The 142940-nt window shown below is 41.0% G+C and overlaps 4 protein-coding genes and 1 long non-coding RNA gene across 12 annotated transcripts; 4 read left to right on the plus strand and 1 right to left on the minus strand.

Moving 5' to 3' along the window:
- Window positions 1-11987: 11987 nt before the first annotated feature.
- On the minus strand, window positions 11988-35395 carry ALG14 (ALG14 UDP-N-acetylglucosaminyltransferase subunit). Of its 2 annotated transcripts, none has more exons than XM_063345270.1 (4): window positions 35266-35395; window positions 32845-32996; window positions 27862-27984; window positions 11988-12371 (listed from the first exon to the last, which is right to left on the minus strand). In XM_063345270.1, the coding sequence occupies exons 1-4, from the start codon at window positions 35384-35386 to the stop codon at window positions 12141-12143; spliced, it is 627 nt and encodes a 208-aa protein (XP_063201340.1). In that variant the 5' UTR covers window positions 35387-35395; the 3' UTR covers window positions 11988-12140. The 2 variants fall into 2 exon arrangements, with proteins under 2 accessions (XP_063201340.1, XP_063201341.1); XM_063345271.1 differs by lacking the exon at window positions 35266-35395 and adding an exon at window positions 33168-33296.
- Window positions 12395-32838, plus strand: LOC134520201 (uncharacterized). Of its 3 annotated transcripts, none has more exons than XR_010072374.1 (4): window positions 12395-16285; window positions 16792-16999; window positions 17319-17493; window positions 31403-32838. It is a non-coding gene; the product is annotated as an uncharacterized LOC134520201 (long non-coding RNA). The 3 variants fall into 3 exon arrangements; XR_010072373.1 differs by lacking the exon at window positions 31403-32838 and adding an exon at window positions 19390-19649; XR_010072372.1 differs by lacking the exon at window positions 31403-32838 and having other exon boundaries at window positions 17223-17361.
- A 23-nt stretch (window positions 35396-35418) lies between the features above and the next one.
- TLCD4 (TLC domain containing 4) lies at window positions 35419-79861 on the plus strand. Of its 4 annotated transcripts, XM_063345267.1 has the most exons (8): window positions 35419-36048; window positions 42472-42550; window positions 55881-56046; window positions 60706-60795; window positions 65602-65660; window positions 67514-67608; window positions 69747-69820; window positions 73187-79861. In XM_063345267.1, exons 3-8 carry the CDS (start codon window positions 55892-55894, stop codon window positions 73500-73502), a joined length of 789 nt encoding a protein of 262 aa, XP_063201337.1. In that variant the 5' UTR covers window positions 35419-36048; window positions 42472-42550; window positions 55881-55891; the 3' UTR covers window positions 73503-79861. The 4 variants fall into 4 exon arrangements, with proteins under 4 accessions (XP_063201337.1, XP_063201338.1, XP_063201339.1 ...); XM_063345268.1 differs by lacking the exon at window positions 42472-42550; XM_063345269.1 differs by lacking the exons at window positions 35419-36048; window positions 42472-42550 and adding an exon at window positions 50530-50768.
- Window positions 79862-82854: 2993 nt separating this feature from the next.
- Window positions 82855-89816, plus strand: LOC134519885 (holocytochrome c-type synthase). 2 transcript variants are annotated; one of them, XM_063344635.1, is made up of 7 exons: window positions 82855-83003; window positions 83508-83650; window positions 84278-84426; window positions 85022-85170; window positions 86108-86227; window positions 87031-87117; window positions 87375-89816. In XM_063344635.1, the coding sequence occupies exons 2-7, from the start codon at window positions 83536-83538 to the stop codon at window positions 87571-87573; spliced, it is 819 nt and encodes a 272-aa protein (XP_063200705.1). In that variant the 5' UTR covers window positions 82855-83003; window positions 83508-83535; the 3' UTR covers window positions 87574-89816. The 2 variants fall into 2 exon arrangements, with proteins under 2 accessions (XP_063200705.1, XP_063200706.1); XM_063344636.1 differs by lacking the exon at window positions 82855-83003 and adding an exon at window positions 83141-83349.
- Window positions 89817-95139: 5323 nt separating this feature from the next.
- Window positions 95140-105891, plus strand: RWDD3 (RWD domain containing 3). Its single transcript, XM_063344079.1, has 4 exons — window positions 95140-95269; window positions 101028-101512; window positions 102252-102367; window positions 102466-105891. The coding sequence occupies exons 1-4, from the start codon at window positions 95185-95187 to the stop codon at window positions 102578-102580; spliced, it is 801 nt and encodes a 266-aa protein (XP_063200149.1). The 5' UTR covers window positions 95140-95184; the 3' UTR covers window positions 102581-105891.
- The last annotated feature ends 37049 nt before the right edge of the window (window positions 105892-142940 follow it).

Raw genomic sequence — 142940 nt, forward strand, 5'->3', positions numbered from 1 at the left:
TTGCTTGCCCTTTGAAGCACTTTAGCAAAGAGGCAAGGAGATAACTAAGCCCTTTTGCGATTCCCTTAAACTTGAAAGTCTTTCCCAGGCTGTCCTGTCCCACCTCGGTGTGTTAACTAGTCCTGCTGTTGTGAAACGTCCTGTCCCAGGGTGCTGGTGACACTAAAGCTCAGCAATGTTTTAGCCTAATTAATGTATGTGACTCAAGTCATTAAAACAACTGTAGGATAACTACAACTTGTGACTCTGGTACAACTTGCATCTTCCCCCTGGTTGATGCCTATTAAGGCCGAACGCGAGCACAGCATGCAGCAGCACTGAAGAAACTGCGAAAGAAGAACTCTACAGAAGAGCCAATGGTGAGCCTTAGCAGTGCCGAAAACTGTCCTTGCTCTTTCATTTACTAGGATTCCTTTTGAAAATAATCAGTGTCGTAGGTAAGTTTGTATAACATCTGTTCATGTGTTACCTCAAATGCCTACTAAAAACATTGCTGTGCTCATACTGCTAATTATGTTGGAAGATTTTGCAGGTATGCAGTACTGCCCTCGGTACTTTAATTAAACGTGCCATGCTGTATGTGTGCTGTATTGCTTCCCGACTACTTTAACAGACTCCTCTCATCCCATGAGAGATCCTCTTGCCTTGTAGAACAATTACGGGCGCTATGAGGTGTTTGTAGCCCACTCCTCTGTACCAGACTACAGAAGACAACGTTTTCTTGGCAGTCATTAATTCTACCTAAAAGGCAGGCTTACAAGTGTCTTAAAAATCAACATCTGGAAAAACTAAGTTCACGGACTTCTTACAAATACCACAAACTGAATCATGGGGCCAAATTCAGCCTTGATGGAATTATTATCTGCTATCTGTGTTTTCCCAATATTGCTTGAGTAAATTCCCTTATATGGAGATGTCTTCAGAGATGCACATGATGCCAAAATGCTCAGAGAATTGCATAGGACTAAACCTAAAATACTGCAGTAGAGGGGAAAAAAAAAAAAGAAATATAAACCCAGACTTTTCTTGAAAGGGGGTGGCGGTGGAAATCCCTGATTTGAGAAGGGATTTTAAGTATCAGTTCTGGCAGTTGTGAGACTGCGAGCCCAGGTCTTATTTTTGGGAAAAACTCCCCTTTGTGTCTAATTTTTAAGGACATAAATGTTACTCACATTCAAGATAAAACAACTTGCTGAAGTGAAACGCTTATCTAAACGTTTGTGTTTGTAGAGATTAAGCTTTATTTAAAACAAAAGAATATATTCAGATTCCTAAAATACCTAAATGCTTGCTTCTTAATCCATCACTTTTTCATTGATTCTAACATTGATGTCGTCTTCTGTCCTGCATCCTCTTATGAAAATAGAGGGGTTTTTTGTTATCTGGTGGTGCTAGCTGTTGATAAATAAGCTTAAGGCGGACTCTTGTGCTTTTTTATTTGGGATTCATGACCTTCCCTTAAAATGTGATAGTTGCATTCTTATCAGTGGGGGTATAGCTAGAGAATAGTTGAATGCCAAAGTATGTTCTTAGATAAAGCTAATATTAAAAAAAAAAAAACAACCAAACAAAAAAACCAAAAAAAAAAACCAAAAAAACCCACCTTACCTGGAACCTGATTAGTGGTGGGGATCCTGCGTTGTCATGTGCCACCCCCCTCGTCTGCCCCGACTGAGTGAAAGGCTTGCTGCTGCTATTGGTTTTTAACTTGCTAAAACCAGTACACAGGCCGAAGTCAACAAAGGACTTCGGATTGCTTGCTGTGCAATCAAAATGCCTGACATATTTCACAATTTTCTTCCTCAAGAATCATAACAGCAAGTAAGTTTGTTGGCTTGCAGCAGGTAGGTGAGAGAGTCATTTCTCCCTCTGATTTGGTAGGCTTCACTTCTCCATCAGCAGCACCTAAAACGTTAGCAGACACCCTGTGCCACCAGCATACATGTACTGAAGTGCTCGATTCTGTCCGTCAACAAGCCAAATATTAACAGCCATCGGTTTTATTTCACAGTGACGTTTACCTACCAGAACAACACAGCAAAAGACACAAAGGAAATGCCTGCAGGGACAGTGTGTGTTAGCAGAACTGTTCCTTGTGAGGGAGATGAGACTTGGGTGGCTTCCTCCTTCTTCTTTGTTTTCTTTCATGCTTGCAAAGGGGAAAAAAAAATAACTCAGGTTTCATGTCTCTACTGAAGGCAGACTTTGGAAGGCAAATAACTTGGCACTGCATCTTTGTGCTCCTGTTAAAGAGAACACTAGACCCCTTAATAAAGGTGCCTTTTTCCTTCTTAATTATTTTGCTTCTGATGGCTTTTCTTAAAACTTCCCATCAGTCGCACTGCTGCTCCTGAAGTTCACCGTGCTGCTTCCTCGGCAGCCCTGGGCGCCGGAGAGCTGAGGCCTGGACCCACCCACCAGCATTCACCAGAATTTTTCCTCCCAGTGGCAGGGAGCAGAGGACGGGCATTTATTTTGAAGAGGCAATTTCTGGCTCTCCGGGATGTGGACAGAGGGTGTTACATTCACCATTTGGCTGATGCCCACTCAGCATGATCTGAGATTGATTTGAACACTTCATCTCCCTCCCTGAGTCCCAAAACTTGATTTTTGTGCCGCTTGAGCACGTTCTCGTTGCTTCTGTTTGAGTGCGACTCTTAACAGGGTCTGGACAAATTCACATCTTTCAAGGAACGGTGTGTTCCACCAATTTTTCTCTTCATCTGCCATTGTGTTCCCCGATAATAACTTCAGAATGAAACTGATTTAAAATAGTTTGTGGTAACTTTTTATGCAACTTCATGTTGCATTATTCAAACTTATTTATTTGGATACCAAACAGAAAATAATTAAAACATATTGACTTGTGAATAGGTCTGTCTTCTGATGGTTAAAATCTTCATGTTCACTTATTGAAATAAGACTGTGCTTGAGCAGTGCTGATATTGTAAAACTCTGGTTAATTGTCCAGTAATAGACAATAGTCGAAATCTGAATATAGAAAAAAGGAACAGAAACCTTCTCCTTGCTGCCTAATTCTGTGACTTCTTCCGATTTTAATTATCTAGGCAGTATTTTCTAAGTGAGACCTCATCAGAAATATTCCCTGCCTCTGACGTGGTATTCTTACAAGCTAGAGAAAATGTGGTGGGTTTTTCGCCTCTTTGTTAATTCTAGTTCATTATCATTCTTGGTAAAGCTTTAGTTAGAAGTTAAGGTCATTTCAAGAGCAAAACAATGCAGTGATATTCAGAGTCCCTCACAGGGTGATTTGGGACCGAAATGGTGCAAAGGCTGCCGAGCGTTGCGCGCGGTGAGCGACTAGCTGAGATACAGGGGCGTTTAGCCAGAGGCTGGCTACCACCTGTGGGGACTCGGCTGTTACAATAGTGAGGATCCCAAATCTGTTTGGATAAGAGAAGTTTCGAATAACCCCTGTCACTGCTGATGTACTTCAGTAGATGTCAGAGGATGTGATTCAGACTCAGGGGGGAAGAGAAGGGAATTAGGAATAGCTGATAACTGAGACTGTACCAGAATATGGAATCCTGAGGTTTTTAGCCGCTTTATCCCAGATCATTAATCTTGTCCATTTTATGCTTGTATTGTATCCCACAAAACTTCAGAATTTCGAAAAGATGTTGAGTGTGGGGTATTTTTGTGTTTTTTTTGTTTTGGGGTTTGGGTTTGGTTTTTTTTTTTTTGGTGGAGAAGTCTCTTTTTTTTTTTTTCTCCCAAACTGAAACAAAGATTTAATATTTAAAGCAGTTATTTGCTTAAGTTTTAATGGAAGTATTACCTATTGTTTAAAACTGAGTGATGTGACTGTGGTGCACTTTGCGTGTGCTCACTCGGCAGCAGACGCCGTCTTGGGGACGGTGCTGTTCCGTCCCTGCCGTTCTCATGTGTTTTATCTGTTGCCTGATCTCCAAAAGGGGGGTGCGTGGGGCAGAGGGAGAGCTGCACGCAAGTAGAAAGTACTGGTAATGTTTACCTTTAAACACAAAGGAAGATTCTTGTTATGGGGGCTTAAAAACTGTAAGTAAACAAAGACAACTTTATTTTGTATCTGCACGATATAATATACTTTCTTCAGAGGAAAAGCTTGGCAAATGAGCATGGTATTCCACAAATATTCATTGCATCACAGCCAGCACAGTTCAGTGTTACAGACCAGCAGTAAATTCAGCCTACACAGTATAAAACCTTGATTGCTGTGTGTTACATATTCTGAATCTTCAGTAAACCTGAAAGAACTGGGTGGAATAAGGTGGCGGGAGAGGGGCAAGGCAGCAGTAATACTTTCTTTGCTCTCAGAATTATCTGTTCAGTCTTTCCTAAAGTGATAGTTTACATGGAAGCAGAGCTCTTTGTATTTCCTCAGCCTTCCTATTCTACCCCTGTTCTTGTTATTCAAGGAAAAAGTTAAATGAAGATTCTTCAGGAATTATCTAGAGTTGTGACTGTGCTGTGAGATAACCACCTTTGCTTGTCGGTGGCCAACTTCTGCTGTCCGCAAGTGACAGAAGAGAGGAGGTCCCTAAACCAACGATTTTTGAAGGTATCGATTTTTGTATCTTACTACACTGCAAAATCTGACTTAGCATACCCTTTTGCAGCCAGGTTACCTTTCAAAGGAATTATTACAGATATTAATGTAGAGCTGTTAAGATACCACTTAAGTGCTTCTTTAAAAATACTGCAGCATTACTTCTAATATTTTGCTTTTCAGCGTGCGTATAAAAAGAACATTAACTGTGATTCCCAGCTGTCATGCTTGCTTTTTTACGAATGGTTCCCTGCAAAAACAGGCCCTGTTTACTGCTGCTGAATAATAATTTCTGGACTTCATCTTGGCAGTGAACGTTGGGGAGATATCCTTTGAGCCACTGCATTGGAGGTTAGGACATTCATTCTGGTGTCAGCTGACATCCCAAGCTGGATCATAAATGAAAAGCAGCGGAGTTCAATTGCACTGTGTAACAATAAAGCAGGAAACACTAATTGCCAAACTACTGGCAGCTGAAAGTAGAATTTACAGTAATGCTAACTGAGCAGATCTGAGTGTTGATATAACATTACAAATATCCACTCTTTCTTAAACCGAGCAGAGGGGTTTTATTGATTTTTAAGAACTTACGCGCACCAATGCGTAGAAGGGGCAGGATTATGCACAACAACTTCACTGGTTTAAGATACTTCTTCAATATAAAAAACGTTGTCTTATGGGCTCCTTTTAAAATTATCTGCTGCATAGTGCAAGGAGAACTTAATCTATCTATGAATATTCTCTTTCTTTCTCTCTTTCTGAAGTTTATACAGAATCTCTTTGAGCACCTGTCTAAATCCAGTACTGTCCAGAAGGTCACCTCATTGCCTAGTCAGGAATACCCGATTTCTATAGAAAAAAGAACAAAAACACCGCACACCTCTTCCTATGTCCCCCACCCCCCCAAAAAAAACCAAACCAAAAAAGCCCTCCAAACCCGAAATGAGACATTCTGGGTGGAACAGTCACAAAGATCTGGTAATACAGGACTGTCTGTGCTACCATCCATGAAGCATCAATTTACAATAGACTTGTTTAATATGCATAATATCTTAATTGACGAAGTGCTATAACTTGTTTGAAACATGAAACATTGCTTGCAGTGAGCCCTCACTTCCCCCATTTTTGTTTGTTAAATATTATTGTTACCCCCAGTCTCTCTCTGGTTCGAGAATAGCAAACACAAACATTTTGTTTAGCTTTGTTCCTCAGGCATGAGCAAAGATAACAAAAGGTATGTGTAAAACTGATGTCATCAATCAACAAATCCATCTTTTTATAGATACGTGCATGGTTAAAGCCTGGCATGGGCACAGCTAAATGGGAAGCTGCTTATTTCTGTTGCATGCGTATTTCTGTCTGACCCATTAACTGGATTATAAAACACGTTAAAAATTTTTTGAGTGAGGCATCAAAAAAGATATAGGAAATACTAAATGTGAAATTTCACACTGTGCAGAACAGTCACCTGAGTTTAAATAAGCATGTCAACAAAGGTCGATCTTCTTGTACCCCCTATCACTCTCTCCTCCTTTTCCATTACCATTGCAGCGTGAAACAGCCACGCAGATGAAAAATGTTGTCCAAAGCTATTGCAGTGGAAGCTACTGATTTTGTTAAACTCTCGTGCAAAATCCTGTCCCTTATGAAGCTGCCTTCTGCGAGATGACCTCTGCCTCAAAGTACTTCCTATTGATTTCAACAGTGTGGGTCAGGAGACTATCATTACGCTATAAGGAAGAACGGTGATTAAAAAGAGTTGCATCCAAGTTTCAGAAAGTTCTAGGTTCAAATTGTGCCGCAAACAACCGGAAGGGCTGGATGCTTGCTCTCCTAGAGCCTCACCCACCTCCCAGAACAGCCAGGTGTTTATTGGTGCAGTTTATTTACACCAGCAAAAGGGGGGGAAGTCCAAGGGGTGGCTGAGAGCCAGGGAGCTGCTCCAAACACCTTACACAGCGCGGGCTTGTGCTCTGCCTCGCGGTCACCAGTACTAGCAGTTTTCCAACTTCTGTGGCTGTCAGATCTAGTACAAGAATACAACTTGGTTTTCTTTAAGTGTACTTTTTTTTTTTTTTTTTGAAAGCTCTCATTTTCTGCTGTAAGATTTCTGAACTGTGTTTTTCTGTCCCATAATACACACACCACGCTCCCAGTGCGCTACTTTACTGACAATTAAATAAGCTTCAGTTAAATGACTTTTGGGTGTTCATCACACGTAAGCTGTCCTTCAATCACATAGCATTACTAATGAATGGAAGACTATTTTTGCTGAAAGGATAATTAGCAACTAATGTCCCAGGGAATGGTTGTCTTAAACACCGCATCCAACAACCAGTTCATAATCGCTTCCATGAACTAGTTTGCTGGAGTCAGTCTCAAAATGCAGATTAAGGGTTGTATGATTTATTTCTGGCGCTGGTAAGTCTCTGACACGTACCTCGGTGACCAAAGCTCTTACATACAGCATGGCTGTCGGTGTCCCTTGCTTGACTGGAGGGGAAAACTCTGCCCTTGTCCACACTAACAGTGGAGGCATTACAGGGGCAATATTAACGTCATCAGCTCTGATCTGGACAAGGTTGAGAGGGGTATTGCAGTCCGTTGTTGAAAATGTTTATGAAGATAACTTTTTTGCTTATCCCTGCTATAATTCTTAAAACAGCCAATGTTAGATAAAAATGTATGTTCCTGATTTGCACAGTAAATTTCAAATCAAAGGAAAAAAGTGACTTTTAAAGCTTCAACATTTATGATAAGCATGACCTAGTAGTAGTCAGGCTTTTACTAAGCGCACCACTGCGAACTACCAGAAGTGAAGTGTGATGGCCATGGCTACAGTCCTTGTACGCTGGTGTTCATTCCCACTGCCTCCGCCTGGGAGATAAAAAGATCCTTTAAAGAAGAAATAAAAGCAGTGTGAGACCAGCAGCTTGTATCTGCTGCGGTACCATTAAGTCCACAGCCCACCACGCTGGCTTGGTTTCAAGTGTGATCAGTAGAGGGGAAAGGCAAGGCAAACGTGATTTGAAGGGAAATGCAAGTACTGTGCATGCAATGTTTGAGCAACCCTGAAGACACCTAGCGAGGATCTGTTAAAACCCTTCACTTCCATCACGAAGACGCAGGAGACACAGTCCTCAGAGAGAAATGGGGACAGCAAGCCTTTTGCGCTATTTGCCGAGGACTGAAGCGTGGGGCAAAGATGTGGTGGATTGGGTTGCGCCACTTGGCACTGAACCAAGCAAAGGTTTTTGTGCAAGTGCCGCTGCCTAACCATCTCTGAGATGCTCCCCCACACAGACAGCCTCCTTGCTCCCCTGTCCCGGGAAAACAGGCTGCTGCTTGGATGCAATCCGTGATAGCGCATTGGCTAAGGCACGCTGATAAGCTCATTTTGGGGGTGGAAAAAGGATGGGAAAGATGGTCTCACTGGGTTTGTTTATGCTCTGTGGCCCCTTGCACAGATATAAAAGGATCTTTTTGCTTTGCAAACGTGATTTGCATTCGTAGCTCTACAATGGTCTATGTGCTATCTGTATACAGCACCCTTTTTTTTCAAGGCGTGAACTGTCATCTGTTAGGACAGGGTGTTTTTGCATGAAAAACAGGTGTCTGCACAAATGTGTGACTACAACTTTAGAAGTTACTTTTGAGACTTTGACTACTGTCCCCAGAAATCCCTAATGGCTTGCAAAATGTCACAGAATGGCAGAACTTTATGGTCATTGGAACGGTCGCTGCGGAGTTGTAAGAAATTTGGTTAATTGGCTGAAAGTAGATCAGTCTGTTTAGCTTTCAGATCAGTCTGTTTAGCTTTCTTCTGGCATAACTTGGAAATAATCTTCTAAGCTGTTTTTATCAAGAGTCAGCCTTCTCATACAGTTATTTTATTACAGTCCAACTGGCGCTACTCTTTTATCTTCCCTTCCTCCTTCCCTAAAATAAAGTTAACCTGTTTTTTAATGTACATGCAATATATACTGTCCATTAGAAGACAACCAGGTCAAAAGAGAAGCAACTCTGAATACTTAATATTTGTCAACTAATGCATATCGAGATAAAACAATCTGATAACTAAAACTCATTTAAAATTTAGCTTCCAGGCTAGGACTTGGGGAAGAAATCTTGGATGCCTTTTGTTCTCTCTTGAATCTTTGCCAATTTTGATGATGATATTTCCATAAAGTCATATTTGTTTCCTTTAAGAATATATTTCCTCCTTATTTTGCTTTAAATCCGTAAGGTATTATATTTTACTCTTTTGGAAATGGAGAAAAAAGAGGTAATGTATTTCGCTCCAAACGTCCCTCATATACACAACGCAAACGTGTTTGCCTCAATGTTAATATTTAAGGGAAAGAATGACACAGAGCAAAATCCAAGAATCTAAACATAAGGAATCCAGTCAGCGACCTTTAAGTCTTTGGATAGACCCTGGGAGCAGCGTTTTCTGTTCCATGCGGGAGCAAGAAGAATGCCATTTTCCCCTAGAACAATGACAGCTTGGTTGTACCCACCTACTGCAACAAACAAAAGATAAGAGCTACTCAATAACAAAACGCTGGTTTACTTGGGCACCATCGTGCTTTTGGAGAGAACTAGCAGTTACTGAGATAACCTTTTCAAGGAAAAGTCAATCTAGTTGATAACAAAACTTCCTTTAAGAGAATTGAAGCCAGGAACTCTTTCTGTGGTCCGTCCCCTACGGTTGCGATGGAGCGTTTTGTTGAAGGCTTTGGTCAGGGTTGCGATCTTTCCGTTTCTGAGCTCTCCTGAGTAGTTCCAGCCGCTTCAACTTTACAGACTTCTGGGCCATTTCTAATCCACGTTTTCACTTACTGATTATTATAAACTGCCGAAAAATAACTGTCCTTAACTCAAGTTGGCACCTGAGCCAGTAACCAGTTAAGGAAATAGCAACAAGTATAAGGAAATGGGGGCCGTCCCACTCTCTCATAGCTGATTATCTGGATTAAAAACCACTTTACATGCACTATTTTAACCTGGGTTTCCCAGGCTGACCAAACGAGACATGCTGTGGGGAGAGCACAGGCAGAGATTCGCTGGGCTCTGGTCCCCCAGAAGGCTGGTAGTGAAGTAAAAGGGGAAAAGTCTTCCCAAGTCCTTGAAAATGAGATTCCTCCACATCAGATGGCCTGAAGCCGTTCAGTTTTTCAGAACAGCCTCTTGTGAAGAAACCTACCGTTACCTTCAGAGCGTTTACATGCGAGGTTACAAGTCTGAACAGGCAAGCGATTTCCTTTAGCAGTAGTCCTTGCCATGTGGGTGACAGAGAGAAGAAAATTCCTGGAACTCCCCGGCGTTCAAAGGCAGACTCACGAAGTTTATGAACCCGCAGTTTGACAGCGCACCAAAACCCCAAACCCCGCCCTGGGCAGGGCTCTAAGGGAGGAACTGAGCAGCCAGAGATGGTGATCTCGAGCAGGATGAGGATGGGCTACGTTCTGCTTTGCTCTGAACAGAAGCAGCGAGTGGACTCGGGGCGGTTGGAGCCTCGGCCGTGTTTACAGAGGAGGCGGTCTAGGAGTCTGCTCCCTGCCAGGCCAGCGGGCTATTCAGGCACGGGATGTGGCGCATGAATGGAAGCATTCATCGCCTTTCTCTTCTCATGCTTCTCTACGCCTCGCGGCGTTGATCCTCTGCTGTTGGCCCTTACCCGGAGCAGAGGAAGAGGCTGCCTCTGTCCTTGTTCCCCTCTACTCTATTTCCCTTGCAAAACAAAAAGCAAGATTCAGTGCAGAGAGCACTAATCTAAAATAAACTACCATTAGCCATAATAAAGTCCAGCGTATCTCCAATTTACCAAACTATCTACAACTGTGCAGAAAGTCCTGATAAGATAGTCCTCACTCCAGTTCAGAGAAAAAAAGCCCTTGCACGCATCAGATTTACTTCAGCCGGGTCCTTTTCAAGGACCCAAGTATGTTCTGCACAGAGAGTCCTTCCCACGTAGTCTTAACCTATTAACTGTTTTTTAATGTCAGACATAATCTGGGTTAAAAAAACCCACAAAAACTCTCTGTTCTGAACTCACATGTGACCACATCAAGGGACTCTACTTACGCCGAGGATTATTAAGCCTGTCAGACAGGTTATAACGGCTGGCTTCCCCACAGGGCCTCGCAACACCACGACAGTAACTTTCTGCGTAATGTTTTCTGACGATTTCTAATGGCTTTCTGCATAAAGCAGACTATTCCTCTAGACCCTTGTTTCCTAACAGCAGGAACCGCTGTTTCTGTCCAGCAAAATTCCGCCCTCCCCCGCCCCGTTCCCTACCCGAGTAGCTGCTGCGAGGTTTTGCCATCCGACGCTGAGGAAAAGGCTTCCGAGGGCGAGTCTCCTCCTGCGGCAGCGCGAGGGGCTGCTCTTGGCTGCTCTGGGCTGCTCTTGGCTCCACCAGCCTCAGGCTGCGCAGTCTGCAGAGCGTTTCTCCTTTTCTTTGAGCTTTCTTCTTTGTGTACGCGTCTGCAGCCGGGCACGGGGCGCTGTGTGTGTACGGACGGCAGATGTGTTTACGTTGCTTTACGGGGGAACAGTGTGCAGAATTGCATTTGGCCAGATGAATGTGAAATGCTAAAGTAGACTTGCACACACTTAGCTCCAGCAAAATACCTTTTAAAAGTTGTTCCAATGTACAGAATATCATTTTCCAAGATAAAATCTTAAGTGTGTACTGTACTGCTGAAAGTAAGGTGCTTAAAATGAGAAAACAGGATACACTGAAAGTCAAATTTACTGTATCAGGAAAAGAGAGGGGAAACTCTGTTCCTTCCCCTATTACTGATAGTACCACTTTTTTTTTCTTTTCTGTATTTTAGAGCCTGAACCAGTTCAGTTTTCCCAAGTGACAGTTCGCTCTCCGTGATGTAAACCTGGTAAGTATTTTTGCACGTAAGCTTTGAAGAAAGTACTTTTTAAACCTTTAAGTACTGTGCCTGTAGCATGACACTTGTCACCTTTTTATTTATCTTAAGAAGTGAGCAACAATTTTCAAAAGGCGCGCTACAGATTATAAGGACAGCTTTGACAAGCCCAGAGGAAAAATGATACTGGTTTAATGCTTTGGGGGTTTTGGAAGACTGTAGAGTACAAACTGTCATGAAGCCAACTTAATATAACTGTTTCCTTTATACTCTACGGATTCCCAAGGGACTTCACTGCTAGCATACAGGAAATAAAGTCTGTTGTGCTAGAACAAGACTTTGTTTCTTACAATTTAGAAAACTACACAAAGTTTCCTTACAGGAAATGTTACAATCCATACAAATTCCCATATTTATTTGTAGACAAAAATCGGCATTCACATAGCAGGAAAACTAGATGAAAACAGAGACAGCATAGACTTAAGGCCATTATGGGGTATTGGTGAACAGACCTACATGATGGCAATAAATACAACTACACAAAAATGTACTTAAAAATAGAGATATCTTTATTATTGTCTCCTTTTCCAGTACCAGCCTAATTTCTTAACAGGAACCCTTGAAAATAAATTGCTGCATGAATGCATTTCTTCATTGAGGAGCTTGCAGAGTTTATTTTAGGTAAAGCCTGTCTTCTGTTGTTACACTATTCGACCAAGATATACTGACTTGGGATATTTTTCCTTTAGTTCAGGCCACTGAACGATGAAGTAATCTGAAAAGTAGTAAAGAATCTTTCCAGACAGGGATAAAGTTTCCACGCGGCAGATGCTCTCTACATACACAATGATCGCTCTCTTTATTCCTAGAAGCCCAAGAAGAAGAGCAGATACACAGACAGGAACACATGTTCCTGGTCCGTTGCACAGTATCTAAAAGAGATGAAACATTTTGCAAAAGTAAACCATGAGTTTTTTCATACAGTAAAGAATTAAAAGCATGTATATTCACACAACATGACATTTACAAAAAAAAATATTTCCAAAGATACTTTAAAAAAACAGAAGAGGCAGGTGAATATAAAAAAAAAGGGGGTAGGGGGAATGGGGCAAACAAGAGACATTATTTCAAAGTAGCTGCCAAAAAAGATCATCTTTCTTTACACGTCAAGGAGAAGGAAAGGAGCTCTGACACGGCACCGTTACTTTCTATGAAGGAAGCAGAATTCCTTGACTCGTGTGTGTACAACTAAAACAGCTTCCACTCTCAGTCACAGCTTTGCATTGTATCAATCATGAGATTTGTGCACAGATTAAGGCATAATAAGGCCAAAGAAGTTTAATTAGGATTACTAAACCTGGGATCCAGTTATAAACCTCTTGAACTTTGGCTTAAGTCAGCAAAACACTTAAGAGTTCAGCAAAAATTCAGCTGCTGAATTAGGACCTTCATCAGACTCGACTAGCTGATATGCATGACTGGAATTTTTTTTTTCTTTTAATAAACACTAGTACATAGAAAAAAGCAGACAGAAGGAAGGTGTTTTGGTAACTACGTGTCATTTCCTTGCAGCAGAGGATCTCAAATTCCCTTATAAATGATAACAGTAAAAGAAAGTGGTCTTTCAATTTCAGACACTGATAAACTGAAAACCAGATTGCTTAACACTAAAAGATTTAAAGCAGGGCATACAAGGCATTCTGCCTAGGCATCAAAATTGATTTCAGGCAAGGAATTTCTTACTAAATTTAACTACTACCATGTAATCGGCACTTTTCTGTGCAGCTGGGGGTTACATGGAAATAAAGAGTTCTTTTATAAAATCATGGCCCTATATCCTACGAACTCACATTTTTTTGTTCCAAGTTCACCAGCTTGTGAAAGATACTATATTGGTGGGGGAAGAAAAAAAAATAATCCGAGTTTCTGTTTCAGGGCTGTAGCAAACATTTGAGAATGTTTCCTTCCCTGCTTCATGTCCAGATCCCATTGACAAACTGTCTCACAGCACCTTGCCTCAGGTAAAAGCAGCAGCAGCTTTGGTGCTCCTGAGGTCCAGGCTCTCTCTCCTGTACTGTCCTTTGCCTTTAAGATGGCCCCAGCAATCTAGCTTGGAGATGTGATGACCATAATGCAGTGTTTTCTTACTAGAATTAACAGAATGTGATACCGTACGCAAAATTATTCTGATTTTATTGTTGATCTTAAATGTACTATTTATTCATGCAAGACTTGCCGACATTTTCTGAAGGTCCCTTACAATCAACACGCTTTATACTGTTTTAATCTTGAAATTTTAGGGTATCAACAGCCACAAATACTTGTATAAGACAATTGCAACAGTGTAATTCTTTTACATTAGCAATTATACAGCTAAGAAGTAAAAAGGACAAACACACCAACGCTGCATACTGTATTTTTTTAAAACACAGTAATATATTATGGTTTCAAACCTCCTCCTCAACTGGATTTCAAGTACGGGACGGATTTCATACTGGGACTTTAAAAGCTACTCTACAATCTGCTGAGAATGAAAATCTGGTTTTTATACATTTGGCTTGGCAAAGAAGGACATACACCAACCACAGGCACCGCCTTTTAGCATTTCAAAGAAATCCTTCCACACCTGTGAACTGAACCATGCATTTTGCCCTATTTCTTGTCAAGTTGGATCAATTTGCACTGATGTTGATTCTGCTACTGGTACATGGCTACTGATATCTAAATTTAAAGCATGTTTAGATATCTCTATTTGTAATAACATTTGTTACGGTAGTATAAACATAGGCATAGGAAACAACCTGGAGTGTTCTCCTGCCTTTGCAGGCAGACCCCACCAGCGTCGCTGCTACAGAATCTGCTCTGTTTCAGACAAGTGTGTGAGAAGCACCAGAACAGTCCAAAAAATTATTTACCACTTTTTCTTGTGAGTTGAATATTCAGTCTGACTGCTGATTTCAGATTAAAAATCCGTCTTTAAGCGGACAGATAAAAATGTGCGCTACTGCTAAACAGGAACTCCACCTTCCCTTTCCTTGAGCAGAGCTCCCTGGAGTACAAGCATTGTCTCATCTTCATGGCTCCCCAAGCCCTTTTTCTGTCGCACTCCCCTGTTCTTCCCTTGGTGTCTTCCATTTCGACGTTTCTCTGTACTGGACCCAGCCCTCTGAGATGTCTCCCACGCGCCCTCTCTTCCCTGGTTTTCTTTGTGATCTCCGGTATTCGTCTCCCTCTGCATCCCTATTCCCATGTGTCCTTCCACCTGTTGTCCTCCTGGACTCGTACTGCCTCAGCACTCTTTCAGTGCCTCAGCAGCCTCCAGCTGCTATGAGAGCTCAACCCAGTTGGCTAAAGCAAGGAGAGAGTTTCACATCGGTCCCTTACTTTCCACATTCTGACACAAAAAAACCCCCGATCACAGATATGATTAAGGTCAGGTAGACATCCCAATATTCTCCTGAGTTGAGAATGGTAGAACAGGTATAAAAAGCTGGATTATTACAATCATGGTCTTTATCAAGCCACTGTGCCATACGCTTCAACTTACTTCTCCCCTTCATTAAACTTGGCTAGCAACTCTAGTCTTTTTGGTATTTGGTATTCTTGTGTCTAGATGCACACACAAAGGTAAATGCTAGAATGAATTCCAAACTAACTGTACTCACAAAAGATCACGTAATGAAATAATAGTAAATAGGTCTATTTATGAATCTATATGTAGCTCTAAAGATCACACTGAGTTGCTGTTAATACTTTGCTGAGGTGCAAAGCAATAATCAAAATTAAAATAATAAAAAAATAGCTTTACTATATTCAGGTTTTGATATAATGCATTCATTATACCTTCTACCGACCATTTATAACTTGTAAGCTGCTTCTCAGATGCCCTTTGATTCATGGAAAAGCACTTGCATGTGGGAAAAAGGATCAGGAAAATTATGGACAAGTCATCTCTAAAAAAACCATGATCTGTTCCTAACTCATGTCCTCTGCTCTTTCCCCTTCCACACTTCCTGGCTCAAACAAGACAAAGCAGATGTGGCTCTATAGGATCTCTGTATGCAAAACGCCCATAAAATACTCCCACTATAGATGTTTCTATTCTAACATCCTTGGGTTTAGGAATTATCCCCTGAAAGAGATTCTGGTATAAACCTGCTGAAGCCAACAGACAAACAGATCCCTATCTGAATTTGGGGCTGTGATCTATAAGTCAGAACCATTAATCATCCTTCCTGATCATTAAAAATTAACCTTAACTTAACCTTCAGTGCGTGTCTAGAGACATGTCGTACCTAGAACTGGTGCAGTTGCTCACGTGTTGGAGTGGCAATTCCCCTCCAAAAATCTGGTCTGACCAGTCCTACTTACTCCCTCTCACACTGTCAGCAAGAAGGGAGACCAGCCTTCCTGCTGCTTGGAATCCAACATCATACACTCATCCAGGAATACGGGGGAAACTTCTGAGAAAACAAGTATGCAGGTTATAAAGAAGAGGAACCGTTGTGGAATCTGCAAGCTAGAAATGCTGCTGTTCAGCTCCTGCCAGTATATGAACTTTTTGATGGTGGAAAGGAACTGAATCATCTACAGCCTTCCTTAAACATGTAAGAGAAGGTGAGCTGTCCTACTAGTGAATTTCAAAACACCGTTCAAAAGTAAATTTTGGAGAATGATTGATGTCTTCCACCTTGAAAAGACCAAGGCTTTTGTTTCCCCCCTCCAGCAGAATACAAGTATTTCTCAGGGAATCCAGTGGCACTCATTAGCGTGCTGCGGAGAAGCAGCAGGTATCTTTTGCGCAAGAAAGGACCAGGGCCTCTACAAGGTCAACTGGCTGTTAAGGGTAAGTGTTTCCCAATATCTATTTACTTTAGCTACAAGGTTGCCTGTAGAATATTTGCATTGCACGCCTGTCTCTGAAGTTCTCTAGTTTGTTTGGTTCAGCCTTCCTCACTGTGGCAGCAGAAAGGGGGAAAGAAGGGGCCAAAGACAATTTTTCTGTCACCCTTGTGACCTCTCGAGCTGCAACTGCCCAAGGACTTTCTCGGTCACCGGGCTATCCGACTTTGCTGCCGACTAGCTGTATGATCCAGCTAACTGTTAAATTGGCTCACTGGCTGCCTGGCTTCACAGCTAGGCCTATAAACCCTACATACTAAAATCCTCTACCAATTCAATGTAACCAGGCTTTTAAACAGTGCGATGAACTAATCAAGCTGTATATCAATGGAGGTGTAAAACTAAAGGATAAGAATACAATGTTTATACTTAGCAACTCTCTCTATAAATCTAATTTCCTGTTAATCACTTTTATATAAAAATGGACTAGTTCTTGGCTTTCTGTTTCAGATATTTTCTACAGCTGTTGAAAGAAAACAAGCTAAGCCAGCAGTCTGGCACTCTGGGAACACTGGCACATAGCACCACTGCTGATAAAAGCTGCTTTGGAGTTGGTGAATGCAGCACTGTAGCAGAGTGACATTTACCAGCTAAAACACTGAAAGCATAGCTCACAGTTTCACTGGGATTAAATGTCAAGCTGCTGGTTAAAACAAAAGTGAGTAAAGCAGAAAACTTGCAGTTTTTCTCATAAATACGTAAACACACCTTTGCCGTGTATCTTTAATGAGCAAGTATTTGAGTACTGCTTGTGTTCCCACATCACAACAATCAAAGGGAGGACAACATAAGTCTCCCTAAGCTTAGCAGAAAACTAATGTGAGATTTGCTTTGCACAAGAAACTGTCAACACCTGCTGTTCTCCTTAACGATTTTCACAGAGATTGGCCTTTGCCACCTGGACAAGAGCAGAAAAACTGCCCAGCTTTTTGGGGCCAGGCAGGCTGATGGTGTGGGAATGTTGACTGTTGCTGCAGGGTGATGTGCACATGTGAGCTGAAGACTGTGCTGCTCCTCAGCGCTGGGGCTGCCTCCTGGAGTATATTTAGGACATCACTCAAGCCTCCTTAGTCCTGATAATGCTGCCTTCCCCGCAGTGTTAAACAACTGAAGATATAGACGGTGCTGATAAAGATCTACTAAGAGGCAAAGGTAAGTGGAGTGATACAAAACCGACCCAAGCAGGGTTAATTGCATGATCTTTGTATTTGCGTAAATAAACAGACCTACTTTTTTTAACAATGTGGAAAAAAACCCCCAATAATTAAGCATTTTCTGCTTCTCAGAAAGAGGTGTGGGCCTACAAGCAGTAATTGATTAATTATTTTATTTTGTTTGTGGTTTTGCTGGCCTGCTAAAACTCAGTTTTTCAATGACTATTTAACACTTGGGATCAAAAAGTAAGTGTTCAGCCTGTTAAGATTTGAAAGCCCAGAAGATATCTCTGAGGTTTGTCAGAAAAGCCAAGGAAATTTGAATAGCTGTTCCTGATATTTTAAGGAAGGTAAAGGAAAAGGAAAGGGGATAAAAAAAAAGAAGCATGGAAGAGAGAGGAAGTAGGGAAACCAATCTGAATTACAATTGAAAAGAAGTTGGTACAGTGGAAAAAAGGAGTTTTAAAACATGACTGTACTGCTGTACTCTCATAGAAGAGACTTAAGAAAAAAGCTTGCCTGTTGCAAATAAGGCTTTGTTTAAAAACAAAAAAAACAAAACCCAAACAAATCTGTTAAATTCTCCTATCAAGAAAAAGGAGGAGCATAAACCAAGCTCACTCAGCTCAGGTCTATGGATATGACAAAACTCCTCAGCCAAAGGTATTTTCTGCAGAAAGTTGTTTGATTTGGACCAAGTTTGACAAGTTTCCACCTTGCTGGGCAAAGTGAATTCTGGCCTTGGAATGAGTTTTCAAAGGTCAGCAAGGAAATGTATCAATTGGAGAAAGCAGCTAAAGGGCTTGCAATCTGTGCATTATATGTTTTGATTTTCATCACGTGTTCTTAGTTGATGTCAGACACCCAAATGCTTTGTTGTTGGTAGCTGGACTTGCATAACAAAAAGAAAAGAAGTGCCATAGCAAATTACAATACATACATAGAAACATCACAAAAATGAGCTTTAAGAAATTCTAGAAACAATGGCAGACAAAAATAATAAACCTTTCACAAAGGTAGCAGAAGTAACAATAAACACAATTAAATGACATACAGTTACAGAAAACTAACGGGGCACAAGACGCTATCTTGACACAAGGAAAGCCTCCTTCATGGAAGTGCAAATCTGACTGTAAAATAACCTGAAGGATCTTTCAGAAACAAGGGAAATGGAGCAGAGAATGATTGCAGTGACAGGGAAACTGAACAGTCACATTTAGTGAAAGCTGAGTAGAGGACCTTGGACACTGAAAGGAAAACCAAAAGAAAAATCATAACAACATACTCATTTTTATGTCAGGGCTAGTTTTGGATTTCTGTACTCATCAGGTAGGAGGTAGGGGTTTTGGCATTTCGGGATTTTATTGCCTTTTATGATTTGGGAGCGTAAGGGCAAATTTTTTGTTTTGCTGGGGGAAGGTTGGTTGTTTCTGTGGCTCAAGAAGAGAGAATCTGCAATGAATTAACTTGTATTCTGCTATGTAAATTACAGCATCTCATGAGCTCATCAGCTCCTGTTTGCTTTTAGTATTATCTTACTCTTCTGAAAACTTCCCATTAATGCCCTGTAAGGTGAAGTATCCAGCTGAACACTTTTTTCCCATCACCTACAGAAGTACTGAGTGCTACCCACAAAGGCAGCCCTAATCTGGCTTCTCCGTCTCAGCTGTTCCCATTTCCTGCCCCGTGATTCCCAAGGACCTGGTGCAGCTGAATGCTTGGTGTATCCCGAACAGCCCCTGAGTCTGTGGGAAATAAACTGCAAGCCTTGCACCCCCTGCAGTTGTAGGACCAGCTCTCTTAATATTGGAGATGCCTTAACTATAAAATTAGACTAACAAAAGCATCAGCGAACAAATACCCCAAATTTTAACTGTAAATATATTTACCTTAGGAGCTCATGACTAAGATGCAAGCCCGGAGAGTCAAGAAACCAGGGCTGTACTCACAGTTCCGCGGTGGACTTGCCACTGGATTTGGGGCACAGTGCTTACTTTCTCAAATGTCAGTATTTTCTACTTTAAGACCAGGAAAACAATAATTTACTCCTCACAGAGGATGCATCAACATTCTTGTATATCCTTCTCAGTGAAGATCTCCAGGTATGGAGAGTATTGTTTTTATTAGCATGCATTTTGACTCAGTAGCGTACTCTGAGAATAAGATAAAATGTATGTGCTAAAACATATATGCTATTTTCTTTTAAATAGAATTGTTGGGGTTTTTTTAATATGTTCAGACATAGCAGGCCATATCCATTAAGAATCAATTTCTGCTAGTAACTTTCATGGCAACTTAAGCCTGCATGGCAAACAGAGAAAAATAGTTTTTTTATAATAAATAAATAAATGAGTAACTCTAAAAGGTTTCAAGAGATGCATTGTTCATCTACATGGAGGTAATGCAGTTATGATAGAAATAAGATCCCTTCTAGGGAATATAAATCTATTTGGTAATCAGAAAAACAAGAGAAATCTGAGAATTTAAGACAGAAAGGGATTTGTCTTTAGCCGAAATACTTAAGCATGTGAGAGGGAGTGTCCTTGTTAAATCTTTTGCTGGTCTAGCTCTTTAGCATGTCTAAAAATTCAAGTTTTAAACCTCGAGGAAAACTAGCTTAGAATTTTAAATATTTTTTTTTAAGGTTTAAAAAAAAAAAAAAGCAGGAACCTTTTCCAACAATTCCTTATTATTGCTATTGGTGGGGAGAAAGAAGATTTTCAGGTTCTGTTTGAACAATATAAAGGTCATTAAACTACCTACTGGCTTATTCTTTTTGAATAATGAAGATCTTATCCAGTTCACTTCCCTCCACAACCGGTGCATAAAACCAGCTAAAACTTCAGACCCTATTCACTGTTTGAACTTACCTGCAGAATGCAGGCTAGGACAAAAAAAATCTAGACGCGTAGTCTGATGTAAATCAGGCAATTAAGGTAGAATTGAATTATACCTGGGTAACCTTTCATCTTCTACTGCCTAAATCCCTTGAATCATCAGAGGTGCAAAAGGATAGTTATAGTGTTCTTTAGCAACAGGTTGTGTTCAGGCTGGTGAGCAGCTTGTAGCATTGCCATGCAAAACTTTCTAGTTAACTTCTTGTACCTTGTTGGTATGGTTCCTGTTGTTATTATCATACAATACACACAGTAGGTGAGGTGCTCTTCAAAACAAGCAGGGACATGTGTGGTCCTACAGGCAGATTACCTAACTAGAATAAATAAGATCAGCAAATGCCAGAATGGGTAAGAGAGAAGTGGAAGAGCAAGGGCTTAAATTAGCACACTGTGCAGTTGGGTTTCTGATGTGCACTACTTTTTTTTTTCCTTTTTTTTCTGAATATTACTTTCATCATAGAATGAAATATATTGGGAAGCATCACCAACTCCCTTGTTTCTGCAGCTCTCACTTTATGAAAGCTTGAGGAGAGAGAGACAAAAATCCTAACTAGTGGATTTTTCTATGGGAGAAAAGGAGAGGTTCCACAAAACCACCAGGAACTAGATTTAACAACAGGATTTAATTGTAACAGCACTAGAGCATTGTCAGTTTTGCCTTCTAGGCATTTAGTGACTCCACCCGCCCCGAGTTACCAGCCCAGTGTCCTCAGGGGCAAGAGACAAGGGAAGGGGCCTAGCTGATGTGATGTGGATCAGCATCCACATGCAAAGTAGCGAGGGAAGCTCCTAGTTTCTGAATCTCAGCAGAGCTCAGGAGTTGGGCTATGCGTGTGGCTATTTGACACTGTAAAGACTTAAACAGCTCAGGTCTGTTTCTGGGTATGCCTAGAGGCTTTACTGATGAAAAGAAAGATAACTGGGGTCATTAAGAGTCTCAGAAGTCAGGCAACAGATTAGTGAGGAAAGTTCGAGAATCTAGATTTGGATGCATAAAGAAACATGCAAGTTTGTCTTTCTTTTTTTTTTTTTTGATGATGCTAACCTTAGGCACTGTCCCTTTTTTTTTAACTGTCCCCTTTTTAATTTAACTGTCCCTTTATTTCAGGTGAAAGGTGGCAGGTCTGTCATTGGGATTAAAAGATCTTTCAAGTGGTAGTTTCCATGTTTCCATCCATCTGTATGATGCTTCTGAAGGTATGTGGAAGCAGAATGGGACATGTGAGCTCAGCAGACTCCCCAGCCTAGCTGCCAAATGTGAAATGAGCAACATAGAACCAATCAGTTGAAAATAATAATAAATGACAGGTATGAAAGTGGAACTAATGCTCAAGTTTGTTGGAATGTTAGTGTTGGTTATCAAAACATTAAGTTAACACCCAGACTGTTGGTGGGACCAAACAAACATCATGATCTTTGTCAGAAGTTTGTGTCAAGAAATAGTGGTACCAGTGAGTCTTGTGAGAAACTGTGGGAGATGGATAGAAGGTTGGTCAAAAAAGAACAAGATTACCAAGGCAGATGCAGGCTGGAGAATAAAATAACTCCCTACCTATATTTCCACAGAGTGGGCATGTGGTTTATTGCTGCCGGTAAATTAGTAGGAAGCAAAGGAAATTTGACTTTGTGTGTAGATGAAAAAGTCATAAAACAATTCAGTAAAAGGCTTTTGCCAAGTAAATGAAATGGCAGTTACCGAACTACATCTGTAGCTACAAACACTAGGTAATAGCTGTCTTTCAGCAAGCTGCAGTTGTTCTCAGTGTCACCTAGGTTGAGTCTGAACCTGATTAAAGTCTCTTGGTCAGAGCACCGTGAGAAATACCATCTAACCTTTTAAAGCCTATTTAAAAATAAGGGCTTATGTCATCTCCTGATAACAGAAAGTACTGCTTATTATAGTAGCCTGCTCCTACTCAAAAGGAAAGGAGAAATTAAATCTGAAGACTGTTAACTATAATCATGCATATTACTAACAGTAGCCTAAAATGAGTCTTTAATTGCAAATCTCAATGTGTCTTTCATTAGTCAAGCATTCATTTAACTAGAACTTGAAAGTGTTATTTTAGGCTAGACAAAACTGATATTTTATATGTATATAAACATCTTTGAGACTACTGCCTAATCACTGCAGTTGGTATAGCAAGAATCTGCATCAATACCTGCCTGAAATGTCTTCACAATGCAAAACCTAGAGGTGTTAGCAATCTGTATTTGCATACCAGTGGCCCAGTTCAGTGGTCAGATTTAGCGAGACTGTTTACTTGAAACCATGCGTTATAACAAACGTGGAAGCGTGACCAGGGTGTTTATTAGGTTTATAATGAACCTGATGGCTGATGAGTTAAGAGCAATCAGTCTTTAGTTTAAACTCTGCTTAAATCTAAGCTAAGATCTCAGTTCATCTTTACCGCTACTTGTATCATCCCTCTGAAATGTAGTGTCTACAGGCACATCTAACTGGCAGTCACAGAAAGAGCAGAGCTACAACCTGGCTTTAAACTCACTGATTTGAATAGCTTTAGAGGTTTTTCTGTGCTCAGCAGAGTAATTCTACATTGAGGCTGCAGGGTAGCTGTACACAGCACACAAGGTAGACAAGGGGTGACTAAGACTCTCATCTTCATTAACATTGAGAAGTTAAACACAAATTTGGATGGTTTAACCTTGTTTTGTTTTTAGTACTACACAGTTTGTATCACTGATGGTCTTAATCCGATGTTCTTTCTCTTTCCTGTTTTGATCCTAGAAGAACAATAGTAGATCAGACATACTGTAAAATCAATCTGATCCAAAAGAATTATAAATAGCAGGGAAAGATTCAGTGCACAAAAGAATGCACCAGATAGTCTTAATACTGCATTATACAAAGTTCGCTTGTTATGAAGTGAATAGAGAAAAAATGCCACCACCCAGATTTTGTAGCTTTCCACAAAATTCAAATAAGAACCGTGATTTAAGGGACAATAACTTATTATTTGTCATAGTCATTTGTTAAAGTGCTATGAACTTAAGACATTTTGGGCAGGGCACAAAGACTGGAAAATCTTAGCTAAATGAAATAATGATCTCCTTTCATATAGCTTACTGTGTGAACGCTTCTGTAACAACTCTAGAAGTTTGTTGTGAATTTAACCAGTTGGGGGACCAGGCGAGTGTGATGGGATATGCAGTCATAAAAGAACTGGTGGACTCCTAGAAGCATAATCAGCTGTGTGGGTTTCATGCTTCTAGAAAGAAGTTTAAAAAGGAGAGAGCCATTCAGCTGACAGCTGGCGGGGAGGGCGACAGCAGAGCTTGCTGTACTTGCTGTGCAAATGTAAACTTCTTACTACAGACTTCCCACGGGAAGGAGGCCCTAATGTGGAACGACTGCTGCCTTTGCCTGATTTAACCCAGGCTTTTCCAAACAGCAGTGATCTGAAAATACCTGTTTATCCCAGACTGTAGAACTCTGAGGCAGTTGGAACTGCTGAGAAGTGGCCTCAGAAAAGGAGAAAAAAAAAAAAAAGTCTGGTCCTAAGGGTCCAAGATACACAATCCAGTAATGAATGGAGCTTTACACACCATTTCTGCATATTTCTAGGTGAAATTTAATTACATTAACGGAGTGCAAATCACTGACCTGATTACATAGCCCACCTATGGCTGAAAACAAGGACTGGATGCAATCTCTCTACAGCTTTTTGCTGCGTGGTGCATGCATATCCTTTGTTTTCAGTTTGAATCTCAGGTAAACCAGAATGACTGGAATACTCATGACCCAGCCAAAGGGCTAGATCACCTAAAGACCTGGTTTCAGGGTTGGCAAATCGGCCTAGAGACAAGGACAATAGTTCTGTAAGCAGCAAGAGAACTTAAGGCTGGTTTCCTCTGAACTTGTACCTACTAACTGACTCAAGCATATTATAGGAAAGCTGTAACATTAGTTTATTCCTTCTTGGACATCAAATAAATCTATGTAGAATTCATTAATTTTCTCTGTCTTTGGGAAAAATCTCTGTGCAGCTTGTCTAATTTTCTATAACTGTCTAAGAAGGATTTGCATCCTTCCCCAGATGGTCAATCTTCTAACATCTTATACTGGTTTTATGTTTCTTCTCATCCTTTCTCTCAATGAAGGCAATAAAAGTCTCTCTTCTATGACTAGCTGCCTGTTTTCATGGTAGGAATTTGCAGTCTTTGAGGCCATGACTGCATATTAAATCTGGCTGCAACCGATGAATGGTTTTAAAAGCTTTTCTGGGGGCAGGAAGGTGTAGGCAGAGTGTTCTAGCACAAGCCTTGCTTTCCTGGAATTTTAGGCCTCTGCACAGGAAGCCTATCCAAGGTTGGCATGTTGTAAAAACAGCCCAGCATAGATGCGCCCGCAAAACACTCTGACACCTATATTTCTATAATTCTTGGCTACAGGAACACAAAGCTGATCATCACTTCTGACATCTTAATTTTGTTACGTGGTTTAATATCCCTAAAGGGACTTAACTTTGCAGAGCACAGATGTCCGTAACTCAGAAACGGGCCTCTTGAAGATGATCTCAAACTGAACAACTAAGCTAACTTTTACATTTCTTAAACCCTCTGGGGGCCCATTTCAAGTGTGGGTCAAGTCCTGCAAGACAGCAAAGGTCTCCTGGAAGCTGTTCAGTTCTTTCTGAACTTACTATCTTGAAGAAGGGTTAGATGGAACTGCTTTCTCATGCAAAGTAAACTAAGAAGCTTTGCCAGAAGATCGGTGTGAGATACAAAGAGGACACAGTGCTCATGTAAATAAGCACATATAAAATAACTCCTGTGCAGCTAGGTTTGCCGTTTCCCCTTTACAGCTATTTTGGCTCCACAGATATGCTAGTTAGGCCCGCCTAAGCCTATCTGCTCCAAATCTTGCTTTTGTGCACCTACCGGTGCTCCCTTCAGGCTCCCTTTGCAGTACTTCTCTTGTCCTGCATTCCTTGAAAACTGCAGCTGCAACATTTCTGCTTTTCTCTAGCTTTTGGGTGTCTGGAGAAGTCTTCAGTCATTCCTTCAAACATGCACACACTTCTGACAAGCCTAAAAGCAAGTTGTAAGGATTTGGGGATCACTCAAACGTACAAATGACTTGAAAGCATTTAAAAGTTGTCTCTCCCTCCTGCAGTTAAACAAAAACAGTTGGCTTGACTGAAAATGGACAGTACCCCTAAGCTCCACTGTTTAAAAAGATGAAGGTCTCAGCATGATGTAATACTGTGCTTGTTTCTAAACTCGGGTGTTGATTTCCATGCCAAAAGTTATAGATGAGTCCTGTAAATGCTAGCATTTGTCCCACCCTTTCTAGCTCTTTAAACTACTAAGCATTACATTCTCCCAAGAGTAGGGGTAGCTGTAGCTTACCACAAGCATTTTATTCTACAGGCAATTTAATTTTACCAGTTGCTTCACATACCACACAGAATCTTTTCATTGGCAATGTGAGGCATTTTAATCCCCAAATCACTCTCCTTTGACATGTGTTTTAGAAACCTTACAGCTCTCTGATTTATTGTATTTTACAGAATTCTTAAACTAAGATACACATACAAATAGTAGTAGTATGCAAGCAGCTTTCAAGTGGTATAAGATTCAGCATAACACCAGAGAGGCTTCTGCCAGTGGCAGTACCAGCTGCTTTTGTGGTTGATGATGGTACACCTGGCCAAAAAATAATCGGTAACACCTTCCCCTCCAGCCCTTCTCTAATCATGGATAACAACTCTTCAGACAGCATTTTGAGATGGTCTTTCCCTTAAATGCTACGAAGGGCTTAGAGGCCTTGCTAAAATGTATTCTTAATTTTACAAGGACAAGTGTTTTTCAAATGCATTAGGCTTTTAACAGGTTATCACAATTTATCAACTCCAACATTGTTTCTAATAATTCTACGTGTAAATCCCACTGTCACTTTAAATTCCTGCTGTAAACAGAGAAACCATGTAATTAGATTAGTGACTTCCTGCTCGATGATGTGTCCTGTTGGTGCTTTTGGTCATATATTAAGATACACACTGAGATTTTCCCGTCAATTTCTTTTGCAATAGTAAGTTAAAAAAAATATCTACATTAAATGAAACCATCAGTGTAGCAAAGTGACTCCTAAATATTTGTTACTCACTGTTGCTGTAAGATGTCTGGTTCATGTAAACATCCCTTTACTATTTGTACCCCCAAATTAAAATCACTGTAAAAAGAACAGTATGCCATCTCCTCCTCCCTCACAACTTTGTCTCCAGTTTTCAGAATGGGCTTGAAAAACAAGAACTGCAAAAAGCTACTTCTGTTGTTCTGCACACTAAGCTGCTCTGAAAACTCCAGCAAGCAAGTAGCTTTTGATCTGATAGGAACTGACGAGTACTACTGAAGCCAATGAGATCAAATTATTCACAGCATCTTCTCAAAATATTCAAAACTTCACAAATACATATGAGCCTCTTTAGAATTAGCTGTACAGTTCATAGTGAGGGCTAGAAAATGTCTGCTTAGAAACACCCTCTGTGGGTGTATATATGCTGCTGCTAAATTATGAAAAATATAACTGCACAAGTTTTTACAGGTTTCATTAAAATATTTTAAAACCCATAAAATATTAATTTGAAATTTTGCTAGAATAATGCTTTTTTTTAAAAAACCTCAAGTTTGGATAACTGACTCCTTAAGATGACAACTCTAGCAAAAATCCAGCTTTAATCTAAATTTCTCTTAAGGATCTCCAGGACTTAAACCTGGGAGTCCAATGCACTACCTTTTGAGTCTTGCATTAACGCAGAACTTCATTGATCGGCTGTCTCTATTTTAGTTCTGTAACCTGACAACCCTGAATGCTTCTGATTTGATTAAGTGTTGTAATTAAGATGAGAGTGCGGTTTTGTGAACAGCTTGGTAAAGTTACTAAAGTGCTGAGGAGCGGTGATGTTTTTTGTCATTAGATGAAATAATTAATGTCAGTCACCCAAAGGCTAAATAAATATGCATGTAGCTGAAAAGTCCATGTAAGCAGAAGAACTGAATCTGTATATATTTCTGCTGGTCTGAACCTGCCTGTTCCAGACTGGTCATACCATTTCAGGAGCAAGACCAGCCAACAGGAAAACCAGGCTTTCAGGCACACTTTGTGTTGTTGCAATCCTGAGGAGATGTTATCAAGAACCTGCAACCTTGTTTGTGCTAGTTCTACCAGCGTTAACGAGGGAGTGACAGGCTCTCTGATATTACCTGCAAACTTTGAGAGGGAAAACTGGTATTTTCTACTCTAATTCACCAGCAGTGCAACCCGTTCTCTCTTTCTTGGTGTTTTGCTGATATATCTCTTTCAGCTTTAATTTAACATTCAAAAATACTTTTCCTGTGAACTGTAAGCATACATATGAGATACAGTCTGTAATGTTTTGATATTCCAAATGCTTTTATGATGCACATTAGCAAGTTCTCAATAAATTAAAATTTACTTTACCTACCAAATCTGGTTTCAGTTTGTAGGTCAAAGGAAGGGAGTAAAGCATGGAGTACAGGGTCGTTACCACAGAGGAGGTCCAAGATTGTCTAACCTCACGGCTTCTGGGAATGCGATCAAGGGTGAACTGCAAGAGAGGATGATAAGCTGAATTGTTATTTTTTCTAAGAATGTTGTTTCTCTTTCTATAGAGTTATTAGATCTGTCTGTGCCAACTTTTTAAAAATTTTTTTTAAAATCTAGTTTTGAAATGTTTGGGTAGGAAGCCTTTTCTTAGATGCCTTATTCAGTGTCGTGCCTAGTACTCTTGGCAATCAAGTAAAATGAAATCCTAGGACTCTGTATCTATTTTTTTTAATCTCTTCTAATGCTACTTTAAAATATTTCTAAGTTGATAAACAACTCGTCTGGAGCAGCTTCACCCGCAGTCTGTTAACGTAGTGCCCCACCTCGTGGTCACCGAGGCTCAAGTCTAGGTCCGATCAGATACAACCCAAACACCGCGACTCTTCTGTCTCTTGCCTGCTCAAATTCTTCGTGGATTCACACTTGAGAAAATGTAACAGGTTTTCTCAGTTAACGTCCGGTGCGTACTATTAAAAATGTAACAGCAAATATCGCTATCCTTTAAAGGAGTACTCAGTGAGTGTTCAAAATATGTTCAAGATGCATATTCAAAATGCAAAATATTTGCATAAAGAAGCAGGAAAGAACATCTAATCATTAAATAAAAATTAAGTTTAAGAAATAATTTCCTTTGTTCTAGGAAAAAGTAGAAATTACTCAGTCTGTGTAAAAGGTATCAAATTAATAAAACTCAGATGTTTTCTGCTTGTCTCAGAACACTGTAAGCAGTTAGCAGTAGTTAGGCTTCCTGCACTCTTCACAGATGGCTTTTACCACGACGTAAAGCAACTAAAGCTAAGAACTATTGCTACATCAGAAGGCAGTCCCCATGACAATGAAATTTTCACTGTTTAAATGAAAGACATATAATGGCTGAAGTGCACTGTTTATTGGCATTGGTACTGTTTAGATCTGGACAATGGCCACTATCTCGCTTCATATGGGACACCAGATCATTACTGCTCTGGCAGAACTCATATTGGGAGTGAGAGACTCTAAATATCGTTTAAAATACTGTAAATTGCCCAGTTACTTCATATATACCATTGCTAATTGTCATGGCTTAGCCCTTGTGATTTGTGACAAGGAAATATTATATTGCCAATAGCTACAGTAAATACAAACTACAAATCATTCTTGAATAGCAATAACTGGTTTTTTTGTGAATATGTAAGATAGAAAAAATAAAAAACCCAACCCAGGTATAAATGCAGAATATGAAGTTAATTTTCATGACTGAAATTATCCTATTTCATTGTGATAAGATTCTTTAATTGTGGTGATGGCTAGCAGGCATTAACAGATGTTAGGAACTGGTTGTTTTATGTTTTATTTGCAGGTGTTGAAACACTGATTGCATTAGTCTGACAACAGAATATGGAAAAATAAACATGCCCCCTGCTCCCCATTCAGCAGGATCCTTGTTATCACTGCCTCTCTATCTTAAAGCTTTGGAAGAGATCAGGTGATAAAAAGAAATGCTGTAAGTGGAGTTTAGACCCTTGCATAGTATTCAGTCCCGCAAGAAATATGCGTAAGGTAGTTTTAGGCAGATTGGGTTTCAGTGGAACTATTCAGGATGCTCCCTTCTCTGTAAGAATGGTGTTAAACAGCATTTGCCAAAAAACTGTATGTGATTTTCTTCATCATAAAAACCCTATTTCAGCAAAACTTGGTATCAAAGTAGAAATTTACTTGTAGAATTCAAGTAAAGATCAAACTGATTTTACCTGCGCTCTTCAAAAAACATGCTTGAAATTTTGCACATCAAGGTCTATGTCATATGTTAGGACTTCAGCCCACATATCAACCAGCACTTAAATATTAAACTGAGAAACAAAACCAGATTTTTGTTTGTTTGTTTTTTTAAAAGCCACTGCCAGATGCTTCTACAATCCTAGCCTCTCATCTGATGGAGTACCATTAGTATTCCAGACAAAGGTAGCTCCTGCATCTTTTGCTGGAAAGCTGCCTAGTATGTCTGATGTTAGAAACAAATTGCTCCCCTATCTTCTATGGTGTCATATTGTTGCATTTATTTTTTCTTACAACTTTAGTGAAATCAGAAACCTTTTTTGTTATTTGAAGACAAATGTTCCAAACTGGCAACTCTGTAATGGTTCGCTGGGTATCGAAATTTCAAAACCAGTGATGTAGTCCTTTACCCAGTTAATATTGTTGTTTTGCAAGCATGCAAGGAAAAGTAAGTGGAAAATTGCCACTGCTGTGAATTATTATAATATGCTCAACTGAATATACTGCAATGCTTGCGAAGAAACTGCATTTAGGTAATTCTTTTTCCTGCTGAGGAACAAGATTTCTTAGCATATCATCTCTTATGAAACGTAAAATGGAAAAGAACATGCGGTCAGACGAGCATTATGTAAAGGTTAGTTGCTCATCTCAGACATGACAAATGGGGGGGGTGTAAGATCCAGTGAAGAATTCCTGTTCTTCAGTCAACAAATCTAAGCTCTCTTTCTGCTGCTAGAATAGGTAGGCAGGAGTTGAAGCGGGTTCTCTAGGCTGAGAGCAGAAGGTTCCCTGAGTAACAGCTCTGGGGGCATCCATGTAGAATAGTTGTGGTTACAGGCTGGGGGTAACAGAGAAGAGAGGGGCAAGCAGGACCAGAGACTTTTCATAGGAAGCATTTTGGATTTTTTTTTTTTCCAAGAGACTTAGTGGGTAGAGGTCAGCATTTTACTTCTTGTAAGCAAGATGCTCATTCTGGCTTCCTTTCCTTCTCCCTGAATACTGAAGCTTTTAGAACTGGGCTAGACCACAGATCAAAAAGAGAAATTGATTATATTTGTGGTTTTTTACATCAGAATTTGTTAAATATGTACACTGATTTTTCTCTTAGGTCATTGTTGTAAACGGTCTTCTGTCCAGTCCTTAGTTCTGGAAAAATTTACTTCCTTGACAAGATGAGGGAGGGAATGACCATGGGTTGAAACATTCAGACTTTTTGCTTTTGTTTATTCAAAGCTGGAAGAAGCTACTAACGCATGATTTTTAAATGCTTGATGATCTCCAGCATCCCCGGTGACAAAACACATACTATGTGAAAGAACACTCTGAAAGTTAGCAAATATATGTTATAGGCATGTGACCTTTACTTTCTAAAATTTATCTTCCATTTTCACTCTAAATATTTTTGCTCAGTGGAAAAAGAATGACCACAGGAAAATGAGCATCTGTTATCCAGACAGCAAACTCAGATGCAGCCAAAAATGTTCCTCTGGCTTTCAATGTTGAAGGAAAATATAACTACATGATCTGTTAGCAGTTGGAGAGGGTACGAAAGGGAAGCTGCTTAGCAAAAATAAGTGAACTAGTGGAAAACTGCACAATCCTTTAATATTCAAAATATGTATTTTTAAGAAACTTATTAATTAAGGATTGGACATTTTTTTCAGATAAGTGAGCACGACCGTGTGGATGACTAATTACCAAACAAGATTTCTATGAACGGGAAATACTTCTGGTCACTTTACTAAACTTTCATCCTTGGTGCACAATGAGAGAAGAGACTGCCACGTTCAATTTCAAACTAAGTCATCCCCACTTGATTCAGCAGCTTGCGGTGGGCAAGGAACCTTTGTCTTCCAAAGCAAAAGCAGGGTAAGCAAACTTAAAGATGTTAGTCCTAAGTGAGCCTGTTGCTCACCTTAGCAGCAGTTTCTTTACATTAAAAGGGTTTATTCTGATAATCATTGGTACCGAGTCCTGCAACCTGTTGTCCCAGTAGCGCTGCTGAAGACAACAGAAATGTCAGAAGTGCACCATATGAAATCAATACCACCTGAATAATTAATTTACTCTGTGTTGTGCTACTTGCTCAGAAGGACTAAGATTTTTGTAGTCAGAACATTCATTTCCATTGTACTTTTTCCAATTTCTAAACAAAAAAATAGAATCTTTCTACTCATTTCACTGGACATCAGATAACACAGATAAATCACCAGGCTCATACTGCTGTCTGTTAATCATACAGCAAACTAGCTCAAAGCAAGCAAACATCTGATAAAAAAGATAAACAAGATATGTCATGATTTTTTCATGATTTTTAGGAGTTCAGCATTTGCTCAGGTCATCAACCAGAAAACTCGCTGACATTAAGAGGTATTGCATACTTTTAAAATGTGTAACTAATGCTTAATTTTAAAATCCAACCAAAACACAGTCTGGAAACACACAAAAATAATACAATTTCAACTAAGGTTTTCTTAGATAAAACATTTTTGGACATTATTTCTTTCCAAGAAATACATTATGTCACTGAGCAAAATGCCAAAGTAAAAAATTAAAGAGAAAAACCCCCACCATTTTTCTGCCACAGTATTTTTATAGCTACAAATAACACTTCAATGGCTAGCTGGTTTACAGAATTAGGAAAGATTTATTTTCAGCATGCTTTTCTTGAGCAAGAGATAGCCTTCTTTGTACAGTAACTTTGAGTACGATTATGTTCCCTCATTGCTTTAAATAGGCTAACATGTCAACAGAAGGTAAAGACCACTTTAAGAGAAAGTAAAGAATGTGGTAGTGAAAACTGGTAGCAAGAATGGCATTTGCTATTTTTACTTTGGTATACTTAGGTATATTTACTTTGAATTTTCAGTGTCTCTCTAATACAGCACTAATCAATAGTGTTTATTTAGTTCACTTTTAGAAACATTAAATCTAAAGAACAGCACCTTTAGCTGAACTTTAGTGCAAGCAATTATCAATACCTAGAAAACCAAAAGCACCTGCTGATCTTAAAAATACCCTTTTAAAGAATCACTTTCAAATTGCCTTGAATTAGAATGTCATGTTAAGATAATTTTATCTTACAAGAGCATATTTAACAAGTTACCTTGGAATTGGAGAATGTTTCAGCCCTTTTTTGTTCAAAAGCACGTATTTTAGCTTCACTCATTTTATCTGAGTCTGCAAAAATATAATGTATGGGAGAGTATGACTCTGACAAACAGCTAAGTAACCTCAGGATTTCTGTTGTGTGCCCACCTGTAAAAACACAATAAACTGCAGTTAGTATATGAAAAATGTTGTAATTCTCAATTTTTTCAACTGTATCGGTCACTTTTCCTTTTAAAACTTATTGGTACGACTATTATCAGTGATACTCTTCTGATAGCAGAGGATTCAATTAAAGGATGGTTGAGACTGTTTAAATACCATGAAGACGATTCAGCTCCCACCGAAGCCATATTGATGGAAGCTTTTCAGTTAAATGGGATTGAACCAGGATCACACAGAAGTACATTAGTGTTTAACATCCTGTACATGATGCAGAAACAACTGGGCAAAGAATCATAGAATAGTTTGGGTTGGAAGGAACCTTTAAAGGTCATCTAAGTCCAACTCCCCTGCAATGAGCAGGGACATTTTCAACCAGATCAGGTTTCTCAGAGCCCTGTCCAAGCTGGCCTTGAATGTTTCCAGGAATGGGGCATCTACCACCTGGCTGAGAGCAGCTCTCCCACTGACCCTACCAAGTGTTCAGTCCTACGACCTGCAAGAGCAGGGGCTGCAGTATCCCAGCTCACAATACTGAAATCAAGCAGACAGCAATTTCACCCTGCAGCTATGCCAGTGTAAAAGCCGAGTGCTCACAGAAGAAATGGTCCAGCGCCAGCCAAGTGCTTTAACCAGTGCCCTTGAACGGGTGTTGACAACCTTCTAACTGCAAGGTCACTTTGTTCAGGTAGCTAAGTTGGCACTAAACTGGACAGAAGGGGAGGGTGTACTTATTGTGTTTTTGGGGAGCAGGGTTAATTTTTTTTGTCAGTTGTGTTTGCTGAACCAGAGCTACAGGAACACCTGTAACAGTGGAAGAGGAGAGAGGAAAGATTTTCTGCATAAGTAAAGTGGAGCCAGCTCACATTTTATCGGTTGGGCTGGATGGGCCTAACATCAAACTGCACCCATAAGTATGTGCATAAGCATTTACTGGATGTGTTACTTTTTACTCAGCTGGAAGCTGTAGACCAAACCAGTAAACCAAATGCATTCCTACTACCCCCTGCTGCGCAGTATCAATAGCCTCCTAGGAGACCTTTGCTATACAAGTCAAGCACACTTAGGTGGCAAACAACTGACAAGCAGTGAGAGCTATGCTGCTGCATTACATACGAGAGTTTGCCACCTTTCCATAGAATTTCATGCAGTATTTTTCAAATGCTGCAAATGTTCAAATTTTTCAAATTTTTTGGAGGGATTGTCCTCATGAGCAATGGTTTGTCAAAGCTTTCACAAATTTTAATGCAATCATCTGAATATTCACAGAAAAGCAGGAGATTCCTACTTCAAAAACGTCTCAGAGAACAGGCTTGAACATTATATCAGTCTTAACTGACTTATGAATTATTTCACCGGCCAAGCTTATGTACAGTGAATGTATTTTTTTAATATGTACAAACCAGATTCCAAAGGAGCAAAGGAAAACAAGCACATTTCCAGACCTGCTGGAAGTAAAGATGACCTGAAAAATTCTAAAACTGCCAGTAAAACTCAGATTGCAGAAAGATCCTGGGATTATTGCTCAATTAGTCGGTGCAAAAAAACCACAGGGATACTGAGGTGATGAAATCAAAGCCTGTCTGGATTTGTCAACTGCAGATCTTCAAGGTAGTCTAATTCTGGGGGGGCAGATGTGTGTGTGTCCTTAGTGTGGGGTGGCACATGTGGACAACGGCACTGCCTCCAACAGACCCATGTGAGACCTTTGTAAATAAACCACAGAAACACCATTTGGGTAAAATTATTACGAAATGGCATGTATGTAAGGGGTGTACCAATCTTTGGAAGGCCTTGCCCTGAATCGCCATCAATAATTTTCTGTCAGAAGACCAAGCAGCTGCACAGCTCTGTCCTGCAACAGTTTTAGTCAGTATATTCGTTAAGGATTCTGGCGACATGCATGTGCTGTCTGAGGGAAAGGTTCAGAAACCATAGCGTCAGACATAAATAAGGTTGAAATGCCCCAAATAAAGATGAAGCTTAACACTACTCAAATCAAGAAGGCAAAATCCCAAAGACAGGCGGCGGCCTCCAGGGCGGGGCCCAGGAACCGCCGTGCGCAGGCACGGCGGCGGCGGGCCTCCCCTCGGCCCGTTACTCCCGCGACTACAACTCCCGGCATGCACCAGGGTACGACGGCGACCACTGCGCCGGCCCTCGCTGCGCGCTGCATGCCGGGAGCTGTAGTTCCCGGAGGCCGCCACCGGCGCTCTGCGGAAGCAATCTGCTCCCGCGGGCGCCAACCCCTACTCACCGGACCCGGCCACCACCAGGAGCCTGAGGGGAGGTGTCCGCCGGCCGCGGCGCCTTCTCGCCAGGAACGCCAAGGGGACGAGCAGTAAGGGGAGGAGAAGGAGGAGGGTGACAAGCTCCATGGCGCGGCCGGAGCCGTCCCGCCGCCCCGTGCAGAAGCGTCCGGTTGCACCTCCCGGCGTACGGCGGCCGGCGTGGCTCAAACCTCCCCGCGTCTCTTCGCCGCGCAGGGGTTGCGGTGACGGCGGGAGAGCGGGCCGGGCCGGCGGTAGGAGCCCCAGCGGCCGGGCGCTGAGGGGCCGGCGGCGGCGGGGCCGGCCGGGCCGGGGGGGGACACGCTGTCGGTTGTCCCCGGCGCGGGTGGGCGCAGGGTTGCGGGCGTGTGATGCGCGTTCGCGGTAATAAAATGTGAGACGCTTCGGAGATGTGAAGAGGCCGCGGCTGTGTCCTGTCTGGCGACAGCTGTCCCTTGTCCCTGACAACGGCAGGAACCGGCCGTCGCTGCCTGCTCAAGGACTCCTCAGTCCGCGGAGCTCCGAAATGTCCCCCGTGGGAGCAGGGGTAGTCGAGTACCGGAGCCTCCATGGGCCTCCACGCGCCTGCGTGCGGAGCCAGCTCTCCCTGCCGCTCGCCTGCCCGGTCTGTCGGCTGAAAGGAGGGCCGGCTGCTCTAATTAATTGGTAAATTGAGAAATGCACACCGAAGAAGTAATCATGTGGCCCCACTGACACGCACGGGTTCCTGCAGGAATTTGCAAGCATGTGCTGGCATAATCTTTATCCAGGTATGTGTGCTGATAGGCAGCCATAATTTTACATAGCCAACAATAACACATAAAATGAAGAATATTAATATTTCACTGCCTATTGTGTTCCTTTTTTGTGAGTCATTTAGCACTTCAGCTTTTCATTTCAGAAAGAAGTGTGGAGCAACAGATCAGCACTCTTTTCATCTCTGTCAGCACCCGATCTTTGTGGGGGAGATTGTGACGATTCAGCCACTGGACTAATCTCGGATGAGATGTGCGTTTGCTAGAAAGAGTAAGATATTACATTTTATGATTAGGAGTGCGTTTCTTCATTGTTGTCCTTAAATTATCTGCCAGGGAGAAAGGCCCTCCCTTTGGCCTACAGATCAGGATCAATGAACTCTGGAACTTTTTGGAGTGGTTTGACAGCATGGCTTTGTGGGGTGACTTGTCAAACACATGGAACAGGACAGCTGTGCGCTTACACCTCAAACACATTGCAATTCTGCATCTGTCTGCCATGGTTTGGCTGTTTTTTCCGCTCTTGTTCATTGTGAACAAGTTGGACTTTTTCTATCCCTACCAGCCCTGGAAGCTAAATGTTTCTTTCTCATTTTTAACAAAAACTTGTGCCAGTCATGGATGCCAGGGGTTATTGAATAATTTACAAGTAAAAGATACACTTTCTAGCTACCCTTTGCCATCTTAGGATCCGAAGTAAAGTGAATCTTTCTGATATGCCCTTCACAGTTCTACAGATTATGTTTTTCTTTACATCAGTGCAACATACAATTTTGCACTTGTTTTCAGCAGAGACTATTAAAAACAGTGTTACCATGGTAAGGTCTTCCACCCAAATGAGTAACCTCACAAAAAAATATCTTGCTGCTTAATCATCGTTGATACATGGAAACAATAAGGTTTTAATGAATAGTTCTGTTGATGATGCATGAATTTCAAAAATTCATTTGCGTTTCACCTAGTTAGCTACATAAAACTAATAATTAGGGACAATAGAGATGCAAGTTCTACATTACAGAAGAAAGAGGAAGAAAGCACCACAGTCCTTTTTCAGAAAATAAACTAGTATGTTAAAATAATACAGTAAGTTTTACAGTCAATTTAAATACTAATTTTGTCTGTGGTGATCTTTCCCCTTTTGGTACCTTCTTCAGTGAAAATAATGTCATTGATGTAGAATGTATCCCAGGTTGCCACAGGGGGCATAGCTAGCAATTGTTTTATTTAAGGATTTTTTTTCCAAGGCCTTTTTATATCTTCCCTTTGCTCTTATTTTTCCTACCAGAAAAAGTGTTAAAGAACTGCTTTTTATCAGGCGTTTTATTCACAGAAACAATCCTGGAATCTCAACAGCAGAGAGTGATGTAAAACACTTCAACTATTTTCTCCTTTTCATGTTGTTTCTTCTGCACGTACATACTTCCCCCTCTTACATAGAATTCTTCTGTCAGGCTATTTGGTAAAATTCATGAGAAACTGACCTAAAACCAGTAAAGTTGGAAGGGTGTTTTTTTGCTAGGCAGGTTGTTTAAAATCAAGAGGAAAAAATAAGAGTGAGGCAGAGGGAAATACCTGTTCTTTCAACTAGAAAACTGAAGATCTGACAGTTCCTTGGAAGCAAAGCAAAGATCCTGACTTTCAAGGAGTCTAAAAAGCGAACCAGTAAGTTTGCGTCATAAGCTCCTAGAACAAGTCCTGGAAATCTTCTTACTCACTGGGAATTCTGCTTGAATAAGGAATATAGCTTTCAAGTAGTATCCACAGCAGATTGCAAGTCTTGAGGGAAGAGTCAGAGTTTGGTGACACTGTTAAAATAACTATGTAAAGATTGAAGCATCAATCTGCAACCTAGTTGCTGTCAAGTTTTGCAGATTTTTTTTGTCCTTTGTGAAAATTGAGTAGAGCCCACAAAGATCCCATTGGCAGTATAACACTGGTAATTATGTCTTTTCTCAGTAGGACACTTGTGTTTGCTCGTCATGGCAACTCCCTGCTCACTTGATACAGACAAGGATCTAGACCAGGGAGACTTCAGTCCAAGAACTGTAAGAGTCATGGAGGGTGCAGGTTGCTCTCTACTCGTGCAGCTGCGCTGCATGCTTGGTGATCGAGTCCTGTCTGTCAAGTGCCTCGAGAATACTTCTTCTGAGCACCAGACATGTATATGAAAGTTAATACGAAAAAGCAGTAACTCTCCCAAAGTGTAGCACATCACGGTCACATTAGCTAAATAATGTAAAGCAGGTAAAGTATAGGACTTCTGCGAGGAAGGCAATGGCTAGTGCTGGATACTGTTCTCCAGTTTGTAAAATTAACACTACTGCAAGTGAACGTGTAACCTGTTGGGGAGGAAGCAGGGCACTTGCTGTGAAAAGCCATTTGACAAAGTGATGCAAGTGCAGTAATTACAAGGGCTGTCTCTGGTACCTGTGCTACTGATGCAGGAAGTTAGCTTTGAACTTCTTTATTGAAGGAGAAATAAACCACGCTCATTCTAAACAGTTGATCGCTGTTGTCCAAAAGAAAATATGAAACTCTTGAATAGGAAAAAATAGGTTTTTGTAACATGGTATAGTGTTTTTTCCGTTTACTGCTTGTGAGACAATGTTCCGAAGAAAAAACTGCTGATATCTTTTTTATATGTGAATATTCTCTGCGAAAGCTTATTAGTACATCTGGTGCACGTCTCCTTTGAAAGTTACACCGGGGAGTACTAAATTGAATTGAGGAAGGCTCACTGTCTTTGTAGTTTCCGTTTCTGTTGTCTCCAATAGGAAAGGCTGTAGTTGGAATATAAACAAAAGGGGTTTTTTTCCCTGAAATGAAATGTAGGCAGCTTTGTCTATCTGATGGTCATTCACTTTCTGTCATTCCACTTTTAAGTGATCTAACTTCAACTGTTGGAGAATCTTTCCATGGAGCTGCAATGCACTTTACATTCATGACTTCTTAACTGGCATTTTGAACAATTTTTTTTTCTTCTAATTATTAATTCTAAAAGTAGGCCTATGAACAAGAGTGATTGTACTGTTGTTTTCTTAAATGAGGTCATTTGCTTTGTTTTGGCTTAGAGTGCAACTCCACAAACAGTTGCATCAGCACAACTGAGGGAAAAACTAGCAAAATGGTAGGAGGAGTTGGGTGAGGAAAAGGGCAGGAACCTCTTAGTCAGGCTTTGCTACTGGAAAAATTGTAATGTGGAACCATTTATCATGTTAAATCTCAGTCATGGATTAAATGTATCTAAATATTCTTAGTTTCTGCATGATAATTCCATAAGAGAACTGATTTGAAAACCAAGACATGCTGTATAAGTAAGCTTGATTTTCTGCAGAAAGCAAATATTTCTTTTTATGTTCTTCCAGTTTTTAGAAACATAAAGAGTGTTGATACTACATTCTTTGATTAGAGAAAACCTGAAGAATTCTGACTGGGTTTCTAATGATTCTTCTTTAATAGAAATGCAAGCCGCATCTGGAATACTCTAGAACAGTACCAACATCGTAAGTGTTGTAAAAAGTTCTGCTGTTGGGAAGGAAAGGGATTTCTAATTAAATCTTTGGACTAGACCATTGGAGATCAACTGGGGACAAGATGAAGCAGGCAGCTGAGACAAATATAAGCTTCTGGCTGATCTCACTTGATGGCAGAATTAGGATGTTATCAGAGCTAGTCTGTGGCAAAATTTGTCCCTTTTAGCGGCAGTTACTTTCAATTACTTTGGACTAAGTGCAGTTCTACTTTCTTGTGAGTCATTACAATTATAAGAATGTAATCTTAGAAGTCCTGATTTGTATCTGTAATCAATAACATCTGTAATATTTATGCTAACATTACAGTTAGTGCTGTGCTTCCTGGTATAACAGCGCTTCTCATGTATATTTAAGATGACTCTTATTTCTTTAGATACAAAGATACAGCATTTGCAAACACTTAAAACACTGCTTGTTGTAAACAGCCCAAAGGCTGGAACCAAATCCCCCAAATAATGAGATTCATTCTCTATTAAAATGGAATTATTTCTCCTATTCACGTTTGCCATTTGTTACACTTCAGTTTCCAGTGGTGTGCTGTGGTGTCTTAACTCTGCCATCAGTGACAGGCAGCAGAGTGGTTGTGAGTTTACACCACATCAATAAATAAGGTACCCTTTCCTCCCACCATTTAAAGATTTCCCTCTTTCTGGGCATGGTAAGTTCTCTGTGTATAATCTTTGGAAGCAGGGGAGGGGGTTGTTTTTAGAAATTGGTCTGGGTCTAAACACCGTGTATGAATTTAGAATCAAAGAAGCAATTTGTAGGGAAAATGTTTTTCTGTAACAGGCAGGAGCCAGACTGCAAGCAGATGTTTCTTTAACCTCCTACATCTGACAGCGTGGCTGGAGAGCCGGCGCGTGTGGCTTTGATGACATGAGGTTTGGTAACCGTTTGGGTGCGTTCTGAGCCTGATTTTATGAAGCAAGGACATTTGTAGTAGACAGCGCCAAAATTACATATTGCCACTTGCACTAATTACTGGGTAGCATGGTTAGGGAGCAGTCGCTGTAACATAATGTAAACTAATGTTCTATCTATTAAAAAAGCCAGGAGAGAGAGACTACTGTTTCACATCTTAAAAGTACTGAGTGTCCTGGAGGTCACTGGGTGCCTCTGGCCACTCAGCCTGTAAAAATAAGTCCTTTTTTAAAAACACTCTTAAAAATAGATTTGGACTCTGGTATTACCTTCCTGGAAATATACCTTCAAATCTGTTCATGATGTGAAATGGAATTTGCAGGGTACTCAGGGGTTCCCTACATATTCACTGCTGCTTTTTGACTGTGGTTTTCCTGAGCTTTCCATGGATCTGTAAGGAGGATGAGGAGAAACGCACATTCGTTTAGCCTTCCCTGGATTCCTGCTGTCAGAAAACTGGTCATTGCTTGTGCAGGGAGATAGCCTGGTCTCATCTATCAGCTTGTATCAGTGCATACCTTTTCCCCTCACAGACTGAAAATCAGGTAGCTTGGGAGTTGCTGCTGCCATGACAGGTTGTCTTCTAGATTTCAGTCCCCAGCCCTCAGCATTCTTAGGCTTGAGAAGCTTCCCTCCATCCTCTCCTTATGAGTGTACAAAATGTGCCAGAACTGATACCCTCCACTGTAAAGGCAGGTTCCTGAGTTGAAAGTGAGGACAGTTTTCTGAGCTGTTTAGGTTTCTAAAGGTCTAGCATTGAATTAATGACATGCCGGAGCTGGAAAGAACTGGTCGTATTAAAAGAGGAGAGATGATGTGTTCTGGTTTTGCTCTACGCTGTCTTTCATTTTCTTCCTGTTTTCCTTGTGTCTTGTCTTTATGCAGTTGTATTTAAAAGTATGTCATTTATTGATTGTTGTTTTGGGAATGCTGCCAGGTATGGCTGTAGGTCTGGGGATTTGTCCAAATCCTATTAAAGTCAATTGAATGTAATGACTTCACTAGCTCTCAATGGAGATAAATTGAATTCTTTGTAGAGTTTGCAAGGGCTGGCCGGGTTATCTCAGCATTTTAATTTCTGTATGTTTTGAAATCTGAAATTCCTTCTATTGCTTCTGTCTGTTTAGGTAAAAATATGTAAAATATCAAGCACAGCAAACTATGTTAACAAAAAGCTATTGCAGTTAAAAGTCCAGCTATAGCCAATATAACTCACCTTCTGTGCTACGTTTTAACAGTTTTTAAATATGTGATAACATAAAATTTAAAACCATACACCCCTCACATTTTTTTTTTTATCAGCCACGGGTGATGTGTAACACTGTTCTCCCTGTACTTGACAGTACAAGAAGAGAATGTCCTTGCCTATATTACAGATAAAATTAACGTTAGGAAATTATACACCATTTGCATTAGTTATCATGAATGTAATGCATTGTTAAGGTGTCAAGAGAGTTGGTCGATTCCTGATGTTGTGCATTAAACAGTCATAATGAGTCAATTGCTTAATTATGGTATTATTTTGCTGACTAATGATTAACATATTACTGAAAAGAAAAAAATGTTATGTATGTAGAAATACTCATGAGTTTTCATGGCAGCTTCTGATTTACTAAAGCTGACCAAAGACAAATAAATAATAGAAATAATTTCCAAATAGGGATCTTATAAGTGATTTTATGTTATTCTTAGAAAACTTTGAAGACAAACCATGTTGCTTTTGATTGTACCTTTGTGTTTGAGGACTGGTACAACTGTAAATACAACCAATTTTTGAGACAGTAATAGTCAAGCCAAGAGCTTGTATTAGTCTCTATTATTATTATTCTTATTAAAAATCTAATTGGTATACTGTTTGTAAGGTAAGCTGCAGTCACCTTTAAAGAGTACTGTACACACAAAGAAAAAAAAAGTTTGTTCAAAGTGAAGCTGGAGTTACTGCCCTGGACTTGTTACCTTCTCACTTTGTTGTTTATTTTTGTAGTTAAGAATCAGATCAGGAGAAGCCTTGATTCCTGTAATTGTGGTGACTGGGGGAGATGAAGTACTGTGTTCTCATACAGGTTTGTTTTTTTTTTTATTGTTACAACATGCAGGAATTCTGTGGGACAGGCACTATGCAAAAGTCAGCTGAAAAGACTGTTCCCTGTTTTAAGGAGATTTATTGAAATATGTATTTTTTTAAAGACAGATTAATTACACAAGGTGCAAAGCATTACCTGCTCCAGCACCTGGCTTCATATATTTTTCCCTAGGATAACCTGACATACAACACTTTGTTCAATGACCAGATGGCCTATATACAGGAGCATCAAATTTGCTGAGTTCTGAACATCATGGGCTTGCTGCATGGTATGTCTGGCACATGCAGTGAGTCAGAGATGCCCAGTCTAACGCTCAGTGCGGATGCATGGAGTGCAGGACGTCCCGAACATACCTGAGTCGTGCACTGCAGAACATAGCGTTGGACTAGAACATCTCCGTCTGCGTATGCGCAGGTACTGTTGCACAAGGTATCTCGAATCTGAATGTTCCCAATTTCAGTGGGGACATTCCTGTTTCCACAAGGGCATAATTTCCACATGGAAAAAGAGGACATGGCCAGAACTCCAGATGTGTAATACCCGTTATTCAGCAAATCAAATGAACAGGTTCTGAAACGCTGGCTCTTTAGAGTCTTTAGCAGTCCCAGTAGAATTACTACAGCAAAATGTGCATGTGTACAACAAAATAAGAGCAAATGCATAACACTGGAAAAAACCCCAACAAACCAAGATCATGTAATTAGTATATTACATGTATATTACCAGTATATTACAATGCAATTTTCGTGCAATTTATTCAATTACACAATATATTTGGTGCAATTCACAAAGAAACTTTTCAAAGCTGTTTATAATGGTTGCATGATACATTTTTATGGTGAAACTCTTCCATCTTAGCATTTTTTCATATATGTCACGTATAAAATGAGGATTACTTTTATATTTTTATTTTCAATTATCCTTGGGGTTTATATTAATTTTTTTTTAATATTTGTAAATACTGGAGTATGTCAATCAGAGTGAGTGCTGCTCATCATCAAAAATGTATATGGTTTGAATAGTGTTATTGGAAGTGGAAACGTAAAAAAATTCGTCACTTGATGTGAAAGGCAAGCTTTAGTTCTGTGTTTTAGCGCTGATGTATTTAAATGTACTGTTTCTTCTCTTTTTATATCTTTCTTAGCGGGCCTGCTGTCTTAGATCTTAGGTCTAGAAGTTAGAGTACAGAGCATGATCCTCTTCAGATGACTAGAATTGCAGAGGCAGAGAAATCTGCCTGTATGAAATAACACGCAGGTCGAGGCTTTAGAAAGGGGGGAAGATCACTAGGCCTGCTGATATCAATGGAAACTAAGAATTAAACTCTAGGTAAGAAGCGAATAGTGCCAATACAAAATTTGCAAATAATTACAATGTCAACAAGTAGTACTGCTAGAAGCAGGGTCTTTGCTAAAAGATCTTAGCGGTAAATTAAATTAGCGGTAAAATAAAAATGAATAGTACATTCTGGGGCTCCTAAACTGACAAAATTAGGACATAAAATATATTTCCTTTTGAAACAATATATTACACCACTTCAATATCTATCCCAAAATATGAAATTAAGAAGACGTGATATTTAAGAGAGATCAATTTAAAAATCATGTTGTTCTCTGAAAAATATATAATTATTACAAGTATAATTGCGTACTTTGAGAACTATGTGAAAAATAATTCTTTGTTTCCTTATTCAGTCTTTTTTTTTTTTTGATGGATTTCAACAGCATTTAGACATATATAATGTGAGTGTGCACCAGGTTTCATTGTTCCCTTGTGCCGCTAAGATATTTTCCTTCCTTGTTTCCTCAAGGCTTTCACAGATCAACAAAGGATGGAAAAAATCACTAAAAATGATAGACAAATTTTAGCAAAATCTTAAAAATTGACAGGCACTCAGAGGAAATTATATTGCCTGAAGAAACTACTTAACCTTTTCAGGTGAATGTATCTGCCATTAAAATATCTTAATAAACCATTCTTTCTGCGCTGTGATGCGTGCTGAAGGAGGCACAGTTAAATGGTGTGCAGCTGCTATGGCATGTGCCAAAGTTTCGCCTGATCTAAGCGAGGCTTAGAAGCTATCTTTAGCATACAGATGAGTGATACTCTCCCAAGCGTGCGCTCTTTTTACCTGATGTGCTGCTCCTGAAAATCCTGAAAATGATGTAAAACAAAATACATCCTATTGTATCTGCGAGCACTCTTTTGTTCTCTACTTGAATTATGCTGATTTTAATTAACAGTCTGGATATTAGAAAAAGTGCTGCTTTCTGACCCTTTTGCGTGTTGAATTGTTGGGAAATAATTTGTTTGGTTTTAGCACTGCTTGGCACCAATTTCAGGCTTTTCAATTGTATGCCATTACAAAGTACATCTTCTTTCATTTTCTGCTATTCTGACATCATCAAATTCTAGTCACTACCCCATTCCACAGTTCTCTTGTTGCTAAGAGCCTCTGCTCGCACAAGGCAAACGGAAGCATGTGCATGTGAAGAAAAGAGTCTGGTATTATTTCAAGCTTCCTCCTGCTGTTTCTGGTGTGCTCCAGCTCAGAGATTAGGGAACCGAGAAGTCACATTAATCTTGGAGCTCTCTGGTTTAAGCCTTTGGGAATGAAATGCTTTCTGGACCCTCAGCTTGCTGATCCCAGGGATGCACCCAGATGCAGCTTTGTTTGCTAAAGAGCAACCCACATTTTGCAAAGCTGTAGTACTGCCTCTGTTTTGGTCCTTTGTGCAGGCACATGCAAGGAAAGAAAATGCGTGGACGGATGCGAGGTGGACAGTGAAAGAAGCCAGGGGAGGGTGACTGCGCGGAGGAAGAAAAAAATGTGACAGGAAAGCAAAAGGTGGCAAGAAAATAGAGGATGAAGTGGGAGAGGGGAAAAAATGGAGACAGAATGACCTGGAAAAGATAAGAAGAGATGGCATTCCTGCGAGTTTGGTGGATGATATTCAGCACATCTCTCTTAATGTGGTTTGATGTTTTGTGATAACGCTGACATGGTGCATTGGTGTAGCAGTTTGTAGCGCAGCGTAATAAACTCACAATGTGCTGTTTTACAGGTCCTCAATAGCTTCTGGACGGTTATAATCAGGACAATAATACCAACAGAGAGGGTGATGCTGTAGGTGAGGTGTAACTAGATGAAAGAGACAGCGTGTGATCAGAGATAAGTGGAGAACACAGAAAAACTGGAATAAAACTGAAGAAGGGCGGCTGAGCTAGAGGAAGAGGTTAGTGGCCAGACAGCTTTCCAGAAACCAGCCTCTGTTCCATTCCTGAGAGTAAGTAATGCGTACTGGCAGAAATGCTATTTCAGATGGGGAGGCGACAGGAGCTAGGGAAGCTAAACTGACCGATCTAAGGTGAAAAAGTGAGGGTGTGTTTAGAGGAAGTAAACCGAGGCAGGGGAAAATTAAGATACTGTTTAGTACACTGCTACCTAAAAATGTGACACGATATGTTACAGTGACCTATGCTGGAAAGGTAAGACTCACATTCTGTAGCACTCAATCTACGTAGATATCCCACAGTGTGCATCAACACACAAAACGTGTCTGCTCTTTGGAAAATGAAGATAACGCTTTTCCTTCAGGGAAGCATACAACTCAGCAACTGTTAACTGGGTACATGCAGGGTGTTTAAAAAACAAAACAAAACAGAGTCACTCTGTTTTTTCTATGCAAATTCTTTTCAGGAAGGGAGGATTTTTTATAAATGGAATTTTTTTTTTTTTTTTACTTTTCCATTCACAGTTTTCCTGATATTTTTCAGCTTTTTTGTCTAAAAGCAAATTCAGATCCTTTCTTTTCAGTCCCCTCTTTTCAGTCTTGGGCTTTCTGAATTAAACGCTGCAATATTAGCTGCCTACAGTTACTGCGATTGGACTCCATGGGTGGCCTGAGCAATTTTCAGACAATGGAGCTGGTTCTTTTCTCACTCACACCAGTGTAAGTCGTTGGCTTCAGTGGAGTTACTCGATTCACAGAGTTGTGAAAGGAGAATTGTGCTTGCTCTTTCATACATTCTTTCATGTCCATGATATTTTTGCTTACATGTATAATTGATTTTCTGGGAATATCTCCTGTGCTGTAAGGTAGACCTAGGAACTTCCTAAGATGGAAATAAATTTAAGCATTTTTAGGTCACTGAGTTCAATGCGCTGCTGCTGCAACACCATGTTATATAATTTCTTTCATAAACTGATCAGGCTTTAAACATTAATTAAGACTCTATTCTTACTACAATTGGTAAATTCAGACAGAAAGATTAGTTCTGTCCTGTGTAAGTTCAAAACCACAACTGAAGTAATTCCACATGCTCTAGAAGTATTTTCCTTTCTCACATATGCCTCACTTTTCAGTACAGCAACCATGATAAAGGCTTCATTCTTGGCAGAGGTAGGCTCAGCTCTGAGAAAGCACGGTTCTGAAATTACAGGCATAATTAGGAAATAGTACCTTGGCGTTTTCTATTCATGGTCACATCCCTCTGACACATTTTAGTGAGAGTCACAAGCGGTCACCCGACAACAAATTTTTACCATACCTGAAGTGCCACCCTGAAAGTCAATTACAGAAGGAGAAGGGTATGGAACAGGTGTGTACAGCTTGACTGAGGATGGATTACTGCAGACTTTGGCTTACTTCTGTTGGGCTACCTTCTCTTTACCACTCTGTCTTAGCAGACCCCCTCCATTTCAGCAGAATTTGTTCCTCATTTATGGAATCCCAGGGCCTAATTAGCATGAAGCTGAAAATCATCAATATAACCAAGAATTAAAGTATAGATGAAAGGCAAAGCCCAATTTTTCTCTTACATAGTGTAAATAAGATGATTCAGCTGAAGCCAACAGAATTATGCTGTTACGCGCATGTGCTACTGTGATACCTCCATGTCCTCCCTACCTTCCCTGTGGTCTTTCAGCATGTGTGCCCCATGTCCTCCCTACCTTCCCTGTGGTCTTTCAGCATGTGTGCCCTCTGTTGACATGGAATAGAATTTTATTTTTTGCCCTGCATTTCTGAATCTCTGTTCTACACCTCACCTTAGCAAGCCCATTGCCCGTACTTCCCTTCCTTGCTGAAGCTTGGCTTCATAAGTTGCATTTGTTACTGGGGAACTTCTTGGCAGTTGCCATTTAGGGGTGGCAACTTTGGTTTGCAGCTGCTGGAAGATGGTGGCTGCACATCACAAGGGAGTGAGGAAGAGGTCTATTAGTTGTGAAAGCCAAACTGGTCACTGTATAGCATTGAGTTGGCTATGATACTACTCTGATGGCTGTTCATCCCACCCTTTCGCTACTGTTATTTCTGATGCAGAAACAGGTGCACAAGTTGCATCATGCAAGCACAGTAAGCCTCGTACTTTTAGGTCTTACTGGAAATGCTTAAAGTAATTGTGTTGTAAGTTCTTGCAACACTTTGTAGGAATGGTAGAGTACTCTCTTGGTTGTGTTGGAATTGCTTTGCACATGCAATACAGGTGTAGTGTGTTTGCTGTGAGGATGTCTTTGGGATCACTGGACATGGGACATCCAAGGTGAGGCTGCTGCACATACGCGGTAACACCCAACCTGATGAGATTGTTAGATACCAACAATCCCAGATACACAGGTAGTTCTCAAAATCTTCCTGGAGAACATTTCTGGTTGGAAAAGAGGACAGACAACCAATCTAAGGCAACCATATCTAACCATGTCTACAGGCCGCCCTCCTACTGCAACGCCTTCATAGCCAGTTCTCTTTTGTCTGCAAATTCTCATTATCAAAAAGCTGAGAGATATTCTGCTGCGTGCTCACATGGAGAGCAGTTGCCAGCCAGGAATCCTCAGTGCATCACCATTCTCAGCATTACAGTCAGCAGCGCTCAACCCAGCACGTGTTGTTGGGCTGTTGAAAGATGGCATTGCCTCTGGTCATGATCTGCTGCGTGCTTGACAATGTGCTGATCGCGGGCCAAGGACAGAGCAGTGAGGCAGGTCAAACTAGTTTCTTTCACCCACGCAGCGCACCGGGCCGAAGGAATTGTTTGGTAGGCTGTGTGCTACACAGGCCTGATACAGAGGTTTGGGGAGAGTCTGGTTTGTCTTTTTGTAGGTGCTTCCTAACCTGTGGTGCTTCCTAACCTAACCGCGTAATGGTGGTAGGTTATTTTGAGGCTCAGAGCTCTGATAGGCGGTCTGTCTCTGGCAGAGTTATCTGTTCTGTTTAAGACATTACCACTCTCAACTGTCTGTTTTACCCTGCTGCTAGGTATTACCACACTCTTACGGTGGAGACTCCAGGTCACAAGCTGGCATATTAAAAAACTGCCTACTTTGATTGTTGTGCTTTACTAGAATGATCATGACCTCAGACAGTTGGGAGAAATAACACCTTAAAACACGGCAGCTAAATCTGCCAGAGCTTGTTATTCGGAGCCTTTGGTTCTCAACCGTGAGTGGAAGGAGTCCTTGCCTGCACCCGCAGGGCTGAGGACAACCATTCCTGCCTTCACTGCCACTGCAGATCATCTGTCACCCCAGAGGTCCACTGCTTGTCCATACAGAAGACTGTTGTCATAGCTTTTACAACTTAAGAGGATGAGGAGTATGTATAAAGAAACTTCAAAAACGGTGATAGGGGCTTAAGCAAAAACTGAGTACTGTTCTTTGGAAGGTGAATTATTGCAGAAAAAAATCTTAGAACTTTTCTAGTTTATGTCATCTTGAAAGTCGTTTATGATCGCACCATGCAGTTCTTAGGTTTTAGTGGCTGTTTTGTTTCGCTAAAAACTATAGACATAATAGAAAATAGGTTGAAATCTTCCTTTATAAGAGGAATAAAATGATATGACATGAGAGTGAAGGATGAGGGTTTTATCCCAATTTCACTAAGAAATTGTGTTGATATGATATTGCTGTCTTTATTTGTCAATCTGTGTGTTCTGGAATGGAAGAAGATTGGAAGCGGGAATGGGATCTCCTTCACTCAGCTGAGAACACCCCACGGAATTTTCTTAACAAAAATGAGTTTAAAAGCTGGTCGACCATAAGACGCAAGTCCATAGGAAGTCAAACTTCAGTAGTTCTGATGTTTACACAAACAGTTATCTGGCAGTTGATTTATGTTCAGCAATGGATTAAGCTGAGATGGTTTGGAACAGTTAGAGATGCTGGCGGTGTGCCCTGCCCACCTCCCACAGGTTACCAGTCCTGCTGCAGGGATGGCTCAATGCCCCATTAATCAGTACCCCAGTTTCTGCATTTCGCAGATCGGCATGTTAAAGGAAGCCAACTTCAGTTTCTGTTCAGGCTTAAGCCACAGCATTCCTGCCGTGGGAGACATCTTGCAAGAGAGATTAGCGTGTGCAGTTGGGTAGATGATTTCTTTGTCAGCCTCCGCTTGATCTGGTGCGAGATATATATGAAGACTTTCAACGTTATGTTGTTTGAGAGAGGAGAACTTTCAAATTATTGATCTGAAAGATCAGGAATCCTTACTGGAAGTGGAAAATTGAGGCGGTTGAGGATGCGTATGATAGTAGAAGCATGCCAAGAGGAATAGAGTCCTGACCATTACGCTTTCCAGTTGGTAAAAAAAAAACATTTAAAAAACCATTAAAAGTCCATTCATCATCATAATATTTAATTTTGTCAACGTGACTTTGCTTTTCTTTGATTTTCCAATACTATACGACAGCTCAAAAATGTCAAATGAAAACATACTTTGAGGAGACCCACAGCGTTTCATTTCAAAAATGGCAAGTATCAGCAATACCTGTTCTCCGTACGTGATCCTGTGCTTCCCATTGCTGTCAGGGAGCGCATAAATGGATTCCCAGGGCGCGAGGTGTCACGTCAGCATTTTCCCCCCGATATATTTTAGACGGGGGGGGGAGGGGAGCTGTACAGATGAAAGCCACCGCGGTGACGTGCCGAAGGCGCGATGCTGTACCTAACAGGGAACACACGAGCCCTTCTCGGCGACGGGCGCTTGGCCGCCCGCCCCCCAGAGGCGGCGAGCCGGGCCCGGCGGCAGGTGGCGGCGGCGGCAGCTCGGCCCCTTTAAGGCTACGCCCGCCGTAACCCGATCGCCGCCGCCGGAGCCCCCGCCGCCACCGGCCGAGCATCCTGCGCCCGGGAAAGGCTGTCCCGTCCCCGCCGCCGCAGGGAGGCATGGCGGCGGCGCGGCCGTGGTAGCCCGGCTCCCAGGTGCGGCGGGCGGGGAGGGAGAAGGGGCCGGGAGTGCGCCGGGGCGCTGAGGGGCCGGGGCGCTGAGGGGCGGGCGCTGTGCAGCGCAGCCCCTTCCCGCCGCCCCCCGCGGGGCTGCGCCGAGCGGCCCCTTCCCTCCCTCCTTCCCTCCCTCCTTCCCTCAGCGACGGCCCGGCCCCCGCTCGGCGCCGCCCCCGGGGGCCGCGGGCCGCAGCCGGCGGCGCTGGCCGCTCTGACAGCGCAAAGTACGGCGGTTCCGTCCCCCGCCTCCCGCCGCACCGGTAGCCGCAGCCAGCGCGGCGGCTGCCCGCCTGCCAGCCCGCCCGCCAGCCGTCCGGGGCTGCTGCCGCCGCCGCGGTGGGAACGGCGGTCGCCTCGGCTGACGGGGAGAGCGAGGTAATGCCCGGCTCGGGAGCAGCGGCCGCTTCAAGGAGTTCGCCTGCTCGGGTCCCTGCGCCGGCTCTGGGGGGGAGACTGGGGGTTCCCCTCCCTGTTGCGCTCCGACTGCGAACTTCTTGCAGGTTTGAGGAGATCCACGGTGTAAACAGCTCGCCCTGTTTGCCCTGTCTCCATAAAAAGCCTGCCTCGTCTGCCGGCCGCTTCGGTGCTCGAAGAGCAGGGAGCGAAGCGGAGTTTGGGGTGTGAACAGCCTTGCCTAGAGAAGGGAATGGCTTAAGTGGCTTGAATTTTGTTGTGTGACTCCTTAATGCTGCTTACTGAGCTAAGTAAGATGTCAAACGCGGTGCATGTCATCTAACTGCATCGATAGAAAGCACCATTCGGAACCACCAGCACAGCAAAACTCAGGCACTGCAGATGTTTTATTACTAGGCTTATTATAAAATGTGCAAACAGGCGGCGTGGTTACACGTTGCTGTCTGCACATCAGCGGGGCGAGTTTTACAACCGTGGTGTTCAGCTTTCAAACAGATCAGGAGAGCGCAGGGCTGAATGGGATGTCCTGGTGTCACTAGCAGCTTTAGGCTGTAATCTTGTTTGAAAATTAATCCAGCTCATCTTGAAATCTAGCCTTGAAGAAAGTAAGGGCTGCTGTACCTTCTTACTACATCTCGTGGCTATATGGTTGCATTTCTTATTTTTATGATGTGAAATATTGATGTGGAAACAGTGAAATGAGGAGAACATAAATGCTAAATGCCATTGATGGTACAGTGCTTGGTAACTCTTATGCTCATTTATCCTCTTCCAGCTAAGTGCTGTCTTTTTTTCTGTCAGTAGTTCATAATGGTTTCGTATTGGGGCTGAATGAATGTTGAGTCTTAATATTGTTGGGTTTTTTCTTCTAAATTCCAAGTAGAAACAGAATTGCAGGAAAACCACAGCATGTTAATAGCAGATGAAAAGAGCATATTTTCAACTCTTGCTGAGTATGATTGGAAAGCTGTGTTACTAGCTGTTTCAAAATTACTGGGGTCAGTAGAGCGATTTGATACTGCGCTGGACATGCGTAACCAATATCTTGCTGAAAATTGTTAGTTTCAAGTGTTTGCTGAAATTTATTTGCCTAAAGAGTACATTGAAAAGCTTCAAGAGTGAAGTTCTGATCACTTGTAATTACTGTCTATCTGAATGGTTAAGACAGTAATTTTGGGAAAGTCAGGAAAAGACCACTGCTAAAAAACTAATGGTGAAGAACCAACCTGGATGTAGTACTTTTTTCTCTGAATTACAAGGTTGTTACACTAAACCTCCCTCCCCACCCAGCCTTCCACTAGCTCAAAAACCGTATCAGCTGACTGAATGGTAATCAATGACTATGCAGTTTGGGGGATAAAGTGTCTGCTCATATATAATCCATGAAGTTCTGTATCTTGGTCAGACTTTGCTGGACGGCCGTAAGAAGATACTAGGGCAGAAAAACACAGCGTAGTTGAAGCCGCCTTTGACTTACTAACTTTGGCCATTGTCCTCAGGGCAAAAAAATCATATGCAATTAGAAGCTTATTATGTTTCTTTTAAGTGATAAGCTTTGGTGCAACAACGTGAATGATTCTTCTTTTAAATAAAATCTGGTAAACAACAGTTAATTTTCAAGTTAAACAGGATATAGTTGAAAACAGCTTAGTGATATGAGATACATTCTTCCATCTCACATGAAACACTGTGTTTACACCTGGTCCTTGAATTGAATTGAAATACAGCACTCTTAATTTGCTTAAGTGAAATTATTCCTGGACTTCGTACTTAATGTACTTAAACAGCATCTTGATAAGGATATATGAAATCAAATGAGTCTTGCAAAACCCTCGTGAGTGTCTGCAAGACCAGCCACAGAGGCTGGGTGACTGTTTTCTTCTCTGCTACCACAAGACCTTTCTCCCTCGCTGGCATTGTGGTTCTGTACATGCTGCTAAAACTGCTGGGAGGTATAGCTACATAATACTTCTGAAAGTCAGCTCTTGCACTTTGCACGCAACTGCTTTTTCTTAACGTGAATTCCCTCTACAGGCTCCTTAGAAGAAAGATTAGCTCTTCTAATGCATTTCTTGCAAAGTTGGGAGGTTTTTTTGTTTAATTCCATAATCTCCTGTACTAAAATGAACACCTGTCACGCACTGAAACGGTACTTACCTAATAAAAATCTTCTGGTACTAAGGAAACAAAACAAAACATGGATTTCTTTTGTCCAAGAGATTATGTCAGTGTCTTTGAAACTGAGAGGTACTAGTTATTGCAGATGAATAAAATTGAGAATTGTTCATCATGAGAATTGCTATATTTTAATCAAAAGGATGAACTAGGTGTGATTGATGTTCAGTGGTTTTGCTATTTTTCTGAAGAGAATTGTCTTCAACCTGCATTTTGGCTTCCTTCACTCATTTTAGGAATTAAACCAGCTGATTTTTTTCCTTACATGCTCCAAGAGAGGACTTGCTTGCTACAAAGGAGATGATGTAAGAACAGTGTTAGCCTGGGAGAGTCTGGAATAGGCACCATACAGTGGGTTTAAACTGGAAGATATAAAATTGAATTGATTGTTTTATTCCTTTAAACAGAAAGATTTTAGAAAATCAGGCTTAACGCACGTTGTGTCTAGAACTTCAGACTGCACCAAAAGTGCATGAAATTTCATTTGTATCTTCTTGGTCAGTGGAGGCAAATGGAGAAGTATGTGGAGAACAGTGTAAAAAGTACTTGAGAGAATACTGAATATTCAGGATGGTATTTGAAACTGGAAGTTTTAATAGACTAACATTAAAAAGTACGTGAGACTAGTATGCTGCTGGACTAGAAGAGGTCATCAGGTAAACAACTGGAATGAACCAGAGTTCGTTGCAATGCACTGCAGTGCGCCTACATTAAAATTTTAGTTTGGAGTAAAAGTGCACTTATGAACTGAATCTTCTGATTACCCCCACTTACTGCCCTTTGGTTTGTGTGGCATCGCTGTCCCAGGGCATGCAAGATTCCTTTTGGATTCCTTTTGGCTTAAACTGAGCAGGAAGGCAGGCCTGAAGAGCACATCAAATATGATCTAACAACTGCGGAGTCCCTAGCACAGAATTAAAGCTGGTCTGAAGTAAATGCCTGAAATCCATATGATATGGATGCGGGTTTCATTCAGCAGCTCTGCTCTTATGTGTCCTGCATTCTGCTTATATACCTGTAGCTTTTACTGTGGCCACTAGTCAGAGAAAGGTTTCAGGTAATTCACTTTATTTTTTTATTCTTCAATTTGGGGTGGGGCTGGAAAGGAAAGAGGAGGGGGGGAAGAAGTTTGAGGTTGTTGAACCTTCTGCTTCTAAATTTTTGAAAACAAAGGTATTTTTTTTTCCGATCTAATTGTAATACACCTTTTCTTAAAGTTCTAAGTTTAAGTGCAAACCATGTTTCAATATACTCACCGTTTACTCCACCAGGTGAGAATATTGTAGTTAATTTTTCAAAAAACTATTATTTTAACTGGTTGCCTTTTCTTTCTTTCTTTTTTTTTTTTTTCTAAAATCTAAGGCACATTCCCTCATTCTATAATGCATGTGAACTAAAGGTGGACATAAGTGTATTATATAATTGTATCAGTTTTTGCTGACCATTAGGCTGTTGGAGTAACAACAAATTACGCTAGCCTCTGAGTCTTCATTTTATTTTTAGATGTTTTCTTCACTAAAGCTAAAATAAGTAATAGTAGTTATTTAAATGGCTATTAAAATAATAATTTAAATATTTTAAATGAAGCCATTTGACTTTTTTTCTCTTTTCTGTTTAACTTAATGCAAATGGACTTTTAATGAGTTTGTAACCTCTGCCACTCTTGGAATATAAAACTCTTCACAACACCATCAAACTGGAGATGTATGTCAGAAGTTTGTGGCTTTTAGGAAAATATCATTCTGTCTTGCAAAATGCTGGTGACTCGGGAGAAATGACTGAAGCATTTAGAGACTGACACTTATGTTTGGAATTGCTTAGCTATTTATTTAGGCCTCATGAAATAGGTAAACATCCATCATCTGAAAAATGCATAAGCTCTGATGATAGGAAGCTTTTCAGCGTGCTCTGAAATTGTGCAAAGTGTAGACTTTCATATGAAGAAGAAAAAAGCTCAGATACGAGAGCCTACATGCTATCACAAAGAGAAGCCCTCAGCTGTGAACAAAGTGCAAATTGAGAAGTACCGTCTCTGTAAAGTATACAAACACATTACTTCCCGACACTGACCTGAAAATCTCTCCACTATGCTTATCTCATTTCATTGTTGCTTTTTAAAATCCTGTCGGCAGCAGTCAATCTGGTAAGGATGAGATGAGGTTTAACTTTGGAGCTTCTTGGGGCAGGAGTGGAGGCTTCTGAGCTGGCGATTGCACTAGTCAGTGGTCCTCCCTGCCCTTTCCGTGCAGATAAAATTCACGCAATTAAAATTTATCATATGCAAATGCTAAAAAAAACCGCAAACCCAAAATGCAACTTCTACTTATAAATGTTTGGGGATACTTTTATACTATTAAGGCTTAAGTAGAAATGTTGAACAGGATGAAACTTCTAGTGAATGATATTTCTGTTAATAAGTTAGCTGTCAAAAACACTTTCTGTGGCTGCTTAAAATAGTTAAATGGAGAATGGACTGAAATTGCCTTCTGGTTCTCTTCACAGGCTGAAGAACGATGGCTTCCTTCAGCAACCTGACTATTGGCATTGCTGTTGCCAGTTTTACCGTATTTCAGCTCCTGTTCCATGTTTTAAGTTCTTGGGTGTCAACACGAATAACACCTGGTTTTAACAATCTCAGCCAAAAAAGAAAGATCGAATGGAATTCAAGGTATAGTGTTCCAAACAAACTACAGCTAATGAACTATCTGAAATTGTCAATATCTGAACCACCTGAGTGTATATATATAAAACTGCAGAAAACATTATTGGTTAATCATCTGTAAAGATTAGAGAGACTGTTTAGGCACTTGACAAATTCTGAATGTAAAATGCTGAGGGCCCTTCTTGAACACATCGCATTACATACACTTGGATATTAAACATTTCATTAGACAGTGAAGCACAAGAGAAAATAAGTAGAAAAAGAAGACAGTGACTGGTCAGAGGTAATAAAGTAAAGGGGATTAGTTTTAAATGGCTTCTCTGGGATGCTTCTAGCAAAACGAAGAGGTACAAAATTCCCTTCCCCCAAACATATCTGAAAATCAAAAGTATTGAAGTTTATTCTGTGATCTAAATGCTAGTGTATCTCTGGTCATGCTTTTGGGTGCAAAGCAAATCTCTCTCTGTTCTCCCAGTGCTACTACACTACACCATACCATGTTTTAGATAAGTTATGGTTTTCCAAGAAATTAGATGAATCTTTGGTATAGTATTGGCGTGAGGCAGGGTTAGATAGGTAGATCTATGTGTTGATGGGGAAGGAAACTGCAAGAAGAAGCAGGGGAAGCTATGACAGACACCAGGTACACGGTCAGGAGGGAGCTGTGGAGAATCAGTCTAAAAACCATCTTCACTCCCTTTGTGTTTCTGCAGTTCCCTCAGTGGGATGCATCCACCTGCATCTCGCTTGTCTTCTCAGACAGAGCACTGTTAGAAAGTTGTTCAACCCTGTGAATCTTTCCAGCGTGCCTTCCTGTCTTAAGCCATAAAGGAAGTATAGGGTAGTAGTTGCAAATGGGGTGATCACCGAGGTTTTATTTGCAATATACTACTCTGAAAGGGTATATATACAGTGCACAAGCTTCTGCGGTTGAAATTAATTGATACAGTATAACTTCATGCTGGAGGAGCCTATTACAACTTTAATGCCTTTTTCAGGCGTTTCTCAAATTTGAAGCTCAAAAAAGTGTACTGTATGGCTGTCACTGCACTCAAAACCATTAGTCTTATCACTGTTCCTCCTCAGTGCTCTTTAAAGGCGGTATCAGGTGGATACTTTTAAAGTTGTTTTCATCGTTCTAGGCAGCATTAGCAACTCAAATAGTCTTGCCCTTCCATTTGGCAAATGTCCACCTGCAGTGTTCTTAAAGGCACCATCTTAATTTCAGTTCGATCTTTGAATAATTACCTATCTGCCAGAACAACTTTGTAGGATGCCAGTTCGTGATAGCAGCGCAGCTTAGGTTTATCTCTATGTTACAATTGACAATAGAGGCAGATAGGGAAACTAAACTGAACTGTTATCGTGTTGGAGGTGAACTTTTGTCTCTAAGCCACATCAAGTGACCCCTGAATTGCATAATATGCTTTCTGAGAACATATCCCATGCCTGGTAGCACTATGCTAAGTTGTAGTGCTTTGCATAATAACATATGAATTGTTTCACTCATCACAAGCGTGCTGGAAATAAGCAGCTCATTAATCTCTGGTCTACTTTGTAGTAAGATGTTTAACTACTCAAGTTGATACAGCACCGCGGGCTGTGTCCTTTTTTCACTTCTTTCCATATTTTCCCTTGTGGTTGGTAGCGGGATGTAGATGTTAGCACACAGATGAGTCATGGTCCAGTGCCACGTTCCGTGCTGGAGTCAGAAGGCTTGAAGCACAAAGCGTGGTTCATCAACAGCTTGTTGATGTTATACCTGAGGAGGGCATGAAGTGAAAGAAAGGCAAACTGTGCTTGTGTTCCTACAAAAGATTCACTGTTAACTCTGCTGACCAAACACAGCATTTTGACAAACTGCCTCATCACGCCAGTGTTTCACCGAAATGAACAGACACCCCAAGGAGTATCTTATGTTCAGAGGACGTAGGTGGGCATATGTGTACTCTGCAGACAGCTGTGCAGGTAGAGAAAGTTGCCGTCTCCCAGTAAAATGCGCTGGGTTAACTTAAATGATTTAAAAGTAGATGTTTGTTATTTTGTCCTATATTGAATTGGTTAGGGAGTGCTGACACAAATGGTTCTGTTGGCAGTCCTGAAGGAAACTGGCACAGAGGATGGTTATGCATTTTTATCAGCTCAGCTGGGTCTGGAAGAGGACATCTGCCTGAAATGAGCCCTAGCATTGAAAATATATTGTTACAGTTTGGAGGGTTTTGTAATCAAGCGTTTTAGCTGCAGCTCTGGACTGTTTTCCATACTGTCAATTTGTTCATTCCGACTTTCCAAAAATTAAGAACCAATAAATTAATTGCTTCTGAAATCTTAAGTATGTAGATGCTCAAATTCAGTTAAAAACTATACTTTGACACAGATGTAGTATAACTCTTTCATTTGTTATGCGTAAGTTCCTGTGTCCTCTTCTATAATACATGCTTGTACTGCTATGAAGCAGTTGCAAAAAATATACATATTCAACAATAAGGGAACAAGTATGCAACTTACCAGTGCAGCTTTTTTCTTTGCAGCTTAACGAGGAGTTAAAGGATGCAAGCTTTGACACTAATTTCAAAGAAATGTACCGAGCTTGATAGTTTGACCTAGATTCCATATTAAAATGGAGTGTTGCACTATTTCCCTTCTTCAGTCCCCTCTTCTATGGAGAAACTTCAAAGTCCAGAGTTAAGGAGGAAATCTGCTTTTTTGTTTTCTTTCTTCTTGTTTTTTTTTTTTTTTTCTTCTCCCTCTTCAAGTGCTGTGCTGGTGTATAGCTTGTATTCTAAGTGCTAAGGTTTGGGTAGACACTCACTCCTGAGACAAATTGCAACTGTAAACTAATGAGCTATATTCTAGGACAAATTTTACTTCTTTCAGCATTATCCTCTCCTAAAATTCAAAAATCTCAGGTATTTCTCAAACACTAATATTATATGCCGTGCTTTGTTTTAGAAAGGAAGCTAAGTTCCTAGCGCTCTGTTAATTCCGTGTTGCAAGAGTAGATGCTTTAATTAAACTATGAATTATTATTGAAATTCTGCTAACTAAATTTTCTTTGTTTAAAAAAAAAAAGGGGGGGTGGAGGAGGAAAGCAGCCTGTGCTATAATGGTTAGTATATGTTCTCATCCAGCTTGTTACATTTGACTATTCCTATTATGTTAATCTCCATTCACTTTTTGGAACACTATTGAAAAAGATGCTGAAAATAACATGATGACACTCTTTAAACAAACTGTAAATAGAGACTTCTTTTATCAAAACTTACAGAATCTTCTAATGCCAACAGACGATAATATAACTTCTGGAAACAGAGCAGGGATTATAACCTACTCTTTCTTTGCAAAGTCTTCCACAGGAAGTAAGATGTTTTCTTCCGATCTTGTGTGGTAGAGTTTAGACTCTTGAGAGTGACTTATGCACACTTAAAATATTAATAACTTCCAAATACATGTAATCAATATGTACAAAGACAAGACTAATAACTAACGGCATCTCTGCGTTTGTGTGCATATGGTTAATGTTGCGAACATGGTGCAAAGGTCTTTCTGGTCACACAGCATCGAACTTAGAGTTCTCAAATAGCGTCCATGATTCAGTGGAGCTTTTTTGGCACATAATTTTTTTTTCTTCCTCGTCACACTTGAAAAGCAGGAAAGCAGACAGTAGCTACACAGTATTAGATGCAGTTTATAGTAGTGTTAAACCCATGGCTGGAGGAACAAGGTTACACATTTTGGACCTGTGCCCATTGCATTGTTCTACCTTCCAAGAATACACGAGGGCTCAAAAGGGCAGGAATGGCCCTGGCCTGTGTGCTGGCAGAAACCCTGCCCGGGCCTCTCTAAAGAGGTAATTCTCTTTAAGTGTTTGTTAACATTCAGGGTTTATCTGGAGTGTGCGGGCAGCCTGTATACTTGAGACTGGTGTCTTTGGGGGGGGGAAAAAAAAAAAAGGAAAGCGTATAGTATCCAAGCATGAACAAGGCAGCTCTCATCGCTGTGACTTTATTTAGGGCAAGAGGAGCATAAAATAAAGGAAAGCTGCTACGTCATATGAACCTGTAGCTGTTATACCTCAGATACTCAGCTACAACCTTTTGTTAGACAACTTTTCTCTTTGAAAACCAGAATCTACTTCAAATGCACTAAACATTCTTTCTGAAACTTTTCTTGATGGGATTTTTCATTTAGTGCCCCTCTTTCCAAAACCTGAACTTGGAAGATTTGTTATGGGTCATCTGTTAATTTGGTGCCTGAAAGGAGAAACCTGCTGCTGCAGGACTCATGGGCCAATCTTAATATAAAATGCATAGACATGTTCCAGCAAATGGCACAACGCAGTAAGTATTTGTTAGAGAACTGGATGTCGTATTGCCTTTAAGGATTCATTAATGTATGGGACAGTTGAAGGAAAATGTAGAAATCAGTTACTTTAAGACCATACTTTCTATTTAACGCCCCTCCACCCTACTCCAATCTAATAGATTCCTTCTTTTTGACTGTTTTTTCTGCCTGTCATTGTGTAAGTGGTTGGATGTAGCATGAAGAAGAGACGATTGCCTTCCACAGTGCAGTTGAGAATGTCCTTGGAGAGGTCCTACCTCAAGCACAGTACAGAAAGTTGTGAATGGCAGAACGTCCTTGTGACTGTGATCTCTTTTCCAGGACAGTGTCCACATTCCACGCCTTGGTGGTTGGTGGGTTTTGCCTATATATTTTGTTGTTCGATGACGCTGTTAATGCTGACCGTCTCTGGTAAGGCATGTTACATATATGTAGTATTTATGCAATAAAATAACATAATTGAGAAGGAAAAAAATAATCCTGCAGTGTATTAATTACAGAAATAATTGTTTCATTTCCCATCAAAATATGCAGTTGTGATGTGTCCATTTTTATGTCTGTACCATTTGATAATTCCAAATTATTTTGTCAGTATTCATGTCTTAAGTGTAGTGTGTTTCAGTGAAGTGGAATAGATAAAATTCAAGCAATTGATTTGAAATAGCATATTAAATTACTAAAGCATAGAACCAAGAGGGTAACTGTAAGTCGGCATAACCGAAACTATGCTATTTACTATAATCATTTTAAAGTGAAATTGAAATGCTGTTGCAGGTCTGGAGTGTGTGTGTGAAAAAGCTGGAGGGGCCCATTATATGTATAAAATATATATGTATAAATTGATAAATTAAGATGTTTATTTTTCTGCCTCCCATAAAGCTTCTATCAGTCTTTGTTTTAAAAAAGTATGAAAGTTTCAAGTGCTGTCTTCACAAGCAATAGGAATATTTAATAAATTGACTTATAATTTTCTCTAGTTAACAAAATATTCTATATTAAGCTTATCTTTTCTTGATTTCTAGGTACATTGTTTTGTTTCACACTTTTTTTTAAGGGAACAGGAACTAGATGGCTTTGTTTTAGTTGAGTTAATTATAGATCACTATTGGTGTTTTGACATTTCACTCATTATCCTCTGGAACTTTCCCTGTAGAACGAAGAGGCCATATTTTTCCTGAAGACTTAACTTTATCTCCTTTAAGTTTGAATTCATGTTTCTGTCGTAGACTGTTGTTTTTAACTATGTCAAAGGACCACACTGTAAGTCAGTTTAAACTTACATAAATGTAATATCTGATGCTTGTTCTGCTCTTTTGATACTGTAAATTAGTGACAATGCAGTGTGGACTGGACAGGATTGGGTGCTTGAAGCACTCTGCCACTGACTTGTTATATGGCTTTAATAAATGTAGCACTAATTCATAACACACTTAGGCAACATTGGCCTCTTCTGTATGTGATGATATATGATTAACTTGTTGGCTGTTCTGGATTTTTTTCATTGCATTCTGGTATCTTTAGAGAGACCAAATACAGTCTGAGTATCTTATGAGATCTGTTAACTGTGTTGAAAAGCAACAGGTTATTATAACTCTCTCAGTATGTGTTGTGGTAAGCTTTATCAGGTAGAAGCTTTTATCCTGGTTTGTTTGAGTAGACCTTGTTCTAAACAGTGCAAAGGAAATAATGAATGGCAGAAAAAAAAGCCTCTTGGTGATGATAAATAAATCAAGTCTTTGTGTTTATTAAATTTTCCTAGCATAATTCCAGGAAAAATTCAAATTAAACAGAAGCTGAACCACTTTTTTGTTACGTTAGATACTTTTGTATCTGGCGTTGAAAACTTAATCTTACTTATGGAGCCTTAGCATCCTAGGTTGATGTTAAAACATTAAATCTTAAAAAACAAAATCCATATGCCTTTGGGGGAATTTCTTTCTGTATTTCTGCTATTGCTTCTGAATAGTTTCTTCTGTTTGCATACATTTACTATCCACTATTGCTATCAGTGGTTTTATTTGCATTTTGTAGAGTGAGGAAAACTTTATATATATATTTAAAAATCTAGTGGAAGTATATCTAACCTGTGTTTTAAATTAAAGCTTCACGTTCATTTCGTGTCAGTGTTTCTGTAAATTGTTTCTCAGTCAAAATTGTCTTAGTGGTTCAGGAATTTGTCAATTAAAAGTGCACAGAACACACTCTAGATGTGGAAATTGGTATTTTTAGTTACTAAACTAATAATTTTAAAATGTGTGAAGTATCACTTAGTGTATTTAAAGCAGTTGCAATGATTTGAATTCATGTTCATGCAATGATTAAGTACAAAAGAAGAAAAAACATAATATTGCCCATGGCTTTACAAGTACTTGTACACAGCCTGCGAGTAAAATACAACTTTGTATTAGACTTTCTTCTGCCAGTGAAGCCAGAATCGTGGCGTGGTTTCCTCAAAATTTGCAGATGTCCGTTTTTCTTCCAAGGCTGACTTTTACATTACTCTTAAAAATAAGATGGCTAGCATTAGTCTATGCGTTCCACCATATGTCATATTGGTTCCTGGTACACAGTAATTAAAACCTTAGCTGACCATGTAGAGCTTTAACCATTTTTTTTCCAGTCTGTTTTGTGATTTAGCTGTACATTAAGTCTTAAGTTGCTTATCATTTTTACATTGATTTGTAGCTGAATCCATAGTCTTGATTTTAATTGAATAAAACAAATTATATGTGAAATGCCAGATGGACTGTTGCAAGGCTGCTCAGTCTGGAAATCTAACGCCCTTTTGAAATGCTGGCAATAAGCAGTGGGACTTGGTCATTTACAGATAGGAAGGATGCATAAGCCTTTCTGTAGGAGTCTCTTATTAACAATACAAGAAACATTTGTGAGCCTAGTTTCAGTAGTTTGTAAGTAAATATCCAGGAATCCTTCATGCAGCTTCTGACCCTCGACGTATGTCATCCCAACTTCTGGGTTCACACAAAGCATGGTGATGGTGATACCTATATGTCTTGAAAGCGATCATGACTCCTGATGAGGGTTTGGGCTCAATGGAGTGAGGATGTGGTACTGCTGGCATGTAATGCCTGAAACTAGATACAATGGATCCTAACAAAGGATAATAAAGACTGCAGCATTGATAAGTCACAGGGAAGCATCAGCGTTGTGTACATATACCTTTTTGATGGTCTTGGACTTCTCATAATGCCTTGCCTTTTTTTTCTGTATGTAATACAGACTAGCTAACATAGATGATGTAGAAATTGTTTTTGAGGTGGTGAGAATAACATGGTAGAAAATGTGGAGGTGGTAGAGATCAGATAAGGAGAGGGAGAAGATGTAAATAAGTGAATTAAGTTGTAGCTGTCATATGACTGTCAACTTTACAGTCATTACACATCTTGAAGTCTGATGTTTGATTAGCATTTTATATGACTCTGTATCTGCAAAGAAGTTTGAAGAAAGTCAGTCATGTGGACTTTGTTGTATCTGCCTGTGCATGTTCACGTGTAATTCATTTGCCAGACATACCTCTTTAGCAATCACAAGGGAGATAGCTCTTCCTGTTTGCTTATTCAAGTCACTCCCTGTTTGTCACTCCTGGCTCTTGCTTGCATCAAACTAGGCTGCGAACATCAGGGCTCTATTGCCCTTCCCATTCAAGGAGACAGATCAGGAAATCTAGAAGATTTTAGACTAAACTCTAAGTTTGCCATTAATTGAGATTAATTTGTGATTCTAACATGGGCTCTTCTTGAAGGGAGGTGACAGGTGGCCATATATGCTGTTGAAGTGTTGGTTTAGAAAGTCTGGAAAGGGTTTGTTGCAAGGTGACCATTCTTATGGAAAGAACAAAGGGAAATAAATCGCGCTCTGTCTCATCCAGTTAAGTCACGTTTATCAGTGTCAAGGAACCAGTTTCATATATTCAGTCCTTTGCATCTTCTCTGGAGAAGAATGTGAAGGTTCTTGAGCGCAGGCTAAATCTTGTTGATGATGTGCTGAAGTGTGTTGGGAGCACTTACAAGTTTGGGTATGATGTTGCTGCTGCTGCAGCGGGGAGCTGTAACGGGAGGACTGTAACTATTTAGAGAGCTTCTGCTAAAGTTGTGACAACACATCTGTCTATTCTCTGTGTCAGCTATGACTTTCAGAAGAGCTACGCTTAAAGAAGCACTCAGCCCACAACCTACATAGCTCATGAAACCAGGTTTTGAAGCCATGGGAAAATGTTGCTGTCTCAAGTTGTAGTTAAGAGAGCTTCTGTGGCCAATCTTAAGAGATGGAGTGAGCTCCAGGGTCTCCTTGTAATGTTTTTTCTCTCTTAATGGCAGAATTCTGGTTTTGTGAGTCCTGTTTTCCTGTAAGCTACCCTCTCATTCAGGGAAGCAGTTAGTTTTACATGCTAAGAAAGGCTTAACATTCAGTGAACAGATTGTAATAATACAGGAAATCTCTTCCACTGTTTCATTCCAATAGGATTAAAAAATAATAGCTAAGTAATAGCATTTTACTGCTTTGTAGTTGAGGTGGACTTTGTATTGGAGGTGTCTGTAAGCACCGTTATGTTCCTTTTTTCTTGAAAGGTTTACAACAAAAATTGCTTTCACAGCTTGTCTTGAGCAGTCTACATTTTATAAATCTGTAGACCTGTCACTTGAAGCTCAGTTCATACTTACACAAAACGTATCTAGATTACATGCTTTTTTTTTCCCCTTTCATGTCTCCTTCTACTCTGTTTATTCCTATCAGCATCCATCCTCTTATGAATATGAAAAGCACCAGCTGAGCAAGGAATTTTTGTCACCCTTAACAAAGTTTTAACACTTGGCAGAAGAACAAAAACGGAGATGCAGAGTGTCAGAGTGCTAAGAGACGCTGCCTGGACTGTTCTCTTTTATCCTCTGTTTCTAGAGAAGCCATCTCAGAGTACCTCCTGGGCTTCAGTTCTGGTCTCTAGCAAAGCTCTTGGGGCAGTCCCTACCTCAAGGCAGGAGGTAATCCTGATTAGCGTGGTTAGTAGGTATCTAATATCTGGGTGGAAAAGGAATACATTTTCGTGACTGGCACCTTTCTTAACCAAATCTTGTAACGTCTTACTGATGGGCCAAGAATAAGGTGACCTGATGGACATTGCGTGTGTGATATGTGTATGTCCTTTGTGAATTACCGTGTTATAAAGGCTGTAACTGTTTATTTTTGGTATATTTACAGGGGTGACCCTTCAATTGTGAAACTGAATATTGCTATTACCACAGGCTACCTCATTTCTGGTAATTATGCAATGTGTATATAACGCACACAACCTGTATGTTTATATTGAGTCACTGTGCCTGTATATTTCTGCTGAGCCACTATGCTGGAGATGCGATATGTGTTTACAATACAGTTTCTACTGTGGCTTTTAAAATTGGTAATGGAGTTGTGGGTTGTGGTGAAATCGCAGAATCTTGCCAGTGGATGTGAAAGATGGAATGGTATCTGCCCAAGCACTGAGGAAATGCCACTGTGTGGCCTTATGATGGTTTGATACACAACCACCAACTCCAGCTCAGTTTTGTCCTTCAGCCAATTGAGAAGGTGTTGAAGCAGTGCCCTTCACTCCCTTCAGGATGTCTACAACTCGTAGCTCTTTTATCATGTGTTTCTTCCTGTGACCTTAGAATGCTGGCAGAATTTTAGTAACCCTCAATACAAACTGAGGCAAATGATGCTGTAGAATCCTGCCTGCCCACCTTTTGGTCTCACTTTAAGCGAAAATTTAGTCATACGTAAAACATGGAAATTTAAAATTATTTTCTTGGTATGGCATTTAACCCCACATATTGTTTTGCATTCTTAGTTATTTACTGTCAACTAAAATTGGCATGGGAAATTTGCTGCAAAATGTTTTGGAGCTTTCTTTTATGGTGTGTGGGGACAATACTGACTTATCAAAGCAAGATCTTGTTGTGACTTGGACTGTTTTCAGGGAAAACTACTCATGGATGGAGTCTCTGCTCAGAGACTGGTCCGTGGGCCTCGTTATCTCTCAGGCTAGACTTCTGAGCCCAGTAGAACTGATAAACTGGTGATCAGCACGCTCAGTTAAACTGTGGGCTAGTTTAAGTCTCTGGTTTTTCCGTAAGAACTTCAGCTCCCATGTTTAAATTCATTGCTATCTATTTTTGAATAATTATGCATTAGGCTTTCATTATGAATTAATGAATGCCTTTGAACAGAGACCTGAACCTGGCCACTCATTCTCTCTCACTTCCTTATATAGTTTGTTTAATTATTAATAGGAAGTGGAGCGGCTATGTCAGATGATATAGAGTCCTGCCTGAGGGTAGCTAATATAAAAGAGATGAAGGCACTCAGTGGAGATACAAAAGGCGTAGGGGTAAAACCTTTGATTTGGAACCTTGGTCACTAATATTCCCATCCAAAGTACTCATTTGGAGAAAGTAGGGGCAGAAATTGCTTGTTCCAGTACAGAAAAGAAAATCTGCTGAAATCTCAGACCATTATGGAAGAGGAAAGAACTTTTCTGTTAAAGCTTTCTTTATAACATTAATTCAGGTCCACTATATCACTTTTGTAGTAATTGTAAAATTCTGATTAAATAAAGCAAACGTGCTTCTCATTCCAAGTGTCCCTTGCAGAATATTTTTGGTAAATGGTTCCAAACCCATTTTTGATTCAGAAGTTCCCCATAATAGATCCCTGCATTTATTGCATGTGTTTGTGTATTGGCTACGCCCCCTGTACCCTCCCCCTGCCCTATTGTGTTTTTTGTGTGTCACTCATTCCAAATTTTTGGCTTCATAAGTGTGAAGTCTTGCTGTGAAATTCAGAATCCACTTTTTCCTTCCAAAATATTTCAGCTAAAGCTGTTGCGTCTGTACTTCCATTGATGTGGAAACTAACAATTTATGGCTACTGTTGTAAGAATACTGTTGCTTAATGCTTTGACTACAGTAAAATCTTTAGGATAAAGATGTTCTCTTCAGAGGTAATTAGTTCAGAGAGTTTCTGCTGATGCTATATGTAGGCATTTATATCTCTAAAACTTAGAGAAAAACTATTCTGAAGTCAATGGTAGTATAATAATTTGTTCTTTATCATTATTTCTTTTTTCTTGTAGACTTGTTGCTTATTATTTACTACTGGAAGGCAATTGGTGACAAATTTTTTGTAATACATCACTTGGCAGCTCTGTATGCTTACTATTTTGTACTGGTGAGTGCTGTATTTTCCAGTAACGTAACAAGCAGATGAGATTTAAGACAATGCTTTAATAGATCTCATTTGTTTAATGTTTAAAAAAGTTCTTTACTGGTTGGTGTATTAGCTTTGTGAAAGACATATTTATATTTTCAATAATCATTACTTTCTAAATGGTTTTATTAGTCAGTTGTGGTAAGCGCGTGCCTTTTTGATGCTACAGTCCTTCAACAAAAATGTGTAACTTATTTAACTGCTGAAATTAAAACTCTTCTGAGTTTTTTCTCTAGAGAGACTTTGCAGAGGGGCTTTTCATATGGTTATAGAAAAGGGTTTCAAATAAAAACACAAGTCTGAATATTTAGCTGGAAAATTAGAAGGAAATAGTTTCAAGTGGTTATGTTCTGTTTGTGATTGTATTTGCGAGGCCAGAGGTCAGTGATCCCTAACTCTGGTGAATGTACTACAGTCAGCTGGGGTGGGTTTTTTCTCTTTGCATTTTATTTATTACTTTATTTTAATCTGTCACGACACAAAGTGATCTTCTGAGACTTCTTTTTAAGGTTACTTTGGGGAAAACAATGGATGAGTAATTGTATATATCTATAAATATTTGTGGCGTACATACATTGAAGGGAAAAGGGGAAGAGAAGGACACTGTTCTAGGATAAAGACTAACTTAGTTATTCTTTGCTGCTGCTGCTGGAATTTCCCAAAGATGCCCATGTGACTTGGTAGAAATCCCATTGACCTCCAGAATAATGCTCCTGAATTTCTTCTGAAAAGCTCATTCAGTAAATAAAGAAATCTTACAAATACAACTTACTTCATTGACCACCTCTTGCCCTGTCTACTGTGTGAATCCCAGGCTTCCAATATTAAAAGTGTCGAGATGCCAGATTACTGTCAGATTTCCCATGTACTGGTTTTAAAGGGATGAAGTACACTGACAAGTAAATGCCCTCTTTCGGGTTGAAGGTAATTAGATCTACTAATATTATTGCGGATGAAAGTGAATTAGAGCTGAATATTAGCAAAATGAAAATACCACTACCAAGGCTAATCCCTGATGCAGAAAATTCATTAGTTGTTTCTGGGGTAAATAGAAAGCATAGTGTTAGTGTGAGCTTCTTTTAAAGCAGTTACTTGGTTATCGCTCTGCCCTTGGATGTCTGCGTGTTACTCATTCTCTTATCTTCAAAGTTGCTCACAAGTATCATATTTCAAAAATTGCTCTTGAAGACAGAGAATTTGATTAAGAACACAGATTTTTCTGTTTGGCATAGTGCGAACTGACACGAAATGCCTGAAGTCGTGGGTATTGGCACGCTGGGTGGGAGAAAGAGGAATCATGACACACGCTCCCATAGGTTGTTCAGGAGACCTACTGAATTTTTTTTACAAATCTTTATCTCTACATCTGCAAACTTCTGTTTACCCGGCTATTGTGTAATGGGATGCTGTTTGCAACATAACCAAATGATGAAGCAGGGAATATGCTGAACATTGTCACTTGGAGGAAAGTGCTCGGTTACAACATGTATCAGTGTAAATGTACCACGCAGTTACCTGGGTACCAGCCTGGAGAAGATGTGCTGCTCTTCCAGCCCCCAGGGCACAGCAGAGCTGGGCGAAAGGCTTCCCCTGCGGCGGGGAGGAGAGAAGAAAAGGCTTCTGCCCCTTCTGCTGCCAAATAAGAGCTGCGAATTCATCTTCACTTTGGCAAATCATGTTGCGAAAACAATGCAGGGACATTTTTCTTTAGCTTAACAATGTTCCTGTTTGGGCTTGTCTAAACATTGAGAAACCCAAAATATTTATAATTCTCTTAGACAGTTATAGTATCATTGTACCCTAAGACTACTTGTGCCAGTCTTCTCTAGCTGCTTTCCATGGCCACTTAACTGTAAGTCTTTTAAAGATTTATTTAGAGTAAGAAACTGCTGATTTGAGGTATCTGAAGGACAATTGCAGCTTTTGTCGTAAACCTCATTTTGAAATTTTAAGTTGGCCACAGATAGCAAACTGGCTTGCTATCAGTTTTATTAAAGAAGTTGAGACGTTTTATCATTCTGTGTATACTTGAAGACTTTAATCAAGATTTCATGTCTACATTGTTGATCTTTGTATGTCTATTTTCTTTTGCTAACCAGAGCAAAGGTCTGTTGGCTTATTTTGGAAACTTCCGTCTGCTTGCAGAGTTCTCCACTCCTTTTGTCAATCAGCGGTAAGTGGTTATGGAATTTTTGCATAGCTCTTTTAAATTTTAATCTGTATTATTATTTCTGTCACTTATAAAGGTTTTTTTTGTTTTGTTTTGTTGATTGTCTGCTGGAAGGGAAGTTCCTTTTTAGAGTAGAGCAGCCTTCATATGAAATTCCCAATTTTTATGAAACTACTGAACAAAAACATTCACAAATACAATAGCGCTTATTAGCCTCTGTATCTTCATTTAACTATTATAATAAAACCATCATTTTCAAAAGGTTTTTTTTTAGTATCATGCACTAGGAAAAGAAGCAAGATAACATTGTCATCAGAATCCTAGAATGGAATTGCATTGCCACAGATAATTTGAAGTTTATTTTGCAATACTGCACATATACAGATCAATACTAATAGATGCATATGAATACATAGAATAATATAAATGTATATTATTTATATAATTTCAAAAATAGTTCTGGAAATTATTTTGAGCACTTAAATTAGAGAAATAGTAAAGCACCTAAATACATCTGGAATGGTTAATCTTCACGCTTATCAGTGATCAGAGAAGAAAGTGGCAGAAGGCTGTCTTGCAGAGCTCAGTGAGAGCAGAAACTGGCCATGGCTTCTGGTTAGCGTGTGGCTACTAAACTAATTGCTGGTGTGAGCATCAGAAAAGGAGCATGATAATGCCATGTACCGCAGGTAGGGGGAAGGGGTCAATGGAGTTTCGCGGCACTCTGGGGTAGCTGGCCTCTCTCCTTGCTCCGTCACCACCGTGACCCAGCTGGGGACAGGGATTTGCCCCAGGAAGGCACCGCCTCAGGAGAGCAGCTTTGGTGCTGGGCAGTGCTGCAGTCCTTTCTTTTTCCTCCATTGTTTTGCAATGTAGGATCAGATCTCTCAGTGTATCAGATGCTTGTTCTTCCCCTATGCCTTTTGGCGTGTATTTTACTTGGATCCTACATGTGTGGCATCAGTTTTCTTTTCCAGGTGTCTGTAGAGAAAGGGTAAGGTTTGTAAGGCAAACAGGAACTGTAATTCTCCTGCAAAAAGGGTATCTGAGTATTACCCATTACTGCATTGTGACTGTAAACTCTGAAATATTTTATGAGACTGCAGCATTCCTCGGATCTCTAGGAATAAAAAAAACTGCGCTGAGATTGCCTTTGAACACTAGCTTGGCAAATTCAACTTACAGAAGGGCAGGGTGGGCTAATAGAGCTTGCCAGAGGTTGCTGTCATTTGCCCAAGCACAGCTGAGTAGGAGATTATAGCCTAATGTAGTCTGGGCTCCATGTGCACAGAGAAAATGAGGAGTAAATAAACACTTCTTTAAACTTATTTTAGTAATACAAGGAAGAGGAAAGTAAGAAAATTAAAAAAGGTGTTGTTATATTCTAGGTTTCTGTATTGAAATTCATGTCCTAGTGAATGGCCATTCTCTCAAGTGACTTCTACCAAGACAGGATTTAGAAGTCCATTGTCTTGGCTTTAAGTGGTACCTCTACTGACAGTTACCTTTCAGACTGTGGCATTAGGAAGTATCGTGATACATTTAGCTATTAAAAGTAATATATGTTATACTTTTAAAATGCCTATGGTGAGATCATGTGTCTTTGAATACCGACATTTACTGCTTTCTCAGAAAAATGGAAATCACTGTAGGAGATAATAAAGTCCCTTGCACTAAGGGATGTCATCTCATTAGTGCATGAATTTTATTTTTTTTCATTAAATTTGAAGAGAACCAGACCCTTAAGACAGTTAGTGGATAATGATAACAACTTACATTATGTTTTTTCTTTGCATTCTTAGTATTACCAAAAGAGCTATTATTAAAATCTAAAATGATATTCTAATCTCAGAACTGTAGTATTTTCTTTGTATTTCCTGTTTGTGTTGTTAGGGATATCTAATTGGAGGTTGTCTCCATGCCAAGCATTTAAATCTTATAATGTTTAGCATCAGCATTTATGTAATTAATTAGGAACTGTGGTGGGTAAAATTGTAATGATAACTGTGATTTACTGTCTTTCACTTTTTTGAATTTGCTGTGAGAGGGGAGCAGATGTCCAGTTACCTATATTGGCACATTGCAGTATATTTTAAAACGTTTTTTCTATTACTTTTGGAATCTGCATTGTATATATCAACGAAAATACAAACTCTGATTGTTAGTCTGACCAAATATATAAGGTCTGTCTCTTTATCATCCCAGTTAGTGTTTCTGTGGTGAGGTACCCTGCTTCCGGGCTGGACTGCCACCTTGAGTGCCTGGATTTTAATTGCCTTAGTTGCACTCTTAATGAATTTCTAGAGTATTTCTGTTAGAGCTGGATGTCTGGAAAATCTTTTTAGCATATCTGTAATTACCTAGGTTGTAATCTGTAGGTAATTAAATGAAAAATAACTTTTAAAAACAGTTTTAGAACTGTTATTTTGTTAAGTAGTTTTACCCTCATATCTTCTTAGAAATAAACTGATTACTCTACTTCCCCTCCCCATCCCTCATCGCGAATACAGCGATTTAAGTAATTTTCCTCTGGTCCTGTCTTTAACTTGCCATTGTTGCACAAATTTTCCTTGTGTTTATTCTGGTTTAAGTGTGAATGATAAAGAATTAGTGGAGTTTGCTGTTCCTTTTTGTAGGAATTAACATGCAGGTTCTGTGTGATAGGCAGTAGATAATTAGACCTGTCTCGTAAGGAATTAATATTTAATTTTTTTTTTTTAATAGATCACTTATGGCCCAGTGGCAGTAGTGGGAAAGGGGGATTTTAGAATTATCTGTTTCATTGCATACCATACCTAGCTGTGACATGATCCAGTGCCATTTACAACATCTGGTTTTGAAGTTCTGATTTCAGGCTAAACAGATGCAGTCAGAAAACCCCAAATCTGAGAAACTAGAAATTAGAGTTTTATCTAGGTGACGATATCCAAATACAATGCCAGAGTTGCTTTCAGGGAAACATTTAAGTTTAGTTTAGAATTTTAGCTGCCCATTGGTGCAAACTATAGTAACAAGTAATAAATTTGTATTTATAATTTTAAAAGAGAATTTGAATTATGGTGCATTACACAATAGGCACTGAAATGCACACTGGTTGTCAAATGATTTACAATTCAAATCAGGATTCTCTATGTGTTATTCTGCAGTGCACTGGATATCACACACTGCTTAAGTGGGGGGAAAAAATGCAGCCAAGCAGAAGAATTTGCAACTAAGCCAAGACACAGTGCAATAATTTAGAAATTATAAAGGTAGAAGTGGTTAATAAATTAAATTATTAATTTAAAAAAAAAAAAGGAAAGAAATAAAATCCTGTTTTAATGAGATGGCTTCAAGTCTACCTGCTCTCTGCGAACCCTTCTTTTGCAGGTGGTTTTTTGAAGTACTAGGATATCCCAAGTCTTCGAAGGCCAACATCATCAACGGTGTGCTGATGACGGTTGTGTTCTTTGTGGTGAGGATTGCTGTCATGCCTGTATATTACAGCCATGTAATTTCTTCGTTTGGAACAGAAGGTTTCCAGAAATTAGGATTTGCAGCCCAGAGCGCCTGGATTATCTCAAGTGTTGTCTTGGATGTCATGAATGTGATGTGGATGGTTAAAATTGCAAAAGGATGCTACAAAGTCATTTGTCTTATCGGACAGGAGGAAGCCAAAACTCATAGAAATGGAAAATCTGACTAGAAATCATATGCATAAAACGAAATTTCCGATAAGAGAATAATTTGGTTTCACTGAAACAGTGCACATTTCCGCCATGGAATGCTCCTCTTAAGGAAACAAGGTATTACCTCTGTGCTGACCTTACTCTTTCCCTAGCCACACTGCCTGCGCACCCAGGGCCACGCTCTACGAATCCTGTCTGGTGAGGAATGAAAGCAAAAGCTCACACAAATGAGTGCCACGCGTCTGTTCTAAGCAGTTACAAACTACTGGAATTAGAAAGGAGCAGACTGGTTACTTGCTTGTTGTCCACCAGTGTGTTCGAAGTGTTTCACTCAGGTTTCTCAGATCAATGTGTTTTATAAATTCAGTGAATACTGACATCTCTCTTTTTTTAGAAAACAGAAAAAATCCCCAAACTCCTGATATGGTGCAATTTTCCTGGCACGTTTCTATGTTTTCTTCTAGGAATAACAATCAAGATTTCATTCTTGACAACTTTTTAATTTTTTGCAAGAAAAGCTAAACATTTATCTTTGATTCTATGAAGTCTTTTACTGCTTTTTGTTCTGCCTTATATGAATGCAAGCCATTTTGTGAAATTTATGAAATAATTTTATCTGAAGTGCTGTATTATAAGACTACATAATATCTTAAAAATTGTTAAAATGACATGATTTTGATAGGAGGGATTCACTTTTGCTGTGTTAGATTACATGCAATAGTTTATCTTCTAAATTGCCCGTGGAATTTTTTTTGGAATTAGTATGGTAAATGATGTGTGGAATCAGCATAATTCTTCCTGGAGTGCTTTTTCCTTTTCTGCTGCTACCTTTGAGAAGTGCTGCAACTCTCCTCAGAGTATTTTTAACCATTGCCTATCTGGATGCAAAGTTTAATTGTAAAGAGATAAAATTCTTCTGTATATGTGATGTGTACCTTACAGTAGTACTTTTTCTTTTATCACAGAAATGACCCATTTTATATGAAGTGTTGAGGAGTTTTTGTCACATTTCCCTTGTTAATCAGATCAGAAACCTGAGGGGTTGACTAAAAACATTCTTGAATTAACTGTGCCAAACTTCTGTAAAGCTGTGCAGTAATTCTGTAGAATGACAGTTCATTGCTGTAGGCACAACACTACCTTTTTTAAATCACGTACTTGTCATTAGATACTCTCTTCCTTCTTCTGCAAACTTTAAAGGTTTGGAGGGCATCAGAGGGGGCGTCTAGGAATAGTCTAGAATCTAATTTATAATACAATTTGAGGAAATTCCTGGTTTTATTTTTAAATTATTTTCAGAGCTGTATTTGTGTGTAGTTTGGTTTGTTTTGATTACTTTAGACCACATCTGAGTTGAGACTGATTAATTTCTGTTTTTTTCCTTGGGGTGTATGTGAGGTTTTTTGTTTTGGTTTTTTTTTTTTGTTTGTTTGTTGTTGTTTTTTTTGACATGGCTTGTTATTTGTTGTACCTTCTGGTAAGATGTGCTAGAAGTATCCGTTTTCACTCAGTACTTTAGCGCACATCCCGATTGTTGGAGCAGGCTGTTTAAGCAATTTGTTATTAAACAAAAAGATAAAATGTTTACCCTCTGTAGGATAATTAGTTTTCCTCTTGTCTCGTTCCCTCTAACAAAGCTGGGTGACGTGGGCTCTCCACTCTGTGGTCGGAGCCGCGAGTAGTACGGTGCTCCCGGGTGAGGGAAGGGACACGGCGTTCCCGTCTTCCAGGAATGCGATATCTGTGAGACCCCGAGAGGATGCCGAGGCTGAAATGCCGTATGACCAGGGTGGCTGCGATGAGTTTAGTTCCCCAGTCAAAATGAAGTCAGGGAGTGTTGTTTGGGCTCGCGTAATACGTGCTTTTATAAGCATCCTTCCACTCTTGAGCTGGGTGGGCTTTTTTCCAAATCCGTTTCCCAATCCTGCCTTGTTAAGGGAGATATCAAGGATTGCTAATACTTCTATTTTTTGGACTCTGTACTTATTAATACTTCACAAGCCTGCAGACAAAAGGTCTGTTTATGCCTTGGGAAAGTTAGCAATGAATCTGTTTAGCTGGATGATTTGAGTGCGCGCAGGATCTTTCTTGGGTACCAGCAAATCCAGTCTTGGAGAGCTGATCCTGTGACCTGCTTTGCTGAAACAGACAGACTCCCTTTTATACTAATGTGCAGAACCCGGTATCTTTTAAAATACTGATTTCATTCTATCTAACGCAAAATCTGGGCTACGTACAAAGGCTCTATGTTTCTATCACCGTTATGATTTAAAGGTGTACACGAAATACTTTTTTCATGTGCTTTTTAAGCCACTAGATCAGGGAATCACTTTGTTATACCTTGTTCCTTTCCAAAATAAATTTTAAATAGAGTAAATACAAACATTTAGAGAACATGTTTGAAAGTATAAGTCTGCTTTTGTTATTTGGGAGGTAGGATGAAAAAAAAATTGATAAGATGATTTGGAGCAACTCTCAAGGTCAAACCTCATGAAAACTTTTTGAAATTCATCCCTTCTTAGCACGAATCTTTACTATTTCAGTATTTTAAATTTTTTGTTTTCAGTGGAGAACGTTGACTAAAATGGTCCATCTCCTTCACTTCTAGATAGACTTCCAGATAGTCAGATAGGGGAAAAAAGCAAAGTAAGTTAAGCTATAATAAAATCATGTTAAAACTAGACTGAAAGGCAAAAAACCCACACCCAAACCCCTGCATAATACACTTTGGACAACAATCCAGAATGGAAGGGCAGTGGGATATTTATTTTAAAATGTAATATTTTGGATTGCTGTACAAAATTACTGTAATTAAAACAATATTTTACAATGCATTAGGTTTAAATCTTCTAATTTTTTTTTAATGTATTATGGTTACGTTCTGATGCATTTACTATGTGTCAGAAGACAACTTGCTAACGAAAAAAATTATTAACACCTTTTATTCAGTAAGGACTGCAGTAAACAGGCTGCAAAGTTGTCATGTACTTAATACATTAGTGTAGGGCACTTTTTACCTGCCACTAAAAGCTTATAATACAGCAAATTAGATAGCTGAGGCACCCATTTTTCAATTGCACTTTATTAATTTAAAAACTGTGGTGAAGTATTGATAAAACTTAATGTTGCAAGTTTGTATCTTTTGCTTTTTTATGCAAAAAAGTAAATGCATGATCAGCAGCACCATAATAAATGCTACCTTTAGAATGTAATATTACCTTATTAGTGGCTTAAAACTTCTGTTTTTAACAGATACCTTGTCTAGTGTAAAAGCAGACTCTTGGTGTGTCACCGGGTGTCTCTGCCATGGACATATCAAATGGAAGGAGTTAACCTTGTAAAAAACACTCAGATATCTTGTTTTTCTTTTCTTTTACATTCTTCAGTACCAGGTGACATAAAATTAGCACAACGATCATGGAAGAGTCTATTTGGAGCGGTAAGGCTGTATGTAGGAATGCAAGCTTCCCTTTTTTATGGCTTTACTTTTTTGTCAAAAGATGAGTAAGTACCACTTTCAGAACAACTACGGGGGAATGGCATGTCAAGATTTGCTTTTATAATTGATTTGTGGATACAGTACTTGCAGAGAGGAAATGTACTTCAAATACTCATTTTTCTCGGTGAGCGTTCCAGTGGATTTGAATGAAGTCGAGCACCTTACACTACAGAGATGCTTTATGGGTTATCTGTGCGCATTCCTCAGTGGTAAGAATTACATCTCTGAAGCCTACTCTACCTCTACAAACACATGCTATCTTGAGTGAGCTCAGTAATTTAATAACTTAATTGCTTAAAAAATAGAATCTATTGAATAATGAAAAATATCCTATGCACAGGAAAATGAGGGGAGCTGACTTTATATATAAATTCTTAACAATTCCAATTTTTGTATTAAAATTTACTAAAAGTTAAATTACAGTGTCTGGAACAGAATTGCTTTCATCTCTACTTAGAAAATTATGGGAGAAGATTACCCATATTGCAGAACTAACGTTAACCTAAGAGTAAAAGCTTACACAAGTGAGCAAATGCGTTCAAGCAGGTTTAAAGAGGAGAGGTGAGGGAGACTTTGACAACACAATACAGAGATCCAGATGTCTTCCTACTGCTGTGGTTGGGACAACAGCAGACCGACACATAGCAGAAAGCTTTAGGTATTTTGATATCTCTGTTGACAGTGGAAAATGAAAATTTATTCTTTAAAATTTTCAGTCTGTATAAAATGGGTTGTCGGTTGTTGATTGCTGTATGAAGAGGACTTTTTCTCATGGACTTGTGTGTGTTTAAGTATACGTGCATACAAGCTTTCCATAAAAGATCATTTAATAGAGAAGTCAGTAAAATTGTTTTGTGATGCTTCTGCTAAGCCATTCAGAGGAAAATAAAGGGCTGCTTGACAATTACTCCAGCTTAGGATCTGGTGCAGAGTTGGCTGCTGGTGAAAGCCATCAATAAAGCAAATAGAAAGGGACTAGAATTTTCTGATGAAAAAATATGAGTGTAGAAGACTCTGTAAAGTACGGGCAGCCCTCTTTGATATATCAGTGGCCTACTGTACAACACCATTATCTGGCTACAAGGAGCTTCACGAGGAAGGATTTGTTCCTGGTGGAGTTCCTCTGTCTATGGAGTACGTTTGACAGCTGGAAAAAGAACAGTACTTCACTGCTGAGAACCTGACAGCAGTCAAATGGAAATGGCGATCAATATTTATGAACTTTAACATTCATCCAAACCCGGGTAAAATCTCTTTGTTGGACAGGTGAAGGTCATTGTGTTTTCTGAAAGCAACTTGAAAGTTCTTTTTATGGTAGCGAAGATGAAAGATGCGCTGCTTGGGATGTTTAGAGATCTGGGATTAAGCATCAAATCATACTTTTAGGTGGTAACACTTGGTAAAGTTTCTTATCCATTACAAATCTCTACTAGCTACCTCCTTTGACATTCTTGCTCTATTTATAATAACCAAGCACTTTATAGTTCAGTAAAGAACGGAAGGTAGCTATGAAGAATAAATTGCATTGTTTGGTGTAAGAAATATTTCGGCAAAATTTCTTCTGAGATGAGTTTCATTGTGTGATGTCCTGCACTAAGGGGACATCTGATTATAATGATGTATATAAATTTTTAACCTAGTTGTAATGTAAAGGAAATGTTTTTAAGAGAGTGAATTATGAAGAGTTCAGCGTGGCTTGGTATCAACCATATAACGATTCAGTGTGCTATTTATAACTCCCTAATTACTGAAATTGAAAATATAAAAGCAAATAAAATACTCTGTAGTGTATCTTTATTTTTAATCTATGCGTGGGATGTCAAACATTGTACTTGTCTTGTGGACAGGACATGCTTTTATGAGCCTATAAATATTTAAGTATATGAGAATCTGCACCCAAGTGGAACATGTTGCATGTAAATTATCTTCTAAGTTTTTAAATTTTGGTATTTTTAAAAATTTGCTAGGTTTGAAAGCAGCATTTAAATATTAATAGTAAGCTGTGACACAGAACATAACATTTTGAATGCAATGCGGGTTTTGTTTATAGTAACCTTATTCCAGTTTCACAAGAGAAATCCACCATATGATTGGGGGAAAGGAGGAAAAGGGCTAATCATGAGCTTGGCTGTATAATTTGCACACTTAATATGCACACATCCTGGATTTGTTTCTAGCATGCGTGTACCAAACAGTGTTTTCTTTAATATCAACAGATACCTATATATGTAGAATAATTTAACACGTAAGCACAGCTAACCTGATATAAAACCAAATTACAAAAAATGTTGGGAACAAATGAGTTACAAGTTAGGCGTAAGTCATGGAGCCTGTAATTCAAAAATGTTTATATAATCTTCTGTCTAGGAAGAAACTTGGCAAATATATCTAACTTACGTGCAGAGCAAGGACGAAAACTGTAAATTCTGCCAGGCTGATTTCTGGTAAATCTTGACAATCTGGTTTGGAGTAAATACTAATATGGTCACAAAATGTCAGGATCGCATTATGAAATTCAAACAGTAATGTGGCCTGATTGCAGTAGCAATCTGTATCACGGCACAAGAACTTAAAAATGCAATATAACAATTCTGCAGATTGGTGATAAAAGTAATCAGTTGTAGTAAGGCGAATGATTAAGTATTATGGGTTTAAATTTACTTTTTATTATTAAAAATATTTCTGAATTACTTGTTTGCATTTCAGTGGTATTGTAAAGCTTTTCTATACTTTGTTTGAACAGTTTAGGAGCTTGCATAAAATGATATTGGATGATTATTTTGTTTCCCCCTTGATATATGCAATAACGTCAATAAGCAATAAATTGCATGTTGTATGCAAGGTATTGGTACTTCATAATAAAGGAAAGGAACACAGTTTCTTATTTTGTGACTTTTTTTTTTCTCTTTCTTAATATGGTAATGGCTTATGTACCCATAATGAAAGTATTGTGAAAGAACAGTTTTCTTTGGGTTCAGTTCAAAACCAACTGGCTTATATGGTATCCTAAATTTCGTGCTGTATCTTTTTTTTATTTGAAAAAAGGGGGGATTGTGAGGTCTGAGCCACACTGTTGTTCAGGTTGCCGAACTGTTAAAGAATGAAATTCTATGTAGGACGTCACTGGGGCCAAGAATCTTAACTATAAATTTTGTTGTGTATTGAGGAAAAATATTTCTATCGGATAGTATAATTATCTATTGCACTGTATTGTAATACCAGAAGCCGGATGGTTGTGTGAAGGCTCTAGGGATGAAGAGCTGTAGTTGTCAGCGTATTGTAAGTGTGATGCACTACACAGTCCCTTACTGAATCCTAAGATGGACAGTTAAGTTCCTTAGTACGGCTATTGCTAGATTCTACATGTGCAGTGGAAGTATGCCTAGGAAGCATGAATTGTGTGGTGAAACTCGGAGGTTTCTCTGAGCATCCTCAGAGGAGGTTGCTGCTGTTTTGTATCTTAACCATTGGCTTCAAAGCACAGGAGTTGGTCATGTTTCTTTGAGTTTCCTTTTGTATTACGCAATGGTTGAATTACTAGAAGAAAACACAAAGCATTCCAGCGTGTTTTACTTTTTTCCTCTCATCTTTTAAGAGGCATTTAGTTCCGTTTGTCAATGATAGTCGTACAGTGCTAATTTTACACAGTTTTGGTGTAGAAAGCTACTCATTAACTAGGCAGACTGTTTGGAAATGACTCAGACTGGGAATGTCTGGACACGTTATTTGGGGTCAGATGCTATATAGGTCACATTTCCAACTGCTTGAGGAAGGACAATGGGGGCTTGGTGGGAGGCTTCCGTATTGGCACTGGGCAGCTTTTAGCACTGAATGGTGGAAAGGAAGGACTAAGCAGGGCTGGGAACAAGGGATGCCTTTCACTGAGCCGTTCTTGACCTGACAAATTCAACAAGTCTCGCTTAAAGTGTGAGAAACATACCTCTCCCTAAAATGTAAGATACAGAAAGTATTTTGTATATCTGCTTCTTTGTCATGTTCTGGTGCAAAGTTGTTCTATATTTTCTCCCAATTTTTTTTTTTAATTATCTTTGTGTTCTTGCTGAAAACTTTGTTTTCAGTACTTGTATTGGTGTGATAAACCTGCTTTTTATTTATTTATTTAATCTTCACAGTGTAGATCTGTCATTTTTTAGGTGGTGGTCTACTGTTCTGAGTATCTTATTTTGCTCTGCTTTTCTGGAGTTCACAGTATAATACACCTAAAATTATACCTAGATTGTGTGCTTTGTTGAGGTTGTGACCTTGGTGTCCTTTGTAATGCTTTACATTGAGGAGAAAGTATTTGCTACTTGGCTTATCTTGTAAAGGGTGAAAACTATTATCTATACAATGACTGCTAAGTAGTGTAGTTGTTGCTTCTGGTGGAGCGTGATGGTGGAAAGTGGGGAGACAGCATACTGACATCAACATCCTGTACTTGGGGAGGAGGGTGTTACACGTTCAGTTAAGACTGCATCTTCTGGCATGGAAAAGAGGCAAATCTTGAAGAGCTGTAATGCTTTTCTTGACTACTTGGTATTTAAATATTGCACCCTCAGCAAGTTTGCTGATGACACCAGGCTGTGTGGCGTGGTCGACATGCTGGAGGGAAGGGATACCATCCAGAGGGACCTGGACAGGCTGGAGTGGTGGGCCCGTGCAAACCTCATGAAGTTCAACCAGGCCAAGTGCAAGGTCCTGCACCTGGGTTGTGGCAATCCCAGGCACAGATACAGGTTGGGTGGAGAATGGATTGAGAGCAGCCCTGAGGAGAAGGACTTGGGGGTGCTGGTGAATGAGCAGCTCAACATGAGCCAGCAATGAGCACTTAGCAGCCCAGAAAGCCAACCGCATCCTGGGCTGCATCAAAAGAAGTATGGCCAGCAGGTCCAGGGAAGTGATTCTGACCCTCTGCTCCGCTCCGGTGAGACCCCACCTGGAGTAATGCGTCCAGCTCTGGAGCCCTCAGCACAAGAAGGACATGGACCTGTTGTAATGGGTCCAGCAGAGGGCCAGGAAGATGATGAGAGGGCTGGAGCACCTCTGCTGTGAGGACAGGCTGAGAGAGTTGGGGTTGTTCAGCCTGGAGAAGAGAAGGCTCCGGGGAGACCTTATAGCAGCCTCCCAGTACCTAAAGGGGGCCTACAGGGAAGATGGGGAGGGACTCTTTATCAGGGAGTGGAGCGATAGGACGAGGGGTAGTGGTTTTAAACTGAAAGAGGGGAGATTTACATGAGATATAAGGAAGAAATTCTTTCCTGTGAGGGTGGTGAGACACTGGAACAGGTTGCCGAGGGAGGTTGTGGATGCCCCATCCCTGGAAGTGTTCAAGGCCAGGCTGGATGGGGCTTTGAGCAGCCTGGTCTAGTGGTTGGTGTCCCTGCCCAGGGCAGGGGGGTGGAACTAGATGGTCTTTAAGGTCCCTTCCAACCCAAACCATTCTGTGATTCTCTGATATTACAATACTAAATATTACAACTAAAAGTGTACACCTTTGCAATATTGATTCATGCTGCTAGCAAATTTTCTATCCTTTACAAAAAATTGTAAAATATTTGCAGTTGTAAGGGATGGTGATTTCACAAACCACAGCATGACGGGCAGCACAGGCCAACACCGCCCTAGGGGGACTGAACCTCAGCCTCGCTGCACAGAACTCGCTGCTGTTGGCAATTCCGTAAGTAGAACCTGCAGCCCTCGGGCGCCCTCCGGCCGTTCCCGCTTTGTGGACTCATCAACCGCGCGCGGAAGGCGGTGTATCCCCCCCGCGGCCGCAGCCCGGCGCTGCGCTGCCCGCTCGTGTCCGCCCACGCTCGGCCACGCCGCCGGCGCCTCCCTCACGGCGCCGCCCGCCCGCTCTCAGCGCCCGCCGAGGCGAGGCGCGGCCCGGCCCCTCCCGCCGGCGGTGGGCGGTGCGCAGTGCGCAGGCGCGGAGCGGCGCCGCCGCGTTCTCGCGAGGTGGGGCGCGGGGCGTCGGGCTGCGCGCGGAGCCGGCCGCGGGGGCGCGGGCCGGGCTGAGGTGAGGCGGCGGCGGCGGCTCTTGAGGACGCGGGACACGGCGGCGGTGGTGGGCGGCGGGTGCGGCGGGAGGGAGCACGGCGGCGGGCCGGGGCGGGCCGTCTGGGCACCGGGGGCGGGCCTGACCTGACCTTGCCCGCGGCCGCCGTCGGTCACGGCGTGTGTAACGGTGCGGCGGCCTCACTTTCCGTGAGGCTCTTCCCGGCCCGGTGCGGGCAGAGCCCCCGCGGCCTCGCCCCGGCGGCGGTGGGCGTGAGGAGGCGGGGGCGAGCGGCCCGAACGCGGGTGTCGCTGTCGGCAGGGCCCGCGGCTCCTGCCCCGCGGCAGCTCGTTTCCTGTCAGCTGTGGTAGGTGCTCAGCCGTAGGCTATTATTTAGCCTTATTAGTGTTTATTACATAAACCTGTGCCTTACTTAATTTTTTCATTTGTGATGCAGCAATGTACCAGTACTTGTATTCACCAGTGTAGTCTTGTTTTATGGATGTTTGCTTATTTTTCCTTCAGAAACTTGATCTGAAAAGACCCAGAAGCTATGGGTCTGTCCGCATCCTCCCCGGCTGCTGCAGGTCAGTCGCCGAACGCATCCAAGCAACATCCGACGGCATCTCCACCTTCAGAATGCCCTATGCATCAGGAAAAAATGAGTGGTAATTATTCTTGAAACTTAAATTAAATAAACTTTTTACATGGAAAACAGATTGAAAAATACTTGGGAGAAAAAAAAAGGTTCGACAAGTGAAAGCTTGAGGTTTTCCTTTAGCAAAAACAGCTGTCAAGGAACTTTTCGTGAACAGGAGTCAGGTGTTCACCAGAAGGGCATGCAGGCTGTTTTGTCTGTAGAGAGCATAGGTGCTTGCTATAGAACCTGTGAGTTGTCAGGTTTCACAGGGGTCCCGCTGTTCCCATCGCGTGGTACCTGCACAAAGGGTCAGGGACCCCTACAGAGATGGTAACTGGCAGCAGGTAGTTGTCAGTAGAGAGCACACATCTGGGAAAGGGCAGCAGAAGGGTGGGATAAGATGAATGTCTGGAGGAGGTGGACATCAGCTATAGGGGTGGGGAATGTGCATTCAATTCAATAAGAATTTTAGATCTTGCTGTGGTGCTGGGTCCTGAAATAGGCAGGAAAGGGAATAGTTAAAACTGTTGTAAAGCTCAGAAGAAAAAGCGAAATACCAGTTTGTATTTACGTGAACATTCAATGAACTGTTTCCCATTTCCTGCCGTGTCATCATTTTGTAGCAAAACATATACAATTTTTTCCTGTTTTTTAGGTTGTCCAATGCACATGAAGAGTCCTGATCACAGAACTGAGAACACAGATGATGTTCCTGCACATCAGGAAAGAGCGTATGAATTTGTAGCATGTCCAGTGACGTCTGCTGCATCTCGAGTGAAAGATGACATAGATCCTAGCAATATGGTAATTTTTGTTTAGTTCAGATGTTTTCTTCAGTTTTGTTTCTCCTGAAATACTGTCCCCAAAATGTGAACAGTGATACTAAGGTGGAAACTCTATCAATTAACATTATTTTTTAAAGACTGCTTTTTCTCATTTTCTATGCAAATATTTGTATAAAACCACATTACATCTTATTTAACATTCTCTTCTTTAAATTTACATCTTTTTGGTAAAAGGTGTTTTTTTCAGTTTGTAAATACCTTTTGCTGTCTCTTCCTATTGGTTAGTTACATGTATGGTTTTTATGCTACGTTAGTGGTTTCTAGATTCTGTGTAATAGTGGCGTGGGTAAATTCTGATTCAGATCTCTAAGATTCCCACTGATTTACAAAAAGCACTACTGTTTTGAAAGTTGAAGTTTGGGTGAAGAGGATGTTAGTCTTCAAATGACAAAGTTGTGCAAAGAGTTTTACTGCAAAAGAGAAAGATAATTTTAATGGACTGAAGGCTGAACTTCTTGATCTCTGTAGCAGCTGATTAATTATGCCCTGATTTTTCTTGAATGCTGTAACATAATAATTCCTACTGTAGTTTGTTGATTCTCCTTGTTTTCTAGATGCCTCCTCCTAATCAGCAGCCATCCCCAGATCAACCATTTCCGTTGTCTACTGTTAGAGAAGAATCTTCCATTCCTAGAGCACATTCTGACAAGAAATGGGTCTACCCTTCAGAGCAAATGTTCTGGAATGCTATGCTAAGAAAAGGGTAAATACACTGGGAATTACCAGATGGAGTCCAAGAGTCTGAAATTCATGAAGTAATATCATTAGTTATTATTCATCGATATTATTTAAGAGTTTGTGGACTTTACGCAGTAGAGTCTATTCTACTAGCTCTTTAAAAAAATCAAGTAGCTCTTTAAAAAATTACTGTTTTTATAAACAGCTTTTTATTTTAAAGGATGAGGTGGGTCTCAAAGGCCATGCCTCCTCTAGTGATCAGCAAGATGGCAGGGAATGTCAGGCAACTGCCACTAGTGCAGAAATTTTTAAGTCAGTGTATAAGCGTAGACAAACATTGCATGGGTGCCAGCTTTCAAACTCAGTTGGCTTCATGCTAACCCTATAAACTGATAGTAAAAGTTCTACAATTGTGAGAACATCTAACTTGACTTTGCAGAATTGCTAAAAACGTGAGGATTGTTTGACAAGTGGGTGTTTTCAGTCTTTATAAAAATACATGTAGGCAAGTTCTAACTGAATGATAAATGTCTCCTGTGGTCTAAAAACCTGTGCTCTGTTTCCTCCTCCTTTTGTAATTATTTGTTTGTCATTCTCAAACAGATCAACTTTTAAGGCAGTTACTCTAAAAGCAACAGTAATTCTTTGTTCTATTGTACAAATACTGTGGATGTGCTGGTGTTTGCACACTCGGATAACTTTCTGATCGAGTTAAGCTGTTAATTTAGCTAATTGGAATTTGTGGATCTCTACTATGATAACTTTGATAACTACACTTTTCCACAGAAAATTAAGTGGTTCTCAAGATGCTTATGCAGATGAGCCAGAAGTTTGCACGCTTGCTTTGTGTCTTTGTATAAAACCTTCAGTCTCTTGATTCAAAAGCCCATCAGGTAAAATGAGGAAGGTGGAGTAGTTATGCCATAATGCTTATAAACTGTTCTCAAATTCTTATTTTTTAGGTGGAGGTGGAAGGATGATGACATAACAGGTGAAGACATGACCAACATCATTAAGATTCACAACCAAAATAATGAGCAAGCTTGGAAGGAGATTTTGAAGTGGGAAGCTCTTCATGCTGGGTATGTACATATGAAACGAAAAGCAAATCCTTTGGTTTAGCCCTTGCTTTTGTAATTCTTTGAAAGTAGAAAGTCTCTTTAGTTCTTGCAGAAATATTCTGGTGCTGATACGTCCCAAAAATTAGGGTCTTGTAGGAGCCTGCATTTTGATTAATATGGAGGAAGATTATCCAGAAGAGCTTAACTAGAACTGAATAATTACTATGTTGATAAAACTGATGAGCATTTTGATGGTGTGTGTATAATGTGGATTTGGAGAAAGTAACTTCTTATTGTATCTATTTGGGAATTATTTAATTGAAGTATTTATGTTGCAAAAAAGATAAGAGATCTAAACTCAAACCGAAAGTTACTGGTGTAAAACAAACTGTTGGTTTTAGGTCAGTATAGTCCTTGTTCCTAGAAGACACAGACTAGTTAAGTATTCTGTATGTAGAAATTGTTCTCTGAAATTGCATGACCTTTGTTACACAGTTTGGATTACAGTTTTCTGTTCTTTAATCCATTAAATCTCTGGATTAGACTTGCTGAGAACTGCTCTGTTGATAAGTTAAAACAATGTCGTGGAGCATATCAAAGGTACTTAACCATACCAGCAGTAAGTGCTGTCAGAAACTGTGGGACTTTTCAAACCTTTAAAAAAAATCTGTTTTAGATCACTTGTAATTATTTTTTTTACTGTTACTCTTTCTTTTATTCAGTTATTCTATTACTAAAACAAGTTACCATAGTGGTTTAAACACTTTAAATAAGACTGTTTTAAAAGGTAAAAATGACTTTTTTTTTTTTAATTGTGTACACAGGGAATGTCCATGTGGACCATCACTGATGCGGTTTGGTGGCAAAGCAAAGGAGTATTCACCAAGAGCCAGAATACGTTCATGGATGGGGTACGTGGGCAGGAAAGAAGGTCTTCCAGTGAGGTGGGAGGGCAGGGAGATGTGTCTGAAAACATGGTGTAGACTTAATTTTAAGATGGTTCAGAACTGGAATTGCAAGTTATAATTACCAGAAGATAGAAGCAGTAGTGGGGATCTTATGCCAGTATCTGGATAAATAAATCTTCTTAAATAGGACTTCCACTCCCTCTCCCAGGTTCATAGTATTCATTAAAAATATCTATATGGTCTATTACCTGTCTTTCCAGATATGAACTTCCCTTTGACAGACATGACTGGATTGTTGACCGATGTGGAAAAGAAGTGCGCTACGTTATTGATTACTACGATGGTGGGGCAGTAGATAAGAACTACCAGTTCACTATCCTGGATGTTCGCCCTGCGTTTGACTCTCTCTCGGCTGTGTGGGACAGAATGAAGGTAGCTTGGTGGCGGTGGACTTCATAACTGTTCCTGTGGTGTGTAGTCGAAAAGTAAACCACTTTCCTCCTAGACTAAGTGAATACTAGGACTTGAAATGGGAGTTCACTGCAACTGTCATTATTTTCATCATCACCACTGTTCTTTGGGGGTGGGAAGGGAGGATGGGGAAATACATTGTTAAGTACATCGGTGCTTTATGGTATTTTGGATTAAATAATAAAGTTATAGCAGCAAAAACACGTATCTTAATTTTCTTAAGAGCTGGCAAATCTTTTCTTATTTTGTCACAGATTCTGTGTAAGCTTGCCTTCTTTTTATTTCATGACTCCAGAGCTGCACCAAATATATTAGGTTTCTGATTCTGACTGGAGTTTTAAGTATTACTTAAATAATGAAAACTGGAAATCTCATAAACGATTTCACGTAGTTACAGTGTTTGGATACTTTAGATGATGAATAAAGGATAAAAGATTTGGATTGTTTCAAACGGCATGTTTTATTAACTATATAAAACCATGTGTTTGTTTTCACATGGGCACTTTACCTGCTCAAATACATGCTTCCTCAGAAAACTTTAGTCAAGTTTATTCTGTTAAAGGAAGTATAGTGTAGTATGAGTATTTTTAAAGGTATGTTAAGTTGAAAATACAGAGAATATACACATGCCTTAATCTGCAATTTGTCTTTGAACAGAAGAACATCCATTTGTAGCAGGAAATGAGTGGCAGTTACTTTTAAAACATTTCTTAAAGGAGATAAAAATTGATATTTAATGTCTATTTATTTGAGTATTTAAGGGTTTGTTTTCTGATGTAAGAAAACGATATTCTTTCAGTATTTTCATGTCTTTAATGTGTGTCTCAAATAATGCATTCAGGACAGAATTAAGCCTCATTTAAACAAACTTATGCAGTGCATCATCTGTATTTTGCATCTTGGCTTCATCAACTGTACCGTAGCAGGTGTTTGGGTTTTCTTATAACATGGAATCGCACAAGTGTGTATGACTACACAGTCGTACGCTTTTCTGCATAGTGATTATAGTGAGGTATATTACAGATGTGTAGATAACTTGGCTAAAAGGGTATCCAAAGTGCCAAGAAATAAGGTTGGCGTGAGCGTTTTCTAAGAGTGCTGCATGTTAATGCTGTGTGGCCTGAAGATTTGATTAATGTTTGTGCTTAATAAGGGAAACTAACTGTTTGGTTTTTTTTTTTTTTAGTCTTCCACTGTAATAGCTTTAAATTTGCATGGCTTGGTAAATTTCAGGTGCTACATATCCCTAAACTTAAATTGTTCCTCCCTTTCAGCATATATTACTTTTGAGAATGAGTCCTCCATGCAAAACACCAAAACACTTGGGAATGGAAGGAATAAGAGAGTATCAGATTGTAGCTTCTCCAATGGCAGACACTTCCTTCATGGAACTTCACAACCTTAGCTGGGAACCAGCTGTACACTCATTTTCCGAAAGTGGTTATTTTTAACTGACATTGGAAGCTTTTTTTTTTGCTTTTTTTTTTTTTTTTTTTTAAATTGTCTGAGGGGAAAGCCCCTCAGTGTTTCAGTCAAGTAACTTCCCACTTAGGAAAAAAAATTATTCAGGGGAGCTTCCATACTTTAAGGTACTTCAGAGGCAACTGTCCTGCATGGTAGAAAGAAATATTACCCAGAAGTCTAAAATCTTAAGAGAAAATCACTCTTACCCCTATCCACTTTCCTCATTCCTTTTTCACTTTTTTTAGCGATTCATATAAAAATGAAAAATAGTTTGGGGAAAAAAAAAATCTCCATCTGAGTAGGCAATGTATATATGAGATTATGAGAGGTGAGCTTGTATGAAGCATATCTGATAATGAAAGAGCGGCTTGTTCCAACAGTAAAGACTGAGGCTTACTACTTTTGGGGTGGGTTTGGTGTTTTTTTGGTTGGTTTATGTATATGTTTGGTAACCTGATATATGCAGAATTCTGTATTTCTCACAACTAAATATGGAAAAGGTACACCAATGCAGGGAGTGCTTCAGAAGCTTCAAATGAACAAGTTTGCTTTGTTGATTTCCGAAGTGTGATGTTGAGTGCATTATGGAAACTGTAGTTGCTGCTAAACCTGGTGGAAGGCGTCATGTTCACTTTATGCATTTATCGTCTTCTGTTATGTTCCATCTCACATAGATTCAAAATTGTTCTTTTCTGTGCTGCTGTTAATGAAATGTACTCCTTTGTCATCAAACGAAAAGGAGAATCAAATAAATATACTTTTCTTAACTTTGGTATTTGGTGATCATATTTTTAGCTGTAAGAATTATTAAGATGAGCTCTTGCATGTGTCATATGAGATTACAGTCTGTTACAAATAATCACATCTTTGAATATGTACTAATTTATTTAGGTGAATACAGAACCAAAAACCAAAGACTAAATTCAAGTGTTTGCCAATTAAACCAGCAGCGATCAGAATAACAACAAATTGAAAACAAACATATTCATCCTAAGCCTGGCTAACTTCTGAAGAGAAGAATGCAAGAAGGTTTTTTTTGTTTTTAAATAATCCTTGAAGTGTAAATGAAAATAATTCACTTCTACAAGGAGTAACACTTGAGGAAGTATACACGGAGTTTTCTCTTTTAGGTTTGGGTTACTTTATGCGTGGTGCTGGCAGTTCACTATTCTCAGAAGATGGGCGTCAGAGTGATTAGAATTCTAATATAAACTTGAAAAACGGTGATTGAAATTGATGTTTTTACCCTTTGGGGAGGATGTTTTAACTGTAGAACTTGTTTAGGCTAGATTAAAGGTAATGTGTGTGTGTGTATGCATAAATAAATACATTTATATCCTTTCTTCGTAAGTATAGAAAGGGATGGAGAGTTCATGAAGCTCCAAGAAGTGAAGAAATATCCTGATCGGGCCCTTCAGGGAATTCTGCAGCAGCGTCAGGTTCCCAGTCGCAGTCAGGCCGCAACAGAAGTTCAGAACCCAGCGTCTCAAATGAGGTTAATCTTGAGCACATGGAAAAGGGAAAATGTGGGCACTGTCACTAAAGCAGGGCCACTTTTTACATCGGTCGTGTAGTTAGGTATCTAAAGCTCACCTGTGTTCTGCATTACCGTGTCGAAGCCCTGCTTCACCTACTGTGTTTGACTTTTGCAGTTAAAAATAAGTTAGGAGAGTACTCCTGGTCTGCAGCTGAAGATGCGTTCTTCAAGGACGTTGCGGTGCTCAGAAACTGCCATCTCTGTGACAGATTGATGGAAAAGGACTCCGGCACAACATCCCAACTGTAATCAGGTCTCGGGTCATACATAGTAGTCAAGAGTGGTACTGATCTTTGTTACTTGGAGCAGGAGACCTGCATTCAGATATGTGGTTTTGGCTTCTTGCCATTGCATCGCTTGAGGCAGCCAGCGACTACCCTGCCGTTAGGGTGCCTGCCACCATGCTGCCAGTCTAGCGGGGCACCAAACGTGTGGTTGCTGTGCCTGCAACGCCCTCCCTACTCATGTCTCTGCTCTTCTGCAAGAGGTATGCTAGTTCAGTGTGAAATGGGACAACAACGCTGCCTAATGTTTACATAATGTATTTGCTATCAAGACTTTAATGTGCTCTGTAAATAATTATTTAAGTCTAAAATACGATGATGAATATTGTTCTGCCTCCAAAACCTGTTAGAGTGGGAAAGGATCTCTCGGTGCTCTGGAAATGACCATAAATAGTCTGTCATCTTACACACTCTCATTTTGTTTGTTCAACTCTTGTGTCAAAGTGTGGAGGAATAATTGCTAATGTGCCAAAATTCAAAAGATTGAGCCACAGATACTAAAGTTGCTGTAGCTCAGCAGCTAAAAATGAAGAGAACTGGTAAACTAAGGAGCACTGCCTAATTTTTAGACTTACTAATGTGGTTTTTATAGCAGGCAGAAATGCCCTTTCCAAAAACATCACTCCTTTACTTTTAAAAAGAGATCTGTCCCCAACATTTACTAAATTAAATGACACTTTAATCCTTTGTCTCCCTTTGCTTACACTTGGAGGAAAATCCATGTAGTAAGGTTCCACAAGCAGATGTGTTTGATGTGGAAGCGGAACTTATTTTGAGGATAGAATATACTACTCAATGCTAGTTGTACTTACATCTTCACTATCACACTCTTCCCTACCCACAAGTATCTTACATACGCTCTTTTTAAAAATGCACAGCATTGCTAGTTTCCTACAATTTTTTAGCAGGCAACTTCATGCATTTTTACTCTCACTGAAAGAAAATGCGTTCTTTTTATTATTCTGTGTCTTACTTTGTACAAGGTAAATTGCAGGCAAAGATCTATATGCAGTGAATCAAGTAAGTATTGATTCTCTTGGCAATGTTAGTAATAATAGGAACCTATGGTTATACTAGATAGGTCATTTTGTAAAAAGCATCCTTTTTAGTTTGCATGAGATGGTTAATCAATTTTATGTGCATCTCCTTCAAGAAAAAATGGCTTTCCAAACTCCTAGAGAAAGAATATAAATTCTTTTATGAATGTGGCAGTTGCATCTATTTGGTCTTACTACTTGTACATGAAATTGTATAGGAACTTGTGGGCAGAGTACTAGTCTTGACTCTAAACCTAAACATCTGGCCTTGAGCGTGTGTGAAATGATGCGTTATTTACCAGTGAACCTCTGAATCCAATGGCATCTACTCACAAGACACATCTGCATATTTGCAGCGTGGCTACCTATTTTTATGACTGGACTCTGAATGAATCCAATTTTCAAAGGACAATGTAAATTTATTTGAAGTAGTGGGATTGTTATTAGGACTTATTTCTAAATAGCGTCCTTTGCTGACATTCAGTTTGGACCATGGCCTCTCTTATAAAATAGACACCATCACATTTCTTTTCAACATATTATGGAAAAAAACCCATTAAAGACAAAGTCATGATTTCTGTTTTCCAATGTTTTGCCAATTTTGTGGTAACTACAGAAAGTTTTAGCTGTTTTTCTAACATGCTGCTGCTCTTGCCTCCAGCTTCTGAAGACTGTGACCCCATAAACCTCCTGTCTGTAGAGATAGCTAACGCTTTAATTGATCATTAGTAGACTTTCAAAATGAGTTCCCATCTGCCAAAAGATTAAGTGTCTTAGGAATTGACTTAGAGCAGTTTGATGCATGCAGGATAAATGCAAGTGCCTTAAAAAAGCACTGCTAGACCACAAGTTCTTAAACACTTGCTTCTGAAGTACTTAAAATGAGAATTCACTAGCTCATTTTCAAAAACCAAAAAGCAAAACTTAACGAAAATGTTGAATTTAACCTTAGAACAAACCATGCAAATTTCAGCAGCTTTAATTTGTGACGTGCGTTTTTTGTTAAATTAATTTATTCCAACTTTAAAAAGCACATGCTTTGGGCCAAGAAAATGGTGAAAACTTTTCTACTAGCTGTGCTTGAGAATACTGAGCAAAAACATCTCCATGTTTTATCACAATTTTTCACAATTACAGGGGTTGCTTCTCCTTCTGTTTTCTTTAAACTTTTACCTTTTAGTGTACTTGGAGTGATTTTTACACATTTTCATGTTGCTTTCTCTCTTGCCATTTTCGTACAAGCCACTTTTCGGAAAACTTCTACCATTGCGATAACACTTACAGTTGTTACTAAAGAACTAATGGCTTCTTTCTTAGGTATCTGAAAAATCAGTGCTATTTAACTCAGTTAAGAACAGATCTGGCTGGTAAGAATACTATTCTGGCTGTGTTAGAGCTGTCAGCATTGTTGTAGAAGAAAATACAGGAACTGCAACTGTCCTACAGCAGTGCCGAAAGGTGGACGTGATCTGTGTTGCGTAGGTTAGCCATCACACTTAGCTGTAGTTACGGGTTCCTCGTTAGTGTTTGTCTTGTGACCCCGAAATGGGCAACTGCAGCGATGTTTACACTCTTCCTAGTGGTCCTTTAATGCCTTCTAGAGTACATGCTTTTAGGACTGCTTACAGTTGTGGTAGCTGAGACAGCAGAGCAGCTGGCATGGAAATGACAGTAAAAAGATGTAGGTGGATGTTCCAAATTCACATTTTTTTTTCCCAAATGTCTGTGTCTTCCTCTTGTTCGCCACTCAGACTAGGGGAAAACGTGTCTAAACGCACAGTTTTATATATAATCACTAGTGGGTGTTGACACAACACCTAATTGATTTGGGCCATAATTATAGGGAGTGGAAAGCAAAGGATACTACTTTTGCAAATAACACTGGGAAGATTAATCTTACCTAGGTATGAAAGGTTGCATTCTGTTTGCCTTGTCAGGCAAAGTGGAAAATACTGGTATCGTCAGTGGCATATCGATTTATGACAGGATGCTGGAGCTGGTTTAATATAGGTTGTCTCTAAAAAGCAAGATTTATTTACTTATTTATTTATTTTACTTTATTTGCCACATGTTGATGGGAAAGCATCCATTTAAGGAAATGAATATGGGTAATGTTATTCTGTCAAAAACTGCAATGTTTGAAGAAATAAAAAAAAAAAGAGGAAAAATAAGATCTTGACTTCCAATTTGATAATAATGGAATATGAAGGCCAGATTGTAACTGTAGAAGTTCATTTCAAATTTAAATATTTAGCATTTTCACTAGTCCGCGAATACAAGAAAATTTATTACATTAAGATGGAATTTAGATCTTTGACATGAAGCTGATATTTTCATAGTGTGAAAAATATCAAGCTGACATTATACTGTCTCATTTGATGACTTCCAAATGTCAGAGTGCAGTAACTTATTCATAGGGACCTCAGTGTCTTGCGATAGTGTCAATTTAAAAGACATTTACATCGGCTTTTTTATTTAAACATGTAAAATGGAATATGCAAAGTGGACGAGGAGAAGGGGGAAAGACCAGGGGCAAGAAAGTTCTTAATAATAGAGTGAGGCACTTTTAAGGCTAATTTCCACCAAAGCCTGACAGCTGCACGGGCAGCGCTTCTGACAGCTCCCCTCTCCTTCCCCTCACGTTATTTCCCTCATTCCCAGCTCTGCACTCTCATGTTTCTTGTGATTTCAACACAATTTAGGGGATTAAAAATAGCATGGTATACTTTCCTGGAAAAGATTTAGTAATAATGGAAAGATATTGACTATTTTGAGATGATTGTACCTGGGACTTAATGATACCGTTGGCTGAAGAAGAGCTCAGACGGATTACAGAGCCACAACAGTTGAATACAGGCAGCATAAATTTATATTCTGTTTAAAACTTTATGAGGGTGCGTGGCTGCGCTTCAGCTGACGGTCTACAGCCCCGAGGACGATGAGCTTATTCCTTTTTGTGGGTCGGAGACTGTCACACCTCGGCTGACGGAGGCGGGCCGCTGCGGAAGGCGGCCATTTTGTTGGGCGCTGAGGGAAAGGCAGCCTCCCGCCACCGCCTCCGGTGCTGCCCGCGGTCGCTCGCTGCCTCGGAGGCTGCCGGCCTGCTCGTCCCCTGACGAGCCTGCCTGAACCGAGGGGGAGGCCGGGGTGGAAGTGCCCCACCGTCAGCCATGCTCTCCCTGGGGCGCGGGCCGGGGTGGCGGCGGCGTCCCCTGCCGGCGGACGCCGGCAGGGGGCGCCGCCGCCACCCCGGCCCGCGCTTTCGGCCGCCGCCGCCATGTCGGAGCTGGCGCTTGAGGAGCTCTCGGCTCTTTCCGCCATCTACTGCGAGCCGGACGCCTGCGAGGTGCTGGCGGTCTCAGGTGAAGGCGGCCGGGATCCTCTGCCGAGAAAACCGCGGGCCGGCAGGCTCTCGCCGCCCTGCTCAAGCGACACACGGCGCGGCGGCGGCGCCTCAGCCGGTCATCCTCCCCGGTGACGGGGGTGGGGGGGGGGGAGGGACGACGACGACGACGACGCTCTGCCCAGCGGGGCAGCACCGGCTTAATCTCTTTATATTAGCGGCAGCGTCAAAGATAGGTGCCTTCTCGGCTTTCCGTGCCCCATTGTGTATTTTTCTTGCTGGCCTCTTTGTAGGGGACAAAGGCCTACTTGGGCCCTCAGTTGTAATTAGCGACTTTCTTCATTCCCGCCCTGCGTGGAAGCTTGCAGTAGGTGAAGGGCAGCAGTGGGAATGGGCTAGCTGCTGTGTGGGGGAAATAAGCAGTTGCATCTCCCACATGTAACAAGACCAGGCATTTATCCTGTAGTATTTAATAGGGGTGCAGCTGTTGCTGTGGATAAGAAGCCTTTTGTCATCTCTCTCTTTTTCTGGGTGTAGGGTGATAATCTGAGCCTTACGATGTGCCGTACGTTCTCTAGCTTCAGCAGTACGTGTGTGGCTGTAGGTTTTACAGGGTACTAAGGCTAATCTCCCGTGTTCGTCGTAGGTAGGGAAGTGAGAAGATTTGTAGTGCTTGCCTGGGAATGAGGTGACCGTAGACATCTCTACTCCACGTTTTCTGCACCAGCCATGGTGGCCACTGATCAGAACGTAATTTTAGGAGGTGACTTTTATCAGTCTTTGCCGTCACAGTGCTGTGAAGATGCGCCTTCAGCAAGGCAGAGTAAATCTCAGTGGTTCCAGTGTCAAACAGCAGTTACTATCAGGCTTAAAGAAAGTGTCAGGTGGGATATGCAAGTGTTGCACGTCTGTTCAGATCCAGATCATAAGTAAGTTTTGCTTAGTGCCTACCACAGATGTGACAACTCTCCTATATATTTGTTCGAGATATATATATACACACACACACACACACACAGAATATGCATATATTCTGTATCACTTACTATTCCCCGGTGTCCTGGGAGCTATTGCAGCATGCTGCCCAGCTCCCCAGTTCAGCGATGGCCAGCAAGCAGCTTCCTGCTGGTTGGAATGCAGTAAAGTCCTGGAGAATGCTGTTAAAAATGGATCCAGTGGCCTGATGTCAGATTTTGTCTGGTGTGTATTCAGGCCAAAAGAACCGGGATTGATAAGGAAACGCTCTTTTTACTGTGAGGGTGGCCGAGCACTGGAACAGGTTGCCTAGAGTGGTTGTCGAGTCTCCATCCTTGGAGATACTCAAAAGCCATCTGGATGTTGCCCTGGGCAGCCTGCTCTACGTGGCCCTGCGTGAGCGGGGAGGTTGGACAAGATGACTTCAAGAGGTCCCTGCCAGGCTCAACCATTCTGTGATTCTGTGAAAATAACTTTGTGTTGCTTTGGTGTGAAGTTATGTGTGTCTGCTCTTGAGTGACTCACTGTAACTATAAAGTTACAGAGAATTGAATAAACCTTGAACTTTTATTTGAAAATAGTTGTTGAAATAGATTTGCACAGAACAGCAAGTGGTTATTTGAAAAGAGGACTTTATGTGTAGACAGCCTCAGAGGGATGAAGACATTAGTGTCTGCATGGAGCACAATTAACTGAGGTAATCTAAAAGCAGAATTGTTTTGTTTCTAGATCTACATGACACTTCTTGCTCCAGTACAGGCAGGTAATTCTGCCATTTTATTTTTTTACTTGGTATTTAGAGTTGTATTTTTAAAATATGATTGATGAAATGTTTCAGCTGAGTTTTATATTCTTAAAATCAAAAAGTTCAGGAATGTTATTTCAGGCATAATTTGAAAATACAGTATCCAGGCTTAGCAGATGTTTATTTTAAAAAACGTGAATGTATCTGAACATTGCATATGCACGTCTGTTCCTCCAAATCTGTTAGAAAAATATACACACGTCCTTCTCTGTGCTTCATATACAGAAAAATGATTTTGTGTTTATAAGTTACTGGGATGAAAAAAGGCTTAGAAACTTTCCTGGAACGTAAAGTGAAGTGCCATATTACATTTATATTGATGTTATGTGACCTTGCAGGGTCTTTAGCCAGGCTGTGTTCGTGATATGTAAGGATCATGCATATTGATTTCCATCGTTTTCTGCTAGAATTGAAAAAATTATTTACAACAATGATGATTGGTAGTTTTCTTTGAGAATTTACTTCTGCTTTACGTTTGAGCTACCAGATCCTATAGTTTGTATACAATTAAGTTTTGCTGTATTCGTTAGCTTACATTTGCTTTATCTCTTCAAACCATATAAATTATCACTGACAAATGGTCTACAGAAGTAACTTCCAGTAAAACTGTTATGTTATGCTATCTCTAATACATTAAGAGTAATTTGCCTGTAGATCCACAGGATCAAAAAGGGGGCCATTGGGGATTTATGGTTTTGAGAGATGTAAGAAAATGCTTTTGCAGGTCTCTTGGTATGCTAAAAACTTTGGCTTTCTGGAATTTAACAATGCAGTATTCAGAATTTAAAATACATTTTTATCAAAACCAATATGTTGATGAATTTAAATAAACTAATTACAGCATATCTATTTTACCTCACATATCTATTTACAAAGATTAGTGTTACAGATAGAAATCCATAATTTACTTGTTAATCTGTTCTCTTCTGGTTTGCTCACCAAGCTTGCTATAAAAATATATTTATATATTCTAAGCTTGTACATTAGTAGGTGCCATTTTCTGAATTTAAAAATAGACTGCATGTGTTGCATAAAATGCCTTTGGGCAGGAGAGGAGGGGGATATCTGTCTGGTTGACATGGAACATAAGAAAAAATCTGAAGTATGCTAGAGCTAAATATACTGATAAGCATGCAGCTAGGGGGGAAAATGAGTTAAAATGTATTGAGCTTAGTCTTATTAGCACATTAAATGCCAGCAGAACGGTCAAACCCAACCTTTTATTTCAGAAATAATCACTATTTTGCTGTGAAGACAACTCAGACCTTGTAGCATGTGCAAACAAAGGAAGTATTTCTTTAGAGCCTCGTTACACAGGGCGACGGAGGTTCGCTCTTTGTTCTGCCAGCCGTCTGCAGTGCTGGTGCAGAAAATGGATGCTGGAATGTTTAAATAAACTTTAGACACTGTAGCCCCACAAACGTTTTGAACCAATTCTCCTTTTTGAAAAGTAAGTCTGAAGCAGATGTAAATGAGCACGGCTGGGCTTTTTGCGATGGCTCAGGGTAATACACCTTGGGATGCGAGGCTGCGCTGCTTCCTTCGGATTAGTTCATCATCACAGGGAAAGGTGTGAGATTGTTGCAGGCTTAAGAATATGATCACTGCAGCAGGAGGCCCTTGCCGAAGGGGCAAGGTTGGCCTGTCTGTTTATCCCTCAGTTACTTCTGAGTTGGTGAGATCTGTTATGACAAGAAAGTGAAGAAATCCTAGGAGGATTATCAGAAAGGTAACATGTTTTTCTGTCACTGTAATTAAGCTGGCAATAGAGTAGTATTCTTCAACTCATTTATAGGCTGTGCATTTTAAAATTTATTGGCAGCATAGTTTAAAATAAAGTACTTCATGGGCAGGAATATAGTAATGTTAATACTGTTCAGCCAAATGCCGCTTGCTTTCAGCTGGCCACGTACCTGGTGTGGCTGCCCTGTGTACAGGGCAGCTGGAAGGAGGTGGGTCGGCAGGCACTGTCTGTGCAGTGCGATGCGATGCTCAGGTGTGTGTGGAGACCCTCCATGGTGGCTACGAGGGTGCTGGGGGTCCCAAGAGGTGCAGTGCAGGCTTTTCATCTTCTGTGTGTGGTTATGTGTCCGGAGTCTAGCATAATGGCAGAGGAGCTATCGTTGCTAGTGCCCTGTAAGAAACATTTGTCAGGGCAGCAAAAGGCAGACATTGGAATGGGAAGGCTTGGGGTCCTCCTGCATAGCTATGGCCTGTGAGTGAGGGCCACGTGCTGCCTGATCGGCGCTGTGGAGACTGGAGTCTCTTCCAAGCCTGGTACATTTCTGAGGTATAAACTTGTCTTACAAATAGTCTGTAACCTTTCATTGGGTCTCAGAAGATTGGAGACCAACTCCCATTGACATGGAATGAGGCTTTGACATATAGCATGTGTAGTTATGTGCGTGGTTGGGTGTGATGTCATTTAATTCACCGGATTTGCGTCCACTAGTTTCAGTGCTGGATTTGATTCTGGTTTTGTAGCAATGGTTTGTAGATGTTTGGAGACTTCTTTGTAGTAATGCTAGAGTTTGATTATTGGGTTTGGAGGGTTTGCTTTTTTTATTTTGTGACTGCTCTGACCTAGAGTTATTTGTATGACCCAGGAAGGAGGTTTGGAAACAAGCCCTTAGCTAAGCTTCTCTAAAGTGCTTCTGTCTGTCCAAGCCACTTTTAGGATCTTTCATTTATTTAGTAGGGTTCAAATATAAAATCATAGAGAGCACTGAGGGTGGTTAGCAGCATCAGCAATACTAATAAAACATAATGCAACTGACTGTCATGTAAAGGAAGGTAAGATAAGGTAGGGGGAGAAGGTGGCAAGTCACTTCAAAAGAGCGCCTCTGAAACCCAGCACTGCTCTAATCTGCCTTTCAAATCCGGCTTCTCCTGCCCTCCTAGAATGAACCAACCTGACGTTTTAGCAATTTTTTAAAGAAATGGGGTGAGGTGTTTGGAACGCATCAAAAGGGTCAAGCAGAGAACATCTGAAGAAGAGCATCTTTTATCTGATACCCTCTTTCTCATTGCAGAGGAGGAAAAGTAGGTTAGGTCTTTGTCCTCGCATTTTTCTTCATGAAGTTTTGTATTGTTTTTCTGTGAAACATGTTTTAGTCCAGGTTTTATTGCAGGAATTACTGTACATAACTTTCATATTCATTGTCTTTGATTATGTGATTTTTCAGGAGGATGTGGTCTTTTGCCCTTCCTGTTGTGTACTGCATGTATTCTTTTCACTCTGAAAATATTTCTGTTCTGAAGTAGACCAACAAGACGTTTTGAGTAGATATGTGGGTATATATATGCATATTTTTATATAAGTATGTGTGTATATATATGTATGTATGTAGTATCTAGGGTCAGATGTACATCAGAGATGTTTTAATTATGACAGTCCAACTGTTGTAGAGAAGTTGACAGAGAAGAATTAAGCATAGGTTCCCTGAAAGTTGTAGGGGACAAAGAATCTGACTTTTTTCTTTTCAAATCTCTCTAGGGTAGAACTGCTTTTGAAATCTTCAAAAATACGTAGGACAAGTCTACTTACCTTGCGCTGATATTGATGGTAGACATCCTACAGGTTTCTCTGTGAGCAAAGTTAGGGCAGCGCTGAGTCCATCCAGAAAAGTCTGTATTTTTGGGTGTCCTCGCTGCTGCTATTGAGCTGTAGAAGCTGACTTATGTGTTTCTGAGAGACAGTTCTTTATTACTGACTTGTCTAGACTTTGAAAGAGCCAAAAGGTGTGAATGCTTTTTAGAATGTGTTAATAACTTTCCTTCTAGTATAATATGGAAGTGTTTCATTCCAGGATCCCCGGCAAGTATAGCTTGAGCCATTGGTTGCAACCCCCCACCCCACAAAAAAACCCCCTTACTTTATATGGAATGGCAGTCATTTGAGTTGAATTGTTAAAGAAAATAACATGACTTAATAATATATATATATGTATTTCAACTTCAAGCAAACTATTAATGTTTATTTTTTGATACCTCCCAGAGACGCATGGAATCACGTTTAGAATTCAAATCAGCGTGAAAGAACTACTGGATACAGATGTACTTTTAAAGCTGTTATTTCATTTACCAGTCAATTATCCATCAACTCTACCGGATATTTCTGTTAACTCAGACCAGCTTACAAGGGCCCAATGTATGGACGTGAAAGATAAATTACTTGAACAAGCAAAGAAGCATCTTTCTGAACCCATGGTACATGATCTGATTCTTTGGATACAGCAGCATCTTAAGTATGTCATTAAGCAATCAGCAACAGTTTGCAACGAAAAACCTACTTTGTCAAAAGGAACAAGTACAGAGGATGGTATCTGGATGCTCCTTTTGCATTTAGATCACATGAGAGCAAAGGCAAAATACGTCAAAACTGTGGAAAAATGGACTTCAGATCTAAGGCTGACTGGAAGACTGATGTTCATGGGCAGGATAATATTGATTCTTCTTCAGGGTGACAGGAGCAACATTAAGGTGCAGGAACAATGAATGCTGACTAGTTCTATCGATTTACCACTGAAACCTATGTGTCTGAATTTTTTGTGTGTGTTTTTCTAAGATTAACAGTTTTGGAAACAGATGGATCATTAGGAGACCAGGAAGGCCCAACAACTTTATTCTGTATTTAAGAAAAAGAAGTTATTCTATGAGAAAGAAACCAGTTATACCCGTAGACCTGTGGCCTGTATTGCTTTGCTTCCCACTGTAATTATACCCCTGTATTCCCTGTCTTTCCTGACTGTAATGTGCCTAGGTTCGGGCTCCTGTATTCTCCAAACGCCCCAGAAAACTGAAAATTTGTGATGAGAAATTAATAACACATATTTTTAGCTCATTTCTGCCTCTTTCCTTGACTGACATCACATGGGGCTCCTACTGCACGCCTAGGCTTTGAACTTCTTACGAATTTCTGTACTTACGTACTTTGAACTTCTGTACTTATAAATTGCCACCACTTTAGGCAGGTTTTTGTGGTAATACTGGAGAAGAATGTTTTGGCTTTTCAAACTCATGTTCTCTAGATCACTTAAGACTGGGCTTAACTTCAAGCTGATGGATAGAAATGGCCATGCACCTCTTGGGATTGGCACTTTCAAAGTTTGATTGCTATGTTCTGAAAAAAATCTGTATGTTTCGTTATAGATTTTTGTATTTTACTAAAATTCAAATATACTAGGTGATATTTAATGTTTTGTTCTCTTTTGTCATTTAGGAGTACTTGATTCTTCAGAAAACTTCTAAGGTAGATGTGGACTCAAGTGGAAAGAAATGCAAAGAGAAAATGATTAGTGTACTGTGTGAGACAAAAGTACAGTCACAGCATAAAAGGTATAATTTAGTACTGTTGTGGATAGAAAAGTAACAGAGTCGATAATTACATTCTGACAGATCTAGGCATACTCATGAGTTTCCCTTTTACAATGTAGGTTTCAGACGTTTGAAGTCAAAGAATATTCAACGCTGGATGAGCTGCAAAAGGAATTTGAATCTGCAGGACTTACAACTCTTTTCTCTGAGTTTGTGCCTCCTCTCTTAAAATAAAATGAAAAGAAAACACTGAACTCTTTGACCAAAGCAGTGGTTGACTGCAGATGCTGATGGAAGATCAAAGGACTAATTTGGCAAACAACGTTAAAGGTTTTCTGCAAAAAATGCTAGAAGTAGCCATCCTCTTGCAAGACCAAGAAGGCAATTCATACATTAAGAATTGACAGTGTTTTGACATTTATATGTTCATGGCTTTTTCCAAGGAATCTGGAGTTGAGAATTGCATGGCAAGCATGAGAGATTGTGAAGAAATCATGTTAAAATAATAGTCTTCTAGTTACACTCTGTTTTGCAATCCCTGTTTTTCAATGTTTTGGTTATTATCTCTCGTGGTAGTGGTTTTTTAAAATGGACTGCTAGAAAGCATCATTAATTCTGCTTTGAAAGCTTAAATGAAGATATTTCTGTAAAAAGCAGAGCAAACACAGATTTGAATATATGAGGACAGCATATACTTAATATCCCTTAGGTATTCATCTGCTAACTTTTCCTTCTCCATTTATTTGACTATAATTGCTAGACTGTTGATTTAAAGAAAAAGTTCATGTCACTTGAGGCCTGAAAAAACTTATAAGTGTCTTCTTGAATGTTAGTTTTTATTCAAAAATGTATAAAAACACCCAAGTGGAGAATTTAAATTGATTAAAAAGCTAAGGTAAAGCCAGTTGTGGTATTTTCTTTGTTAGTTTACAGATTCCTTTTTGCACTTTATCTGGTTTTACTGTCTGTGCCTCTTTAGATACTAGATACCTTGATTCAATTAAACTGTCAGAGCAGTATGTATACAGATTTCAGTCTTCTCTCTCTCAAGACTTCTGGTCAAGTCTTCTGTCATTTTAGAAGCTGGTAAGTTTTAACTGGCTATTAAATTTTCTTTTAGCATTTTTTTTTGATTGGTGAGTGGCCTTGGCCAGTTTATAAATTTTTTTATTACTAGTCTGTGTTTTACTTCAGTATAATATTACAAATTGTATACATCAGTTTTACAAACGAAATTGTGCAAGTTCTGTTTCCCTGGGGAGAATTGGATACTTATTTCTTACAATTATTAATGTCCTTTTGTTTCTATTTTACCTGATACCATTCTCTAGCAAGACTAGACGAGTTGTCCAGTAGTAAAAATTTTGAAGTCATGAGTTTCTCAGTAACTAGTAATGCCATCTCAATTGGTTTTAGCATGTAGCTAGACATGTGCTTTACTGCTGTCTAAAGCTCACTCCCAGCAGCCAAATGTCTCCTGTATTCTTTGTTAACTGAATAGATTTGATCAATTCAGTGTAAATTAAATTCTCTCTGTTGTACTGGGGGAAGACTGCTACAATTTGGTTAGTTCCTGCAGTGTGGTTTGGCGAATCATGATGTAAGATATTCTGATTTCCAGTTTCATACTCAGACCATGAGCTCACACCTCTTTCTTTATGTATACTAGAAAAGCAACTAAAGCAAACTATTAATATTTTTAGGTTTTATTATTTGAGATATCAAATGTGTAAAGGGTTTTAGACGATTTGAGTTTCTTAAATTTTTAAGTAGTTTGGTAATTTTCCTAATATGGAGTGTCTCAAATACGTATGTTAGCATGTTATTTTAAGCCCTGAGGCTTATTTAATGAGACAGTAGCAGAAGCTCTTAATGAATCTTTCATGTATAGCACGTATAGTAGTACTTCAAGCACAGTAGAAAACAGACTGGGTTAAACAGGTTTTACACATCTGTTGTATATTATTTTGAAATTGCTTCCTGAGAGAAAGGAAATCTAGTTTTCTATTATTTTAAGTGTATGCAGAAATGAATTTTTACTTTTATAAAGAAGAATAAAACACAAGTATCTTTAAAATATTAAAATAACATATCTTCTAAATGATAATTTTCAGAATTGAGCTATTCCCAGTTAAAATATCTATGTTGAAAAGCTGTATGTCAGTGGAGTATAAAGTCTTGAAAAAATGCAGAGGCTCTCTCCTTATACTATGCGATAGAGCTGACAAGTATCAAAACCAAGAAGAGGCCTGTGCTTGTACAGTGTAAGGAAACGTGATCAGTATCTCCTTGCAAATCTAAACGTTGTAGAGTTATGCCAGATGGATTTTATGTCCTCAGCCAGATCTTTACTTTAAAATGCTCCACTTTTCTGCAAAAAGAATAGTAAGGTACTTCAGCACAACCTGTATCACAATCTTGGCCATTAAAGTCTAGTCGGGGCCCTGTCCAATTGTGTAAACCAGTTGTGTATTCTTTCTCTTGATTTTGGGAATTGGCTTGAATAGTGTACCTAATCATGTGATCTCAATTGCGTGTAACTACAAAAATAATTGAGGTGTACGGTTGTGGTGGTCATCTTTCTTGCAAGATATGATGCAGACTGTCCAAATTTTTCCTCCCTACTACAAAAGCTACTGGAATTAGCTGCGTAAGAAAGACCATTTGTGGTGTCAGTGGTTGCCAGTTGCACTTGGATATAAACTTACATATTTTCTTGAATATTATTGCCTGATGCACTCCTGGTTAACTCTTTGGTCAGAGCTAGCATTCTGCAACAGCCAATTTTAAAAATTAAAAGAAGTTAAAGAACAGATGACAGTTGGGTGAGTTGCAACTCTGTTCTGGTCTGTGCTCATCTTGCCAAACGAAGTTGTGGTAAGAAGCTAGTTGATTTCTGTGTTTCAGGAGTTGTAAAAAGCAGTTTATACAATGAATTTTTATCATAGTTGAATTTATTACTCACTAACTTATATTGGACAAATCAACAAGTCCAGTGTAGGAAAGGACTGCAGTTTTTTAGCTTGGTTTGATGTGCTTCAGAAGAATTACAAATCCGATCAGCTTGATACTGTTCAGACAGCAAAGAACATGAAAACTGATGTCAGTCTGATTCTGTCAAAGCAAATGCTTTTGCCTACCCATCAATCAGTCACTTGTTCTGAAGGGTAGGAGGATATCTTGTGTTCAGACAAGTAAACAATATTTTTAAAGGTTGTTCTTTTGGAAGGATATTGCAGCTGTCTGTTAACTGATGGTTTGTTTGCATTTGTTGTAAAAAGAGATGGGCAAGCCTGTGAGCCCCTGGGGCACAAAAGTCATCGAAATGCATACTGTGGTGCATGTTCTGCCCTCCAAGGGAACTGAAGCAGACACAGGAGAAGAAAACAGGGAAATGAAATCAGAACTCCTGAGAATACTTAGAGAGCGCATATCAGTGTCTAAAAAGTTAGTGAGGTGCATATAGCTATCAGAATCGGACAGTCAATTGCAAGGAAAAAAGAAATCCACAAAGAAAAAAATGGTTTAACAAATAAGAAGCTGGCTTTCTTGTGGATGTTGTATTATATATATCCACAATAATATATATATTGTAATAATATACATATGTTATATATATATAAAATATATAATATTCTTCGAACAGCATCGTTGGTAAAATCTCATTTCCTGTGGACTTGCATGTGTCTAAACAATTGCACACATGAAGCCCTTTCTTGCAGAAGAGATAGTCATGACAATGCTTTCCCAGGTGGGTTCTCCAATGCCTGGTGTTGATTGTGCTCTCTGCATAAATCGTAAAAGTATCAATAGCATTTGTCTTCTCTGTCTGCTACCTCTTCTCATCAAAGTTACACGAACTTGGTTGCTTTCAGGTTTTTAACCTCTCATTTTAATTGAAATTAGTTGAATTCAAAAGTTCTAGAAGAATTTTGTACTAGAAATATGTGGTGCAGTATAAATATGGACAGCACAGCCACATAACTGTAGTTTCCTTTGAAAATCAGGCTAAAATTAAAGCTCTTGCAATAGGACTGACAACTTGAAGAATCAAGTTTTTAGGAAAAAAATGAGGTTTGATTGGTCTTTTTGAATCCCTTGGCGTATTAAGTGTGAAGAAAACAAAAAATAGATTAAGAAAGATACATAGAAATAGGAGCAAAACCCCCAACCCAGCATCAGCCTATTTGCACAGTTGTTTTTGCATGAATACGTCGCATCCAAAGCATCCATTCTATTCTGGAAAAGACGTGCTCGATCCTCAGAAGGGTGTGCGAAGCTGCAGTGGAATGAATGCCGTGGGTGGGCACCTGCCAGTCTCGAGAAGAGATGGCACTGGCTGTGTCGGGCAGGTTTGTTGGCAGACGACACGCGTTCGCTTTTTCTGCTCCTTTCATATGATTTAGGAGTGTCTTATGTCTGCATTTTCAGTGGTCTGAGAAGGATAGCCTGGCCATCTGTGCCGCTCTTTGCTCTCACTACCCTTTGGGTGGCAAGTGGAAACTGAAGGAACCAAAAGGGCAACATGAGATACAGATAATTTTTACTATTACATGTAACATCAGGTCTGGCTACATATGTATGCTGCTACTGTGGCAGAGTAGGGATGTCTGTGGAAGGAAGGACATTAGAGTGCTAACAGATTAAATTACTCAATTCTGCAAGAAATCAATCTTTCTGCAGTTTCGTTTTTTTTTGAGTTGTCACTGACCGCCACTGTGACTAAGGTCTGTAGATAAAACCATCTCTGTCTTGGTAGAGGGAGGAGCTGGAATAAAACTCCCTTCTTTTCTGTATTAATCTCTTAAGGCATTATTTATAGCATGCATATCTACTGTTTAAATTTAAGGCTTTTTATTATGATCTCCTGGAAAGAAGGCTTTTATGAGCAGCACATGTTGTGAAGTAGGCGACCATTCGGGAGAATAGCATGACTTCAGTGAGGCATGCCAAGGTCCAGAGGAGGGAAATACTTTCAATGGGGGACATTGTCAGTGTTGGGCATTAATCAGCTTTTTTTACTTATTCAGTCTCATTAAGATTATAATTCTATAATTATAATTATTCAACCCCCCTCCCTATTTGCTATTTGTTGTTACAGGGAGAACAAGACACTGTTGGAACTCATAGATGAAAATCCTTGACATAATCAATTAAAAAAAATGAAAGTAGATTTGATTGTTTTGTGAATAAGGCTTTTTGTGTTTTTGTAGTTCTAGCTAATTTTCCTGTAATAAGACTATTTATTTCTTATTTCTGTGTGAACGACCCACAAAAACCAGAGAGATTAGTATGAATTATAGGCAGAAGTGCTGTAATGAGCCTGAAGAAACTTCATAGTGGAAAAATATTTTGGTTACATAATTTCTTTTAAATATAGTTTAGTAAACCGCACGTATGGATGATTTAAAACTAGCATCTCTTGATTTGTTCGGCTTTATCTGTGAAAATACAAATGTAATCATATTATAGTTCATTTGAAATAAGATGATGAAATGTTACACACACTGTATTTCTGCCAGAGTTCGAAACTGAAATTGCTTATATTATGAAATAGTGCAATTGTTGGAATCAACTTTCATATATCTTATAGTTGTATTAAACATTATCATCCTGTCTCTTCGTGCATAACACATGCAACACTGGCAGCACTCTTTTCTTGTTTTATATTTTATACGTGTACTTAATTTTATGTTATGTTATGCAAGAGTTATGATTGTTTTTAGGCTTAATTATAGATATAAATGGAACTTGAAATGTAAATATTCTAATAGCATTTTGCAGTTACTGTTCTGTGCTATGTTCACATATTGGCTTTTATATCGATATTAGTTTGTGTTTTCCAACCTCCCAGAATTAACCTGCAGTGAAGAGAACTCTTCAGAGTGACAGAAAAATTTGCCTACAAGACAGATTCACTTAAGGAATTCTTTGGACTCTAAAAATGAATTCCTTAATATTTGCAGTTAATTATGTATTCAGGTGCTTTAATTTTATTCTGGTAAGGTAATAACCATTACACTTTTGCTTCTCTTTGTGTTTCTTAATGTAATACAAGTAATCTGTTTGTATCCTGCATTAGAACATAGCTGATCATGGAATTGCTTTCAATATTTTATCAGTATTCCCATTATAGGTATCTAAGATTTGTTATATGTATACATTTTTATCTATTATAACCTGAATGCTGAGTCATTTTAGGATGAAACGGTACAAAAGATCTCTGAGATCATGAGAACACGGGCACTACTTTGTGCTGCATATTGTCACCTTTTACCTTTCTGAGAACAAGAAACGAAGACTGATTTCTGTGGGAAACAGTGAAGCGGTCACAGTTTTCTTGAGCTGAATTTAACTGGCCAACTCAACTGTGTTATAGTAGATCGCGGTCCCTGCTGGTTGGAGGCAAGGTACTCTGTAAGCCTTTATGGGGCCACATCTAACTGCTCCACTGAAGCCATTAGCTGGGTATTTCTTGAACTTTAGGTAGAGAATTGAGGGAGCTAATTTCACCTATGCAGAAAACAAATGCCTGACTGCTGCCTGATCTGAGCTTTACATCAGGAGAGCAGCCTGATGCTCCTTTTACATTAGTGCCACAGGGGCTAATAACCTAAAGTTTACACTAGCGCTAGTCAGAGAACGCTGCAGAGCAAAATCAGTGCCACGATTTTAAGACTGAAGGTGCTAAAATCAATGTACCTTTACCGTTCTTGGGACGCACTTCGAAAAAAATCAATGCAAAATGATTTTGTTGGTCTCTGATCTGTCACTAAACTGTTGTAGTATACAGAGGCAGGGTGTGTTTTTATGGGAGTTGATGCTATGAGTACCTTTCAGTCAAGATAATATAAAAAGCAGTTCTCTTTTAACGTAAAATAACTGAGTTACTTGTGAGAACACTGTCCACGTGAGATGCTGAACAGAAGCTGAGCTGTATGGATAGAGCTATGCCAGAGGCTGATTTTTATTTGGTTGAAGTGGAGGTGGTAGAAAGGAACAGACGGCAATAAAAACACTGGTGATGTGGCTCTCAGAGAAGCCAAAAGAAACTTTTTTTGGATTGATTGCTCTCTGTGAAGAGGTTTGGGAATACGAGCAAAGAAATTGCTACTGTATCCAAGCTTCAAGTAGAAAAGCCTGAAATAAGTATGCAGCTTCATTGTCATTTTCTCTTTTTAGCAGGAACAGCGTGTAGAACTGAAGAACAAGCAATGGAAGTTTTCACAGGTATAGAGATGACTAACCTCACTCAAGAGCTGTAGGTGTCTGCAGAGAAATTAGAGCAATTCTTAGAAATTTTCCTCAAATGACCCAGGAATGACAGAGGCTTTGTTGAGGCAACAACCTCCGAAAGTCTCCTAAGAGTGGGAAGGCAGGCTGTCATACCTCCGGGTGGCTGGGGAGATTGGTGGAAGAGGTGACCAGCAGCTTCCAGGAGCAGATCATCTGCAAAATACGGGCTTTGTGGAAAGCAAGGACTAAGAGGGTTGACAAATCACTTTCTGAAAAAGTTGTCTAGTTTTGTGTGGAACCAGAGAACACAGGTAAGTGTTTAATTTTTGTGACGCTTTTTCTGCATTGATATTACAGAGACCTGTCTTGGAGCTGTTAGATGGTCCTTGCTCAAATAGTGTGTACTGTCTTGGGAAGCTGATGTATTTCAATTCCACATCTATTACAAAGATCGTTTTGGATGATAAAGGTGGTCGGTGGCATTAGAAGATTTAAGTGCTGCAAACCTATTCTGGGTCAAGGATTTGCTGTGAGATTAAGAGCCACCCTTTAAGTATGGGTTAGACGAGGCACATCTAATGAGAGCAAAAATGTGAGGGAAAGAAAACGCTCCACTGAAGTGGCTACAAGGGTTCCAGAAAATTGCTGCTGAGGTACCAGTATGGCAAAGGAGGACTTCAAGGTTACCTTTGCATTGACAAGGAGCCAAACGCTAGAAACTCAGCTGGGTGTGAGGGTGTCAGTCAGAGTTTCTGGGCTGCACGGTACCTGGAGAATGCCTGGAGCTTGGCACAGAGCACATGTCTTTCCTGCCAGCCATGCACCAGATTTCTTTCTCTTTTTAATGTTTTATTTATTTATTTAAAGGCAGCTGTAGAAAGGGAGCTGGAAGCTGCTTGCTATGAATTCTGTTATTTACTTCCCATAATGCTATTTATTAAAAGATGCCACAGGTTTCCTTCAGACTAATTTTGAAGAATCAGGGGAATGCTTTTTAAAAGAAAGGAAGGAACAATGATAAAACCTCAGGAGCAGCTGTTCATTTACATATTAGTTGCTGTGAAAAAAATTATCATAAGAAGAAGGACAGTCATAAAGCAGAGCGGGAGTAAAGGCATGTCCCCAAACTGGTCCAGAGTTGCCATCTCTCCGAGCTCCTGGCAGAAGCTGACGTTAGTGCTCAGCGGAGGAGAACAGGTATCTAAGCACTAGTGCCTGTTGCTGGCACTAGAGAGATCTTTGTGCAGGGAAATTGGGGACAGCTAAAGGCAAAGGCGAAGCTTGGAAGCACAGGCAGCACGCTGGTGATTTTTAAGGTCTCTGTTTTTAAACAGACATGGAAGCTGGGCTACTCGATGTGTAACACTGTTTGTAATACCCACAGGAGCACTGCGGCTGGCTCAGAAATACTGATTTGACTGACCAAATCTATTGGAAAGGGTAAATAAATTGAAACAATGTAATTGGTTCCAAAGGAAGAGGGTCATTGTAGAAGGTGAAGCTGTTCAGTACTGGGGAGCCCTGGTTTTGAAAGTTGGACAGTTGGGATGTTCTCCATAGCTGGCACAATGAAGAGTGAATCACTGGGATTTTTTTGCATAGTTGTTAGTTGTAGCTATGTAAAAAAGGGAAATAATTGATTCTTAGTCTTGTAGTTTATGGATTTTTTCCTATAAATTCATTTAAATATATTCATATTAATATAAATTTTCTATAATTTCTATAAATTCACTGCTAAGTTGAAAAAAATGAGTTGTGGATAAATGTGTAGCAGCAAAAAGAAAAAGTTTTCCTGCCTTTAGGTAGACTGTGAGATTGAAAGTCCTGAGAGAAATTTTAGCTGTTAGGTTTCCTATGGATCTGAAGTAGCAATGGGTTACAGCTCACTGGAAAATTTCTTGCTAACAGCAAACCATTAGAAGTAGAGCAACAAATGTTACACAATTTCAGCTGCTGTGGAATAAACTTCCACAGAGAAAGTTGTGAGTGTGTGTTATAGAGTATTTTGCAGGGACTGTTAGAGGTAGCAGCCAGGGGGGTTTAAGATTTTTCTGGGTAGAGATAAGGATTTTATTTTTTTTTTTTTTTCCTGATCCAGCAGCATAGGTTCTATTTATGCCATTTTCCAATAGCAGAAAAGAAAAGGGATGTACTTCTGGAAGCGTACCGTGAAACGGTAACAGAACTTTTAGCAAATCTGTAGGTCTCATTCATAAGTTTAAAAAAAACCCACCCCCACAAACCCCAAAGCACAGACGCATGGAAATATCAAAGTCTTTCTGAAGGATTCTGGTTCTTTATCCTGAACAGAAGATTTTTTTTTTTTTTTTTTTTAACTTGTGTAACAGACTTATTTTTGTAGTGGCCAGTAGCAAGCAGGAGAGGAAGCAGAGGCCTGGGAAAAGATTACTTTCATGGCAAAACATAGCTTGCGGCAATCAGAAGCGACAGTTCTTAGGTTGTGCACGGATGTATTTGAGAGAGTACTGTCTGCACAGGTAAGAGGTAGGTTTTGTTTTGTTTTGGTTTGGTTTGGTTTTATTCCCTCTAAAGCCAGAGGGGATGCTGGAACACGCTAAAACCTTTGAACGAGAACTAGTATGGGAACAAACAACCTGCAGTAAACCTCAGGTTGTCGCTCCAACGCTGTGTGAGCTGTTGCAAAAGGTAGTCATTTTTCTTTGGATACAAAGTAAAAAGGGTGGACTTTCCACTGATTAACAGAAAACTGATGTTCTGCAGAAATAGGAAGCTTTGGCAGTTGTGGAAAATTATTGCACAGTGTGGTAAAAATCAGAAATGTACAGCGGTTAGCAGACTGCCCGTCGTTTGGTCCGTTTTGTTTCACAACGCCCGTCGTACTGAACGTAGATGGGAGAGCAATTAAAAAGGCTTGTGTAGTGATTGGCTTATGATGGCAGTGTCTGTTTTCAGTGATGAAGTGTCATTTCACTGGAAAACAATGTCTGGAAGTGGTAAAGCTTCCCATGGAGGATGGTCGTGGTCAAGGTAGGCCGGGTGTCGCTTCAGTTGCTCCCTTTGCCAATACTGACCTGAAGAGGAGAGCACGGGTTTGCCTGTTGAAGGAATGGGTTGTGCTGAAGGCGGTGGTCTGCCTTGCTTTCCCGTACCGTCTGTGTAAGGGCAGGCGCTGCCTGAAGGAGCCCCAGACGGGCCTGATTTCAGTCTGGCTGGCCCCAGAACTGAGAAAGCAGCTCTGGCAACTGGGGCTGGAAGAAAGGGGAATGCGATGTGCTTTCTGTCCAGGCAAAGGGGGCAGAGGCTGTCCCTGGCCAACCTTGTGACAGGCACAAGGGGTTAGGTGGGCATCAGAGCTGGGTTTTGGCTGCGTGAGAACTGATCTCGACAGTGCCTCTGGGGGCACCTGACTGTCACCCTCCCCCATTATATGCCACATTATCCCATTAACCGTCCGAGTTGTTGCACAGGTTGTTTTCATAGATATGGGCAATTGTAGCCCTGACGCTAGGGACCATCTTGCCATCATGAAGACCTTAATTCCACAGCTCTGTGCTACAAAGCACCATCCTTTTGTGGTTTTACTGTGAAATGTCTTTCCATTTGTAAAGTGTTAGAAAATGACCAAATAGTGAAAGTCAGCTACACAGCAAAACACCGACAGTATGGGGATACAGACTGTCAATCTGCGAAAATCCATCCACTGTCACTTATATAAATGGAACAATAATTGTTTGTTCCTCTTCAGAAATGTAGTTTATGCAGTCTATATGAAGGCAAATTATTTAGCGCGGTGTGAGGAAAATTCTTTTTTTCCTGTCTGAAAGCAATATAATATTAACTGATGAAACCATTAGAAGATACTGAGCCCAATATGAATCCCTTCAGTGGAATACACGATGTGGAGGAGTGGCTTATCTCACAAAAAGCCTGCCTCCATTTTGGAGGTAATGGGTTTTTTATTTTTTCGCTTTCCTAATAATAGAGGAAGAGAGAGGGATAGATCTGCTAGAATACTCTCCTTATCGTCTTTCCAGCCTATGCTCTCATGGAGAGGAGTAGCTGAGAGTTGAAAGGGGAAAAATCCTGACTATTGTGCTTTCCCTGAGATAAGGAATATTTTAGAGTCCCTTGTTTCATGCATGAAGCCTGGTAAAAGGGAGTTATATTAACATATGGAAGAGTTTGGGGGAAAAGCAGATCTTAGCCTTGGGAGTCTGCCTTTGACTCTTGGTTTGTCTGGGTGTTTTATACGTCTTTGAAAATGAATGCTAAAAGGGAGACTATGAGCCACACAGGCTGAAATTGCTGCAGTGACCTCAAGAGGTGAAAGCACAATTGAAAAGGTCTATTTTAAATGTTTAAGGAATTAATAATTGCTGAAAAGTGCAGATTACTAGAGGAACAAGCATCTTATATGCCATGTTACAGACAGATCCGGCACTCATGGGAGGCATTTGTGACAACAGTCTTTCAGTGGGTGACATTTATGTACATGATAAAGAGACAAGACCTCTTTATGTAAAATTTACAATGAGCTTTCTAATGTCATCAGTTTTTTTAGGCTTTAAAAATTCCTTCTTCCTTAATAAAATTAACTCCTCGCGTTCAGCTTTTGGGGGCTGCGGAGGACAGCCCCATGGGCGCGTGTGGCGTCGGGAGGCTGCGGGGACCCGAGGCGGGACGGGGCAGGATGCTGCTGTCCCGGGGCACGTGGCAGCCAGGAGGGCTGTTTGCGATGGCTGCTGCTGTTGGACTGAGTGTGGCAAAAGAGGTGGAGGGGAAAATGTGTCGTTACTCTTGGGTTTTTTTTTCTGAAAGTGTATTTGGGAGCTGGGAAGGAGCTTTTATATCACTTCTTGGTGACACAGGGCCAGCAAAGAATCAGAAAGCAGAGAAGAAATAGAGTGGAAATACTGAATGAGGGAGAAGGAAAAAGACATTGGACTAGAAACTGCTGCTAAAACCAGTGTGAGGGAACGGAGCAGCGAGCGCCAGACGGAGTGCAACGTGTGAAAGCAGGAAGTGTGGATGGAGACCACCGGCTGCAGCGAGGCTTTGCGTGGGTGCCAGAGCCCCCGGCTGCCCTGTACCTGGGGGCTGCGGGTGTCACGCCTGCCTCCCACCTGCCCTGTGGGTAGCAGCCCCCACTTGCCAGTGAGGTGGCAGGTCCCACTGGCCACAGGGTGCCCGGGGGCTCAGCAGCAGGCTGCCCATCTGGCTCCCTGCCCCATGTCAGGGGAGAAGCAGAGGATGAGGGTCACTGCTGTGAAGTTCTGCTCCTTGTGTTTCCAACCATTGCCATCTTCTGCACAGGGAGCTTCCCCCGGTGCTGCTCAGCTCTGCGCACATCCTGACATCTGCCCGTGGTCTCCTCTCTGACCAATCTCGCTTTGCCTGAACTTGCCACTTGGTCTCCCAACCTTTGTAAACCCCTGGTGTAGCCACTGGCTACTTGGACCCCTTGTTGGAGCAAGTGGCTTCTACGTGATGGGAGTCAAGAGGAAACAGTATGTATTGACTTTAATTAAACTGGGAGTTTCCACTTGGGGTGAGAACCCTAGTCAGAGATTTGTGGCATTATTCACCCATAATACTTTCAGGTTTACAATGTAAGAATTGATAATAACTCGTAATAGAAGGCTGTAAACATTGTGTCTTTTGAAAGCAGCAAGATTATTCAGTCCCTTGAAAACTTTCAATCAACTAAACCCAGCAATAACTCGAGGTGTCCAATCTGAATTAATTTTAGTAAGAGAAACTCTATATGCTAGAGTTTTTGTTGGGTGATAAGTGGACAAAACTTTGGGTTCAGCCATCACCTTACATTCTTACCTTTAAAGAGAAATATTTTGGTTTAGGATATTGTAAGTGGCATCTGTGTGGGGGTTTGAAGGACAAATCCTGACACGCTGTCTCTATAGCATGTATGTGTTTGTCCAATCTTTCTGTATGGAGAAGAGGATATGTACAGGGAGGCTACGGCTTGCCGAGCAAAGCTGTGAAAAGACAACTTTGCATGTGGGCTTGGTAAATCCATGGAGGTGAGTGGATGGCTCTGGGGAAGCGGTGGCCCCATGGGGTCTCTGACCACGTGCTTCGGCTGGCCGTGGTCCCTCTAGACCCCCTTTATCCTATTTAATACAGCAGTAGTAGGTACTAGAGAAGCTTTACAGTGAGAATGTATATTCCCTCTGCTCTCCCAAAACATTGCCTTCTCCCTGAGCCTGCTGTGTCCCTGATTTAATCCCGAATAAGCTGCATTTCGCTAAGAAGTGCACTAACCCATTCAGATACTGTCTTAGATCTGGCAGGCTGCAGCGCATCAGAGTATTTTGATAAGCATCATGTCTCCTTGGAAACTACTACTTAGCAGTAACTTGACGCTACATTTGGAGTGTTATGATTAATTTAAGCCTTGCTTCTGCAAAGACACATGGTATGGGCCTCCTCCTACAGAAGTGAGGAGTCTTGTTGAGCTTATCAGAACAGCTCGCGTGTTCGAAAGTGTCCCTGTGGGGTTTAGGAGTTCTCTGAATCTCTTCAGGCGCTGTTTTAAGCTCGTTGGTTATAAATCTCACTTGTTATCCTTAGGTATATTTTTAGGAGTCTGTTGCCTAATTCAATATTTTAAAAACATTTCTAAAAAGTCTACCTCTACTGTTATGAATAAATATAAAGCTCCTTCTGAGGCCATTAAGTAGTATTTTAATTAGGCTGGCAAAATTGCTTTTGGCTTGTCTTTAAAGTCTTTAGTATCTTATTTCTATTAACAAAATGGTAATCAACGTTAAATTCTAAAATGTAACCAAAGTAGGTCATATTTTTATTAACTGGAGATAGATAATGAATGTGCCCTATATAAAGATTTGGATTAAATCTTCTGAGATGCTGAGGATAGTGTTTTAATTAAGGTAATCCTTATTTGCATCTAACAAACACTATTGCTGCTTAGAAATTTAAGACCTTAGTGATGCATATTAGTGCATTACCTCAACGGATCTAATAGAGATTTAATACTCGTATTTGAAGTAGCAATCTGTCATAAATTAGGAGCATTTGCATAATAAATTTAAACCATGTTATTCTTTGCAGAGTTTTATATAATTAAGCAACACATTCAACATTAAAATTTTGTAATTTTTATAGCGCTAGGAAGGCGTACTTTGTTGTTGCTGTTAAACTAGTCCTTGTTTTCATCTGCTTGTAACATAGAGAAGTCCAGCTATTCCAGCAGCGTTACGTACGTGTGCTAAGCTTCTCCCCAACCCCCCAAGTATTTTGGGACACTTGGTGTTTAAGAATGGGGCTGTGTATACCATCCCACTGAACTCTAAAGTGGGGTTTACAAATAATGCTTTAAAAACTTGACAGAAGAGTTGCTAATTTGCATTGTAAGATGTTACGGGTCCCGTGTTTGAAGTAGAGGTTTGGCCTGGGATACTGGCAAAAGGATGTGCTTGATGCGGTACGTTACAGTCTGTCAGCAGTGGTGAGTACACAAAGGCAGTGCTCAGCTGATTTCAGTGAGAATTAACTTAGAAGTGTAGGGCATTTTTATGTATTAAATAACACAACCAGAGGCTTTTACATTAAAGACATTCTGAGCATCCTTCGTCCATGAAGACCTTATCATTCCTTTGATTTCTAGGTTGCACTGCCTAATTTTTGAGGTTTGCCGCTGTACTAATTAGTGGGAGTAACAACGGCGAAGCGAAGCAGACAGACACCTTCTTGCGCACGGCTTTGCTCTCGGTGTGTGCTGTGATGCCAGGGTTAGCTGGAGTTTGAGTAAGAGTTCTTGTAATGCCCTTCACTGCCTTATGAGAAATGCTAATTTTAGAACTCAGCAAAATCTTAGCCTGAGAAGTACCATTCGGGTCTCACAGGGATCCTCTCTGCCTCAGCACTCGGTCCCTGAAAGCAGCCGATGGGATGCTTGTGGACGGAGTATGAGGAGCGGGCAACAGCCTTGGGTGCAAGCAGCCATTGCTTGCACTGGCTTCTCCTCAGGAGAGGTACAGGGACTTTGTGGCCGTGGTTGCTGAACCTCTGCAGAGCCCTGCTCCCCACAGGGAGGGAAGGATGTGACAGCAGTTCTGCTGTCGTATTCCATTAAAAGCTCTCTCTATGCTGGTGTTACTCTTCTGGTGCCAGAATCTTTCCATTTCACATGGTGAGATGCACAGAACAGAGTCAAAGCAGCTTTGGGTGCTTTGTCGAGTTCCCGTATGGGTAGGGATTTCCCTACCTCTTTTAGTTCTGCTCTTACCCATGGGGAAAACCATACTGATATTCAAACTTTAATTTTTGTTTGCATAATTTTACCCTGCTGCTCCATTGGGAACCATGCTGCACAATCCTTGTCTCTCGGGAATGTATGGCCATCAGAAACAGTATCTTTCTTGCTCACAAACAAAAAGTGAATCAATGGGAAGATCATAAAGATTGTTAGCTTCCTCCCAGCATAACCCCACAACCATAAAACAACGTCGTCCTGTAAATTAACATAAAAGAATGCTCCTTTTAGGAGTTTTATATGCAGTCGAGTAATATTAAATACTTCATTTGTGTCAAAGTCACTGAATAGAACATATTCTTGCTATCTGTAGATGACAACTATGACAGTAGTCACAGATGAATCTCTTGGGATGGACAACTTTGCCATCCTGTCTCAGTTTGATACTCTGTTTTGCGGTTTGCTGAAGAATATAAAGGGAAGCCAGGGCCACGTAGCCCAACAGACCGGTCTTGCTCAGGCCCTTCACTGACTGTTAGTGTTTACTATTAGTTACAAATGTTGTCCTTTAAATTGGTAATTGATATATAAAATTTACACTCATTTACACTGCTTTTGGCATCATTAGTTGGCAAATTACAGTCTTTCCTATGTTTGTAATACTTTGGGTGCTGGTTGCAATGATTGTGCCTCTCTTCTCTCTTTATTTGAGCGTTCCTTAGATTGATGCTGAAAATTACATGTTATTTTTTCTTCCTTCATAAGCCCGTGTCACAGCAGTAGAAAGACCTCAGCTACTGAGATCAAAGGTTGCTAAACTTTGCTGGATTGCATGGCATAAAGTTCGGCCGTGATGAATGGTGCTAGGACTTGAAATAAGAGTAGCAAGTCTAAGAGCATGAGTCACAGCGCTAGGTCTTCATGTCTGCAGAAAATTTGTGTGAACTGCCAGCTGAAAGCATTGACAATTTTCCATTAGTAATGAATTACAGTAGTAATTTCATTAATTTCTTCACCTCAGTCAGGATATGTTAGTGTAAGTTGCTTAACCAAGCATCAGAGGAGCCATAGCAGTTAACCTTTAGTCCTCTGCTGTGTAACCAGGACCAGTTAAGAAGTAAATTAGCGTAACATCCCTTTTAAAAAAAATTACTTTAGATAAGCAGCGGACATAATTTTTGCCTGTTTTTAATTTAATAGCAGGTTTATGGTTTTATGCAAAACCATTCACATTACATCTGACCCTCTGGGAGCTGGGTTTTTTCGTCTGTGTAATTTGGTGTCTTTAATAATCTGCTGTCTGTTAAATCCAGCACAGGCTTGATTAATGAATTGTGATGAACCAATGCATTAATTTACAGGTTTGGTCTAATACCCTAAAAGGCTACATCAGTGCTTCCAGTTATTAATGCTAATAAACTTGAGAGAAAAAGCAACGTGGGGAGGGGTAAGGGAAGGTAATACGTGACTAGTCTTGTCTTTATTCAAGCATTTATGTCTGCAGCTACTTTTCTTACAAGAGAACTGCAAAAGCCCTTGACAGCACACAACATCAAATCAAGAAGGGCTTAGTAGTGTTTAAAAATATTGTAACATTTCTGAAGCTGTCTGTGTTCCACAGTCAAATCCTTTTTCACTGCTGAAAGTCCTTATTCTGTATAGCTTTTCATGCTGTAGTTTTAAATACTGTGTAACATAGTTTTGAAGTCCTTTGCCGTTAAATCTGCGGCTGAAACACAATCTTGAATATGAGTTTCCCTGAAAAGTCACTCCAGAACCCTGGCAGGGGATAGGTAGGTATGCACGTAAGGAGGCATATGCATGAGAATGGCGGGTATTTGACATCATTGACAAGATTTGCTATGACGAGCAACTCATTCCTGAGATGATATTGTGGCTTTTAAGATGATCCTTTTGAAGACTTCAAATAAATCTACAAGCAAAATTGAAAAATTTTATTTTATTGAAACTTCTTTTTAAAGTCCTTCACGTGTCTTTTGCATGTAATGATTCAGAAGAGTGTATTCTGCTAATTCTTAAAAGAGCTGGTACATTGAGAAAAGGGAATAGCAATTGATTTATTTATTTTTTATTGAGAAAGTAGGGTTTGGGAATGGGATAGTAATGTGGTGTGAAGATTTTAGGTTGGTGTAAAAGAAGTGTGAAATTTTGTCTTTGATGCTGAGCCCTTAGATCTTGAAAACATCTTAAAACAGCACAGAAGTTCAAAGACGGGGCTGTGTGTCCTCTCTCCTTGGGTATTAGCTCATAAGGCTGGAGCTCAGACTTCTTCAAATTACAATTCCAGCCTTGCCTTGTTCTGATAAATATAATCTAAGAATTATTATTTTAGACATTGATGTATCCATCTTTCTGTCTATTAAAATATAGCATGACGTTTAAAGCCCATTTTAGCAATCATGCCTCAGGCTTTTTCTTTCTAGTGGGGCACAGGAATTTTCACTTGTCCTTGAGATAAATGACACTGGTATAGAATTGGCATCTCTCAGTCTTGCTTCAGCATCTGTGGCACCAAAGCATTGCTGGAAACCTTGGAACGAGACAGAGAAATTAACACTGTTTAGACTGGGCAAAATAATTTCCCCCTATTTCTGTTGCTTCTTTCATTTCCTTACTATTCGGGAGAGAATAATCTCTGCTACGTCTTGGCTATTTTAATAGGTTTCAGAATACATGATCATATTAGATACTGTACCTGAGGCAATCTGTGTTTAGGCTGGTGATAATTACATGCAAAAGTCATTCAACAATGAGGCAATTAATGCTGATGAACTTTAATAAAGTCAGCTGTCAGCAATAGATATTGCTGGCAAGTTTCCTAATCCTATATTTATAATACTTTGAAATTCCCTTCTGTTCTGTTCTATAAAGCATTTCTGTTTAATGGGTTAAAAGAGCCCTAAGAAGTTTACCACCAGAAAATATTGCCAGCAACATATTTATATATGACACAAATATGAAGAAAGAGGTCAGGAGTCAGCCTGCTTATCAGATTTACTCCAGTGACTGGTGTTTACCAAAGAAGATGATAGACAGAGCAAGGCAAATCCTCTAACTCTCTCGGCAGAGGAGAGGGAAAGCAGTAGATAGGGAACGCAGGGTTTACACTTCCCCTCACTGTTGATTAACAAACATTAAATTATGCTTAATGTCAGATGTAGGCGAGTCATTGTAGTCTGGTGTCAGTGTAAATTAGAAGCCGGTTAGTGTCTGGGATTTGCAAAATTCTGGAATCTGGGTGCTTTGCTGCAGAGACCTACTTTTGTGAAGTTCTTAGTTATTCTAATTGGTTGTATGGCCAGATTAATTTTCTCATTGGAAAATTACATTATAAAGCCATTATTCTTTAGAACAGAAAGCAGGCAATGACTCCCAAGCTTTTTTGCCTTTCCACGGGCAACTCTGAAGTGGCTGATGGGAAGGAATAAAGTGTCCTCCTCGTTAAACTTTGTCAAACATTGCAAAGGCAATGCAGAGCTCTGCGCCTTTCCTGTGGCTCAGTTGCTGTGACTCGGTGGACTCCGGCTCAGGAAGCACTGCTCGGACACCAGGGAGACGGAAAATATGAAAGAAACTAGTACGGGGTAGAGACGTGATAGCTGATGTGATGTATATTATGTATCCTTCTGTGAAATTACATATAAAGTCTACTAAATGTGGGAATAGTTTTAAAATGGCAGAAATAACGTTTATCTCTTTGCTACTCCAGTATAATACATAAAAATCGTGTGTTGTTATAGAGCTGTTACGCATTAGGTTTAGGGCAAGCGCTTGCTCTGGATCCCCTGGAAGAGCTGTGCTGGCAGGAGCTCTGTAAACCATCACTTCGGGGACGGGCTCCTTCTGTCAGAAGCTTTCCCTTTTCTTTCAGGAACGCAATGGGAAACACCAGTGAGGTATTTTTCTTCTTTGTACGTTTTTGTATTAAATAAAAAGGCATTATCTTTAAGGCCAGAGATGGCTGGAGGGAATATCCCTGTAGTGTATGTGGTCTCCTTCTTTTCCCTGTTGGCCATGGCTAGAGCCCTTGCCTGGGTGCACTGGTGGTCCAAGCCAATGTGACTCTTCTCTGGCTCTTTTACTTGCCTGTAGCAAAAGCAGCATTGGCAGTCCCGCAGGGCGATGAGCCACCGTTAAACACAGGCTCAGTAGCTGAAACTATGTGGTATTTTCTATTTTAGCTGTTGTACTATGTTAATCACTAAAAAACATGCACAGCCGAGGAAAATCTGGTTATGATAGTTGAAAGTGTGTTGTGGTGAGTGTTAAGGTTACAAATGATGGTTCACGTGTACAAGCCTTTGGTTTCAGTCAGAGAAACTCCGGTATTTGGGATGAGGTTAAGTTTCTAGGGTGAGGTTGGAGATGAATCACAGCTGGATTTTGGCTTTTGGCTTTAACGTCTACTAATCTTTTTCCAGCAGCTGACAGAAAGATCATATTGAACTAGATAAGCTGTACAAAATTCCTGCTGTTTTAACCTGAAATCATATGATAGAAAGGTTGAGAGTTGGAAATGAAAAATGTAATGGAAAATGTTCCTCATGAAGTGTTGGAGGCAACCTGCAGCAGAGACCCAGCAGGAGATAGGCCAGAGTCAGGAATGGCTCACCTGGGTCTCTCTGAGCACAGAAAAAGTCTGTTTCGGCCTCTTTGGCATTGGCTGCCTGTGTCCTTCAGGAGTGGAAGCGGAGGGGAGGGGGGGATACTGAAATAGGGACCCTAGGGACAGGGGGGAGGTGGGGGCCTTCACACAGGCAGACAGAAAGGCGAAGGCAGCGGGGACTCGGGTGAGAGGCCGTGATGGAGAAGGAAGTTAATGCTGTGAAAGAAAAATGGGGGTGTCACCTCTTCCCCTGCCTGCACTGAAGCAGGTGACAGCAACTTGGTGTGGCTTTTACTTGCTAGTTAGATCTGCAAAGTATTTAAACATCTGTTACGCTCTGTAATAACTCCTTAAATTGCTGAGGCACTTATGGTATAAGGCAGTGCTGCTGCAAACTATGTAAACAGGCTTGTCTCTGAAGTCAAATGTAGGACATTCCTGTGTTTTTCCAACTTCTCCACTCTTTCCTGGGATAAATAGCTTTTTCCATAAGGTCAGTGACTGGTTGCTTATTCTGCCTATCGAGCAGGTTTGTATGCTGAGATTCCTTTCTGTGTTACATCAGTACGGGAGAAGAAGCTTTTAAGATGGAGGCTAACAAGTGCCCAAATTAGGACATTAAGGCCGGGATGGAGGGATGACCAGGTGGGTACCGTCCCAGCTGAGTGATGGGTCTCAGAGGGTTGGGGGTGGTGGGTGACACTCTGCATGTCTCAAGTGGAGTGCCAGGGGTCTGTCCTGGGACCTGATCTGTTTGACATCCCTGTCAGTGACCTGGGGAGGTGGTGGAGTTCACTCTTCCCAAGTTTGCAGGTGCCACCTAACTGGGGGAGGAATGCCAATCAACACACTTGAGGGCTGGGCTGCTCTTCAGAGAGGCATCACCAGGGCAGAGAAGGGGGCTGCCGGGGACCTCATGAAGTTTGGTAGGGACAAATGCAAAATCCTGCCGTGGGGAGGGAGGAACCCCTGGCGTTCCCTAGGGATGGACTGACTGAGGGCAGCTCTACAGAAAAGTGCCTGGAGTGCGGCAAACAGGACACTGAACGTGCCCCAGCAGTAAGGAAGGCTGGCAGCATCCTGGGCTTTGTTAACAGGAGCAAAGCCAGGAAGTTGAGGGAAGTGACTATTCCCTTCTCAGGACTTGCTAGACCACGTCTAGGTACTGCATCAAGTTGGGACCTCTGATACAGGAAAGACATCCTGAAAGTGGAGTGAGTTCAGTGAAGGGCCACCAAGATGGTCTGGGGCTGGAGCCCCGTGGGGAGAGGCTGAGGGAAGGGGGCTTGCTCAGCCTGGGGAGGGGCTGGTTTCGGGGGCATCTCCCAGCAACCTGCCAGTGCCTGCGAGGAGGTTATGGAGGAGATGGAGCCAGGCCCTTCATGCTGGTGTGTGGTGGAAGGGCAAGGCGCAGCAGTGGCAAACTGAGACGAGAGGTTCAAGCTGGTACAAGGAGGGACTTTGCCCATGAGGGTGGTCCAGCAGTGCAGTGGGGGCCCTGGGAGGTAGCGCAGTCTCCATCCTTCGAGGTTTTCAAGACCAAACTGGGTGAAGCCCAGAGTAACCCAGTCTGGTCTCAAGCTGACCGTGTCCTGAGCAGAGCTGGGACAGGATGGGCTCACATGGTCCCTTCTAACCTGAATTATCTGAGGGGCCTATGAAATGGGGGGTGGGGAGGAAAGAAGAATTGATCAAAACACATTGCTCAAAAATTCAATGGTGGACACTTGAATGCTGAGGCTCTTAAACATTTAGGTTTCAGATTTTCTGTGGACTCCCTAGACCAGGAAGCTGTTTGCCCAGTGCTGTCTTTTGAGATTATATTTAACCATTTGTGTTTGTTCTGGTTGGCTAATTCCTGAAAATAACAGTGGGCAACTTCAGGTGCTTTTACTCTGGAGAGCCCAGTCCTGCTCACTTCCAGTGCTGGAATGACCCTGGAGAGATTTGTAACTTGAGATAAGGATTTCGAAGATGAGTCTCTTTTCCTTTATTTATTTTGGGGTTTTATTTTTGTTATTTAAAAAAAAAAGACTGATTTTGCCCAATTATTTTTGAAAAAATTGTTAGTCTAAGCCAGGGTACATCTTAAATAGTACGCAGCTACATGGAAATAGCAGACTTTCAAGAATACTCTGCAAAATGCAGGGCCACGCTTTTTTTTTTTTTCTTTTTGTAGGAAGAAGCAAACAAAGCTGGGAAGATGGTTGTAAAATTCAGCTGCTGGTGCCGCCTGAGCTCCGTGAATGAGCAAAAGCAGCTCCTTTCTTAGGTGCAAGAGTGAGTCATGCGTTGCGCTCGCGTTCGTGATTGAGGCAGATGTGCTTTGCCTCACATTTTCGGCAGCTCCGGCCATCGGTTCCTGCGGCTCAGCGGCCCTAACCCCGCAATGTGTCTAAGCACTTAGGCACAGCAGCATCCGGCTCTGTGGGCGAGGAGGAGGCAGGGTTAGGAGAGGTGGTGGCTCGGTGCGTCCTCAGGAGGGGGTTATTGCCAGGTAGGTAGGTGCGAGGGGTGGCTGTGGGGTGGCCTGAGCCCCTGGGCTGCCCGCCGGGCTTGCGCAGCCCCCCGGCGCTGAGCAGCAGCTCCCGTGTTCCGTGCTCGGTCTGTCCAGATCTCTGTGTTTTGGGGATTAGAAGGAGGTAGGAGAGAGCGGGTAGAGACACCATGTGCAGGAGCCTGATGAGCCCCTGACTGAGGTTTAGCACGAACCCCCTCGAGCCTCTGCACAGCAGCCCAGTGCCTGCGCGGGCTCTGTCCCCCGGGGCTCTCCCGGTGCCTTTTGATATCAGGTAAGTAGCAATTATTAATCATTAGTTAGGGCTGAGTTTATTCACACTGTTTGCTTTCCTCACATTCATTCCTCCCTTTCTTGTTCAGATAAAGTGACATTTAGTAGAAACTTACAAAGGAGCTTTTTATCCCCCTTTCAGTGGTTTATTTGATTTCACTGATCTCTCTAAATCATAATCAAACTGATTTTTCTAACCAGAAACTGTCTGATCTTCCCACTTTCATTTTCCCATGTAGGGGAGGAACAGTTCAGGCTTGCAGAGCTCAACGGTCTTTGTTGGGACTGAATTTTGCCCCGGCTGTGGAGCAGCCGCAGCTCTCCTGTGTGGTGGGGGAGCGGGGCAGCCCTGAGGGGGCCGGCAGCAGCTCTGCCCCGGCTGGGGGCAGCTAGCACGGGGGTTTCACCCCCCCGGCAAGCTTGGCACTTCGGGGGTCCTCCTGGTGTCTTGGTTAAACAAGAGGTCCATTGGCTAAGAAATGCTGTCTTGCACCCCAAATAGCATAGATGCCCTTTTAAACACGGCAAGGGGCACAATTTGAGGAAGTTTTTAAGAGGAAGTTTTTAAGAGGATTCCCACTTCATGGGCAGCAGCTTGCCTATCAAATCTTTTTAAAGACAATGACATTTTAATGAGATGAACTGGCATTTTTCTAACATTACCAGTTTATTTTTTTCCCTCTCTGAATGCCAGAAGGAGGAAAAATCGGGTAAGAATACAAAGAGAAGGCAGGCGGGACTAGAATTCCAGGAGGGCTACACCGAACAGACCGTGCGGAGACGAGGAGGGTTGTTTGTGGCTGTGGGGTGTGTACATGCACGTATATGTGTATGTACCTGCTGGAGCGGGTCCAGAGGAGGGCCAGGAAGACGATGAGAGGGCTGGAGCACCTCTGCTGTGAGGACAGGCTGAGAGAGTTGGGGTTGTTCAGCCTGGAGAAGAGAAGGCTCCACGGAGACCTCATAGCAGCCTCCCAGTACCTAAAGGGGGCCTACGGGGAAGATGGGGAGGGACTCTTTATCAGGGAGTGGAGGGATAGGACGAGGGGTAGTGGTTTTAAACTGAAAGAGGGGAGATTTACATGAGATATAAGGAAGAAATTCTTTCCTGTGAGGGTGGTGAGACCCTGGAACAGGTTGCCGAGGGAGGTTGTGGATGCCCCATCCCTGGAAGTGTTCAAGGCCAGGCTGGATGGGGCTTTGAGCAGCCTGGTCTAGTGGTTGGTGTCCCTGCCCAGGGCAGGGGGGTTGGAACTAGGTGATCTTTAAGGTCGCTTCCAACCCGAACCATTCTGTGATTCCGTATACATAGTACACCTATATGTACCCCTAGGCCTAAAGACACCGCACCGGAGAGGCCGTTGCGGCTCTTTCTAAGCAGCACCTTCCCCGGGCTCCACTAGGGGCTGCTGGTGCACCGCCGCTCCGGCTCCCGCCGCCCCCCCGCCTTCCCCCGCCCGGCCCGTCCGCCCGGTCCCGCCCGGCCCCCGGCCCCCGCCCCGCGGGGCTCTGCCCCTGCCCACCCCCCGCACCCGCCGCCGGGTGTCATGCGGGTTTTAATGAATTCCCGGTGCAGCTCGGGATAATGTATTTATTTTATGTACTTATTCTCCAAGGCATTAATGCGGCGAGTTAAACTTTCGGTCCGGAGCCGCTGGTTGCCTGGGAAGGCCGGGCTGCCGTCCAGCCTTCGCCACGATCCGGGGGCGAGGTGTTTGCAGGGGGTACCCGGCGCGTCTCCCTCCCTCAGGGCAGCAGCAGTGGGATTTTTATCTCGACTCCATACCAAAGGCAGCGTTGCGCTGCCCTGATCGTTCCCCTTCCCGTGCTCTAGGATTCTCGGCTTCTTTCTGCCTATTTCCTGTGAAATAATGCCTTGAAACTGTACTGCTTTAACAGTGAAATTCTTCTAAAATGCCCTTAAAAATGCCTTTTGCAATGCCACTGTTCAAAGGGCTGATCTGCGGCAGAGACGGCATTCGCAGTAGGCTTTGATTCACGGCAGAAGCGTGTAGGGTAATATGGCATTGAGTGATGCCATTTTTGTTTTCACAAGGCTAACGTCCCACTTGTAATACTTAATGAGTTAACACCAGAGATAAAGTAGACTGGAATAAGGAAAAGGCAAGGCTATACAGATTTCGGTGGGATTCATAAAGAAAATCCGGTGCCAAGCAAAAACTTCATTTCACGTTTTGTGAAAGTCACGGTAGTTACAACATTTTGATAAAATGTTTCACCTACGTAATTGGTGTCATTGCAGGTTCCTTCTGTTGCTCCTCAAGTGTTTTTTTTTTTTTTTGTTTTGTTTTTTTTTTTCCCACAAGCTTTTAGAATAGCTGCGGTGGGAAGAGCACACTCGTGGAGTTTTGGGGAAAAGTGGTTTGTTTGTCCTGGTTTTACTCTATTTCTGAGTAGGCTTCAGGAGGTTTGTTGGTAACTGCGCTGAAAGCGTGTTTGTTACTGTGTAATAATTGTGTGCTCTGTTGTCAAAAACCTTAACAAACCTTTAAGTGAGTCTAATTAAAGCAGCCTTTGATAATGGCAATAATAAAGGATTACTTTAATTTACACTGTAATGGAAGGAGTGTGCTATTAAACATTACAGGAAATAGTGGAACTACTTTTCCCGAGTAGATAGAAATTGCATGCTGTGCTTTTATCATCTCAGTGAGGTCCAAGTGATCTTCTTTCATGCCATCAGCCACAACTTCAGCAATGAGGGGGTTCCTCCCTCTCCTGAGAGAGAGACGGGTGTAGTCCGGTCACCCTGTCCGGTGTTTCCAGCGTGCGTTTCTTCTGTAAACCTTCCACATACGTCCCAAAAGTCGGTCATTTTAATGCAGATTGAGCCTGACAGGTTTTGTGGTGTCTGAACACCAGGCTTCGGGCTGGAAACATGATGGTTTTTTTGTTTGTTTGCTTGGTTACTTTTCTTCCCCTTGGAGTTTCTTTTGCTGTACTTTGTTTCTTGGCGTCTTGTCCATTAAGAGCCAGGGTTGTTCCAGAGACGTGAAATGACAGCTTCTTTTTTGGAGCACGATTCTAGGTAGCAATAGGATTGCCCTTCTCAAGTGGAGAGGTTGCCAGGCTGTGAAGACTGGGGTGGTGCGATAGAGACACCAGCGGGACCTGTGGCCGTACACCGCAGGTTCATCGCCGGCGAGCCTCGTGCCGCTTCTCCGCTTTTCTGCCGCAGGTTCTGGCTTCATTTTTATAGTTTTCTGAATTTTGTATTTATTTTCGTAGGAGCCTGGGTGAAACCTGAGTTTTACGTTTTTGAGAGGGGGACCCAAAAAAGAAAACTAAGCAACATGATCCATGTTATTTCCTAAGGGAAATTAGAGCCTTGAAGTTATATTTCATTTTCTAAACTTCCAGTGTTCCAGTGAATGAACATAAGAAGTGACTGAAATGAATACAACTAATTCACACAAAGTAATACTCTTTAAATGGTAAGCTGTTAGAAGGACTAAAACCATATATGTTTAAATATTGAGAAAGAAGAATAAGATGAGAATCAGCAACCTTAGAGTGGAATATAAAATGCTGCAGCTGCAGCTGGGACTCCTGCTGATGCTGTGTATTGTAAGGAAAACACCATCATAACAATAATAATAATAAAAAGAAAAGGATAAGCAACTAAACTGTGGATTTCAGGTTCGCTTTTCAGTTCTACCTAACTCTTCGTAACTTTACAGTGAAAGATTCAGAAATTGGAGCCAATTACCATAATATGTGGTGGTTTGGTGGGAGCATGTTCTACATCAGACAGTTAAAAGGTTTTATTGCTATTAGGAGCTTGTTAATGCCCTTGATAATGTCTCTAGTTGCTTTGTAATGTCTCTTGTTGAAGTATAGAATTCTTTTATCTTCTTATTACATTATGCAGAAACTTGAATTGAAACGATATTTGCAGGAACATTTAAAGTAGTGCATCAATCAGTTTCAAAGAAGAGAAAATGTTCTCAGAATAGCTTATAAAAGGATAACTGTCAGTTTTATTTTGGATGAACAAAGAAACCGACGTAAAAAGCACTTTATTGTAAAAGCACACTGTGCAATTCAATAAATATTCTATATAAATATAAAGGAAAAGAAAGTTCATAATTATCTGATGACTTGAATGTAATTTAAGAAATACTTCCAGAATATAGCAAGCAGCGAAGCACCTTCTTCTTTCCTGTGTATTCCTACCCCCAGATCAGGTCCTTGGTAGGAGAGAGCTTAAATCATGTTGTTAATAATTTGAATGGATAAAGTATGGTTATGATTTAACACTATCTTCCAGGAACGTCAAGCTCCTCAGCTCCTCACAAACCACCTCGCTGCATTAGAAAAATAGCTGCAGCACCTTCCCTCACTCTCCTTTTCTTTTTTTTTTCTTTTCTTTTTTTTTTTTTTTTTTCTTCCCCAAACATGATTTCTTGTTATTGGTTTTCCCTCTAGCATTTCTTACCTGCTTTAGCACAAGGTTATTTGAGTATTTATACATTTGGATTATAAACCTCCTATATGACTCGGGTATAAAACACTTGCACGTGGTGTTATTATCCAGGAAAACAGTTGCAAATAGGCTGCTCCCTGAACCAGTAGTAGCTCGCTAGACCACACAAAATATGGCATGTTGCAAATCCTGTCTTGTAGCCTGTAAACCAGCAGCAGCTCTTCCCCGCTTCTTTATTTTCTAAAAAAAGAAAAAAAAAAAAAACCAAACCGCAGAGAGTTGTAAACGCTCTGCTCACGCAGCAAATGCTTCCCGGGGAAATTTGAGTGTGTTTTGCCCTTTGGATCTGTCGTCTTTTCAGATTCCAGCGTTCACCCCTCGACTTCAGCAGAGCAGATTTCTAGTTTAATAATTGTATGTTTATTTCCGGAGAGTTTACTGAGGCAAAGAAGTAATTGACTGTGAATGCACTGGTTTTTGTTTGTTTGTTTGTTTGTTTGTTTTTAATAACTAAATTCTATGCACAAAGGACTTCTAACTTTTATTTTTGTTATTCCGAAGAGGGTATACAGTGTACCCCTGCATTATTAAACTGTTTCTTTTTCACTTACAAAACTTTGAAACGAGCGTTTATTTTTATTTAATAATCATAGCAAAACAAACCCACCTTGTTCATGCTTTGTTCTCAATTCTCATCTTCAACCTAGGTACGTTTTCAAACTTGCAGGTGGTTTTTAAAATTACATGCTGTTAAAAAAACCCAACCAACTGTGGGTTTTAAAGACTTACAATAGAGGCTCCAGTGAAACCTGCTATAATTGATCAATGAATTCACAATATTCACAAGGTATTTAAGCTGAAATTGGATTTCCATGATGCATTTGTCTACATAGGGCCTCCCTCCTTTAATTACTTCCCTTTTTGTCCCTGGCCGTGCAGGAGCTCCGAAGGATGGGCACCTAATGGCTGTGGTCCCCCAGCACATCCCACCTCCTGCCCCTTCGCTCCCCTGTCCTCTCGGGGCAAACCGCCTGCCTTTCTCGGCTCAGGTGTAATTACAACACCCCGGAAAAGAGTTTATTTAGTAACACTTCGAGCAACTTCTGGAAAGGAACTTTCGTAAGTTACTGAACCCTTGAGAAAGCAATAATTTGCAATGAGCAGGTTGGTGGGTTGCACACATCTGTCTACTCTGCCTGGGAAAATAAAGGTGGTTCCCATGGCAACCGCCACATGGCACGGATGTAACATACGTTTCTGGCGGGGCTGGGGCTTCGTGCGAGGCGAGCCCTCCTCTGGTCCCCCTGCATTGCAGGGGCCGTGCCCTTCTACTGCAGCCTGGGCAGGCTGCCCCGCCTCTCCGTCCCTGCCCCGCGTCTCCATCCCTGCCCCGCATCTCTGTCCCTCTCGCATCTCCGTCCCTGCCCTGCATCTCCGTCCCTGCCCCGCGTCTCCGTCCCTGCCCCGCGTCTCCATCCCTGCCCCGCATCTCCGTCCCTCTCACATCTCCGTCCCTGCCCCGCATCTCCGTCCCTGCCCCGCATCTCCGTCCCTCTCGCATCTCCGTCCCTGCCCCGCGTCTCCGTCCCTGCCCAGCATCTCTGTCCCTCTCACATCTCCGTCCCTACCTCGCTCCGATGCTGCTTGACGAACATGGGCTCTCTCTTAAACAATGCAAAACTCATCCCAGTGTTAGAAACCCCAAACACCCAAGGTAAACAAACACCACAAGTTAAAAATACTGCACAGAATTTGCAACTGAGCCCACGATAATCGTGGGATCTTCTTACTAGAAGGCACTGTTCTTCCAGACTGTCAGCTCTTTCCTTGTTTGGGAAAGTGTATTTATTTGCCTCAAATTTATTTGTCTTTTAACCGTAGTTATTAATGGAGCAGGCTTTGCTGGCCTGAGGGGAGTGCAAGGGGAGCGTGCCGTGCTTTCTCCAGGAGCATACATCTGAAACCTGACTTGAGAAATGTATTAAAATGAGACAGCAAAGGCAGCTTATACTTTAGCATGGTCTGTTCCAAAATGTAGATTGCTATGACAAGTGTGATGTCAGCTGCTTTTGTTTTGCAGGGGGTGCCTGGTAAGTGGACACGATGCCGTTTCGGAGCAGGACTTGGGTTCAGGGTGTCACTGAGCTCGGCTTTCCACCTAAAGGCACAGAGAGGTAAAATACAGACCGGCCCCAGGGAGGTGGTGGTTGGGGGTTTCTAGTCCAGTCTGGTTTAAACGGAAGAGACCTGTGGCATATAAGGAATTATACAAACATATGTAAAATTGTCACAGCTGGTTGAGCTGGAATGCCTCTTGTAACATGTAAGGCTTTAAATAACTCTGAAAAGAAGAAAGGAGGAGGAATCTGGCTTTACTAGACAGGAGCGTTTTCAGATAGACGCTGGGAGGAGCAGCAGAAGTTATGAATAGATGTGACAAAGGCAACAACAAGATCGACGTTTGCATGAAGCACAGAAAGTCGATCTATAGGAGGAAACACCGTGGCTTGGGTGCCAATGCTGTGAACCATAAAGAACCTCAAAACTGAGGGGTGTTTCTTGTTTAACTATGATATGATTAAAAAAAAATAACAAAAATGAATGTGTGTAGCAGTAGCAGCCACAACGCCCAGCCAAGAACAAGAGACATGAGGGGCTCTTCCCTGATGTACCGATCCTTAAATGGAAACGGAGGGGAGGCTTGAGAAGGGAAACAACCAGACCGAGGAGCATTGCCCGCTGTTCTTGCTGGCTGCTAGTGATGCTCCTACAGGTGTGACCCGACCTCAGGCAACGAAAGCTCAGGCCCAGGGGCCGAGCATCCCATGGCTGTGGCAGGACGGCGCTCGGTTCGGATTGCAGCAGAGGAGAAGTGGTGCCTCAGCAGAAGAATTGAGTGGGAAGTGGCAGCTCTCGCTGTAAAGAAAGTGGAGAGTGTCTAAAAGTTAAAATAGATTCTTCTCTGAAATGCCTGTGTATCTTCAATAGCTCCATGGGAGTTTTAGGATTACAAATGACAGCAAAATTTGTGCCATTCTGCATAATTGTATTCTCTACAAAGAAAGTTTCCTACATCTCCTCGCAAAGATGGTGCTTTCATTAGAAGGAAAATAATTTCCAAATGACATCTCTTTGTGCCAAGGATTAAAAAGGTCTAACAAGGAGTTCTAAAAAAATAATGAAGCATTTACATTGAATCCTTTGGTTTTACAGGTAGAATAATGACATGAAAATAAAAGAAAATTTTAATTGGTGAAGGGAAGGGGAAATATCTTAGTTCCTGACTTGTCACTGTGTTCACCCTCTCGTAGCTCCCGCCGTTTTCACTGGCAATATACAGAACTATATTTGTCTTTACTGAGGTTCAGCTCTCTTAAAAACAATCCAGTTTTATCTCTTTGCTAATGTAAGATTTCAGCTTTTCTTAACGTGTGTCTCCCATGGACGAGGATGAACCCGGAATGTCTTGTTTTGGCAGTGGTTCCATCCCTTGTAATTTTATTAATTTAAATTTAGTCGCAGGCAGCCCACTTAGGAAATGCCATCTCTTTTTGCCCCATCGCAGCCTAGAAACTCCCCGTGATCGCTCCGTTGCCGTAGCTGGAGAGCACGAACCCTCTGTGCTCAGCGTACGGTTCCCACTGCCATGTATGGACATTTCTAATTACTTTGGAGGCGCTCCATTTTGTAGTGCATGCATAATTAGTTAGTTATTTACATTTTATTTTAGCATCTTTCCTCGCTGGAGCACTAATGAAATCCCGGTGTGACATCAGAACCTTCCCGTTGAAGTGGGTCTTCCCTTCAGGGATCAGCCACCCTTTTAAATTAATGAGCCGCTTTACAGGAGCGGCTTCATAATTTTATGTGCGGTGGCTGCAAGGAAATTTATAAATGGCCTGACTCTTTTCTCAGGGTCTGATCCAAAATCTGCTGAAACGAAAGGAAAATCCCCCGCTAGTATTGCATGCTTTGGGTCATCTCTTATGTGGATTTTTTTTATTTCACATGTTTACAATAACTCAGTTCAGGGAAAAGGGTCCTTCAGCCTTCGCAGGCGTGAGCAGCAGTATGGGTGGGGAGGGAGGGGTGGAAGTAAGAACGCTGATGGGCACTGGAGCCCCCAAAAGTATAAGACAGGCTGTAGGTAAGAATTACTAACATCATATTATTAACAAGCAAACTTGTTTTTCATTTGAAGACTGAGAAGAATAGAGGGAATACAGTTAGTCTCCCACAGAAGTGAGCTTCTTTTGAGGGTTCTTTTTACTTTGGGAAAAAACTTGAAAATTTTTTGAATCTTAACTTTTTTTTTTTGTTGGTTAGAGAATCTGTGATAGCATCAGTAAAACTTTAAGCAGCATCATCTCTCTCTGCTCACATCCAGCACATCCTGGATTTTTTAAGTGTAATTGAACCGAAGAAAAAAAAAATGCGAAAGAGAGAGAGAAAAGGTGTTGCTTAGCAACAGCCTCATTCAAATGATCAGAAATTGGTATACTTGCCGGAATTTGGGAGACATCTCAGGGAGCTTGCCAGGTATACATGGGCTAAGGAGAGAAAGCAGCCGATGTCCAAAATGGAGAAGGAAACCTCTACTGCGGTCAGCTTAAACCTGTGCACTTGATTCAGCGTGGTTTGAAACACAGTCCTGGTTGCCCGGGTTAAGCACATTTGGGGTTCCTTGTGTGCCCTTGATCATCGTTTCAGTAACGGAGGACTTTTTTTGTGGCCGGTAAACCTGCGTAGTTTCTCTGTGATGTTTGTAAACGTGTTTGTTTTCCTTCGTTTTTAGGCACGGTGATCTTCTCTGCCCTCAGCCTGGTTTGCTCGGTAAGCGAGCTTGTCCTGGAGGCAACACTGTCTCTCTGGTGGAGCGGGAGGACCCGCCGGGTGACGGGTTTGCATCACCAACTTCTGCTTGACGTCTTCTTGCCTGAATTCCCCTTTGAGAGTCCAATTCAGTGCAGAAAAAGAGCAAACCGGTATACTGGCAAGGAGTGGGGGAGAGCAGGGCTTGAGTGTGACTATTCCCAAGCGGAATCCTGCACGTGCCGTTGTCTCTTTGTCCTGGGAGAGGCAGCCCTTGTGCTGGAGGCCTGGGAGGGCAGCCTTGTTGCTGGGTAGGATGTCCACAAGGCACGGAGGAGGGCTGCCTCATGGTGGTTTGGCCATGAGCTGCAGCCTTAGGTGGTTTTTTGTCTCCCCACAGTGCTGTCACTGCTCGGTGCGCTGGTAGGATGACCACCTCACTTTTGGGCTGCCCTGTCTTCGTTGTTTCATGACTTGGATTTTTTTTTTTTTACCCTTTTGAGGTTTCCTCCGTGGTGTATGAGGAAGGAGAGAGAAGTGACTCAGTAATTCCTCCCCATGGACACTTGATTTGCCATTCAGCGGCCTGGGGAAGGATCTCCAGCCTTGGGTCAGGCAGGATGAAGAGAACATGTGGGACTGGCATTCCAGATACCCGGACTGCAGGAAAAGCACCCTTGAGGGTGTGCATTATCCCGGTGTCACGGGCTGATTAAGCTTCTTCTGTTTTCCCCAGTATTAATAGGGTTTTCTTTAATATCACTGTAAATAGTACTTGTAAGGCTGGTTGTCCTTCTGTCTGGAACCCGATGGGTGGACTTCTGTGAGATGCAAGAGCCGGAGCATGTTGCCTCTTTGTGGCAGCATCGCCTTAAGTATATAGACTCTCGTGTACGATATGGGCAAGGAACTGCAGAGGTCTGAATGAAACACCACCTCTGTTTCTAAATGGACCATCGCTTTATTCCTGCCAGTGCTGTTGCTTTTTGGGAATGGCTGCCTTTCCCACACAGCTCCCAGTAAGAAGACATGCAAAGGGAAAATCAGTAGTTTTTCCCTTGCACATCATGAGGGAAGAGCTCCGAGAGAGGAAAAGTGACCAGGGCTCAGTGACAGGCACTGAGAAGGAAACTCGTTAAAATTCTGCAGCTCATTCCCTTTGTAGGGGGAGAATCCCAGCCCTCTGTGGACTGACTTGCCAATTCATTTGCAGAAACAATTATAAAATGCAAATATTTATGAATCACTGTATACGTTGTAATCTTATTTCCAAAACAAACATTGCTTTGTACTGTGGCTCCTAAGTGCTGCGAGTCGAGAGATTTTCCAGCATTTATCCCGTTTTGAGCAATAAGCGGCAGGGAATACATGCTGCTGGTCAGGCCGAGGGGTGATGCAGGGACTCCTGGAGCATCACATGCTCCTGGCAACTTGTTGTCCCCCTTCAACAAGTGTTTGCAAAAATATTCAAATTAGAGTTTAAATCGGTGTGTTTTTTTGTAGTGGGGATGGGCTGGATCCCTGCCGGGTGGGTGTTGGTGCCTGCGTGAGATGGTGCTGGCTCGGTGGTGGGGGTGGCAGGGTGAGTCCCCCCACCTCCACTGCTGCCCCTCGCACCCCTCCCTGGCAAGCCATCCCGCTCTGCGACACCCAACAGGGGGCTCTCCCCGTGACGGGGGGTATTGGAAACCCTTCTGAGGAAAAAAATCAGTTGTACTGATTTTGAGAGCAAGCCACTTGTCATCCAATATATTGGCAACTGGCAGGAAATAAAGTTGCTGCCATAAAGTTATACAATGAATATCACTTTGCAGGGTGAATGCTGGTGCCTCGTCTTGATTATATTTCTCCCTATAAGAGGAAATATTGAGGCTTTTAAAAAGGGTACCTGGCTGCCAGGAGCTGCTTTATTTCTGCAGCAGTTGGTAATGGGGTTGTGTACAAATACTAATGGTTTGCGTGAAGCCTGAGTATTTCAGGAGCTGGGTTAGTTACGAAGATTAAGACCAGGCCTGATAGACAGGTACAATGTCCTTTATCAAAATACAACACAATAATAAGAGAGAGTAAATCAAAGTATATGGAGGAAGCGGATTCTTTCATTGTGGAAAATATCTCAAGCATTAATCACTAACTTTCTTTTGCTGGATAGATGCAAACATGACAAAGGAGGTTATTTCCTTCCAAATTACGGTGCACGGTGGTTTTTAAAAGGAAAATTCATCCCTGTGCAGAAGACCAACGCAGTAGGTGCTGGCCTCTGAGCTGAAGATTATTACGGACTTCTTAATTTGTCTCTATTTATAATTAAGCTCATCACATAGAGTTTGAATAAGTCAGGGTATAAATGCATTATTAGAATGAAGTTATATAATATGCATGTGCCTCTAATGCTAATATGTCATGTATGTCTGCTCTGTACAGCTGCACGACAGTGTATTTATTAAAATCTAGCATTTGTATATGCCTGTAATGGCAGATCTTTTCTCAACTGCTTGTGAGCCTGGGGGTATGCAACATCCGTTCATCCTTGTACTCTGATGAAACACTGATAAAAATGAAAATGCTGCAAAGGAACATGGACCTACAGTAATACGGGGAGCTACAATTTCAGGGGCTAATACACTTCTGTATCTAATAAATTGACTTATGCCTTTGCTTATTTTCAAAGAGCTCCTCTATAAAACAGCAAAGAATACGTAGTCTCTGTATGCACAGTAAGGCACAGACAACACAAATAGCTAAAAAAAAAAAAAAGTAATACAAATTGGATGTAATATTATGTATTTAAGATGGAAGGAAATAATTTGAAGAAAAAAGCCCTTGTTTGATAATACACCTACTCGGCTTGTACCCAATGATTTGCAATATTCTTAAAAAATGGTGTTCACTTAATTATAAAATCACAGGAGTGAAAACCAGGAAAGTCTGGTAATGTCTTTGGCAGAAGAGGTTTAGATCTCTTCCCTCTGTAATCCCGAGGGTACTCACTTTGTGTTCAGTTTGAGCGCCTGGAGACAGGGTACCGGAGACTGAAAACTCCTCACCTTCTTTAAAAGCCCAGAAAGTCCTGTGGCACAGGCTGGGTGCAGGATGGCTTGGCCATTCCCATTTGAAATCGCTGAGTGCATCAAGTGTGACTCAAAGCATACCACTGCATGTCACCTCTTCACAGAATCACAGAATGGTAGGGGTTGGAAGGGACCTCTGGAGATCATCTAGTCCAGCCCCCTGCCAGAGCAGGGTCACCTGGAGCTGGTTGGATGGGAACGCGTCCAGGCGGGTTTTGGATTTCTCCAGAGAAGGAGATTCCACAGCCTCTCTGGGCAGCCTGTTCCCTCTCTGTCAGCCTCAAAGTAAAGAAGTTTTTCCTCATGTTGAGATGGAATTTCCTGTGTTCCAGTTTGTGTCTGTTGCCCCTTGTCCTGTCACTCGGCACCACTGAAAAGAGTCTGGCCCCATCCTCTTGACATCCACCCTTCAGATATTTATGAGCATTGATGAGATCCCCTCTTCAGTCTTCTCTTCTCCAGGCTGAACAGACCCAGGCCTCTCAGCCTTTCCTCATAAGAGAGATGCTCCAGTACCCTGGTCATCTTTGTAGCCTCCGCTGGACTCTCTCCAGCAGTTCCTTGTCTTTCTTGAACTGGGGTGCCCAGAACTGGACATAGCACTCCAGATGTGGCCTCACCAGGGCAGAGAAGAGCAGGAGGATGACCTCACTTGACCTGCTGGCCAGGGTCTTTTCAATGCACCCCAGGAGAACGTTGGCATCCTTGGCCACAAGGGCACATTGCTGGCTCGGGGCAGTGCTGGTGCAAGAGGCTCTGGGTCTCTGCACGAAAAATGCTTGTTGGGTGACTGTCCCTGCCGGGTGCTGTGCCCCGGCCCCCGGTGGCACTCGGGACTGAGCCGCACTGGACCCTGCCTCGGTTAATGTCATGCCTGGGGGGCTCTGGTGGCCTCTCTCGCTTTTTGTGGCTGGTTTTGGCCATTCTCATATATTTCCCCAAGAAGTCAGGCTGCTTAAGGAATAAATAAAAGTTTGGATTACAAGATCCAGCTGTTGTCAGAAAAGATGACAAGGGGCAATAAATTGTTGAAAGTCAGAGCTTTTCAAACCTTTCTTTGTTTTTGTGGAAAGTGATAAATACTTCTTTTTGGGTTCGGAAAAAAATGGTAAAAATCTACTAAAAAAAAATATTTTTTACTGAAAGATCATGAAATGGACTGAAATGACATTCTTTGTTTTATTGGGTTATATTTCTGACAATTTTGCTTTTGGGAAAGAGACTGAACACAATAAAGTTGTCGCTGTTTAGAGCAGTCTTATAGCAAATAGGTAAACAGAGGAAAGCAACTATCCTCCACCTCGCAATTGTCATTGCATTTCTTGGATCGTAGGAAATGCAATGGGGAGAAGTTTGGTCATGGGTTATTCAAGGGAATAATCCATGTGCAAAAAAGAACATGCATGTGCTTTCCGAAACATGATGGCTGCTAATGCTTGCCGAGAATGTGATTTATTGTCAAATACTGTAGTATTCCTTTGCTTTTATCAGGTCTGACAGCTTCCCAGGTGTGGGTACAAAGACAGACCTAAAAACCGCCGGTTATGTAATACAGAAAATAGAACAATTTCTGTGACACAGTCCAAAATCTTCTTTTCAGCTATCGTGTGGTGTCTCTTTTCTTCCCTTTTTTTTCTTTTTCCTTCTTCTTTTTTTCCTTAAGCCAGACTGCTGAATGATGAGAGCTGGGTTTGTGCTTCATCATTTTCTCTCACAGGAGCAGGGAAGCACAATGCGTTTTATTTCGTGTTATTAGCCGGGCTATCGCTGGGTTGCTTCGTGATTGCAGGTCTTTTCCTCTTGCCTCATTGTTTTCTGTCATAATGGAAAAAGCACAGTGGTGATGAAGGAAGCAACCAGCCGTCAGGATGGGATGTAAAAGCAGTAAATTACGGGTAGGGCAAGCGGATCTCTAAAGATCTCTTGCTCCCCTTTGCAGATATCTCTATTATTCTACTGGTCCTTGCAAGTGATATGAGAAGGGAGTAAAATTTTAAATGGAAAGGACTGTTGTCGGTGGCAGCACGTTATTGCATGTGCATGTGTAAGGGAGTATACTCCTCTCTTCATAGCAATATTCAGTGCCGTACGTCATCCTGTCCTGCAAGCGGTTGCGTACCTGTGCAGGAGTGCTGGAGACCTGCAGCTCAACCTGCTGCAAGGAACCAAGATTTCCAAGAAGCGCTGTGGTGGTCCATACGCTGTCAAAGGGGCAGCTTGGAGTAAGCTTTGTTTGAAAATGCATAGGCCTAGCAAAGAATCTAGAAAGTCTTCAAATCGGGGGTGTAGGAATGAGTGAAATGGGCGATTCACATCCTTTGGACGTATGAAGTGTGAGCATATTGCACAGCCAGAACCAGACGCAGGTGAAGTCCTTCTATCAGTATTTGCCCTCGTTACTCCACAGTTGGCAACGTTTTGTAATGACTAGTGGGCTTGTATTCTGCATTCAAAAATGGAAAAGCAAAAATATAGATTGTCCAGTCCTTCGTAAGGCTGCTCGTTTATGAAAACTGCCCGAATATTGCTTACGTTCAGGATAGCACCTAAGCAAGTGCTTATTTTGAACTCGTCCATAATTGTTCTCCTGAACAGAGATGCTTCCCTGAAATGGGCCAAGGCAGTGCAGGATTGGTCACGGGGACAACTGTACAATGGTTTGTTCTTTGTGTTTTCATTTTTTTTTTTTTTTTAACTTAAAAGTTTTAGCTTCATAAAGTATTTTCTGTTTACTGATTAACACAACCAATGTGTATCTTTTTGGAACTTAGACTTCCCGAGTATGTCACCGTTTTAAAAGCTGATTTTTACATGATCTTACAGAGTGGGAATAACAGACTCAAAATTATTGTGGTGTGTAGCTGCAATTAAGTAATAGTGCCTGGCCTGTGCCGTTATCTGCCCAGGGATGGGCATATTGGGCCAGGGTAGAAGAGAAATCCCAACTAAGAGTAGAGCAATACAAATATTCTGGTCCGGAGGAACATGTCCATAAACAAATATTTCCTAATGGAGTTTATGAAACAATTGGTTCTGAACTGGTGAAGGGTAAAATTGAGCCTTTATGCTTAGTTTTCCTGGGAGTAATTGTCACAGCAGCTATGAACAGAAATGAAGTATTGGTAACTACACGGCTTGTAAAACCCCTCACTGGGATAAAACACCTGTTGTTTGCATGGGAGTCTAATTATGCCGAATGTACCTGGGCGTATTGGCCTGTCGCACCATCAGTAAGAGGTGATGCTCTGTGGACTTTTGGGAAGTTAGCAACCTTCAGGGACAAAATATAAGGATGGAAAAGTATGTAAAGAGAAAAGGCTCAGCATAGATTGTGGTGACAACTGGTTGACTCAAGGCAAGAGAGTGGAAGGTCGATCCCTCTGACAGGGCTTCAAAAAATAATACTCAAGGACAATACCAAAAAGTAGTACTGCTGTGCTGTGTTTAATGTCACAGATAACAGATAAGTTGTTTGAAGACTGAGCATCCAAGAAACAGCAAATCAAGAAGGAAAAAATTGGTCCAGAACAGCAAAACATGATGAGCCACGGTGAAAAAGAAACAAGAGGCAGTTTTAAATGAGTGCTAAAAGCAAGAACTGCCATTCCAAAAGCATGTTATTGAAACCGTTTGCTGCAGCACAGCATACAGTTTTCCAGCATTGTGTAAGCATTTAATGAACGATGAGGTACTCTGGATCATAGGCTAAACTAATTTTTTATTGTGTCCTCTGGTGCTAACCTCTTTTGTGCTTGACTTTTGAAACTCCTGCAAGTAGCTTCTTAAGTTAATCTTTTGTCCTCTGAATTGCTGAAATGGACATCCCAGCCAACCAAAATATTATTTAATTATTACCTAGTTTTTCCATTAATTCCCCAAAGAACACCAGAAGAAACTTTCATATTATCTCTGTATTTCTCTGTACTCAGTAAAGAACTGACTGTTGCAACCAGCCCCCACACTAATCACTCCGTGCACGCATGGGCAGCCTTTAGGTAGACTTCCAATTTTTGGATTTTATACCTTTCCTGCACTGGCTAGAGCATCTTCTGGGGGAGGTTACAGATTTTCTCCTCATTAAACCAGTCCATAGCCTGCATATCTCTGCGTATCCTAATTGTCATTAATATCTGAGCAGTGACCCTGTTCTAAAATGATACGCAGTCTCTAATTTTCCTGCCTTCTTTTAAATAGCAGTGCCTCTATTTGCACATAATGTGGAAACTTGGACTCAATTATTTAACAGGTTGGGATTGGGTTGAGGAAGGTAGGACACTCTGGTGTTTCAGGAGTGTTGAAAAGTCAAAACATGATTTGGACCTTGTGGTGGAAGTGTCTTCTTATCTGTAAGGAGACCATGACTCCTACATGAGGATGGAGCGGTATCCATCAGATTTGCAACAACAGATTTATGCTTAGGCTGCCAGGCGGCAAAAGAAGAAATATGTCTGAAAAAAATAGCGACTGAGCATGCCTTAAAAATTAACCACGTGCACTGATGAGATATAAGCCCCATTTAAGCATGGTTTTCTGCTGAAAAGCAGGTGTCATCTTCTAACAGATGACCAGAACATAATGACCATTCCATGTTATCATATACTATGCTCAGCTCCTCAAATTTTATTTTCAATTTTTTTCTGAGTGATGCAAAATCTACCGGTGACCATCCACCTGCGGGCTATTCTGTCTGTGGCTTGGAGCGGGGTTGCTCCCGGTGCCAGTGCACCACTAGTGCAATTTTCTTGCAACCAGTGCTTTTAGGAAGTGCCAGAGATTTGAGTCTTAATTTTGTAGATGCCATTTCAGTCACATTTGTGCTTTTCCTACTGTCATTCAGGAGCTCTTTTGTGCTAGTTGTTGTGCACTTCATACACGCGGTTATAGATGGAAGGATTTTGATGCTGGAGCTCTATGTGTTGTTCTTCTTTGTTTATGGTCAAAGGCAAATGCATTCCTAGATTAAAAAAGGAAGAAGAAAGGAGAAAGGCTGGCCCAGTGAGGAGCTGGGGAAATAAGAAACACAATGATCTTGTAACACTACAAGCCTTTTCTGTGTCCAAATGGAGATCCATTTCCTAACGCAATGAGCATTGTGGTTTCCTGATTTTGGGGAGCCTCCCCCTTGCAGCGTGCCTGGACTGTGCCCCAGTGCAGGCTGTGGTGGCTGGTGGGCGGAGGGGATGGCTCTGCCACACCGGCCCCCCGTGAGGAGCCTGAGGGCAGCCCCCCTCGCCTCCGCGCCCCAGGTCTTTGCCTCGGTGCCTGGCGTTTCCCCTGGTGTTTCTGCTTAAACGTGCTCAGCCGGGCAATAAAAGTGGCTGGGGTAGTACGTGGAGCGTTTGTGATGGATACTGAATGCATGAAATGTCTCCTTGTGGGATGGGAGCCTGCG

This window comes from Chroicocephalus ridibundus, chromosome 8, assembly GCF_963924245.1.
Source record: "Chroicocephalus ridibundus chromosome 8, bChrRid1.1, whole genome shotgun sequence".
NCBI lineage: Eukaryota > Metazoa > Chordata > Aves > Charadriiformes > Laridae > Chroicocephalus > Chroicocephalus ridibundus.

Excerpts from the sequence above, each read along its gene's own strand:
- ALG14 (XM_063345270.1), bottom strand. The coding sequence starts at position 35,386 with ATGGAGCTTGTCACCCTCCTCCTTCTCCTCCCCTTACTGCTCGTCCCC. Across the intron at positions 32,997-35,265 it reads CCTGGTGGTGGCCGGGTCCG|GTGGGCACACAACAGAAATC; the intron begins GTGAGTAGGGGT and ends GTGTTTTTACAG. Across the intron at positions 27,985-32,844 it reads AAACATTCTCCAATTCCAAG|TTCACCCTTGATCGCATTCC; the intron begins GTAACTTGTTAA and ends CCTCTCTTGCAG.
- TLCD4 (XM_063345267.1), top strand. The coding sequence starts at position 55,892 with ATGGCTTCCTTCAGCAACCTGACTATTGGCATTGCTGTTGCCAGTTTT. Across the intron at positions 65,661-67,513 it reads CACAGGCTACCTCATTTCTG|ACTTGTTGCTTATTATTTAC; the intron begins GTAATTATGCAA and ends TTTTTCTTGTAG. Across the intron at positions 69,821-73,186 it reads ACTCCTTTTGTCAATCAGCG|GTGGTTTTTTGAAGTACTAG; the intron begins GTAAGTGGTTAT and ends CTTCTTTTGCAG.
- LOC134519885 (XM_063344635.1), top strand. The coding sequence starts at position 83,536 with ATGGGTCTGTCCGCATCCTCCCCGGCTGCTGCAGGTCAGTCGCCGAAC. Across the intron at positions 84,427-85,021 it reads ACATAGATCCTAGCAATATG|ATGCCTCCTCCTAATCAGCA; the intron begins GTAATTTTTGTT and ends CTTGTTTTCTAG. Across the intron at positions 85,171-86,107 it reads AATGCTATGCTAAGAAAAGG|GTGGAGGTGGAAGGATGATG; the intron begins GTAAATACACTG and ends CTTATTTTTTAG.
- RWDD3 (XM_063344079.1), top strand. The coding sequence starts at position 95,185 with ATGTCGGAGCTGGCGCTTGAGGAGCTCTCGGCTCTTTCCGCCATCTAC. Across the intron at positions 101,513-102,251 it reads GTGACAGGAGCAACATTAAG|GAGTACTTGATTCTTCAGAA; the intron begins GTGCAGGAACAA and ends TTTGTCATTTAG. Across the intron at positions 102,368-102,465 it reads GTACAGTCACAGCATAAAAG|GTTTCAGACGTTTGAAGTCA; the intron begins GTATAATTTAGT and ends TTTACAATGTAG.